This window comes from Musca autumnalis, unplaced genomic scaffold (genome assembly GCF_047663935.1).
Source record: "Musca autumnalis isolate F117 unplaced genomic scaffold, ASM4766393v1 scaffold_2, whole genome shotgun sequence".
In the NCBI taxonomy this organism is placed as follows: Eukaryota; Metazoa; Arthropoda; class Insecta; order Diptera; family Muscidae; genus Musca; species Musca autumnalis.
In genome coordinates this window covers 219,303,974-219,448,152 of record NW_027411755.1, presented here as the reverse complement: position 1 = coordinate 219,448,152, position 144,179 = coordinate 219,303,974, and the positions used below count along the sequence as shown (strand labels likewise).

General features: G+C 36.2%; 1 long non-coding RNA gene across 1 annotated transcript; it reads right to left on the bottom strand.

Annotated features, from left to right (window-relative positions):
* Positions 1-31,724: 31,724 nt before the first annotated feature.
* LOC141393329 (uncharacterized) lies at positions 31,725-141,748 on the bottom strand. The gene is made up of 3 exons (XR_012410071.1): positions 141,187-141,748; positions 97,470-98,860; positions 31,725-32,064 (listed from the first exon to the last, which is right to left on the bottom strand). It is a non-coding gene; the product is annotated as an uncharacterized lncRNA (long non-coding RNA).
* Between the last annotated feature and the right edge of the window lie 2,431 nt (positions 141,749-144,179).

Sequence of the window (144,179 nt, the reverse complement as noted above, 5' to 3'; positions counted from 1 at the left end):
AATAAACAATCAATTCTTAAAATCGTTATTAGAATAATAACCAGCTATCATATTTTTTAAGTGAAAAGTTTCTTGAGGCACCTCTAGTGACTCACAAATAAATTTGTTTTAGTCTTTTTTTAGGATCAATGTGAAACATTAACCATTCTGTTCATTTACATTTTTCTTATGATTAGCCACCTCTAGTGACATTTTCTTCCGTTGAGGATCTACATTTAAAAGGTTGTTGTCTGCCAACCATAGTGGCTAATTGTTTTTTACTTGTTCTTTTGCATCCACCTATAGTGGTTTCATAATTCACTTAATTGAACTAATTTTTTATTTAGATGTCACCTCAAGTGTCTTTTACTTCTTTCATATATTCTTCTCACTCGGGTGATTTGCCAAAACCTAACCACCAGTTTATGTGTCAACGACACTAGATCCGTTTGGAATCATTGTTGTCACAAGGGACAAGATAAACTATCATTTATATTCTTCATTAAATTATTCATACCTATATAACTTCAACTCTTTCTTTATTCTTCTTCATCATTTGTACACATACTGGTTCAATCGCCAATGAACATACAATATTTGGCTTTTATGCAATTCATCATTTCCAACATCACTTTTATCTCTTTGTTAAAAAAATCATTTATCCAATTCTGACGATTGAAATTTTACTATTTGTTTCTTTTTAATTTTCCATGCCCCATTATCATTTTCAGATCATTTTGGCAAAATACTATAAATCATCTTGTTATGACATTCCAAATACAAGTATCAATACAGTCTAATGAACTTGTACTTTTAATATAAATCAATTCATTAACATAGTTCCACATCTCGAATTAGTAGAACATTTCTGCTGTTCAAGTCGAACAATACCCTTTTATTGTTTTTCGTCTCTATTTGTTTTATTTGTCATACTTTCCATATTTTTGTTTTTATTTATGGGTCCATAGACATACCATCCAAAGATGGAATTTTGAGCTATCATGCTCCCAAGTACATTCCTTTTAGTTCCATTTAATATAATGGATGGTATCAAATCACTGCCGATTAATATATCAACTTGATCCGACTTTAGAAATCCTGGATCAGCAAGTTGTAAGTTGTCAACTTCTCTCATATTTAACATATTATGTGACTTAGTTGGAATTGAACTAGTCACATTTTGCATTACTATGACATTTGCTTTTATATTGTAGTTACCCATATTTCCACACAAAGTAATGTTACACATTTCATTACTATGTGCAACCATAGACCCAGTAAGTCCACTTATATTAACATTAGATTCTACTGTTCTAATACCGATTTGTTTCACTATTTTGTCTGTTATAAAAGATCGTTTAGATCCTGTATCAATTAAAGCTCTTACAGTGAAAGTTTTTCCGGCGTGTTTGATTTTTACAAGTGCCGTTGGTAACAAAACATCATCATCACTAATTGATAAATGCGTTTCTACATTAGAGCTTTGGGCGGCATTATTGGAAGTACAAGGCATGTCATCTGTCGTGACATGTGATACTATTTGCCTACTTGCCTCCGATCGAGGACTTTGAGAACCACGCGTTGGTGAGTTCGTACTCGTTGGAAATTGTGGCACATTCCCAATATGCAACTTTGTATGATGCTTCTTCTTGCAATATAAGCATCTATGCATACTAAAACATTCTTGTGTTACATGTCCACTTTTAAGACAATTATTACACAAACAATTCTCACGTGAAAATTCAATTCTTTCATTCACTGACATATTATTAAATCTCACACAGTTCTTTAGTATGTGGTTTTTACCACACATGACACATCCATTAGATAGTGTCGTATGCGCATTTTGATGCGCTGTAAATTCGTATTCATTGGTCGGAGGTACTTGTCTTCTCAGACTATCGATTCGCTCAAGAACTCGATGCCTGTTTCTTAGGAAATCTTCCATTTGAGACCATTTGGGTAGCTCTGAATGTGATTCGAGCGATTGTTCCCAAAGGGTCAAAGTCTCAATCGGAAGTTTGGTTGAACACAAATAAATTAATATCGGATCCCACTGATCCACTTTTACATTGTGTGCCTTCAAAATAGCTAGACAGTCGCTAACTGTGGATTGAATTCGCTTTATATCTTCACTAGATTCAACCTTTGCTGGCGAAAGATTGAATAAAATTTTCAATTGGTTATCCACTAATACTCTTAGATTTTCGTATCGCAATAATAATGCTTCCCACGCTAACGAAAAATTTTGATCACATAAAGGGTACCGATCTACAATTCTTCCAGCTTCGCCCTTGGTTTTATTTTTTAAATAATATAGTTTTTGGGCAGAAGTGAGTCTGGGATGATTACCATATATGGCCGTAAACATATCTCTAAATGTTGGCCATTCTTCATAACTTCCGTAGAAGTCTTGAGTGTCACAAGGTGGCACTTTAATACAAATTTCCGACATATCAAAAGCAGCTGAGCTGTGAAATAGTGACGGATTTGTAACTTCGCCTCTAGCGGTATTATTTTGATTTTTGTCTTTTCTATTTTTCAATATTTCTAATAAATTGGCCTTTGTCGTTTGATACATGTCTCTGACGGACTCAAACATCTTTTTGGCTTTCAATTTATATTTTTTATCTTTCCCATCTTCTGTTTCTACAAAAAAGACACATTCAAATGCACTGCGTACATTGTGCCAATCTTCATCAACTGATTCTAACTTCGTTTCTATCAAAGAATCTGAAAGATCTTTCTCTGGAGTTTTTCCCAGTTTTTTGCACGTTTGAATAAGGCTATCAGTTTCATATTCAAATTTAGCACAGGCTATTGAATCCATTTTGATACTAATATTGATTTATTTCCTGTTTTAATTTATATTATTATTGTATTTATTGAATTGTATTATTTAATGTTTTATAATTTAATTGTTATTATTTATTAATATTATTCTTTTGTTTTGTACAATCAAACTTTAACTTTCAATTTATTTATTAAAAATAAATAAATGAAGTTATTTCTGTAGGATTTTTTTGTTTGACGCAAAAACTTGGGCTTTTTCAATGAAAATTTAAAATTTTTTAAATTTTGTTGAAAAATATATTTTTATTTATTTGAAAATTTTTATGTTATTTGTTACTGTTTTATATGTAAGTATATATATTTTTATTGAATTTATTTTATTTTTATATAAAATTATGTGGTTTTTATTATATTTTACGGATTCACTAACCGTGCTATATTTGATACGTTACGTCAGGCAACTTTACGTTACGTCGTTTACTACTTTACTTTTCTCAGCACACCAAACGATCGATGTGGCAACAAGTGATAAGTGACAGATTTATCTATACAACATAAACGTATGGCAATACTTGTTTATATGTTGTAAATGAGGAAATGAAAACAAAATAAAACAAAATGATGTGAAAAAGTGATGAGTGAAAATGATTATTTTTTAATAAACAAATTATGTTTTTGTATGTTTTAAATCTGATTAATACACTGACAAATCTGCGATTCTTTCCTTTTATTTCAATTTGCAGTGTTTATTTGTTGACTACTGTGTTTGTGTGTACAACAAAAAATGCAAAAGGCGCCACATTCAGACACAGAATATGGGCAGAATTTCTTAATTTTTTTTCAAACAAATTTAAAAATATTTTGTGTTTTTGGCAAATCAGCCGATTCGTTTTAAAGGCTTCGAAGGACCATGTACAAGTTCCGATACAGGCGTATGGACTTGTAGGGGTTCTAAATCTACAGAGTAGTTTTAGAACCGAAATTAATTGTTGTCCAAAGACGAACAACAACAACACTTCAATGAATATAGACAACACAACAAGTATTCAGGCGATACTTACGTGTTGCTATTAGGAAACTGGTGGTGTAGGTTGGTTTAAATAAAACACTAGGTTAATTTATAGACGCAGGCGGTCTGAAACTTTCGTTTTATTTATAGTTATATTATTCTGCGGCAAAGATGCTGCTTCTGCTTCAGATTGATAGATGACATTTAGTGAGGAAAGTTTCTATATGACATTTGATTTGCCGCCAATAAATGGTTATTGTCGAGGTTGTCAATATGGTTACTCTAATTCTAATTGATGATAACCCCTGAACCTCGACACCTTATTTATGTAATTTTCTTGGTTATGCCAACGAAACAACATGCAAATCATGCTTGTGTTTGTGGTTACACATAAAATGCATAAATACATTAAATATTGCACATTTTATGGTCTTAAGCTTCATTAAATATATTTTCTAGGTATTATGCGATTTTTTAAAAAAAGATATTGGTTTCACGAGTAATTTTCTTTGTACATTATTGGTCAATTTAGTGAGCAGAGTATTTTCTCTTTTAATAACACGTTTTTTGCTGTAGAAAAAAAAACAGATAACAACACTTTTGATTTTATACCAACCATGTGACATGACGTAAAAAATACTGCCGTGTGTTTATAAAGTCACCTCCCAGTCCAGCTTATAAAGATTTTGGTTTCACAGTTTTAGATGGACGCAAAATCTCACAATTTTACGACATATGTTGTCTAAACATTAAATATTTTAAAATTTTACCAGGGACACGGTGCATTTATGGCGGTAGATGTAGGCCACTAAAAATGATCACTTTCCACACACACCCTCGTGCACTTGCACATTTGTTATGTCTATTTACATATCATTACATTTTTACTATTGTTTGAGGAAAACCTTAATCAAAAGAAACTCAAGTGAAAAGTGTAAACTTTTACCTTGCAAGGAACTTGAGGTCCTGTATCTTTACTCCACGTTCATTTTAACTACATAGCAACAAAAGAAACTACTCAAAGTGGAAATGTAAATAAACTGAAACTTTTGAACAACTAACGACTAGCGAGGAAAGTTATTCTACCCAGCATGTAGGAAAAAAAAACTCTGGCTCAATTAGAATAAAAATGCAAATATATTTATGTTTAAGGTCAGAAAATAATTTTTCTTTTCGTCACTTTTAAAAATAATGGCTGTCTGCCTTTTACAGTAATATATAAAGAAAAAGTATTAGTAAATCACAACAAAGAGGAAAGATGACAGAAAGTTATGAAAATCTTTAGTTACAGCAAAAAAAGAGAGAATACAAACAATTTATATTAGATGGAGAAGAACAAGGAGAAACTCTTAAAAAACACTTTGAGACGTTAATATGCAAATTCATAAATTGAAAATTTTATCTTTATCCATTTTAACAGCAGACTTAACAGCAGCAATTTAACAGTCGACAGTGACAGATGTATGCTGGCATTTTTATTCACAGTGTTGTTTTATTTTTGCTTTTATTGTTTCAACATTTTTGTTCATTTACAAAGTCTTTTAATCATTTTTGCAAGATTTTCTTTGATAGTTAAGGAAAGACTCAGAAAAAGAAAATATTGCAAGTAAAGCAGCATAAAATTCGGCCGGACCCAACATTTTATATTTTTGATATATTTATATTATGATAGATTCTCCATTTTTATGGAATAATTAATTTTCAGAAACTTATGTGGAGATTGTTTTGAGCACTTTGATCTCCAAATGCTTAATTTTAGCGAATTCGGTTATATAAAATCGGGTGGTACCGTTATATACGGGCAAATGTCCACAATTGCTGATAGAGAAGTTTTTAACCACTTGGACCGATATATGTTAAAGGACTCCAATCTTGCCAGAAAATGTAGACAAAATTTTAAAGTAAACCTGAAATCGGTTCTACCTTTTTATAAGGTATACTAAAAAGTTGACCTATGTTGACAGTTTTTGTTGGGAAACTCAAATGTCAAATTGCAGGTAGTTCGGTCAACAAATTTACCAAAAATCCTCAATATATCAGGGTTATACCAGAACATTGGTGGAAACATTAAGTGACTGGTACTGGTATTTCCGTAAAAATGTAGTTAAAATTCTTAAAATACCGAAGAACTGCAGTGACACCTAAGAATATTACACGTCAAAAATTACGGGTAGTTAAGTAAAAAAAAAATAGCAAAACCCTTCGAAATGCCTAAAATCCGGAGTTCACCTTATGTAGGTGCTACACCTAAAAACCAAGCCATTTTAACAATTTTTGTTAGAGAAGTATTGTGACCACTAAGAACTTAAAGTGCTAAATTACAGCTAGTTCGGTTAAAAACTGTCCTCAATATACCGAAAATCGGGACGTACCGTTACAGGGGGCTATACCAAAACATAGACCTATGTTGAACATTTTATTGAAGAAGTTTTGTGATCACTAATCATCACAACTGCCAAATTACAAGTTTCGCTAACAGAATTTATATAAAACTCCTCAAAATACTGAAAAGCTGAAGGTACCATTATATGGGGGCTACACAAAAACATGGACCTATGTTGAAGATTTTTGGTGAAGAAGTTTCGTGACTGCAGGGAACCTCAAATGTCATATTAGGGGCAGTTCAGTCAAAAAATGTAGCTAAAATGCTAAAAATACCGAAAATCGGGAGGTACCGTTATATGTGGCCGGACCTAAACATGAGCCTATGTTGAAAATTTTTGGCGAAGAAAATGGCTCAGAACCTCATGTATCAAATTACAGCTAGTTCGTTTAAAAATTGTAACTATAATACTCAAAACTACGAAAATCGGGACGTGCCGTTATGTGGGGGCTATACCAAAAGATGAACCGATATAGCCCATCTTCGAACTTGACGTGCCTATGGAAAAAAGATATATATATATATAGCGCTCCAGCTCAATTTTTGTGGGCGCTTGAGGCGGACATGACTAGATCGACTCAGAGTTTTGTCCTGATCTGGAATATATGTGCTTTATATGGTCGCAAATGATTATTTCAATGCGCTACAACGGCAAAACAAACTTAATATACCCTCCATACAATGGTGGGGGCATAAAAATACAATAGTAAACATATGTAAACAAAGTTAGTTGAAAATTGGATCACGCTAACTGAAGGGTGTTGGCGCAGTCGGATGTTTAATATTACTTTAGAAATAAGTAAACGGCAGAGATGTACCTTCAGCTTATGTGATTTGAAACTTTCAACTACGGTCAGATCGAATGAATTTAGGGTCTTTTCAGTATTTTGTGGCCTTTTTTGGGCATTTGAGCTAGCCGACGAAAAAATGGATTAGGATTAAAGTTTAAAAGTATTGTATAAAAAAACCTAAGTTTAACTAAATTTGGACAAAATATTAGAAGATCCAAAGTTTGGACCAAATTGGTTGCCCCGTTCAAGAGGTATGGTGTGTACCATTTTAGTGACATTTATTTAAGTATTGGGTGGATGTACCGGAAGTTGTGGACCGGTATTGCCCATCTTCGAACTGAAACTAAGTTTGGACAAAATATGAGGAAGTCCAAATTTTGGACCAAATCGCTTGATCAGTTCGAGAGGTTTCGTGCTCTCCAGCCACCACTTATGGTGCCACAGGGGTTTTTTATACCTTTAGGGCTGTTTTCTCAAAAAGTATGGACTTGGCCCTGAAAAAAACTCTTACAGTCGTAATTGAGGCAGAGAATGCAAGTTTCCTCAAAAAAATAATAAAAGTGATTCGAGAGCAGGTTTTAGAGTAAATTTATCCGTAATTTTGTGTGATAGGTACCCGAAGAAGTGACAAATATAGTCCATATCGAACATGATCTATATCTGGTAGGTATATTAGGATGTGTAAAGCATGGACCAAATCGGTCACTTCATTCAAGAGTTATCGTGCGATCAATTTTTCCGAACATTTTAGAATTTTTGGGAGATACCTGAAGGAGTGTACGGATATGGCTTATTTTCAAATATAAACTATGTTTGGACAAAATATTACGAGCGCTGTGCCATTCACAATTGTCTACTTGTGTCACAGCTACCTAATATATAGGCTGGGCATTCAATTATCCACCAAATGATCAAAATCTGATAACCATTTATTACGGTGGCTGTCTGTAAATTTAAAAGATTAAGAAAGGGGCATTGTTGATTGTGATAGTTTTAACTCAGCTTCCAGAGCTCAGTCGATCACGGATGCTGATTAACATCATCGGTAGATCGCATATGCCAAACGAGCGACGGTTGTTGAGTTTGCTCTCATTACTTTACATTGGAATATGCATATGTAGTAGCAATTAAAGAAGATCCTCTGCGATCATGACGATCCTTTGTCATCACTAAAATCCTCTGCGTCCAGTACACTTGTCGACCAACATTTGTACTTACTTACTTACTTAGCTGGCCCATTACAGAACATTTGTTCTATAGGCCGAACTAAGAAGAGATCTCCATTCCTCTCTATTTGTTGCTTTGCACTCTGGAATACCGCGCCTTGTCATCTCATCATCCACTTGTTTGCGCCATCTATTCCTTGGCCTGCCAATTCTGCGTGCACCGCCATGTGGCATGTATTCATACGCCTTTTTAGCGGGTTCATCATCGCTCATTCTTATGATATGGCCTAGCCAACGCAATCGCTGCATCTCGATACGTTTAACAATATTGATGTCGTTGTATAGCAGATACAGCTCGTGGTTCATGCGACGTCGATATTCACCGTCAACGCAGATTGGTCCGTAGATCTTTCGAAGAATTTTTCTCTCAAACACACCAAGCACTGCCATGTCTGCTTGCGCAAGTACCCAGGCTTCGGAGCCATACATCAGCACGGGTAGTATCAGTGTTTTGTAGAGCGTTATTTTTGTTTGACGAGATGTGGCTTTGTTTTTAAACTGCTTACTTAATCCAAAGTAGCATCTGTTGGCCAATACAATTCTTCTTTTTATTTCACAACTGATGTCGTTTGTTGTGTTGACGGAGGTGCCGAGGTAGACGAAGTCTTTTACTACCTCAATATTATAGGAACCAACTTCCACAGTCGGTCCGAGCTCAATGGACGCATTGCGCGTCGACACCATCAACTTGGTCTTCTCACCGTTTACCGCCAGACCCACTTTAGCAGATTCTCCTTCGACCTTTATAAAGGTATCAGTTACTTCTTTTACTGATCGACCCATGATGTCTATATCATCAGCATAAGCAAGTAACATGTGACTATTGGTGTAGATTGTGCCACTTCTTTTGACGTTTGCCTCTCGTATAACCTTTTCTAGCAGGATGTTGAAGAGGTCACACGAAAGGCTGTCTCCTTGTCTGAAACCTCTTTTGGTACCAAACTCTTCGGAGAGGTTCTTTCCTATTTTAACTGAGGACCTCGTGTCAGTTAAAGTCATTTTACAAAGCCGGATGAGCTTTGCGGGAATACCAAATTCAGACATGGCTTGGAATACCTTTGAGCGCAGCGGACTGTCGAAGGCTGCTTTATAATCGACAAAAAGGTGGTAGGTGTCGATCTGCATCTCTTGGGTCTTCTCCAGGATTTGCCGCAGGGTAAATATCTGGTCAATGGTGGACTTGCCAGGTCTAAAGCCGCATTGGTATGGTCCAATAATCTCGTTGACCATTGGCTTTAGTCGTTCGCACAATATCCCCGACACGATCTTGTAGGCAATAGGGAGTAGACTTATGCCCCTATAGTTAGAGCATACAGTCTTATCTCCCTTCTTGTGGACGGGGCACAGGATACTCAGGTTCCAATCGTCGGGTACTCGTTCTTCCTGCCAGATGGTGCTAACTAGCTGATGAATACACCTTATCAGCGTGTCGCCTCCGGTTTTGAACAGCTCGGCTGGTAAGCCATCGGCCCCTGCTGCCTTATTATTCTTCAGCCGATTTATTGCTGTCTTTACCTCATCTTGGCTGGGCGGTATACATTCAATACCATCTTCTGGGATTGGGACTGTGGTATCTTCGTCGTCTTCGCTGCTATTGGATACCAACAGATTTGAAAAATGTTCTTTCCATATCCTGAGTACACTATCTGTATCAGTTACCAAATTACCTTGCTGGTCGCTACAGGAGGATGTGCCTGTACCAAAGCCATCAGTTTGATGCTTGACTCTTTGGTAGAATTTTCGGACTTCATTCTGGCTCCTGTACATCTCGATTTTTTCACACTCCCGCTTTTCCATCTCTCTCTTTTTCCTGCGGAAAAGACGTTTCTCCTCTCTCCTTTTCTCCCTGTATCTCTCTCGTGCGCTACGCGTTGCTACGGATTGTAAAGTAGCCTTATATGCCGCATTTTTCTCTTCGGTGGCAGCACGACACTCCTCATCATACCATGGATTCCTTGGTGGAGGTCTCTGGTATCCAAGTATGGATTTTGCGGCTGTTTGCATGGAGTGGGCAATGCTTTGCCATTGCGCTGATATGTTATCGGGATGAGGAGGGCTTTGATTAAGCAATTGGGCTAGTTGAGTGGAATATGCTGTGGCTATCTGTTGTGATTGCAGCTTACCGATGTCTAACTTTCGTGTTGTGTCTGTTCGTACTTTGTTTGCTACGTTTAAGCGGGTGCGTACCTTTGCTGCAACAAGGTAGTGGTCGGAATCAATGTTTGCGCCTCGGAACGATCGTACATCCAACACGCTCGATGAATGTCTTCCATTTATCACAACATGATCAATTTGGTTTCTTGTTTTCTGATCTGGAGACAGCCAGGTGCCCTTATGAATATCGAGATGATTAAATCTGGTACTGCTAACTACCATGTTTTTTGCAGCTGCAAAGTCTATCAGTCTCATACCATTGTCAGATGTTTCACTGTGGAGACTGAATTTCCCGACTGTTGGGCCAAAGATATTCTCCTTTCCAATTTTGGCATTAAAATCGCCTAGAATGATTTTAATGTCATGGGCAGGGCAACGGTCATATGTTTCTTCTAAGCGTTCGTAAAATATATCTTTGGTCTGTTCATCCTTTTCTTCAGTGGGAGCATGAGCGCAAATAAAGCTGATGTTGAAGAATTTAGCTTTTATTCGAATTGCAGCAAGTCTTTCATTCACTGGAGTGAAGCTGGATACAAGATGTGTTAGTCTCCGACTAACTACGAATCCACAACCAAACTCATGCTTTACGTCATGGCAGCTATAATACAGTGCGTCACCTTTAGGTGTTGTTGTGACGCCTTTCCCAATCCATCGTATTTCCTGTATGGCAGTAATATCGGTCTTGTACTTTTCAAGTACGTCTGCCAATGCGAAGACTGCACCTTCTCTATAAAGAGTGCGAACATTCCAGGTGCAGATTCGCAGATCATGGTCCTTAAAACGTTTGCGGGGTTCGTCAACTTTAGAGGGGTTTGTTTTTCTTTTCTTTCGTTTTTTCATAGTAGGCTGTTTTTTCTAGGGGAGGGTTACTAACCCGACGCCCAAACCCAAGTTTTTAACGTTCTTATGGGTGAACGCGCGGCACATGTTAGCTCACTACCTTTAACGGGTGTTAAAGGCAGTTCCCCATGTGACACCACGGGGAGGTCAGTGTCCACTTGGGATGAAAGAGGGACCAAGATAAATCCTGGGCTTTGCCATGTTAAAACCGGTCAGGACCGTTCCTTGGTATCTTCCATCCCCTAAACCAACCAACATTTGTACTGCATTGTTATTCCCTACAGCACAATGTGGAAAGGTATTATAAGTTTGTTTTTCGAAAAATGCATGTAACACCGCGAAACATTCGTCGTAGGCCCCCCATGTGGTATACCAAAATTAATATCTCGATAGCGATTTTGAGATGTATTTCCGTCCATTAAAAATGTTGTATGGAGGTCGGTTCACACCAGAATTGACCCCTATAGTTTTTGCCGATTACCGTGAAATATTCAGAGGCTGAAATCGACCAAAACCAAAATTTTTATCCAATTTTGTAACGGCTCTGTAGGGCGCAATGGACGTGATGATCTGATGAACTTTTGTGTGAAAATTGATAAAATTGTTAGTGAAATTACTATATCTTTACTCCTGGAAACTATGTTAAACCAATGAAAGTTATATTTAGAAGAGGAACTCTTGACCTTTCCAATGATGCTAATTATGTACGTGGTAAGATAACGGAGTTACAGCCTAGTATATCCAGGGTACTGTAACCTTAATCACGCTAGAGATCGCAGTTATAATTTAATACTGACAAATGTTTGCACGAGGTAATAGTTTTAGTCAAATATAGTGCCAACAATTGTTGATAGTGATCGGATAGTATTTAGCTTGTAAAATTGACCATAACTTTTGCGGGAAAAATATCAAAATTTAAATTTTAGTTGTCACGGTTTGTATGGTTTGTTATGGCTGTGACAAGCTCCCAACAAAATTTTGTTATGATGCCTTCGATGAAATTCAACGTGAAACGTACAATAATTAATTATTTGATATCCTCTATGCCTAAACGATGTGCTTGCGTTATTCCTTTTAAGTGAATTAGTGAAACTGGTAACAATATTATTGTCAACTACTGTATGATATATTAATGTAAACACATTCCATCATTACTTATCTTAATTATAAAACCTAAAATTTTCTGATGGACACTCAACATTCCCTCTGAGACCGTGTTGATAGGTACGTTCTAATGTCCCCTTCAGTTCTGCGCAAAACAAATAATAACTTTATCCCAGGAATTCTCATCTCTACCCCTGTGTAGGTTAAATGCGACGATATTCATATATATTTCTCCACAAAATTGTATTATTTTTACTGCTTGTCACATGGCAAATCCCAGTATATCTATTTTAATCATGAAAAGTGTTTCACAATTAACTTAGTTACATACATATGTATGTGTGAAACACTTTTCATTATAATCAACCTTGAGAATTGTCGTTTCACAATTCGTATTTTTTGTGAATAAGTTATATTGAAAAGATTAAACAATACAATAATAGCATTTAATGGAACGTTTAAGGCAGTTTGTGTTTGTGAATAAATAAAATTATTTACGAAAAAGTTTGTGAATTTTAGTAGGGTCCTTGCCATTCTCTTCGCCTAGTGTCTTCTTCTACAATTGGCCCAAACGGAAAAAATTAGAAACAACTAAATGTAAAACTAAACACAACTTTTCAAAAACTAATGAAAATATATATTCAAACTTTCAAGGAGGTCATAATTTTATTCTGGTTATTTAATTCTAGCATTCATTATTTCCTTAAGCAAGAAAATGATAAATACAACAAGTAAACAAGTAAAAAAGTATCAGTCGGCTTTGCCGACAGAGATATACCCTGAAACTTTCACCTACGGACAGATCGAATGTATTTAGGGTCTTTTCAGAATTTTGAACATTTGAACTTACAGACAAAAATGTGGATTAGGATTAAAGTTCAAAAGTGTTGCGGAGGAGGTACTTGAAGGAATGGACCGACATAGTCCATTATGAAAGTGGATCTTATTTTGGGAGTTATATCTTTTCCATAGATATAGCACCCAATAGTCATTTCAGTTGGTCATCGGATAAGATTTGGACCAGTATGCCAGGAAGCATGAACTTGTCCACGGAAAACATAATATCGCTGTAAAAAGGACCACAACGAATAGCATCGGTATACATTTCCAAAGGATCTACGAACAGACCCTAAACAAAAATGTTGAACTTTTGCAGGGAACGCACCTTAAGTAGAGGACCAATATAGGCCATTTTTGGAAGTTAAAAATATTAGAAGATCCAAAGTTTGGACCACATTGGTTACCCTGTTCAAGAAAGTGTATCGTGCATACCATTTTAGTGACATTTTTTTTTAATTTTTTGGGGGAAGTACTGGAAGTTGTGGACCGGTATTGCCCATCTTCGAATTGAAACTAAGTTTGGACAAAATATGTCGAAGACCAAATTTCCGACCAAATCGGTTGACCAGTTCGAGTGCTATAGTGCGCTCCAGCCATAGGGGTTTTTACACCTTTCGGTCTATATTCTCAAGAAGTATGGACTTGCCTCTGAAAAAAACTTTTACCGTCGTAATGGAGGCAGTGATTGCAAGTTTCATCAACAAAAACCAAAGTGATTCGAGAGCAGGTCGGGAAGTACTGTTATGTGGGGGCTATAACGATACTTGGACATTTGTTAAACATTTTTGGTAAAGCAGTTTTGTGAGAACTGGGAGCCTCAGAAGTCAAATTGCAGGTACTTCTGTCAAAAAAATGCAGTCAAAATCCTCAAAATACCGAAAACCGGGAGGTACCGTTATATGGGGGCTATCAGGGACGTACGCAGGATTTCATTTCGGGGGGCCCAACTTGACCAAAAATTATGAAATTAAAAAATGTTGTGTAGCATTACGTAAAGCTATTTTAAAGGGGTTTTTGTTGATTTTATATGAAATATTGATACAAAGTATGTATATAATTTCAATTGCGAGAGTTTACAATATTTTAGATATAACTTTGAAATTTGGAACAGAGTATAATAAATTAGTCTTTGGATTTTTAGTATTGAAATTAACCATATCAGAACATGTTCAGTATAGTCCCCATACACAAATTCCGCCTGGTATTTTTAAGATTTTAACCAAATTCTCCAACGCAATTGACGCAATAACTAAAAAATCTTTTAAATGAACATTACCCATATAGGTTTACGTTTTAAAGTATCCCAGAATTTTTAACCACAGTAGCTCTTATTTGGCATTTTCGATTCTATTTCAAAGGGATATTCATATAACCCACATTAACTTCAGTCCCATTAAAAATGTTTTGTCTTATTTTTGCCTTATTAAGTTATCAATTGGACACATTTTTACCACGAGGACTGATTCTGGCAAGAAGATCTATATAAAAACCTACTATTGTTATTTGTTTACCATTAATTAATTGAAATCAATAACTCCAAAAAAGAATAAATCGAATCCGCGAGTGCAGATTGGGCTTGTACCGAACTATTGTTAGAAAATAATATTCCTTTATGTCATAAAAACACCAAAACTTTACTATTTTACCAGAAGTGATAGAGTTCATGCAAGCCAACTAAAAAATTCAGAAAACTACATTTATGTTCTGTTCCAGTACTGCAAGAATCTACTCATTTTTATGTGTAGATTCCTGAAGGTTCTGGAACAGGCATTTAGAAAAAAGAGAAAAAATTTTTATCAGGATTCGGGCGATACCAACTACGACTCATAGACTCCGAATTCTACTCGCAGTACTGTTTGAGACTACGAAATCCACATTTTGTCTCGGCAAAATTTTAGTTAAGTCCTGACAAAATAGGTTATGTCGAAAAACTCCATCAGTAGTGCGATTGTCTAACACATTTTTTGAGTTACCGACAAAAATCGGTAAAATTTAAACCCAAAATTATATATGAAAAGTTCAAAAAATATTGAAAACAGTTTTACTATCGGTATAACTTTACACTGCTTTTTATTCGTCGCTAACTTAAAGAAAAAATGGTAATTACCGAAATTATAAGTATTTTCATTATACCGACAATTGTCGGTAACTCAAAAATTGAGTTAGAGAATCGCTCTACTGATATCCCAATGGTTGTTGTTCCGCCTTATTTCTATCTTAATTGTACGATTAGATGTTTATGAACTCGATGACATTTAAAACCTTCCAAGGACTATGACTTCTGTCGGCACAGCGGAGGTAAACTTATGAAAATTCATAACTTTTGTTTTCTCGAAAACAAGTAAAAACAAGTAAGAAAAGTCTATAGTCGGACGGAGCCGACCATGGGATACCCTATACCACTATCCCTGTATGATCGCTCTCCACGGAACTTCTTTTCAATGATTGTGAAAATTTAATTATCAAATATCAGAGATGTAATGTATAATACTTATGACCAAAACCAAAAAGTTATCTAGCATGACAAAGACATTTTTGTAGCAGGAAAGGAAAATTTAGTTCACACAAACTAAAATGTAATGAAACCCACTTATGTAGTACTACTACTTCCGTTGTTTAACCGCTACGTTATTGAAATTTGTACCAATTTCACACAAAAGTTTCAGTCCGTTTAACCCGCAAAGTATTATCTGATCTTCACGTTGGTTTGTACGCGTCTTCTACATCGTAAACTCAAACTTTGTTTAAAATTTTGCGGGTTATTATTTTGGTCCATTTCATTCCCTGAACATTTCACGATCATTAGCAAAAACTAATCATTTCTATTCTGGCCCGAACCCAACCTGCCTAAAAAATTCCTTAAGCTTGTTTACAATTTTTAATGGACGGACACACATCGCTTAATCGCTTTATCTCGTCGATATATGAATTTCGGCATACCAATTAAGGGGTCAAGGACGAATATTTCGTGGTGTTACATAAACTTTTGGAGAGACAATATGTAATATGGGATAAAAATGTGGTTCTCTACACAGAACCCATTATATAATAGGCAGTAGGCCCGTTATCTAGCAAACACTTTATTGCAATTTACATCAGAGGAAAGGTCAGTAGTTTTTTTTTCCATATGTAGGCTACTTTGCGAAATGTATATGTCCTCAAGGAATTAAAATATCTACCAAAAAGAAAATTTTTATATTTTTCATACAAAAGTAATGGTCCATTTCACCCGCTACAGAATATCAGATCATCATTCAAAATTGTAGGCATCTTTTTCGACCTATACTCTAACCCGGTGCAAAATTTCGTGATTATTGATGTATAATTGCGACTTCCAGCGAGTTTATTATTACACTACAAACAAATAACGGAATATATTAGGCTGTAACTCTGTTATCTGATCATGCACACCAGCATAATTGGCATCAATTGAAAGGTCAAGCGTTCCACTTTCAAGTATATCTCACTTGACCAGAATGTCACTTCCAGGAATTAAGATATAAGCTGTATATTAAAAATTTGCACAATTTTCACACAAAAGTTTTGGTCCATTTAACCCTCTAAATATTATCCGATCGCCACCTCAAATTGCAAGCTTCCCCTTTGGGATATACTCTTACCTTATTTAAAATTACGCGTTGATCGGACTATAATTGAGACCTACAGAGCCGCTAGAAAATTGGATAAATATTATGTTTTTGGTCCATTTCACCCACTAAATATTTCACGATCATCACCAATAAGAATAGGGATCTATTCTGATCTGAACCCGACCTCCATACAAAATTTCGTGACGATCGGTCCATAATTGCGGCCTGGAGCGTGTTTACAATTTATAATGGACAGACGGACGGACGGACGGACTGACGGACGGACTGACGGACGGACACACATCTCAAAATCGCTTTATCTCGTCGAGATATGAAGATTGGTATACCACATTGGGGGTCTCCGACGAATAGTTCGCGGTGTTACATGAATTTTTACCAAAACAAACTTATAATACCCTTTTCCACATTGTGGTATAGGGTATAAAAAGTTTATGCTTTTCCGTCGAGGCATGGATATCTCGGAAACTAGAGCAGATAGGAGAAAGCCGACTAGAAATTCAGAAAGAGCATACCGGAAAACCCTAGGAACCACCTGTATCTCAAAAAGTCAAAAATGGCGTATGGAACACTTAAGCATGACACCGACGAATGCAGATGATGATATTACTTGTCTATCCACTCAAGGAAGTCACTCACGAGCAATGTTCTCTCATGCTTTATCTGAAAATACACGGAGTATGAAATATATCTAGTAACCCAGCAAACGTTTATAATTGGGTAAATGATCAAATAAAAGAAACAAGCGTAAAAAGTAAAACGAGGGTTTTGTCTAAGGCTGAGGTGAGTTCAGTCGCAGCCAGGGTCATCTCAAGGACCCACGAAACCTTAAGTGAAAACACGAGTGATGACAATTCAATTCTTTATTGGTGCTTAATTTATGATTATATATATTTGTTGGCTATTCGTCTCAGCTGGGTGGAATCTTACTGTGGTCTCGCAGTCAATCGTCTTCGGGCGACACGAGAAAGAGTGATGTTGGTAAAGTGGTGGTAGTTGGCTCGGCGGTGCGCTGGTGGCAGGTGTCGGCTCGATCGTACACAGTGGTAGTGGTTGTTGTGTTGATGCTCGTCTGCAGTACTCGTACCAAACGACCACTATGTGGCAAGGTTATTATAAGTTTGTTTGGGTGGAAATACATGTAACAACGCGAAATATTGGTCCTAGACCCCCAATGTGGTATATGAACAATCTTCATATCTAGACGAGATAAAGCAATTTTGAGATGTGTGTCCGTCCGTCTGTCCATTATAAATTTTAATCAAACTGCAGGCCGCAGTGGATCGTTCATCACCAAATTTCGCATGGAGGTCGGGCTTAGACCAGAATAGACACCTATAGTTATTGGTGACGATCGTAAAATATTTAGCAGGTGAAATGGACCGAAAACATAATTTTTATCCGATTTTGTGGCTGCTCTGTAGGTCGCAATAACAGTCCGATCGCCTCGAAATTTTTAATAAGGTAAGAGTATGTGATGAAGAGAAGCTTGCAATTTGAGATGGTGATCAGGTAATATTTAGAGGGTTAAATGTACCACAACTTTTGTGTGAAAATTGTGTGTTTAATGCACAGCTTATATCTTTATTCCTAGAAAACATATTCCAGGTAAGTAAGCTTTACCTGGAAAAGGAACTCTTGACCTCTCTATTGATGCAAATTGTGTTGTGGTGTACATGATCAGTTAACAGAGCTACAGCCTATTAAATATATCGAGTTATTTATTTGTGGTGTAATCATAAACACGCTAGAGGTCGCAATTATAGCTCAATAGTCACTAAATTTTGCACGAGGTAAGAGTTTAGGTAGAAGAAAATGCCCACAATTTTGGATGATAATCTGATGTTATTTAGCAGGTGAAATGGACCATTTCTTTTTTATGAAAAATTTAAACATTTTATTTTTGGTCCATATTTTAATTCCTAGAGGGCATATACCGGCAAAGTAGCCTATATATGGAAAAAGAACTACTGACCTTTCCCCTGATACACATTGCAATAATGTGTCTGCTAGATAACGAGACTACTGCATAATATATATGATGGGTTGTGTTGAGAGAACTACATCTTCCTATCATTCTACAAATTGTCTCTATCATGGAGTCCTAGCGTATTAATTATCCTATTGTATATTCTAAACATATATTGCAGCATGGGGTAGCTTCGCCAGCTTTTTTAATGTACTCGGTGTCTTATGCGGGTCTTATATATTTATTTATATTAGGTGCATTCCAAAAAGAAACTTGATATTCAAAGAAAATTTAAGTACGTATCAATCAATGTCAATTTTCCAATTTAGGAATACTTATTAGAAATGTATAAAATATAATTGTTCCACAAACCAGAGATGATCTGTATGTCGATTTTTTAGGTTTTCGACGGTCTGAAAGTTGTAAACTTCGAAAACGTCATATACCCGTAGAAAAGGTATAAAAAGTAGTAAACGTCATAAACCTAAAAAAATGTATGTTACCATCATATTTGTCATTTAATATTAATTCTGCAAGCCTGTTTAAATCAAGAACAGCTCGCAATTTTTTAAGATAGAGCTTTGAAATTTGGTGTAGAAGCTTATATTACGCCTAAGACATTTTTTACTGAAAATTGGCTATATCGGTCCGCGTTCTGATATAGCCCCCATAGAACGGTACCTCCCGAATTTCGGAATTTTGAAGGACTAATTATATAGACTAATTATCACAAAGAAATTGCTGAAGTTTGGTATTTATTGTTCATTGGGGGTATAAAATGTTCCACCTGAAATTTATCGGCATAGGTATAATTTGAAATTTATATATACCTGCAATTTATCGGCGGAATAACTGAAATTTGGTATTTAGTCTTCGCTAAAGGTACAAATCATTTATACAGGTACAAAACTTCCCTTGCAAAAAATCAGACAGTATAAGTGCATGTTTTGGTATAGCCCCACATAAGCATAGCTACCATTTAAAATTTCTTGAAGATTTCTCTTACGTTTTTACTTGCTTTTTTAATGTATGAGAAACTTCCACCCAATAAATTCCGTTAAGGATTAATTTGTTTATTGAGATCATACCAGGTTCAGTAATCCCCCTCTTACCACAAGTCAACACAAAAATGTTGCCAAGTTTGATGAACACTTTATGTTCACGTTCTGTTCAGGGTAGAGATGGACAGTGGGTAAATACCCAATGGGTAAATACCCGGTAAATTGGGTAAATTGGGTAAATACCGGGTAAATACCCATTTGTGGGTATTTATTTGGGTATTTACTATATTGAATCGCCAATACAACATCTTACACCCTATTTCTGGGTTTAGGTTGTGAAATCGTTTCAAAATGGATAGTTTTATAATACTTTAAACAAGTGGGTAAATACTTGGGTAAATACCCGAGTATTTACCCAAATGTTGGGTAAAAACTCTTTAACTGCCGAACCACTTGACGTAGCCTGACGAAATTTGGCTCAAATCTTATTTATATCAAGAGAACATCTGGTATCGAACCACTTGACGTAAGCTGACAAAATTTGGCCCAAATCCATGTTTGATATAGCCCCCGTGTAGCCGTACCTCCCGATTTAAGGTATTCTTTACCTACTAGCCACAAGGATATTTTCTACATATTGGGAACTCATTGTACCAAATTACAGTCAGTATGATTGTAAAATGTGGCTATTAGTTGAAAAATACCTTAAATCGTGAGGTACGGCTATATGGGGGCTATACAAAAACATGGACCCAGGGACTCCATTTTCAACCCCTTTAATACCATTGATATAAGAAAGTTTACAGCCAAATTTCGTCAGCCTACGTCAAGTGGTTCGACAGTTAAAGAGATTTTACCCACTTTTGGGTAAATACTCGAAATCGGGGCACCCTTATATGGGGGCTACAAGAAAACGTAGACTTACGTTGACAAATTTTTGCGAAGATATATTTTACTCATTAAGGACTCACTGCGCCAAATTACAGCCAATTTGGTTGTATAGTGCGGCTAATAGGTGAAAAATACCTTAAATCGGGAAAAACGGCTATATGGGGGCTATATCAAGACATAGACCCAGGGACTCCATTTTCAATATTTTTAATAACTATTGATATATGAAAGTTTTGAGCCAAATTTCGTCAGCCTACGTCAAGTGGTTTGGCAGATAAAGAGTTTTTACCCTATATTTGGGTAAATACTCAAAATCGGGGTACCCTTATATGGGGGCTATAAGATATCGTGGACCTACGTTGACAAATGTTTGCAAGGATATTTTATACTCATTGAGGACTCACTGTGCCAAATTACAGCCAATTTGGTTGTATAATGCGGCTAATAGGTGAAAAATACCTTAAATCGGGAAGTACGGCTATATGGGGGCTATATCAAGACATGGACCCAGGGACTCCATTTTCAATATTTTTAATAACTATTGATATATGAAAGTTTTGAGCCAAATTTCGTCAGCCTACGTCAAGTGGTTTGGCAGATAAAGAGTTTTTACCCTATAATCGGGTAAATACTCGGGTATTTACCCAAGTATTTACCCATTTGTTTAAAGTATTGTTAAACTATCCATTTTGAAACGATTTCACATCCTAAACCCAGAAATAGGGTGTAAGATGTTGTATTGGCGATTCAATATAGTAAATACCCAAATAAATACCCACAAATGGGTATTTACCCACCGTGTGGGTATTTACCGGGCAAATACCCGGTAAATACCATCTCTAGTTCAGGGAAAATACGCCCACAAAAATAAAACTAAAAATTGTTTAAATTTTAATTATTTTTGGCAATATTTATTGATTTAATTTTTTTCTCTGTATATCACTTTCTATAGATATAGAAAGTTTTAGAATACATGATAAGTCCCGGTCCACACTAGCGTCAATTTCATTAAAAAATTCATGAAATTAGGTGTTCTTAAATCGAATTCCCCACTACAGCAATTTTATGATTTTACTCTACTATGGACGTCGATCTAGAGAGATTAAATTTCTTATAATTTGGTCTGTTGAAAGCGTTTTACTTGTTTTGTTTATACAATAAGTACTTGTGTCTTTTTTCCTGCTGATGTTATTGTATATCCACCTCAGTATCATCTACTACGGATGACGGGGATAATATTTATCGAGTTGCACTAAAAACTGACAACTGTATATCGTCCCACCGGCTGTTTCTTCCTTTTGCAAAGAATCAGGATTTTCGTCTGTAAAGAAAGAAAGAAGTAATTCAATAGAATTAAACAATTACTGGGTAGTTATAGTGAAATGAAAATTAATATTTATAAACAAAAATCAAATGTCGTTTGTTGGTAATTGCATCAGTTGAGAACGGCTGGACCGATTTGGATATATTTTATTTAAATTTTCGTTAGGTTTTTTGGAAAGAAAATTTAGCCACGCCCACATTTGAATTGGCAGACAAAAATGTGGATTAGGATTAAAGTTCAAAAGTATTGCGGAGGAGGTACTTAAAGGAATGGAGCGACATAGTCAATTAGGGAAGTGGATGTTATTTTGGGAGTCATATCTTTTCGATAGATATCGTGCCCACTGGTCGTTTCAGTGGGTCATCATATAACTTTTGGAATAGTATGCCAGACAGCATTGACTTGTCCACGGAAAATATAATATCGCTGTAAACAGAACCACAACGTACAGCATCGGTATACATTTCCAAAGAATCTACGAACATACTCAAACTGCACTTAGACATCAATATTGAACTTTTATGGCTGAGGTACTCTAAGGAGAGGACCGATATTGGCCAAAATGTTAGGAGATCCAAAGTTTGCACCAAATTTTTTGCCAACGGTGCTTCCTTTGGCACAACGCCCGTTTTCGGATGACATTACGGTGCTAAAGAATGATGTATCATCGCCATACAAAGATTCAATTTCATCGATGCACTCTTCACGTTATTCCATTTTTCATTTTTGGCAAATTGATTTTTTCAAGTCACTGTCAACCTGTCAAACCTACTGAATTCGTTTATGCTAGAAAATGTCAAACTGTCCAATTGAAATGAAGCTGGCAACACGAGGTGTTTCCTAGGACAGAAACTTATGTGATTGCGCTGTTCGAAGATTGTTTTGAAATTTGAATCGAAGGTAGTCCTGTAATTTTGATTACAACGAAATAATTATTTTCGTAGACAGGCCGATGCTTCCTGACATAATGATCAAAACCTCTAAACAATCCTACGTGACCAGCTAAATTGGTTGTTTGCCTTTTAAGTTTATGTCAGCAATGGACATCGATATACATTTCCTATGCTCATGAATATAGGGTAGACGAACAAAACACCCGTATATTATTGGCAAATTCATGCGCTTTCTTTCGGTTGAGGTTTTCGTTGTTGTTTAACACAATACAAGAACAATGGAAAGTCTTTACTATGATGCAATCAATCGTGTTGAAGTATTAATAGCGGGTAGTCATTGTGAGCATGACTACAACAGTACTCGTATATTTTTGTTGCTAGGGGAAGCCAATAAGTACATAATTAAAGTTTACTGTGCCGATTGTGCCTTTCAGTAAAAAAATTATATTATCTAATATTTTGACCTAAATTTCACGAAAGACGTTTAGGAAAACAATGAGATTTGTTAATGTACTTAGCATTTTCTAGCCAGATAAGCTATGTTTAGGTACATAGCTGTAATACGGGATTTTAATGATTTTCGCCTCACCTTCAAATTGCATATATCAGCGTTTATGATTGGTTAATGGATGACAATCTCCCTTGAAAAGTTTTCGAGACAGAATAGGAATTTTCTCTCGTTGTGAAAAAATTATGAGTGTAAATTTCTACTGCTCTTTAAGCGGACTCTCAGTTTTGAATGACAGTTTTTATCGATTTCTGACTGTCCAACAACCAAAATATACGTGTATGGACAATAGGGTTATGACTTTTTGACATTTTTCCTCAAAAATAATTTCCTGTAGCAGGGATGAATGAACTTTTGCCTATTAATCACTATGCTATCGTTTATTCCATTGAAATATAAAAAAAGTTCACGCACAAATCGATTTTAAAAAAAATAATTTTTTGAAAAAATATATGAAATGAAAAGAATTTTTTTTTCAAAAAATTATATTTTGTTGCACGAATGAATAAATAAGCCTACTAATAATTATAATAACGTTAATTTCATTCAAATATTAAAAAAGTCGCGAAAAAAGTCACTTTGAAAAAATTTTAAATTTTTTGTTTTTTGTTAAAAAAATTTATTTTTGAATAAAAGCGTTTACGACTTTTTTACGATTCTCAGAATTGAATTCAAAAAATTGTCCATAATTTTGATAAATTCAAATTTTAAAATCATTTTGTGCGTGAGGTTTTTTCACCGAATCACCTTATAATTAAGATTTTATGTAATCTTATGGCAAAACTCATCACGCTATGATACAGGGATATGGGGTTGTAAAAAAGTCATAACCCTAATGGACAAACGTATACGATCACACCCAGCAAAAAAGTCATTACCAAGTATCTACATTATTCAGTAAATTTTGGCAGTAGTAACTACTTACAAATTCACCATTAAAGTCATTATTTTGAATATCATAGGTAGGAAGTACTTCCTTAAATATGTTTTAAGTACATAGATATTTAACCACACACCGAAACTCGAAAAAGCTAAAAAACATACTTTCTGTTTTTAAAACAATTGAGGTGAATTTATGTTCACATTCAACACTCCACATTTGTCTTGTATTTCTTTTTAAACCCTACACCACTATGTTTTGGAAAAAATTCATATAACACCTCGAAATATTCGTCGGAGACCCCCAATGTGGTATACAAATCTTCATATCTCGGCGAGATAAAGCTATTTTGAGATATGTGTACATCCGTCCGTCTGTCCATTATAAATTGTAATCAAACTCCAGCCCGCAATTATGGACCGATCGTCACGAAATTTTGTATGGAGGTCGGGTTCGAACCAGAATAGTACCCTATTTTTATTGGAGATGATTGTGAAATATTTAGCGGGTGAAATGGACCAAAAACATATTATTTATCCAATTTTGTAGCGGTTCTGTAGGTCGCAATAATATATATATATAATAATTTTAAATAAGGTAAGAGTATATGACGAAGAAGAAGCTTGCAATTTGAGATGGCGATCAGATAATATTTAGAGGTTTAAATGGACCACAACTTTTGTGTGAAAATTTGTGAAAAATTTTAATATACATTTTATATCTTTGTTCCTGAAAGAAACATTCTTCCCTCGTGAGTTATATTTGAATAACTATCTATTGACCTTTCCATTGATGTCAATTATGTTGGTATATGTGATCAGATATCAAATCAGATCAAAGTTACAGCCTTATCCAGTTTTTTGTTTGTAGTGTAATCATAAACACGCTAGAGGTTACAATTGTAGCTCAATAATCACGAAATTTTGCACGAGGTAAGAGTTTAGGTCGAAGAAGATGACTAAAATTTTTATGATGATCTGATATTATTTAGCGTGTGACATAGACCATTACTTTTGTATGAAAATAATCAAAATTTTATTTTTGGTCCTTATTTTAATTCCTGAAGGGTAATATACCGGCAAAGTAACATACATTTGGAAAAATAAATACTGACCATTCTCCTGATGCAAATTGTAACAATGTGTTTGCTAGATAACGGACCTACTGCCTAATATATAATGGGTTTTGTGTAGAGAACCACAATTTCCTCCCTTACTACAAATTGTCTCTATCATGACAGAGAAATTGTCAGTTCAGTTGTCCCATTGGATTTTTTACACAAATATTGCAGCATGGGGTCGCCTCGTCACATATTCGATTCTATGACTTAGGGTAAAGGAGATACATACAAAATACGACCAAAGATATGTCTCATCGAAATAATGGTTTAGACCCCAAGTATATTTGGAAGAAATTCGTTGGAGTCGATTTAGCCCTGTCCGTTCATCTGTCTCTCTTACCGTCTAGCTGGCTGGTACCCACGATAACTTTCGAAAAGATCTACCGATTCAAACCAAATTTTATACTTCGTAACGTTTTGCCCAAACTTAGTTTAAGTTCGAATGTACGCTATGTTGGTCCACTCCTCCCCCACAAAAGTTCAAATTTTCTTTCGAAAAATTTTTTGAACGATAACTGACTAAGTGAGCAATCGATTTGGTCCAAACTTTAAATATATTATTATTACTTCCAGATATAGATCGGGTAAGACCATATCGGTCCACACTTTCGGGTACTTCCCACACAAAATTCGGATAAGTGAAATTTAAGAGCTCTCTCGAATAGTTTTGAATTTTTTTTCAGCAGATCGTTCTTGCGGCCCCTATACGATGGTACAATTGCAATGGCAAGTCCATACTCCTGAGATTATGGCCGATAAACTCCAAGAAACCCTGAAAACCAAACAGGAAGGCTAAATGAAATGGCAAATCAGCAAGATAACTCTCAAGGGGATTTTCTGATTGGTCCAAACTTTGCACATTGTATTAGTTCATCCAATCACACAAGGGAAAAGTGCAGTCTGAGGACTTGTATTAGAGCTATTTGATTTTTTTGAACTTTGATTATACCCTCAGCCTTTAGGCTATGAAGGGTATATACACTTTCATACGGCCAAAATGTGCCTCATCGAAATAATGGTTTTAGAGCCCAAGTATGTTTGGACGAAATGTGTTTCAGACAATTTGGAGTCGATTGAGCAATGCCCGTCCGTCTGTCTGTCTGGCTGGCTGGAGCGCACGATAACTCTCGAAGGGATGAACCGATTCGGTTCAAATTTTGGCTTTCGTAATATTTTGTCCAAGCTTAGTTTAAGTTCGAAGATGAGCTATATCGGTCCACTCCTTCCGGTACCTCCCCCACAAAAGTTCGAAAATGTTCGGAACATTTGTACGCACGATAACTCTTGAAGGGTGTAACCGATTTGGTCCATACTTTGCCCATCGTGGAGCGTGTACCAGACTTAGATCAGGTTTTAATATGTACTCAATCGGTCCACTCCGTCGGGTACCTCCCACACAAAATTTTGGAAAAGTTCAGTTTAGGAACATCTCTCGAATCGCTTTGATTTTTGCTTTAGCAACTTGTATTCACTGCCCTCCATACGACGGTATAAGTTTCATCAGGGGCAAGTCCATACTTCTGAGAAAATAGCCTGAAAGTTGCAAAAAAACCCCTATGACACCGTGTGAGGAGGTTGGAGGGCAAAATAACTCTCGAACAGGTCTGCCGATTCGGTCCAAAGTTTGGCCTTAGTAATATTTTGTCCAAACATAGTTTAAGTTCGAAGATAAACCATATCGGTCCACTCATTCAGGTACCTCCCCCACAAAAGTTCAAAAATGTTCGGAAAAATTGTGCGTACGATAACTCTTGAAGAGAGTGGCCGAATTGGTCCATACTTTACACATCCTAATATATCTACCAGAAATAGATCAGGTTCAAATATGGACTATATTTGTCAACTCCATCCGGTACCTCCCACTCAAAATTTCGGATATATGTTCACTTTAAGACCTGCTTTCGAATCACTTTGATTTTTGTTGAAGCAACTTGCATTGCTGCCTCAATTGCGATGGTAAAAGTTGTTTCTGGGGCAAGTTCATACTTCTTGAGCAAACATCCCTGAAGTTCTAAAAAACCCCTATGGTACCATATGTAGTGGCTGGAGATCCATTCCTTTTAGTATCTCCTCCGCAAAACTTTTGATATTAAGTCCTAATCAACATTTTTGTCAGTTCAAACGCCCAAAATTTTTAAAACTCCCTAAATACATGCGTTTTTTTGGAAAAAAAATTGTTTCAATATACACAGGCTGAGGGTATATCTCTGTCGGCAAAGCCGACTGATACTTTTTTACTTGTTTTTTTTTTTAAAAATCAGAAGTAAGCTTACTAAAATTGGTTCCACGTATTTTGAAGCAAACTCGTGATACAAAATCAATATATGTTTATACCGCATAATAATTGTGTTTGTTTCTTTTTTCGGTCAGAGGCTGAGGGTATATCACCGTTAGCGCAGCTGACTTATACTATCTTCTTTGGGGTGTAATTGAATATGAATAATTTTGGGATTTATTAAATTTGTATAAAATATATATTTGTTATCACAATATTTATTCACAATCTTGTGCAAACAATTCGAACTGAGGATTTTTTGAAAGTGCAGACCCAAACCACAAGATACCCTAGTTGGGTTTTGTTGTGTCAGATCCATCTCGGATTTTATGGCCCCATCTAAACATGGTTAAATATTGAGTTTTTAAAGAAATTCGGGGCTATATCTCTGAAACCAATGCAAATCTTCTTCTGACTTCTGAAGCAAATTTGTAGATAAGGACAAGAATGAAATATTTGGAGAAATAATGAACTCGAAAAACTACATTTATTGCATAAAATTTTAAAATATATGCTAAAATTCAGCAATTTTTACACATTTCGCACCGTATCTCCAAAACCGTTAATTTTTTCTAAATATTTTCTTTTGGAAAAATATTCCCTGGAATGTAATAACAACTCTTCAGAACATGTCGTTGTTGCAAAATGCCTCTATGACGTTGTTTTCAGTACATTTTCAACGACGATTTAATAAAAATTTCAATAATATAGTGAAATCCGAAATGCGAGAATAAACTGTTGGTGTGAACTGTGTTTGAAATACGTGCTGTAAAAGATATGATGCAAAATACCGCTGAAACACCATGAAGTAAGGATTTTAGAGTTTTAGAATATTCTAAAGAATTGTTGAGAACTTTATTTGGAAGATTTTTGCAAAAGGTTACTTGGTTCAACTCTCAATAGTTTAGCCGATACTGACCAGATTTTCAGCAATTATGTAAAATTTTCTATATTTTACAGATTTTGATGCCCTAGATGGAGTTTTTCTTATGTGGTTTTTTGAAAAGATAAATTCTACTAGTTTAGGGCTACAATATTGCTATAGACAGCACGGCTAAAATCCTATTTGTTTCTGAGATAAAGCCTTATAAATGCAAAAAAGTGTAGATTTAGCCCGGTTTAGATGAGGCCATAAAATCCGAACTGGATCTGACAGGACAAAACCCAACTAGGGTTTTTGTAGTCTAAGCATGTACTTTCAAAAAATCCATACTAGAAGTTGTTTGCATTTTCAGTGTTGCATAGTTTTATTAAGCATATGTGAGGTACAAGTGCACAATTTTTGGACTATAGATTTCAATAAACTCACAATTTTCCCAAATATCGTTTTCAGAGACATAGCAAATTGCATTGTATATATATTTATTTATTTATTTTAGGTGTATTTAAAAAAGGAACCTGACATTCAAAGACAATTTGAAGATGTAGCAGGAGGGCTAATCAATGTGAATGTTCCAATTTTCGAATATTTTTTAGAAATGTATAATTTATATAATTGTTCCACAAACATCCCAGTAGGGACAAGAGAGGCTTCTCTTATACCAATAGACTTTTATTAAGTTATTGATATGTGACCTCGTTTTTATCGCCGAGTCCGAACGGCGTGTCCTAAGTTGCCACTACTAGAGACGTTTTTCATGGCTGAAATACTAAAGTAGTATCGCCAAATAAACCCGGACATTCAGCGTGCAAAGCGGTTGAACATAGCTAATTCCTAGAGGTTGTGGTGTAGGGTATGACATGGTCGGCCCCGTCCGACTATAGCCTTTGATTACTTCTTTTATTTTGCTCTCTGCTGGTTTTGAACACACGAACTTCTGATTTGTAACCAAACACACACACAGTCAAGGTTTTTCAAACACGTATATGTACATCAACATTTTCTCGTAATTTTGTTAACAAAAAAACTCCCATGTCGAGAGTGAGCTTTGAACACACAACCCTAGGATTTGTAGCCGGACACACAAACTCTGTGCCACCATACTCATTACATAGTAAATACTTAGTAATGAGTAAAGTATGTAGTTATGTGTAAGCCATTATATATGTACTATCTGAAAATGCGGAGAGTAATGAGCTCTAATTACTCGGTAATTACTCTCTAGCAAGCGATATTTCAACAAAACTGTCGTTCAAAACTAGCAATGTGTGCCTAGCTTTATCTTGCTGCATTACTGCAAACTCGATAACCATAGTGAAAATTCTCATCTTGTGAAATTTGTGTTTTTAGCTGTATTTAAGTGATATTGGGTTAGAATTATTGCTGTAGGTTGTACATCTTATGCTGTCAGTCTCATTGACAAAATTATCAGCAAAAAATTGCATTAAACGGTAACCAAACCTAGCTTTTGGAACATGTTGATGATTAACCAAATTTAATTGACGATTTTTTACGATTTCCGAAAAAAAACTGTCGGCAACGAACGGTACGTCATGATTTTCGTTATATTAAAGGTTGTGTCCTCAATATCCCATCGAAACCTCTTGAAATTTGTTAGTTAGTTTTCGTTTGCGGGTGCAAAACTTGTCACCTGAAATTTGTCGGTATAGGTCCACGTCTTTATATAGCCACTATAGAAAGGTACCTCCCGATTTTCGGTATTTTGAAGTTTGTGTCCTTAATATCCCATCGAGATGACTGAAATATGGTAGTTAGTCTTTTTTGTGTTAGTTACCCAGTGGGAAAATTGGGAACATATTACATTGAAAATATATTTATTAACGCATTATAAGCAATACGCAAGAATATAATTGGACAAAAAGTTAAATTATTAAATATATTATAGAAGATAGGTTATGTAATATACCGTAAAGAATCGAACGAGTAATTCCACTTGACAAAAAATTCATATTAATTACCTCTTACATTCCCACTGGATACGACAAGGGAATGCAATGTTTCTTTTTGTATTTTTTTTTGTAATCCCGTTATCTGCCGACGCATCCCAGTGGGAAAATGTAATTGATGGGAATCGAACGGGTAATACAGAGCCACTATGTTTTATTGATTACCGAATACATTATTCGTAACACGGTGCATGTCCTAGGAAAATAATATATTCCTTTATAGTATCCATAGAAAGCATCGTGTAATCAATGGGTATATTCTTTTATAGTTCTTTAGTAATATATAATGGAATTCATATATTGGAATGTATCGTATTATGTATGTATTCTCTTTTTATAAATAATTTATTCCCCCGTATGCCGTAAGTAATATATTGGATTAAAATAGAAAACCATTAATTTTAATTCATTTTTTATTTATATTTAGAAATATAAGGATTTTATGTAGTTAAAAAGTATTCATAGAATACAAAAAAAAAAAGAATATTCATTCATTAAAACCAGAAATTAAAATAGTTAATTACATTTTACAAAATTACGTCTTTATTGTTACACGGCACAAACAAAACTGGCAAATTTATGCTGCACTTAAATCAGCCATGCACGCGTCTTTACGAAAAAGTTAACTACAACTCTCTTTCCCATACAAAAAACAAAATAGCATTCTCTTCTTGTGCATCATTGACTTAAATATATATATTTGTGTGGAGTTATAAAACAGAGTAAGGCAATGAGACTCACGTGAGCGTAAATTTACTCTCGATCACCACGAGATAGAGTCTACACAAGTTGTGAGCGAGAGTAAATTTACGCTCACGTGAGACACATTTCCTGACTCTGTTATAAAATCTTTCCACAGAAAATGTTCAGTATAAAGTGATTCTCATTAGTTAACATATTATTCTCCTCCAAGGAATTAGACTTAATCTAGATGAAGAGCTTATTTGTTACTAATTGTTCATATTTACTTCTATATAGTTCAGTGTGGAGGGTATACAAATTCGGCCCAGCCTAACTTAACGCCGTTCTTATTTGTTGTTGTTTTTTAATGATATGTCCTCAATACATGTTATATAGGCATTTGTTAAGACTGTGCCTACATACTGAGTATGAATGAAAATGTTGCGAATAAACATAACTTCAAGTGACGGTGAAATTGACAACATCGTTCAATATTAGTACTTAGCTCACTAAATTTAAACATTCCTCTCTTTCCTTTCTCCTTTTTTGTTTGATTCTTTATTCCATATCCATACTTACTTCAATTTTATTGTATCGTACAACTCCTGATATATGGCAACGCGTTGTCGGATATCCAATGTTATTGCATTGTGTGCGTTCTGTGATATGTGTTCGTCATCGTCATCATCATCGACGTTATTGTCGTACATATCAACATAGCAGCTGTGAAATCTTCGAATGATGCGTATTTACTTGTCAAAGCAGCAGGTGTGACAAAATAATTCCTTTGTGGCGCTGTTCCATCAGTAACCGCAAACGGAATTAGTGAATGCTAACCACGATACCAGCAAGTGGGACCAATATCCCTAATCGATGGATGACCTACAAGGCAGGTGAGTGTAAAGACACTTGGGCCAGTTATGATGGTTTGGGCATATAATGAAATTTCTGAAAATAAAAAAAAAAATAAAAAAACGGGAGTAGTGTTAGGAAATTAAAGAGATTTTTTTTTTTGGAAATTTAAAACCAATATTACAAGTATTCATAATTTTCACTTTTGTTTTATCTTAAGGAGCATTTATGAAAATAAAAAAAAAATTTAAAATGATATGAAAGAAGAAGACTTTTCACTGATAAAGGCGTGTAATGTCGTTAGAATTTTGTATTTCTGTATCCACATTATTAAAAAGAAATTAATTTGTATTCCATAAAATTTTATGTTTGTCTTATTTGTGTGATTGGCATACTTTCAATAACATCTGCCGTTATTTATTTTACTGCTGGCAACGCGTAATTTCGATCTGGGTACCGATGTGAATTTGTGGAATGTGGAGTACTCAAAAGGGAATAAAAATATACATGTTTTTATAATGCCCTTAGTTTGATGAATTCTATATGTAAATTGGATAAAAACAAAATGATTGAGAGTATCACTTTTTATACCCTCCACCATAATGTGGAGGGTATAATAAAATTTGTCATTCCGTTTGTAACACATCGAAATATTCTTCGGAGACCCTATAAAGTATATATATTCTTGATCAGGGTAAAATTCTAAGTCGATATAACAATGTCCGTCTGTCCATCCGTCTGTTTAAATCAAGATACATCTTGCAATTTTTAAGATAGAGCTTTGTAATTTGGTGTAGAAGTTTCTATTACTCCTAAGATGTTCGGTATTGCAATTAGGATATATCTGTCTACGTTTTCACATAGCCTCCACAGAACGGTACCACCCGATTTTCGGTATCGTGAGCGGTTCAGCCTCATTATCGCACCGATGAAATTTGGTACTTAGTCTTCGTTTGAGGTATAAAACTTTCCCCAGAAATTTGTCGGTATAGGTCTACGCGCTCATAGTGCCCCCATAAAACGGTACCTCCCGATTTTCCGTACTTTGAAGATTGTGGCCACAATAATCCACTGAAATGGCTGAAATTGGGTGTTTGGTCTTCATTTAGGGTATTAAACGTTCCATATGAAATTTGTCGGTATAGGTCCACGCCTTCATATAGCCCCCATGAAACGTGCCTCCCGATTTTCGGTATTTAAAGGTTATTGTCCCAATATTCCTCAGAAATGGCTGAAATTTGATATTTAGTCTTCGTTGGTGGTATAAAACTTTCCGTTAGAAACTTGTCGCTACATGTCCACACCTTAGTATAGCCCTCATAGAACGTTACCTCCCTATTTCCAGCATTTTTAAGGTTGTGGCCTCATTTGGGGGTATTAAACGTTCATATAAAATTTGTCGGTATAGGTCCACGCCTTTATATATCCCCCATAGAAAGTACTTCCCGATTTTCTGTGTTTTAAAGGTATAGGTCGTAGGTATAGGTCGATGTTTTGATATTGCCCCCATGAAATGGTACCTGCCGAATTTCGATATTTTGAAGGTTAGTCATATTGTTTTACCGAACTTGATGAAATTTAGTATTTAGTCTTCTTCATAAACGAAAGGAAAGTAATTGTTCAATTTTATTTCAACACATTTCGTGGTGGAGGGTGTAACCGGTTCGGCCTGGCCGAACTTAAAGCCGTTCTTTCTTATTCCACATTTTCGGGTCGATATTCTCTTAGGCGTGGCATAAATGTGATAGTGGTACTTGTGGAGATTACACATGTAATGCCCAATCCCAGGAATCCGTGGATTTTGTCACTTACATTAAAGATAAAAATCAACGTTAGTTACAACTATCATGGGACACACATACGAAATGATTGTGACTTAAAATAAAAAATGTAGCAAAGGAATATACGATGCTATGTAAATGTGTGTGTAAATTTATATTTTAGCAATCGTAAAAATAATCATAAAAGTTTATATCTTTAAAAACAGTAGAAGAAGAAAGACAACAATCAGTACCAGAGACAAAGTAGGCGGTTTTGGAATATGGAATATGATTTTTATTTGTGCAATAAAAAACATGCACAGCATATACTCAGTGAACACACAGACAGACTGGCAGTTATTGAACCTTATATCTGTAATTATTGTCATCATCAGTGGCAATATCAAAGACGCTACTTTCCGTTGTTTTAATAATAACTTCATTGTGGCGTGGTAAAAATTAAAACTTTTAAAACTTATTTAAATCTTAACAGAGTGTAGGTAAGTCTTGCACTATTAATGACTTACAAATTTCTAAGGATATTTATATAAATCGCTTTAATTTGTTTAAGCTTCTATGGGTTGCAATAAAATTAGGACGTTCTGAGAGATTAAATCAGTAATCTCGATTCAGTATATTTCATTGACGGATATCTTTCGCATATCTTTAGAATTTACAGTTTATTGTATCGAAAAGAATTTAATGGATGTTTTAAGTACTTCCTAGATATTATACTGAACTACCTGTAATGTGGCATTTGAGATTACGGGTGGGCACAAAACATCTTCACTAAAAAATTGCCAAAATAGATTCACATTTTAAGGCCCCATATAATGGCACTTCCCGATTTTTTGTAATTTTAGGATTATAGCAACATTTTCTAAACGAACTACCTGTAATTTGATATTTGTTGTTCCCTGCGGTAACAAAACTTCTTCACTAAAAATTGCCAACATATGACCATGTTTTGGTATCGCCCCACTAAACGGTACCTCCCGACTTTTGGTATTTTGAGAATTTTAGCTAGATTTTTACTGCACTGCCTGTAATTTGGCATTTGAGATTACCAGTGGTCATAAAACTTCTTCAATAAGAATTGCCAACATAGGTCCATGTTTTCGTATAGCCTCCATTTAACGGTACTTCTCGATTTTCGGTATTTTGAGACTTTTAACAAGATTTTTTATACGAACTACCTGGGATTTGACATTCTCAACAATTGACAATACAGGTCCATAGGATCCATATACATACATATGTATACAGATGTTAGGCTCCAAAGCCTTTTATTGAGGGCTCAAGGGAGTTCGAGTCTTTTCCAAAAATTAAAGCCTGAATTAATTTTTTTTCCAATTTTTTTTTGGAGTTTGGATCTCCTAAACCGATTTACCTTAAAATATGGAAATTTCTTCCAAAAAATGTTATAGTCTATTTCACCAGCTAAACACTATCCGATGCACATTCCCGGAACTGTAGCGTGGATCAGAGATCCGCAAAATGCATATAAAAGGCACACTCTATTGCCTTTTCCCAAAAGCGAATAGTGCAGTGCCTTGCATATAAAAAATATGAATGTGCAAAAAGCAGATTTACCCCAAAAAATGATTCACTGCTTTAGTGCATGCTTGATTGCTTTTACATTTGTATTCACACGATTCGCAAATGCAGTATGCACAATACTGGATACCACCACACAGTATCGTACCATCTTCTGTTTGAATAAATGAATACATTTGCCAAATTTCGCTTTTTCTTTGAGTTTCATTAATAATAGGATAAACTAAACTAGTAATTGTTTTTATTGTCTCAACATTAATTTTTTTATGTTTATTAACATGTAAATTTGACCAGAAATATCTACTGCTTTTTGTAATGCAACGTGCTTTTTCGAAGGCGGCGTGCAAAAAAAATGCAACGAGCTCTTGTAGTGTGTTGTGTGTGTGCAATTGGCACATACTCATGAAAGTAAAGGCAAAGCAAGCAATAGCATTAAACAGAGATGGCAGTAGCAAGCAATGAAAAAAGCACGAAATCGCGAATATGCAATGAAAGCGAGTGGCATTTTGCGGACCTCTGGCGTGGATATGGTTACACTGCACACAAATAAAACTGTGGGATCTCTGTATCTCTGTTAACTGACCACGTTCCACAACAAATAAATAATAAATATAAATATATAAATAATTTTTCTCTTAGCCTCAATAAGTTTGTTCATCTTCATCATGGGATCTCTTAAATAAAACGCTTGCCGTTTATTGCTATTTATTTGTGAGATCCCATCGTGAAGAAGAATATACCTATTGAGGCTAAGAGAAAAAATTGTTTAGTGCATTTATAAATAAAATACTGTAACTTTTTATACCCTCCACCAAATGGAGGGTATAATTAAATTTGTCATTCCGTTTGTAACACATCGAAATATTCGTCGGAGACCCTATAAAGTATATATATTATTGATCAGCATAAAATTCTATGTCGATTTGACCATGTCCGTCTGTCCGTCCGTCCGTCCGTCCGTCCGTCTGTCTGTTGAAATCAAGATACAGCTTGCATTTTTAAAGATAGAAAGTCCAAATTCGGTACAGAAGTTTTTATTACTTGCAGGATGGTTGGTATTGAAAATGGGATATATCGGTCCACGTTTTGATATAGCCCCCATAGAACGGTACCTCCCGATTTTCGGTATTTTTAAGGTTTTAGCTTCATTATCCCACCAAAATGGCTGAAATTTGGTACGTAGTCTTCTTTAGGGGTATAAAACTTTCCCCCAGAATTTTGTCGGTATCGGTCCACACCTTCATATAGCCCCCATAGAACGGTACCTCCCGATTTTCGGTATTTTTAAGGTTTTAGCTTCATTATCCTACCAAAATGGCTGCAATTCGGTACGTAGTCTTCTTTAGGGGTATAAAACTTTTCCCTCGAATTTCGTCGTTATCGGTCTACACCTTTATATAGCCCCCATAGAACGGTACCTCCCGATTTTTGGTATTTTGAAGGTTTTAGCTTCATTATCCTACCAAAATGGCTGAAATTTGGTACGTAGTCTTCTTTGGGGGTATAAAACTTTCCCCTAGAATTTTGTCGGTATCGGTCCACACCTTCATATAGCCCCCATAGAACGGTCCACGTTTCGATATAGCCCCCATAGAACGGTACCTCCCGATTTTCGTAATACTGAAGATTGTGACGTCAATATCCAACCGAAATGGCTGAAATTCGTTATTTCGTCTTCCAAGAGTTATAAAATATTCCAGCAGAGTATTATCAGTATAGGTCCACGTCTTCCTATATCCGCATAGAAGCTAACTTCTTGATTTTCGGTATTTTTTAAGTTTTAGCCACATTCTCTTACCGTAATATAGGAAATTCTTTGAGCCTAAAAACTTTCCGTCAGAAATTTGTCGGTATTGATCGACGTTTTGAAATAGCCCCCATAGAATGGTGCCTCACATTGTTTTACCGAAATTGCTGAAATTTAGTATTAAGTCTTCTTCATACACGAAAGAAAACTAATTATTCCATTTTATTTCAATACAACTTGTGGTGGAGGGTATAACAAGTTCGGCCCCGCCGAACTTAACGCCGTTCTTACTTGTTTAATTATTTGTTTTTTTTTTTTATTTTTTTCTTTTGCAAATAGATTTTACTATTACGAACAACCTCCTTCGAACCTCCTACACCGAACCTCAGAATAACTTCTCCGAATTTCCAATCAAATTCCTCTGAGCTTCCGAACTTCCCCCTCTCAGATTAGATTTGAACTAAACAAACACCAAATCAAATTAAATAACACAATGTAAAAATGGAGAAAATAAACTTAAGTTAAAGTTAAAATTTAATTAGAATGTATATCCAATCTGACAAATAGTGTAAGAATCTTACAGCTTGGAAAATGTAAACTAAGGACAGGCACACCTCCATGCAACTTACGAAGATACCCTATACTGAACTTCACCGAAGCAACTGCACGGATGGAATAGGACTTCATATATTCCATATGTATGCATTTAAATCCAAAATAACAGATTACTTTAAATATTAAAAGTTTATTTGGAGCGCACCGGTTTAGCTAGTATTTTATATTATTTATATTTTAAATATTTCATACTTTATATTTATATTTTATACAGTGGAATCATCATAATTTATTCCTTGATTATTCGAATACCATCATCGTTATATCAACTCTCCAAAAAAGACAGTCTTTTTCTCCCTCTTCAAACCGCTGCATATTTATTTTATCCCCATACAAAGAAGAACGTTGACTATCCGTAAAAATGGCCAAAACCTTACCAGTAAGATTATCGAAATTTCTCTATAGTCCCAACAGTCCCCTTCCGACCGTATGCATTGTCAAAGACAAAAGCGAAAATTGAAGTGTTAACGGAAAAGGAAAAAACAGGAAAAAAATGTGTCTTAATTAACATTCATTGAAGTGCAAATTTGCATTCAGTTAAAGGCAAATGTGTTAAACATTTATCAATTCTATATTCAGTGGTGGTAATGCTGATGAAAGAAGTTCGCATGTACGTATGTAGGCAAAACAAAATAGAAAAATATGCTGTGCTTTGTAACGTCCGATACATGAGAGAAGGACAACAATGTTTAGTTATCATGAAGCCAAAGTTTGCACCATTATATTACGCGAACTATTGTAGTTTACGTAGTTGCTGGATCAAATTAAGTGTTTTAAAAAAAATCAAAATTTTGGCAAAAAAAAATAAATTTTCTTTGAAGTTATGACCGAGTAAATGAATAAAACAAGTGAGCAAAAGCTATAGTCGAGACGGAGCCGACCATGTGATACCCTACAGCACTACCCCTGTGCGTAAGCTTTTCACTGGTAAACATTTCTTTTAGGGAATACAATCCGACTACCACCAAAAATAATATGCCTCTTTCTCTCTGGGACCCCCATAAGCAACCCAAATTTCGTGACCATCCGAACACGACCGAATTACGACCTGTAGCTTGATTGCAAAAAATGGAAGAATTGGATGCATTACCGACTATTGCGATATCTCTGTTGTTTGAGCAGCTACGACAACCTACTTTACATCGTTGTAAAGGTGATATTTTCTTTTTTCCTTGCCAGGTTTTGCTTTTGATATACCTCTTAAAGAAACAGAGATATTGGCTTTGAAATAAAACGTAGACATTTTCTCCAAATAAGTTTTTGCCCATTCCGACCCCTGAATATTATCCGACCATCACCAAAATCAATAGGCTTCTTCATTTGTGAGACCCCCCATTAACCCTCAAATTTTCGTGACGATTCCATCAAAATTGCGACCTGTAGCGTGATTTCCAAAAAAATAGAAAAATGGGATGTATTACCGACTATTGCGTTATCTCCGTTATTTGGTTACCTACGCCGACCTAGTTTGCATCATTGTAAAGACGGGATCTTCTACTTTCATAGTCAGGTTTGCTTTCAGTAGGCCTTTTCCTCTGTAGGACCCCCATTAACCCCTAAAATTTCGTGATGATCCGATCAAAATTGCGACCTGTAGCGTGATTACAAAAAATCGGAAAATGGGATGCATTATCGACTATTGCCATATCTCTGCTATTTGACCACCTACGACAACCTACTTTACATCGTTGTAAGGGTGATATTTTCTACTTTCCTTTCCAGGTTTTGCTTTTGATATACCTCTTAAAGAAACAGAGATATTGGCTTTGAAATAAAACGTTAACCTTTCTCCAAATAAGTGTTTGCCCATTCCGACCCCTAAATATTATCCAACCATCACCAAAATCAATAGGCTTCTTCATTTGTGAGACCCCCCATTAACCCTCAAATTTTCGTGACGATTCCATCAAAATTGCGACCTGTAGCGTGATTTCCAAAAAAATAGAAAAATGGGATGTATTACCGACTATTGCGTTATCTCCGTTATTTGGTTACCTACGCCGACCTAGTTTGCATCATTGTAAAGACGGGATCTTCTACTTTCATAGTCAGGTTTGCTTTTGGAAAATTTTCAACCAAAGCTGTGGTATTTGTCAATATAATTAAAATGGCAAAAATGAAAATTGGGGTTTTATTTGCTACTATTGTGATATCTTCGTTGTTTGATCACCTACGACCACCTACTTTACATCGTTAGAAAGGTGATATTTTCTACTTTCATTGTCAGGTTTTGCTTTTGGTATACCCCATATAGAAGCTGAGATATTCGCTTTGAAAAAAAACGTTGTAATTTTATCCACCTAAGTTTTTTGCCCTTTCCGACCCCTAAATATTATCCGACCATCACCAAAATCAATAGGCTTCTTCCCCTCCGGGACCCCATCAACATGCAAAGTTTGATGACGATCCGATCAAAATTGCGACCTGTAGCGTGATTACAAGGTTTACATTGTAACGACGGGTTTTCCCCCTATGGCTAGAGTAGCTAGTCGGGGTCCAAGGATCCTTACAGAAAATTTATTTATTTGAGACAGAAAGGAAAAGACAGTTGTTACCGTTCAATGCACTTTTATTGTGCTCGTAAATAGAGCGTTTCTCTTTAGAGTTAACTTAATCTACTGCTCGTAAATAGAGCGTTTCTCTTTAAAGTTATCTTAATCTACTTAATATAAATAAAGTGATAATTCGGTCCTCAGTCCGCACAGGAATTCTAAGCCACCAAGTTCGTCACTTCGAGACCTGTATAAGTACTCGATAAGCCAGGAGAGTCGGGGATTAACAGGCCAGAGACCTTGATAAGTACTCTGGATCTCCGGGATATGGGATGGATCGTCTAAGGCTACAAGATCAGCTGATATGCGAGAGACCTGGATAAGTACTCACGCAGGACCTACAAGGATTTTCAAAGCTACGGCTGCAAGAGACCTTAATAAGTACTCAAGCACTACAAGGATAATCAAGGCTACGGTTGCAAGAGACCTTAATAAGTACTCAAGCACTACAAGGATAATCAAAGGCTACGGTTGCAAGAGACCTTAATAAGTACTCAAGCACTACAAGGATAATCAAAGGCTACGGTTGCAAGAGACCTTAATAAGTACTCAAGCACTACAAGGATAATCAAAGGCTACGGTTGCAAGAGACCTTAATAAGTACTCAAGCACTACAAGGATATTCAAGGCTACGATTGCAAGAGACCTTAATAAGTACTCAAGCACTACAAGGATAATCAAGGCTACGGTTGCAAGAGACCTTAATAAGTACTCAAGCACTACAAGGATAATCAAAGGCTACGGTTGCAAGAGACCTTAATAAGTACTCAAGCACTACAAGGATAATCAAAGGCTACGGTTGCGAGAGACCTTAATAAGTACTCAAGCACTAGAAGGATAATCAAAGGCTACGGTTGCAAGAGACCTTAATAAGTACTCAAGCACTACAAGGATATTCAAGTCTACGGTTGCAAGAGACCTTAATAAGTACTCAAGCACTACAAGGATAATCAAGGCTACGGTTGCAAGAGACCTTAATAAGTACTCAAGCACTACAAGGATAATCAAAGGCTACGGTTGCAAGAGACCTTAATAAGTACTCAAGCACTACAAGGATAATCAAAGGCTACGGTTGCAAGAGACCTTAATAAGTACTCAAGCACTACAAGGATATTCAAGTCTACGGTTGCAAGAGACCTTAATAAGTACTCAAGCACTACAAGGATATTCAAGGCTACGATTGTAAGAGACCTTAATAAGTACTCAAGCACTACAAGGATAATCAAAGGCTACGGTTGCAAGAGACCTTAATAAGTACTCAAGCACTACCAGGGTATTCAAGGATCAAAGGATATGTAAGGATCAAAGGATATGCTAGGATCAAAGGATATGTAAGGATCAAAGGATATGCTAGGATCAAAGGATATGTAAGGATCAAAGGATATTCAAGGATCAAAAGATAGGCAAGGATGCAAGGATTCCTGGCTTAGAGACCTGGATAAGTACTCTAAGGATGTCCAAGGCTAATCTTCTGAATGGGTTACTTACCGTCGAATGATGTGCTCGCTTTGCTGGTCTGTTACTGACTGTCCCAATTCTAGTTTTGGTCGCCCCTTTTATACTAGCTCCCACCACGTGTTTTCTTATTGGGGTAACGGGAACTTGTTTACTTCAATTTGTCATCACAACAACATAGCCAGTGATCATCTCCACCAATGGCAGTGATGAGCTGATGCTGTTGTGATGATGCTGTGGGATCTGGCGATGGAGTAACGGTAACTTGTTTACCAAAATTTGTTACTACAATAACAACGCTACAGGTAGTGATGCCCACCAGAAGAGAAGCAAATAGTTTTATTGTTAAGGCAAATAGTGGCTATCATTTATGAAGGGGTATGATGATACTGGGTTATGTAGACAGTTTTAGGTGTGACCAAAAATGACCACCGGGATTTTTGGTCGTTACACTTCTCCCCTTCGTGGGGTGGGGGTTTTTAAGGTCTTATGGTTAAAACGGTGAAAGAGATAAAAGAAACGTGAATTAGCTTGTGGTGAATGGTTTTAGCTCGCTAAGATGAGCTACTTTGGTCGAGCGATCGTCTTGTCCTTTCAACCTGACGATCACGGGGGAAATGAATTCAATGACAGAGAATGGCCCATCATACTTAGGGGCGAGTTTGGCTGCGAATTGGTCGATTGCCTTTGACTGTGGGTGTTGTTTCACCAAAACACGTTCTCCGACAATAGGTTTCCAAGGACGGCGGCGAAGATTATAGTGCCTACGTTGTTCCTCTGCGGCTCGGCTAAGCTGGTTCCGTACTATTGTAAATACCTCCTGTAGGTCAGATTCCCGTTCCTCCGGTGTCTTCTTTGTGTTTCCCGTACCAAGGACTGCTTCGTCATACAGAGAGGTAGGGAGTCTCGGTTCGCGACATTGAGTAAGATACGCTGGGCTATATCCTGTGGACTCTGAGGTGGCAGTGTTGATAGCCAGGGAGATTTCTGGAAGGTAGTCGTCCCACCTGTTGTGCTTATTTTGGCTTATTTGAGCGATCATTGTTTTGATAGTCCTATTGGCTCTCTCAGTAGGGTTTTCTTGTGGACAGTACGGTGCCGTCAATTGGTGATGAACCCCTATCTCTCGCAAGTATTTCTTAAGTACCTTACTGGTGAACTGGCTTCCGTTGTCCGAAATGAGTACCTTCGGTGTACCAAACCGAGCGAGAATTCTCTCCCGAAAAGCCTTAACAACACCCTCTGCGGTGGCTCTCCTCTGTGGTACCAGCTCAACCCATTTGGAGAAACGATCAAAGAATACCAAGAGCATCGTGTTTCCGTGTTTCGTCCTCGGCAGGGGCCCCACGTAGTCTGTACAAACTGTTGCCCATGGTTCTTCGGGTACAGATACCAGCATCTCTCCCGCTGGAGCGACCTGATAGGGTTTGAATTTTTGGCAGGATTCACAACTTCTCACAAATTTGGTTATGTCTCTCGACATGCCCGGCCAGTAATATCTGCTACCAATTCGGTTTATCGTTTTACGTATTCCCATGTGTCCTGCTGCTACCTGGCTATGGTTTTCCCGCAACACCCTCTCTCGTTGGGATGTGGGAACGCAGAGCTTCCAGGGTGCACAATCCTCGTCATGTTTGTTCCCTGCGATATGTCGGAACAACTGGTGATCCACCACCGCATAGTCGGAAAATTTTCCCGGATTCTCTTTCATGGCCGCCATCTTCTTCGCGATCCAGGGGCAGTCGTTCGACTCCACGGTAGCCTTTCTGAGATATTCCAGGGGTTGACGGGATAGTGCGTCAGCTATGATATTATTCCGTCCTTTGCGATACTGGATCGAGAATTTAAATTGCTGGAGTTCAAGGGCCCATCGAGCCAGTCTTCCGGTAGGGTTCTCAATGGAGTTGAGCCACTTCAAGGAAAGGTGATCGGTGATCACATTAAAGTGGTAACCCTCCAGGTAAGGACGCATCTTTCGTATTCCCCAAATAATTGCTAGGCACTCTTTCTCCGTAGCGGAGTAGTTTTTCTCGGCTCCATTTAAGACTCGGCTAGCGTACGCAATGACTCTTTCGCTCCCGTCGAGGACTTGTGTCAAAACGGCGCCTAATCCGTTGTCACTAGCATCGGTTTGCAGGGTGAATGGTACAGAAAAATCAGGACACGCTAAAACAGGTGCTTCAGTCAGTCGTAGTTTCAGGATTTCGAAGACCGTTTGCTGATCTTCCGTCCACCGCCAGTGTTTCCCTTTCTTTAACATGGAAGTTAGAGGATGGGCTATTGTCGCGAATTCCGGGACGAATCGTCTGTACCATGAGACAATCCCGAGGAATCGACGCAGTTCCTTAAGGCTCGTTGGTGCTGGTAGCTCTCTTATCGCTGCTATCTTGTCAGGATCTGTGTGGATACCCTGAGCGCTCACCACATGACCAAGATATTTTGTCTCCTTCTTGAAAAACTCACACTTGTCTGGGTTGATTCTAAGGTTGACGCTTCTCAGTCTACGGAACACCTCTTTTAAGTTTTCCAGATGTTCCTCCAAGGTCCGACCTATGACGATGATGTCGTCCAAGTAAGCAAAAGCGTGTGGTTCCATATCGGCCCCGATTACTGTGTCAAGTGCGCGTTGGAACGTTGCTGGAGCCGAGTGCAGGCCGAATGGCATTACACACCACTGGTACAATCCTCTACCAGGTACTGTAAATGCCGTGTACTTTCGGCTGGACATTTCCAACGGTATTTGCCAATACCCGTCCTTTAGATCTAGGCTACTCACATAGTTGGCTTCTCTTAGGCGGTCAAGAATGGATGAAATCCTGGGCAAGGGGTAGGCATCGGGACTCGATTTACTGTTCAGGTGACGAAAATCCATACAGAGTCTCCACGTGCCGTTCTTCTTCCGTGCTAAGGTGATAGGAGAGTTATAAGGACTTCTCGATGGTTCAATAAAGCCTTTTGCCAGTAGTTCGTTGACCTTCTCGTGAATAATAGCTTGCATTGCCGGATTTCTCGCTGCGTATCGTAGCTTAAAAGGTCGATCGTCATTCATCACGATCCTATGAGTAGCGACTGTGGAAACACCGTGCAATTCACTGAATTTTTGGAGCTCTTCATTTAGGAAAGTATTTACTCTCTCTTGATCGATTATGTTCGAAACAGTCACTGTGGGTGGTGGACTCTGCTGCTGTGTCTCGGCCGCTTCCGTGTTAGGGCTGTTCTTATCTTCATCTGACTCGGACTGATCGGATGTAATGGTGAGGTGTCGACATCTTAAGATTCCTGGTGTTGTTTCTTCGGGGATCGGGAGGACACAGCTCAGTCCGGCGCATACTATTTTGGTTTGGCTCTGCAGAAGAAAATCCAGCCCCAGTATTATGTCCTCGCTTGCATCTGGTAATACTAAGAATTCAATGTTGAGACGGCACCTTCCGAATATTACCTCCACGAGCAGGCTTTGGTGGATTTGTCGTCTGGAACCGTCGGCTAAGCTAATGGTAGTGCTTCGGGTTGTCTTAACACCATCGGGATCTATTGCGTGTGCACAGGATTCGCTGACAAAGCACTTCGTGGCTCCCGTATCGACCGTTGCTGACCAAAGGCGTTCTCTAATGGAGATATTCGCTACTAAACGTGAGTCTTGGAATTCGAGAGTGGTCCCTCTGTGGTAGGATATCTTGTCTTGGAGCCCGCATTTCCTACCTCTCTGGGGGCTCGTTGCCCGTTTCCCGCTCGCTGCCGACAGCACTGGATCGTTCTGACACCTCTCCGACCGCATTCCCAACAAAAGAGTATTTGGGGATTACGACAGCCAGTGGCGAAGTGTCCCTCCTGTCCGCACCTTCGACAGGCCGTGGTAGGGTTAATTGTTTGCGCGGGGTTTCTCTTAGGGTTCTCTTGCTCAATTCTTCGGTGGTGGTCTCTGGGAACGCTTGGCATGGCTGGTATACTCTCCAGGTCTTCGGCCATTTCTAGTAGGCCTGCCAGGTCAGTGAAGTCCTTTCGCCGTATGTACCACATGTATTCTGGTGATGCGTTTTGGAAAATTCGTTCCACCTTCTGTTGTTCAGTGTGGCTACTGTGACGCATGAGGTCCTGCATGGCCAACATGTAGTCCTTGAATAATTCCCGGGGCTTCTGCTTTCGTTGCCGGATTTCATCCTCCAAATTCTCAAGGAATCTCGGTGGGAGAAAGAATTTCAGGAAGTCCCTTTTGAACGAATCCCAGGTCTGCCATGGCTTACGGTTATTTCTGAACCACATCAGCGCCCGTCCGTGGAGTACCTCCGGCATCATCTTGATCAAGTCTCTTTTAGGTATCATATACATTTCGGCCCGTTCTTCTAATCTCTCCACGAATTCGAAGGGCTTACTCTCACCGGTGAAACTAACGCCCCACTTCCGAACTTGCTCAGCTGTGCTCTGGAGGTCAAGTGTCTTTTTTGCTTTTGTGGTAGGCAGCTCTAAACGCGGGGCTTCAGCACCATCTGTCTCACTTAGCGTACGTGGGGATGCCACTTTCGACTCTTTCTCGTGGACGGCTTGGAGTTCTAGCAACCTTTTTGTGACTTCTGCGTCGTGTAATTGGCCAAGGAACGCGGCGAATCTCTTCCGTTGCTCTTCCACCGTTCCCTCTACTTCGCACTTGAATTCCGCCAGGTATTTATTGAGTTCTTCCTTGCGGAGGCTGTATGCCCAGGACACGCGGATCTCTAACGCCATATTATCTCTGTTTCACTTTGTTTACTCACTTTGTCACTTCACTTAACCACTTATCTCTACACACACTGTCTAAACCTTTCTGTCCCTGCTCGGGCGCCACTGTAACGACGGGTTTTCCCCCTATGGCTAGAGTAGCTAGTCGGGGTCCAAGGATCCTTACAGAAAATTTATTTATTTGAGACAGAAAGGAAAAGACAGTTGTTACCGTTCAATGCACTTTTATTGTGCTCGTAAATAGAGCGTTTCTCTTTAGAGTTAACTTAATCTACTGCTCGTAAATAGAGCGTTTCTCTTTAAAGTTATCTTAATCTACTTAATATAAATAAAGTGATAATTCGGTCCTCAGTCCGCACAGGAATTCTAAGCCACCAAGTTCGTCACTTCGAGACCTGTATAAGTACTCGATAAGCCAGGAGAGTCGGGGATTAACAGGCCAGAGACCTTGATAAGTACTCTGGATCTCCGGGATATGGGATGGATCGTCTAAGGCTACAAGATCAGCTGATATGCGAGAGACCTGGATAAGTACTCACGCAGGACCTACAAGGATTTTCAAAGCTACGGCTGCAAGAGACCTTAATAAGTACTCAAGCACTACAAGGATAATCAAGGCTACGGTTGCAAGAGACCTTAATAAGTACTCAAGCACTACAAGGATAATCAAAGGCTACGGTTGCAAGAGACCTTAATAAGTACTCAAGCACTACAAGGATAATCAAAGGCTACGGTTGCAAGAGACCTTAATAAGTACTCAAGCACTACAAGGATAATCAAAGGCTACGGTTGCAAGAGACCTTAATAAGTACTCAAGCACTACAAGGATATTCAAGGCTACGATTGCAAGAGACCTTAATAAGTACTCAAGCACTACAAGGATAATCAAGGCTACGGTTGCAAGAGACCTTAATAAGTACTCAAGCACTACAAGGATAATCAAAGGCTACGGTTGCAAGAGACCTTAATAAGTACTCAAGCACTACAAGGATAATCAAAGGCTACGGTTGCGAGAGACCTTAATAAGTACTCAAGCACTAGAAGGATAATCAAAGGCTACGGTTGCAAGAGACCTTAATAAGTACTCAAGCACTACAAGGATATTCAAGTCTACGGTTGCAAGAGACCTTAATAAGTACTCAAGCACTACAAGGATAATCAAGGCTACGGTTGCAAGAGACCTTAATAAGTACTCAAGCACTACAAGGATAATCAAAGGCTACGGTTGCAAGAGACCTTAATAAGTACTCAAGCACTACAAGGATAATCAAAGGCTACGGTTGCAAGAGACCTTAATAAGTACTCAAGCACTACAAGGATATTCAAGTCTACGGTTGCAAGAGACCTTAATAAGTACTCAAGCACTACAAGGATATTCAAGGCTACGATTGTAAGAGACCTTAATAAGTACTCAAGCACTACAAGGATAATCAAAGGCTACGGTTGCAAGAGACCTTAATAAGTACTCAAGCACTACCAGGGTATTCAAGGATCAAAGGATATGTAAGGATCAAAGGATATGCTAGGATCAAAGGATATGTAAGGATCAAAGGATATGCTAGGATCAAAGGATATGTAAGGATCAAAGGATATTCAAGGATCAAAAGATAGGCAAGGATGCAAGGATTCCTGGCTTAGAGACCTGGATAAGTACTCTAAGGATGTCCAAGGCTAATCTTCTGAATGGGTTACTTACCGTCGAATGATGTGCTCGCTTTGCTGGTCTGTTACTGACTGTCCCAATTCTAGTTTTGGTCGCCCCTTTTATACTAGCTCCCACCACGTGTTTTCTTATTGGGGTAACGGGAACTTGTTTACTTCAATTTGTCATCACAACAACATAGCCAGTGATCATCTCCACCAATGGCAGTGATGAGCTGATGCTGTTGTGATGATGCTGTGGGATCTGGCGATGGAGTAACGGTAACTTGTTTACCAAAATTTGTTACTACAATAACAACGCTACAGGTAGTGATGCCCACCAGAAGAGAAGCAAATAGTTTTATTGTTAAGGCAAATAGTGGCTATCATTTATGAAGGGGTATGATGATACTGGGTTATGTAGACAGTTTTAGGTGTGACCAAAAATGACCACCGGGATTTTTGGTCGTTACAACATGGACAGACGGACGGACGGACGGACTGACGGACGGACACACATAGCCAGATCGACTCAGCTCGTCGAGACAATCATTTTGGTATATATAAGTATGGGTCTACGACCATTATTTCGATGCGTTACAAACTTTTTGGCCAAAACCAACTTATAATACCCTCCCCACATAGTGGTGTAGGGTATAAAAATAAAATTTGTATATTTTTCATACAAAAGTAATGGTCTATGTCAACCGCTAAATAATATCAGATAATCATGCAAAATTGGGTGACGTAGGGGATGGAAGATACCAAGGAACGGTCCTGACCGGTTTTAACATGGCAAAGCCCAGGATTTATCTTGGTCCCTCTTTCATCCCAAGTGGACACTGACCTCCCCGTGGTGTCACCTGGGGAACTGCCTTTAACACCCGTTAAAGGTAGTGAGCTAACATGTGCCGCGCGTTCACCCATAAGAACGTTAAAAACTTGGGTTTGGGCGTCGGGTTAGTAACCCTCCCCTAGAAAAAACAGCCTACTATGAAAAAACGAAAGAAAAGAAAAACAAACCCCTCTAAAGTTGACGAACCCCGCAAACGTTTTAAGGACCATGATCTGCGAATCTGCACCTGGAATGTTCGCACTCTTTATAGAGAAGGTGCAGTCTTCGCATTGGCAGACGTACTTGAAAAGTACAAGATCGATATTACTGCCATACAGGAAATACGATGGATTGGGAAAGGCGTCACAACAACACCTAAAGGTGACGCACTGTATTATAGCTGCCATGACGTAAAGCATGAGTTTGGTTGTGGATTCGTAGTTAGTCGGAGACTAAAACATCTTGTATCCAGCTTCACTCCAGTGAATGAAAGACTTGCTGCAATTCGAATAAAAGCTAAATTCTTCAACATCAGCTTCATTTGCGCTCATGCTCCCACTGAAGAAAAGGACGAACAGACCAAAGATATATTTTACGAGTGCTTAGAAGAAACATATGACCGTTGCCCTGCCCATGACATTAAAATCATTCTAGGCGATTTTAATGCCAAAATTGGAAAGGAGAATATCTTTGGCCCAACAGTCGGGAAATTCAGTCTCCACAGTGAAACATCTGACAATGGTATGAGACTGATAGACTTTGCAGCTGCAAAAAACATGGTAGTTAGCAGTACCAGATTTAATCATCTCGATATTCATAAGGGCACCTGGCTGTCTCCAGATCAGAAAACAAGAAACCAAATTGATCATGTTGTGATAGATGGAAGACATTCATCGAGCGTGTTGGATGTACGATCGTTCCGAGGCGCAAACATTGATTCGGACCACTACCTTGTTGCAGCAAAGGTACGCACCCGCTTAAACGTAGCAAACAAAGTACGAACAGACACAACACGAAAGTTAGACATCGGTAAGCTGTAATCACAACAGATAGCCACAGCATATTCCACTCAACTAGCCCAATTGCTTAATCAAAGCCCTCCTCATCCCGATAACATATCAGCGCAATGGCAAAGCATTGCCCACTCCATGCAAACAGCCGCAAAATCCATACTTGGATACCAGAGACCTCCACCAAGGAATCCATGGTATGATGAGGAGTGTCGTGCTGCCACCGAAGAGAAAAATGCGGCATATAAGGCTACTTTACAATCCGTAGCAACGCGTAGCGCACGAGAGAGATACAGGGAGAAAAGGAGAGAGGAGAAACGTCTTTTCCGCAGGAAAAGGAGAGAGATGGAAAAGCGGGAGTGTGAAAAAATCGAGATGTACAGGAGCCAGAATGAAGTCCGAAAATTCTACCAAAGAGTCAAGCATCAAACTGATGGCTTTGGTATAGGCACATCCTCCTGTAGAGACCAGCAAGGTAATTTGGTAACTGATACAGATAGTATACTCAGGATATGGAAAGAACATTTTTCAAATCTGTTGGTATCCAATAGCAGCGAAGAAGACGAAGATACCACAGTCCCAATCCCAGAAGATGGTATTGAATGTATACTGCCCAGCCAAGATGAGGTAAAGACAGCAATAAATCGGCTGAAGAATAATAAGGCAGCAGGGGCCGATGGCTTACCAGCCGAGCTGTTCAAAACCGGAGGCGACACGCTGATAAGGTGTATTCATCAGCTAGTTAGCACCATCTGGCAGGAAGAACGAGTACCCGACGATTGGAACCTGAGTATCCTGTGCCCCGTCCACAAGAAGGGAGATAAGACTGTATGCTCTAACTATAGGGGCATAAGTCTACTCCCTATTGCCTACAAGATCGTGTCAGGGATATTGTGCGAACGACTAAAGCCAATGGTCAACGAGATTATTGGACCATACCAATGCGGCTTTAGACCTGGCAAGTCCACCATTGACCAGATATTTACCCTGCGGCAAATCCTGGAGAAGACCCAAGAGATGCAGATCGACACCTACCACCTCTTTGTCGATTATAAAGCAGCCTTCGACAGTCCGCTGCGCTCAAAGGTATTCCAAGCCATGTCTGAATTTGGTATTCCCGCGAAGCTCATCCGGCTTTGTAAAATGACTTTAACTGACACGAGGTCCTCAGTTAAAATAGGAAAGAACCTCTCCGAAGAGTTTGGTACCAAAAGAGGTTTCAGACAAGGAGACAGCCTTTCGTGTGACCTCTTCAACATCCTGCTAGAAAAGGTTATACGAGAGGCAAACGTCAAAAGAAGTGGCACAATCTACACCAATAGTCACATGTTACTTGCATATGCTGATGATATAGACATCATGGGTCGATCAGTAAAAGAAGTAACAGATACCTTTATAAAGGTCGAAGGAGAATCTGCTAAAGTGGGTCTGGCGGTAAACGGTGAGAAGACCAAGTTGATGGTGTCGACGCGCAATGCGTCCATTGAGCTCGGACCGACTGTGGAAGTTGGTTCCTATAATATTGAGGTAGTAAAAGACTTCGTCTACCTCGGCACCTCCGTCAACACAACAAACGACATCAGTTGTGAAATAAAAAGAAGAATCGTATTGGCCAACAGATGCTACTTTGGATTAAGTAAGCAGTTTAAAAACAAAGCCACATCTCGTCAAACAAAAATAACGCTCTACAAAACACTGATACTACCCGTGCTGATGTATGGCTCCGAAGCCTGGGTACTTGCGCAAGCAGACATGGCAGTGCTTGGTGTGTTTGAGAGAAAAATTCTTCGAAAGATCTACGGACCAATCTGCGTTGACGGTGAATATCGACGTTGCATGAACCACGAGCTGTATCTGCTATACAACGACATCAATATTGTTAAACGTATCGAGATGCAGCGATTGCGTTGGCTAGGCCATATCATAAGAATGAGCGATGATGAACCCGCTAAAAAGGCGTATGAATACATGCCACATGGCGGTGCACGCAGAATTGGCAGGCCAAGGAATAGATGGCGCAAACAAGTGGATATTGAGATGAAAAGGCGCGGTATTCCAGAGTGCAAAGCAACAAATAGAGAGGAATGGAGATCTCTTCTTAGTTCGGCCTATAGAACAAATGTTCTGTAATGGGCCAGCTAAGTAAGTAAGTAATCATGCAAAATTATAGGCATCTTCTTCAACCTAAACTCTTACCTCGTGCAAAATTTCGTGACTATTGAGCTATATTTGCGACCTCTAGCGGGTTTATGATTACACTACAAACAAAAAACTGGATATATTAGGCTGTAACTCTGTTATCTGATCACGTACATCAACATAATTGACATCAATTGAAAGGTCAAGAGATCGTCTTCCAAATATAACTCACGAGTGGGGAAGGTGTCTTACAGGAACAAAGATATAAGCTGTTTATTAAAATTTTTCACAATTTTCACACAAAAGTTGTGGTCCATTTAACCCTCTAAACATTATCTAATCGTCAACTTGCAAATTGCAAGCTTCTTCTTTGTCATATACTCTAACCTTATTTAAAATTTCGAGGCGATCGGACTATTATTGCGACCAACAGAGCAGCTACAAAATCGGATAAAAATTATGTTTTTGGTCCATTTCACCCGCTAAATATTTCACGATCATCACCAATTAAAATAGCGATCTATTTTGATGTGAAACAGACCTTCATACCAAATTTCGTGACGATCGGTCCATAATTGCGGCCTGGAGTTTGATTACAATTTATAATGGACAGACGGACACACGGACGGACGGACGGACACACATCTCAAAATCGCTTTATCTCGCCGAGATATGAAGATTGGTGTACCACATTGGGGGTCTCCGACGAATATTTCGCGGTGTTACATGAATTTTTCCCAAAACAAACTTATAATACCCTTTCCACATAGTGGTGTAGGGTATAAATAGGTATAAACACGCTGAAGCTAAAGAGGTTTCTTACGTTGCTATTCGAATACTGGATAAGCCATTTAAGTGACGGACATGTGTCCAAAGTGAATGCAGAAGAGTACAAAATGCGGATTACACTGCTTATGTATCACTTTTCAAACTTTTCCACTGCATCCACCTTTTATGGATTCTGACATTTTGAGCACTAATTTTAGGTGTTTTTTTTGTATTTTTAATTTAACTGGAACGTGCATTCGGGTATTTCAAAAAACCAATGGCAAAGTTAAAGTACTTGAGATTATGTATAATTTGATATGTACATATATTGACTACGTAGCCCAAACAGCATCACAGTAATCTACTGCCAAAGGACAAAATTGAGTGCGATATTTTTTCTAAAAAATCTATTATTTGCGTACAGTATTTACAATATCCTTATGAGTGTGCTGGTACTCCGCTATATTTTAGTTTTTTAACGGTCCGGAGAATATAATGCATAGATCGTGAAAATCCTTCCACTAGAACTGTGGAAACGGCTACTGCAAAAATTGAAAAATTTGCGAATAATGTTTTTGAAAATATCGCGGATTAATTAGTTTCGTTCTAAATTTAGAAACCGACACACCACTCGCGTTTTTGCGTTGACATATGTAGGTTCAAACAGTTTAGCGGCATGGAAGCTGTATTCGATTTATCCCAAAACTTGATTGTGAATGTGCATCCACTGCTCTTGATGGATTTTTTTGAAATAGGTTTAGATCGATGTATTTGTTCACGGTTGATAGTGAAATCGGATGCGCATAAAAAGTGTATGTACTTTGTGCAAATTATAAGCGTTATGCAGTTTTTTGGACACTAAACTGTAGATGATGCTACATCTCAGCCGCCCAAATAAATCTTGGTAAATGTATAAGTTATCGTGAGAAACCCAAAATATTTCATATTCCCACAGTTTGGTTTCAAATATGCAACGAAACACTACACGAGCTGCTATGCAAGCTTAATTTCAGCGAAAAACATAACATCCAACTCTACCTGTTAACACACGAGCTGCCGATTCAGCAGGAAAGGCAGACAGAACGACAGAACGAAAGCAGCGTAGCAGAAGAGCAACGACGACGCAGCAAGGAAATATGTGCTTAGTTATTAAGAGTTTTAAAAATAGTTTTCAGTTATCAACTCACCTTTAAATAATCAACTTGATTTAAAACAAAGCAAAAAATAAAGTTTATTATAAAAACTTTTTAAACTTGTAATTTATACAAACGAAAAGAAAACAACCCGTTGTATCGGGAAAACGCATCAAGTGATTTCGCGATTTACACGCATTTCAAAATGTATATTACCCGATACAGTTTTCCTTCAAAATTATTCTCCATTTGAAATTCTTCCATACCTTCCCCAAGGTGTTAGCGTGTATTCGGGAAGTGATTATAAATGTGAATAAATGTGCGTTTTCGCGTGAAATTTACCTAAAGTAGATGAATAAATCCGACCTATTTTTCCAACATTGTCTTCAACTAACTCACAAAATAAATTTGAAAAAATATTTTTTTCTTACAAAATTTTTTTAAATTTGTTCAACATATTTATTGTAGATTTGTAAAGTTTTGATTTCATGTGAATCGTCGCGATGTTTAGATTACGTTTATTTTTATATTATTTTTATATTATTTCTAAGATGTATAAACAGCTGGAATTTTATTAAAACATGTTGCAAACTATCAATTTTTTTAACTCTTTCTTGTTCTTATATATAGTATACGTACGAAGCCATTAACAGTGATTCTCAATATAATGAGTAACGTTTTTATACCCTATACCACAATGTGGAAAAGGGTATTATAAGTTTGTTTTGGTAAAAATTCATGTAACACCGCGAAATATTCGTCGGAGACCCCCAATGTGGTATACCAGTCTTCATATCTCGACGAGATAAAGCGATTTTGAGATGTGTGTCCGTCCGTCCGTCCGTGTGTCCGTCTGTCCATTATAAATTGTAATCAAACTCCAGGCCGCAATTATGGACCAATCGTCACGAAGTTTGGTATGGAGGTCGGTTTCACATCAGAATAGATCGCTATTTTAATTGGTGATGATCGTGAAATATTTAGCGGGTGAAATGGACCAAAAACATAATTTTTATCCGATTTTGTAGCTGCTCTGTAGGTCGCAATAGTAGTCCAATCGCCTTGAAATTTTAAAAAGGTAAGAGTATATGACAAGGCAGAAGCATGCAATTTGAGATGGCGATCGGATAATATTTAGAGGGTTAAATGGACCAAAACTTTTGTGTGAAAATTGTGAAAATTTTTAATATACAGCTTATATCTTAATTCCTGGAAGTGACATTCCGGACAAGTGAGATATACTTGAAAGTGGAACGCTTGACCTTTCAATTGATGCCAATTATGTTGGTGTGCATGATCAGATAATAGAGTTACAGCCTAATATATTCCGTTATTTGTTTGTAGTGTAATAATAAACTCGCTAGAAGTCGCAATTATACATCAATAGTCACGAAATTTTGCACCGGGTAAGAGTATAGGTCGAAAAATATGCCTACAATTTTGAATGATGATCTGATATTCTTTAGCGGGTGAAATGGACCATTATTTTTGTATGAAAAATATAAAAATTTTATTTTTGGTCGATATTTTAATTCCTTGAGGACATATATATTTTGCAAAGTAGCCTACATATGGAAAAAAAACCACTGACCTTTCCTCTGATGTAAATTGCAATAAAGTGTTTGCTAGATATCGGGCCTACTGCCTAATATATATTGGGTTCTGTGTAGAGAACCACATTTTTATCCCATGCTACATATTGTCTCTCCAAAAGATTATGTAACACCACGAAATATTCATCCTAGACCTACCTACCAAATAAGGTATGCCAAAATTCATATCTCGACGAGATAAAGCGATTTAGCGATGTGTGTCCGTCCATTAAAAATTGTAAACAAGCTTAAGGCCGCAATTATGGACCGATTGTAACGAATTTTTTAAGGAGGTTGGGTTCGGGCCAGATTAGAAATGATAAGTTTTTGGTGATGATCGTGAAATGTTCAGTGGATGAAATGGATCAAAAACAAAATTTTAACCAATTTTGTAGCGGCTCTGTAGGTCAAAATAATAACCCGCAAAATTTTAAACAAAGTTTGAGTTTATGATGAAGAAGAAGCGTACAAACCAACGTGAAGATCAGATAATACTTAGCGGGTTAAATGGACTGAAACTTTTGTGTGAAATTGGTAAAATTTTAAATAATGTAGCAGTTAAACAACGGAAGTAGTAGTACTACATAAGTGCGTTTCATTACATTTTAGTTTCTGTGAACTAAATTTTCCTTTCCTTCCACAAAAATGTCTTTGTCATGCTAGATAACTTTTTGGTTTTGGTCATAAGTATTATACATTACATCTCTGATATTTAATAATTAAATTTTCACAATCATTGAAAAGAAGTTCCGTGGAGAGCGATTGTCCAGGGATAGTGGTATAGGGTATCCCATGGTCGGCTCCGTCCGACTGTAGTCTTTTCTTACTTGTTTTTATAATTAAAATCACACCCTCTTCTATTAATTAAAAATAAATCTTGTTTGCCCTAAGTTTGTTTTGAGAAAAATTCATGTAACACCGCGAAATATCGGTCCTAGACCCCCAATGTGGTATACCAATCTGGATATCTCGACGAGATAAAGCAATTTTGAGGTGTGTGTCCTTCCGTTCGTCTGTCCATTACAAATTGTAATCAAACTCCAGGCCGCAATTATGGTCCGATCGTCACGAAATTTTGCATGAAGGTCGGGTTCAGACCAAAATAGACACCTATTGTTATTGGTGATGGTTCGTGAAATATTTAGCGGGTGAAATGGACCAAAAACATAATTTTTATCCGATTTTGTAGCTGCCGTTTTAGGTCGCAATAATAGTCCGATCGGCGAATCGATCGAAATTTTAACAAAGGTAAGAGTATATGACAAAGAAGAAGCCTGCAATTTGAGATAGTGATCAGATAATATTTAGAGGATTAAATGGACCACAATTTTTGTGTGAAATTTGTGAAAAATTATTAATATTAAAATTATACATTCCGCTCACATAAATAACATTTGGAAGGCCGTTTCTTGACATTTCCATTGATGCCAATTATGTTGATTTACGTGCTCAGATAACAGAGTTACATGCAGAAGCACGCTAGAGGTCGCAATTATAGATCAATAGTCACGAGGTTTTGCACGATGTAAGAGTTTAGGTGGAAGAACATGCCTACAATTTTGGATGATGATCTCATGTATGAAAAATATAAAAATTTAAAATTTGGTCTATATTTTACTTCCTGGAGGGCATATACCAGCAACGTAGCCTACATATGGAAAAAGAACTACTGACCTTTCCCCTGATGCAAATTGCAATAATGTGTTTCCTGGGTAACTAATATACACTCCACGTCAGTAGAATAGAACACCTAAATTTTTGTTAATGTTAGCTTATTTATCCCAAAACGAATGAATCTTCGTTTTTAATTTTGTGGGGATTTAAAGTCCATGATGTTCCGTATCAAACACAGAAAAAATTATGTTTCTAGCTTTTCGCGAAATGATTTTCTGATCAAATTTCAGATAGTACAATGAAAATAGACATTTATTTTTGGTCATCAGGATAGAACAGTCACTTTATTTTCGCGAATTTTTGAGATATTAACGCCGAAATTTCTTTCTGTCGATAAAACAAGGCTTTCTAATTATTCCGCGGACATCGAAATAACAGCGTTAAAGGTTTTAAATTGACAGATATTTGAAACATCTCGGAATATCAATAGGAGTCGCGTAGTTATGTCATATTTCTTCACAATAAGATAGAATATGAAACAGACAAGCTCGACTGATACCATCGAGTGCTTCGGATGCTGATAAGATGGAACATTTTCAAAATAATTATGAAAAGCGTCAAAATTTCTCATAAAAACCATGACGTTTTGTTCAATAAAACGGTTTTTCCGCGAACAAGTCTGCTCATTATTAGTTGTTTTTTACCGGTTAAAATATATTTTTGATATCACAATACATTTCCACAATGAACTATTTTCGAAATACCCTAAAAAGCACAAAATCGCGCGCATTTTCAAGCAAACAAGTGTACTTTTTTGACGATAGATCTTCAATAAACTCACAATGTTTTTCTTTGAAAATTTGCAAATAGCATTTGTAGTGTTCAATAAAATTTGAGCAGTGTCCGTCTGTCGAAAGTTTCACGGCCAGATATGGCAAATTGCATTATAATTAGGTATATTTCCAGCGGCTTATATATTTATTTTTATTAGGTGTATTCAAAAAAGGAAACCTGATAAAGAAAATTTACAGATGTAAGAGAAGGGGCGACCAATGTCAATTTTCCTATTTTGGAACTTTTATTAGAAATGTATAATGATATACATAATTGTTCAACAAACATCCCAGTAGAGAGCATGGAGGCTTCTCTCATATGAATGAGTGCACCCGAGTTTATCATCGAGTCCGAACGACGTGTCCTAAGACATCGCATGTAGAGAAGTTTTTTTATGGCTGAAATACTCAGAAAATGTTACCATCATTACTGAGGGGTATTTTGCCACCGTTGAAAATTTCTTGTGGCCTGGCCTTGGAACCGAACCCGGGCATTTAGTGTGAAAGGCGGGTGTGCATACCATTGCACCACGGTGCCCCCCTATGAGATATGTCAAAACATGGATTTTTTTTTTGATTTTTGAAGTATAGACTTCGGAGACATTTATATGCTCAAAGCAAACAAATACGTATCTTCGTTGCAATCGGTTGAAAAATAGATGAGTTATACATTTAGCATTTTTTGTGTTTTAACTTTTTGGTTTTTCCTTTATAAAAGTTGGTACCTTAGTGCGTATGATTGTAATTTGAATTTGTCTACTTAATAATTACGCAAAAGGTACCAATCATTTATAAAGGAAAAACCAAGAAGTTAAAACACTAAATATGGCATAACTCACGCATTTTTCAACCGTTTTCGTTGGTTTTCCCCATTTTATAAGCTAACTAAATTTCCTTTTCGATAAAAGCAAATAAATACGTAGTTTGGTGTCTTCTATGTAGCTTAGAGCACGAGGAAAAGCATTTTCCTGCTTTTTAATGCGTTTTTGTCACACTTAAATCACTATAATTTAACCATTTGTTACCCGATTTTTAAAAATTATGGCTTGCTCGAAAGACATGATTTTCGCCTTTTAAATAAAATAAATAAGCAGTAAAAGTCCGTTGTGGAAAACAGAAGTTATGTCCGTTTAAAAACCCCGTTTTTCACTAGATTTACCGTTATAAAATCATAAAACGAAGTGACCCAAAGAAACCGAAGGATTTTTCGACTTCCATAGACTCCCACAATACCGAATTTATGCATCAGAACCCCTGCAAATTTTCACTGTAGCACAGTGTTATTTACAACAGGCTTGATGTTGTCAGAGACTCGAAATCACAACCAACGTTGTTAAAACTCGCGTCGTAATGACAATGTCATTGCAAAGGGTTGGTGAAAATGACGTGCCAACGCATTGGTGTAAATGACATGCCAAAGAATTGGTGAAAATGACATGTCAAAGCATTGGTGTAAATGACATGCTTTGGATCCAAAAATGAATAGCATCTTTTGGGGTCCACGCTCATATAAAATTCATCGAACATTTTGCTGGGTCTCTTATAGCCTGTTCATGTATTTCGAAACGAAAATGTGTGCGCATGAAATATATCCAAACTTTAGATTTGGAAATATAATTTCCTTTGCTTTTCATTCAAAACAAAAAATTTAAAATCATACTGTGATATATACCACCAGATCTGTCCTTAAAGTAACGTAGACGTTTGTACCACAAACAGGACAGGAATCACTGCAAATGAAAAGGAAATTAAATTCCAAGAAGAAAACTGAATGAGCAGCTTAATTTACATTCATTAAAGTGTAAATGTGACGACAAGAAACAAAATGGCAAATAAAACCAAAATGTAAGAGATTTTCCTCAATAAAAATGCATGTGAGAAATTGTTTTCTGAGCACAAAAACCCAGAAGAAAGGAATTTAATCAGCAGAACATGTCTTTCGAAAAAAAACCTTAAGAACTTTATGTTGAAATAAAAGAAAGAAAGAAATCGATAAAAAAGTAAATAAGTTCACACATACACAGTTGTCATTTCATGAAATATTATATACAACTTTTTGCTGTTTCGTTACTTCTTCTGTTTTTTTCTTCACAACAAATTTTTAAATGGCTTGTCATGATTGTCGTTTGCTTTTCCTCTCCTATTGTTGTTACTGATTCTCCATTTCAAAATGGGACAAGAATTGATTGTTTTGCCATTGTGAAAAGAAAAATTGTTGAAAACAAATTGTATTCGCCCCTTGTGATTGAGTTTAATCATCTGTTGGTTAGAGAGAGTAATATTTAGACATCGGATTTTTGCATGTTTTTTATTTCTCATCCGATTGGACTCAAATTTTGGATCTAGGCGTTTTAAGGGTCAATTTTTCGATGTTTGGGGTCATATCAAGAATATGCAAAAAATACGCAAAAAATATGCAAAATATTCAAAAAAAAATATGCAAAATATGCAAAAAAAAATATGCAAAATATGCAAAAAATATGCAAAATATGCAAAAAATATGCAGAATATGCAAAAAATATGCAAAATATGCAAACAGTTTTTGGGGCGAAAATCGTCATAAAAGTCGTCAAATTTACAATTAAAGTTGGAAAAATCATCAATAAAACTTTAAAGTGTCCTAAATTAAGACTGTTGGTCATTTAAAGTCGATTTTTTAGCAGATTATTATGTTATTGATACCTCTTACGACGGTGTGGTGTAACGTATATGGTATTGTAATACTATTTTTTATTGTTAAACTATGCAAAAATATAAAATTTTCAATCATTTAATGTAAATTCAATATTTTCTTTGGCTTAATTTGTAGCTTAAGACTGGTTTTAACTCAAAGGGAAGAAATCGATGTCGGATTTTTTAGGCGGGGTGCCGCCTAAACTTTTTACTTAGATTAGATTTTAGATAGATTTAAGATTAAGATTGCCAATTGAGCACCATTGGAATAAGTTAACACGTGCTACTGGAGCCTCGAAGTTATGAAAATCTCGTCTCTCTCGGCGATGCCCGTATTATACATTAAATTAAAGTCCATTCTGTTTATTTTATATTCAAAAACAAAATGCGTAAGTATGACTGAATTCGAGATAGAAAGCCAGTGTCCCGATTAACGTGACTACGTACGCCTTAGGGCGAAAATGGAGCCTATCTGGGTATAGCCGACTACTTGGAGAACGATTTGTATTAGTTGTTCGTCCTTTGTAATTAATTGGTTGTAATCTGTGGTGAGCTCGACTCGGAGTTAATGCGACTTTTTATGAATTTCGAACAGTTGTTCTTTTGTAAGTTTGGGTGGAATATTTCCGGAGAAGTTTCATCCTCGCTTTGTTAAGATTTTTGTCGCCATTTGACTCTTTACGGTGTTTTGCACTGTCGGATCAAACAATGCCAAGCCAACAAGTTCAGGACTAAGATACCACAGGTGATTTATCATATTGTTATTTCCTTTTTCTGTCTATGTTTTCGTATTTCAATAGATTTTCAATGAGGTCTAGGTCTTCTTTTGATGCTAAACGTTTCGTAGAATCTGAAGAACCATCTGTCCCGAAAATAATCAAGCGCAGCTTCAACAAAAACTCCTAACCATGAAATTGTCATTGCTGCTGGATCACTTTAAAGTGTCCTATAGAAACGTTAACCGCTTCATTTTATCTACAGTAGAAGCTCTCGGAGAGGACCCCAACAAATACATGATCTTTAGAAGCTTTATCCGTTTATTCCGGAGAATAAACAGTGAAAAATACTCGCAACAACTTCACGGAAGATACCCCAAAACAAGGCTTTTTGCGTGCACTGGCATGAAAACTATTACCAGGTATTCCCAAAACAGTGCAGAAAGAACGGTTTGGTGTTCTGGTATCATCTGGTTAGGGGGTAAAGAACAACTCCTGGGCGTTCCTGAAACTGACAGTAGCTCAGGGGAGAAACAAGACTTGGCAGTGTACGAGAGTAAGTCGAGAGCTTCTGTACCTGCGTACAGACTTATAAGAAGTACTATTGAAATTGATTTTTGACTGCAAGTTTGGCAGCACATCCGGACATCAACCAAACATATTCACGCGATTTCTTTAAGAATAGTCTGCGATTGACAAATCCAATTTTCTTCCCAAGAACAAGAGGTCGTAGAAGCACTTTGTGTTTTCATCTTTCGAGCCTGGTTTAACGCGCCCAGAACGTTTTTTATTTTGTTTATTTATTTTGTATCAAACGACAACAACTGAGTGTTATAAATGAGAGTGTGGGTTATTGATTTTACAAAACATATAATGAACAAGATAATGGTTATGTAGATATAATATTGGGGGTGACGTAGGGGATGGAAGATACCAAGGAACGGTCCTGACCGGTTTTAACATGGCAAAGCCCAGGATTTATCTTGGTCCCTCTTTCATCCCAAGTGGACACTGACCTCCCCGTGGTGTCACCTGGGGAACTGCCTTTAACACCCGTTAAAGGTAGTGAGCTAACATGTGCCGCGCGTTCACCCATAAGAACGTTAAAAACTTGGGTTTGGGCGTCGGGTTAGTAACCCTCCCCTAGAAAAAACAGCCTACTATGAAAAAACGAAAGAAAAGAAAAACAAACCCCTCTAAAGTTGACGAACCCCGCAAACGTTTTAAGGACCATGATCTGCGAATCTGCACCTGGAATGTACGCACTCTTTATAGAGAAGGTGCAGTCTTCGCATTGGCGGACGTACTTGAAAAGTACAAGACCGATATTACTGCCATACAGGAAATACAATGGATTGGAAAAAGCGTCACAACAACACCTAAAGGTGACGCACTGTATTATAGCTGCCATGACGTAAAGCATGAGTTTGGTTGTGGATTCGTAGTTAGTCGGAGACTAAAACATCTTGTATCCAGCTTCACCCCAGTGAATGAAAGACTTGCTGCAATTCGAATAAAAGCTAAATTCTTCAACATCAGCTTTATTTGCGCTCATGCTCCCACTGAAGAAAAGGACGAACAGACCAAAGATATATTTTACGAGCGCTTAGAAGAAACATATGACCGTTGCCCTGCCCATGACATTAAAATCATTCTAGGCGATTTTAATGCCAAAATTGGAAAGGAGAATATCTTTGGCCCAACAGTCGGGAAATTCAGTCTCCACAGTGAAACATCTGACAATGGTATGAGACTGATAGACTTTGCAGCTGCAAAAAACATGGTAGTTAGCAGTACCAGATTTAATCATCTCGATATTCATAAGGGCACCTGGCTGTCTCCAGATCAGAAAACAAGAAACCAAATTGATCATGTTGTGATAGATGGAAGACATTCATCGAGCGTGTTGGATGTACGATCGTTCCGAGGCGCAAACATTGATTCGGACCACTACCTTGTTGCAGCAAAGGTACGCACCCGCTTAAACGTAGCAAACAAAGTACGAACAGACACAACACGAAAGTTAGACATCGGTAAGCTGTAATCACAACAGATAGCCACAGCATATTCCACTCAACTAGCCCAATTGCTTAATCAAAGCCCTCCTCATCCCGATAACATATCAGCGCAATGGCAAAGCATTGCCCACTCCATGCAAACAGCCGCAAAATCCATACTTGGATACCAGAGACCTCCACCAAGGAATCCATGGTATGATGAGGAGTGTCGTGCTGCCACCGAAGAGAAAAATGCGGCATATAAGGCTACTTTACAATCCGTAGCAACGCGTAGCGAACGAGAGAGATACAGGGAGAAAAGGAGAGAGGAGAAACGTCTTTTCCGCAGGAAAAAGAGAGAGATGGAAAAGCGGGAGTGCGAAAAACTCGAGATGTACAGGAGCCAGAATGAAGTCCGAAAATTCTACCAAAGAGTCAAGCATCAAACTGATGGCTTTGGTACAGGCACATCCTCCTGTAGAGACCAGCAAGGTAATTTGGTAACTGATACAGATAGTGTACTCAGGATATGGAAAGAACATTTTTCAAATCTGTTGGTATCCAATAGCAGCGAAGACGACGAAGATACCACAGTCCCAATCCCAGAAGATGGTATTGAATGCATACCGCCCAGCCAAGATGAGGTAAAGACAGCAATAAATCGGCTGAAGAATAATAAGGCAGCAGGGGCCGATGGCTTACCAGCCGAGCTGTTCAAAACCGGAGGCGACACGCTGATAAGGTGTATTCATCAGCTAGTTAGCACCATCTGGCAGGAAGAACGAGTACCCGACGATTGGAACCTGAGTATCCTGTGCCCCGTCCACAAGAAGGGAGATAAGACTGTATGCTCTAACTATAGGGGCATAAGTCTACTCCCTATTGCCTACAAGATCGTGTCAGGGATATTGTGCGAACGACTAAAGCCAATGGTCAACGAGATTATTGGACCATACCAAGTCCACCATTGACCAGATATTTACCCTGCGGCGAATCCTGGAGAAGACCCAAGAGATGCAGATCGACACCTACCACCTTTTTGTTGATTATAAAGCAGCCTTCGACAGCCCGCTGCGCTCAAAGGTATTCCAAGCCATGTCTGAATTCCCGCAAAGCTCATCCGGCTTTGTAAAATGACTTTAACTGACACGAGGTCCTCAGTTAAAATAGGAAAGAACCTCTCCGAAGAATTTGGTACCAAAAGAGGTTTCAGACAAGGAGACAGCCTTTCGTGTGACCTCTTCAACATCCTGCTAGAAAAGGTTATACGAGAGGCAAACGTCAAAAGAAGTGGCACAATCTACACCAATAGTCACATGTTACTTGCTTATGCTGATGATATAGACATCATGGGTCGATCAGTAAAAGAAGTAACTGATACCTTTATAAAGGTCGAAGGAGAATCTGCTAAAGTGGGTCTGGCGGTAAACGGTGAGAAGACCAAGTTGATGGTGTCGACGCGCAATGCGTCCATTGAGCTCGGACCGACTGTGGAAGTTGGTTCCTATAATATTGAGGTAGTAAAAGACTTCGTCTACCTCGGCACCTCCGTCAACACAACAAACGACATCAGTTGTGAAATAAAAAGAAGAATTGTATTGGCCAACAGATGCTACTTTGGATTAAGTAAGCAGTTTAAAAGCAAAGCCACATCTCGTTAAACAAAAATAACGCTCTACAAAACACTGATACTACCCGTGCTGATGTATGGCTCCGAAGCCTGGGTACTTGCGCAAGCAGACATGGCAGTGCTTGGTGTGTTTGAGAGAAAAATTCTTCGAAAGATCTACGGACCAATCTGCGTTGACGGTGAATATCGACGTCGCATGAACGAGCTGTATCTGCTATACAACGACATCAATATTGTTAAACGTATCGAGATGCAGCGATTGCGTTGGCTAGGCCATATCATAAGAATGAGCGATGATGAACCCGCTAAAAAGGCGTATGAATACATGCCACATGGCGGTGCACGCAGAATTGGCAGGCCAAGGAATAGATGGCGCAAACAAGTGGATGATGAGATGAAAAGGCGCGGTATTCCAGAGTGCAAAGCAACAAATAGAGAGGAATGGAGATCTCTTCTTAGTTCGGCCTATAGAACAAATGTTCTGTAATGGGCCAGCTAAGTAAGTAAGTAAGATATAATATTGGATGGATTGGGTAAACATAATCAATAGGTTGAAAAGGATTAGAGACAATAGATTGAGTTTAATACAGCAAATAGTGAAAACGAAATTCAGAAATATTTTTTAGGTCCAAAAAAAGACCTTAACCGCATTGAAGATTTATTGAAATACGAAACAAATATCAGATAAAGAAAATAACAAAATGATAAATCATCTGTGGTATCTTAGTCCTGAACTTGTTGGCCTGATCTGATAGTTCAAACCACCGTAAAGAGCCAAACGCGACAAAAAAGAAGAAGAAGAAGATGGAAAAAACCAAACTAATAGTACGGTTACACTAGAGTTTTTGTGCCGGGTTAACCCACTTCGAGAGGATTTATTTGACGTATGCGCTATGGAATTGACATTTGAAATTCAAACCCACTGGGTTAATCCGGCTAAGTGTAACCGGGGTATAACAAAAGAACAACTGCCGACATTTCAAAAAAAAAGTCTACCAGACGTAATTACAGGGTATACTTACTTGTTGTTCACGAGATTAAGCATTAACTCCGAATTTCTTGAAAAAGACCCTGCAACTTGACCGCAGAACATCAATTACCAGGAAGGGTAAAGGATGTTAAACAACTTGAAAGTTGTGAACGACATAGCAGAACAAGGAGTCGAGTTCATCACCAAGTAGTCATCTTTACCCAGATGTCTCCAAAATCACATTATGTCAGTCCCTCAAATAAATTTAAATATGAACAAAATGTAAAATACATTTGTTTTCATTTGCAAAAATTGATAATATGAAGAAATAAAAAATAATTTAAAAAATTAATTACAATGTTTTATTTATAAAAGCACTTAAAACTAGAACATAATTTTTAATGATGGATTCTTTCAAATAAAACGTTTGCCGTTTAATATTGCCACAATTTTGAATTCAAATGCAAGCGTTTTATTTGAGAGATTTAATCATTAAAAATTATTTTCTAGTTTTAAGTACATTTGTAAATAAAACACTAATTTATCTTTTTAACTATTTTTTATTTTTAACTTTTCAGCATTTAATTTTTTTGACCACTGGGAACCTCATAACAAAATTATAGCCAATTTAGGCCGAAAATGTAGATAAAAACTTTAAAATACCTGAAATCGTGTTGTACCTTTATATAGGGGCTATACCAAAACCTTGACCTGAGTCCAACATTTTTAGTGAGGATGTTTCTGTACCATCAGGAATCCCAAATGCCAAGTTATAGCCTATTCGGCTTAAAAATTTAAACAGAATCCTTAAAATACCGCTATATGGGGGCTCTAAGAAAAAAATGGACCCCTTATTGGTTTTGGTTTCATATTCATGTATTGTCATCCAAATCTGAAAAGTGTGCAAAGTTTTAGCTCGATTGGTCAACTACAACCGTGTGGAAAATAAGTTACTTGATTTGATCTAAACAGTCACGAAAGCAAGTTAAATTAAACACAGTAAAAAGGGTTTTTTCACAATAGACTCCATTTTATTATCTTGAATTCAGTACTACTTACGTATTTTGTTGTTCGGCAAGAAATATTAAGAATAGTATGAATAGCATTTAGTTTAATGCATAACACGGGTAAATAGTTTTAACCGTTTCATAGATATGGGTAGCTGAAGTCGTCAAATAGCCAAAAAATCGAGATTTTCATAACTACGAGGCCCCAGTGGCATGTGTTAACATATTCCAATTGTGCTCAAACTTTAACAATCTTAAAATCTAACCAAACTAAACACTTCAGGTGAGCGCCGCATAAAAATATCCGACATCGATGTTTTCCCTTTGAGTTAAAACCAGACTAATGCAACAAATTAAGACAAAGAAAATATTGAATTTTAAATAAAATATTTGACCATTTAACAAATTTTATATTTATACCCTATACCACAATGTGGAAAAGGGTATTATAAGTTTGTTTTGGTAAAAATTCATGTAACACCGCGAAATATTCGTCGGAGACCCCCAATGTGGTATACCAGTCTTCATATCTCGACGAGATAAAGCGATTTTGAGATGTGTGTCTGTCCGTCCGTCTGTCCATTATAAATTGTAAACACGCTCCAGGCCGCAATTATGGACCGATCGTCACGAAATTTTGTATGGAGGTCGGGTTCAGATTAGAATAGATCCCTATTCTTATTGGTGATGATCGAGAAATATTAAGCGGGTGAAATGGACCAAAAACAAAATTTTTATCCGATTTCGTAGCGGCTCTGTATGTTGCAATTATAGTCCGATCGCCTCGAAGTTTTAAATAATGTAAGATTATATGACAAAGAAGAAGCTTGCAATTTGAGATGGTGATCGGATGATGTTTAGAGGGTTAAATGGACCACAACTTTTGTGTGAAAATTGTGAAAATTTTTAATATACCAGTAATATCTTTATTCCTGGACCACGCATTCCACCCACATAAATAATATTTGGAAGGACAACTCTTGCCCTTTCAATTAATGCCAATTATGTTGATGTATGTGGTCAGATAACAGAGTTACAGCCTAATATATCGAGTGTTTTTCTTGTAATGTAATCAAAAGCATACTAGAGGTCACAATTATAGATCAATAGTCACGAAATTTTGCACGAAGTAGGGGTTTACGTCGAAGAAGATGCCTATAATTGTTGATGATGATCTGATATTATATAGCGGGTGCAATGGACCATTAGTTTTGTATGCTAAATAAAAACATTTTATTTTTGGTCAGTATTTGAATCCCTGGAGGCCATATACCGGCAAAGTCGCCTATATATGAAAAATTAACTGCCGATCTTTCCCCTAATGAAAATTGCAACAATATGTGTGCTTGGTAACGGACCTACTACCTAAGATATAATGAGTTTTGTAAAGAGAACCACATCTTCCTCCCATGCTACAAATTATCTCTATCATGACAGATAAATTCCCAGTTCTCACAAATTGCGTACAACCCTATCATATTACCTGTCCAATTGTTCAAAATTCAAAGATGTAGCAGAAACTGCTAAACAACGCCAATTTTCAAATTTAAGAATATTTCTTAAAATGTACTGTATATAATTGTTCCACAAACATCCCAGTAGGGACAAGGGAGCCTTCTCTCATATCAATGAGAGCACCCCGACTAATATCAGCTCAATGATATGTAGACAGCGGAATTTTATGCAATTGTAAAATTTGCATATTTTTGGCTTCTAATTAAATTCTAATCGAAATATATCACATATACAAAAATATGCGAAATGTATAAATTATGCATATGCAAATATTATTTTTGTATATGTAAAATTTCTGCATTTCACATATTTTCGTATGCTACATATATTTCAATAATATCTTCTAAAATGTTTATGTGTACATTTTTCTGTTTGAAATTCACTTCAGACAAGTCAATAAAATAGAGAAATATGTAACCAGAGCCACAATCTTCAAAATGTCGAAAATAGAGAGCTTTCGTTGTATGGGAGCTATATAAACGCCTAGACCTATACCGACAAATTTCAGATGGAAAATCGGTAGGTTCTGGTTATGGGAGCTATATGAAGACGTGGACATATAACGACAAATTTCAGGTGGAAAGTTTTTTTACCTCCAACGAAGACTGAATACAAAATGTCAGCCACTTCAGTTTGATAATGAGGCCACAACCTTCAAAATACCGGGTATCGGGAGGTACGGTTCTATGGGAGCTATATGAAGACCTGGACCTATACCGATAAATTTCAGGTCGAAAATTGTGATGAACGAATACTTCATACAAACTTTCAGCCAATTCGATGGAATATTTAGGGAACAAAGTCTTGCATATGGTTTAGCAAATATGTCAAAATATGCAAAAAATTAGGTCCAGACTAAATGTCCGTTCTAAAAATACTTATTGGTGCCACCATAGTACAATTGTTTGCACACCCGCCTTGCACGCTGAAGGTCGGGCGTTCGATTCCCGGCCACCAAACATCAAATTTTCAACGATTGCAAAATACCGCTCAGTAAAGTTGGCGACATTTTCTGAGTATTTCAACCATGTACTCAACTACAGGTGGTGTTTTAAGACATGCCTTTCGGACTCGGCGATAAACAGTAGGCCCCATACTATTGCTGTAATATGAATCGTGGTACACGCCCTGTCCCTTCTGTGATGTTTGTGCAACAATTATTATATTGTTATTTAAACTTAATGTGATAAGGTTGCAGACTCCAAAAACTTATTATTTACAATGAGCTTATTTGTCCAAAAGAAACTTTGATTTGCTGAAAACTAACTCGCAGGGTAGTGGTGTAGGGTATCGTATGGTCGGCCCTGTCCGACTATAGCCTTTGCTTACTTGTTTTTTAATAAATAAGACAAAATAGATCACTCTTTATTGATATTTTCCCGCAACATGTGAGGGTCTTCCGATGCAAATATATTTAAATACCTTCGCCACTAAACCGCACCATTTTTAAAATCCAATTTTACAACTTCAGAGGTCTTGGCAAGGGATGATTGTTTCCCTATATTTTCCAATTATTTTCTAATGTTTTATTTGCTACATAACCATCAATATCTCTGGATTTTTCAACCTTGTGGGCACTTTATGCAAGACAATAATTCCGAGATTAATATTGAAGACACGATTAATTTTTGGAAGCGGTCAGGATGGATCTTCGCGATTTTTTACATACTTTTTTGCCTCTGTTCTTAATTTTCATAGTTCCAAACTGTAATTTCTGTCACTATTTGCGATTCATCTTAGCTCTTTACTTATTTTTAACGCTTTTGTTAGGATCTGAATGTAGCGGCGAATCATTTTTCACCGATTTTCTTAGAGATTAATGTCAGTAATGACCAAAATTAATAAAACATATTGTCAAAGAAATTAATGTAGGAAAATTGGAGAAAATAACCGCGAAAATATGTCGCAAGGTGGTGGAACTGGTGCCGAAACAGTTGTATAATGTGATAATCTCCAACGGTTACTATTAAAATCTTTAGCGTGTAACAAAAATGTATTTTTCTCAAAAAATATGTAAAAGGCAAAAAACTTTTTTGAGGTAAAATATTTTGTGTTGTTATAGATTTTTGTCAATATCTAGAAGACCATTAAGCCTTTCGCAGCGTTTCTTGCAGATATTGGATACTAAACTATCCACAAACATACTACACGTAAATATTTGACTTTTTGACCACAAATTTGATGGTTTCAAACGAATTTATTGACATTTTTTCAATTTTCTAAAGAGGCAAAATACTTAATTGACTCACTGTACATATGTATGTATACTACGTATTTTCTACATATTCACTACTTCGTGGCTACATTGGAGGTACCAATGAAAGGAAAAAAGGTTGTGTAAATAAAATAAATTCAATTCTATCTTAACTAGCAACATGTTTTTGTAGCTTTATATGCAATTAAAATTTTTTCATCTTTTCTTATTTTACTATAACTTTTAACGTTATCGTTATTGATTACGTTGCTGTCATAACCAATAACCTTACCACTATTGATGTAAGCTTCCGCAGTAGTGTTTTTGCTGATGCATTTTTTTATTCGATGTCGTTTTTTTGAAATGCAGTTAAATAAATTACATCACCAGAGACGATATATTGAGTTTGTGTCGGAAAACGTGTCTAAGCGACGTGTATTGATATGTCGCATATAACCAAACATAAATATATACACAAAATAGGATTTCTAAAAACAGCGCATGAGATATTTGGTGACATATCACAATATTTTGCAATATTTAACAGCACATACATATATACACACTTGTGGATACACAATAGATGGGCTGGCGTTTGTACATCATTCATGTTTGTCAAATTGAAGTGCAATAAAGTGTGGATGTGTGTGGGTGTATAAATGTGAAATATTTTCTAGGTCGACAAAAATGAAAATATTCTTCTTTTTAGATTAAAATTAAATTCCAGGCAAATGTTTTAGAACCAAAAAAAGTGAATAAAATAAAATTGTCAGAATAACATTTGAGCGGTTTAGTTTAAATAGACTTAATTGATTTTCTCAATACTTTAAAACCACTTTTATATAATTTTAAAATCTGTTAGCGCTTGTGGAAAGTAAAAAATTTCTTAAAAAAACTGGCCAAAATCTAAATCCAATATACTTTGCTAATATTTTTGTTTAACGATTTTTCCTCTAGGCACAAATTTAACGATAGCAATGATATTTTGTCCATACCCCCACTCTTTAATCGACCATAAAACATTGTATGTGCCAAAAAGACTAAGAACGTGACAAAGAAAAAATAATACAAAATGACGAAAACAATTTTGTAATCCTTATTTAACAAAAATTGAAAAAAAAAATGAAAGTCATATGATAACAATAGAAACAAATACACATCTATAGTGTAATGGACAACAGAGCGAAAGTATAAAAACCAAGTAGAATATTTATTTAGATATATTTCAAATAATAAATCACCTTATCTTTTTGTAGTGATACCAACGATTTGGATTGGGTGAGAGTTCTTTCTTTTGGTCCTCTTTATATAAATATGCTAAAATGCCAGCATATAAAATACAATGCGTTAATGAATGTTTTTTAATGCCAAAATAAAATGTATACCGAATAATGACAAATGTGTACATTTATTTAAAATTGCAATTTTTATTTTGTATTATTATATTTTCTAGTCTGGTCAGTGCCACCGTGGTGCAATGGTATACACACCCGCCTTGCACACATAGGGTCGTGGGTTCGATTCCCCGGCCAGGCAACATCAAAACACTTTTCAACGGTGGCAAAATACCCCTCAGTAATATTGGCGACATTTCCTGAGTATTTCAACCATGTAAAACTTCTCTACAGAAGTGGTGTCTTAGACACGCCGTTCGGACTCGGCGATAAACTGTAGGTCCCATATCATTGAGCTCATATGAATCTGGGTGCACTCATTGATATGAGAGAAGTCTCCCTTGTCCCTTATGGGATGTTTGTGGAACAATTATTAGTCTGGTCAGTCTGTAAAGATTTTAAAATAGTGTAAGAGGGGAATTTTACTAAACAATTGTACTGAGATTTTTTTTGCTATTCTGAGAGAATAATCTATAATATAACCTTTTGTTTGGTCTATTAGATAAAGTTTTTACTTGTTTGTCTTCTCACGCAAAACGCAGACTCTAAGTCCATACGAAGAAATTCGTTTAGAAGACCGAAATCTTCTAAAAGAATTTCCTCTAATATAAGTAATTGCAGTTTTCTAAAAAAAAAAAAATTCTGGGCTTCTATAAGAAGATTTTTTGGACTCAACTTTTTATATTCTTTATAAAATCCTTCATCTGAAGAAATCCTACCGGTCTTCAGAAAGAAGAATTCATAGTCTTCTACAAGAGGACAACATGGTCTTTTATAAGAAAAGGATAATCTAGTCTTCTATAAAAGAAACCTAGCGGTCTTCCATAAGAATATATTTTGGTCTTCTAAAAGAAGGCCGTACTTGTGTTCTATAAGACAGATGGGCTATATCGGCCCATGTTTTGGTATAGTCCCCTTATAACGGTACTACCCGATCTTCGGTATCTTGAGGGTTTTAGCTACAATTCTTAACCAACCTAGCGGTAATTTGACATTTAAGGTTCTTGGGGGTCACAACACTCTACCACCAAAAACTGTCAACATAGGTTCAGGTTTAGGTACAGCCTACATATAACGGTACCTCCCGTTTTTTCGGTATTTTGGGGATTTCAGCTATATATTTTGACCGAACTACCAGTTTTTCCGCGTTTGGGGATCCCTGTGGTAATAAAACTACTTCACTAAAAAGTTTAATGATAGGTCCAGGTTTTGGAATAGCCCCCATGTAACAGTTCCTCCCGGTTTTCGGTATTTTGAGTATTTTAGCTAAATTTTTGTCTAAACTACCACCAAAAACCATCAACATAGGTCCGTGTTTGGTATAGACCCCATATAACGGTACCTCCCGCTTTTCGATATTTTGAGGATTTTAGATACAATTTTTAGCCGAGCTTCCTGTAATTTGACAGTTGAGGTTCCCAGTGGTCACAAAACATCTATTCCAAAAATTGTCAACAAAGGTCCATGTTTTGGTATAGCCCCCATATGACGGTACCTCCCGATTTTCGTTATTTTGCGCATTTTAGGTACATTGTTGCACGGAACTACCCGTAATTTGACTTTTGGGGTTGCCTCCTGTTATAAAACTTTTCCACAAAAAATTGTAAAGATATTTAGACACTTTGATATAGCCCCATAGGCGGTACCTTTCACCTGGCTGAACACATTTTTTAGATAAGATTAGATAATTTAGGTATTTGGGGTATCCACGGTCGAATAATGTTTCCACCTAAAATTGTGAAAGGAAATTCATTTTTAATAAGAGTATTTTAAGGTGGAGGGTAACGTCCTAAAAGTTCCCGTCGATCCCCTGTGTGCAAACGAAGTTATTCAGGGTTAAAGGTAATTTTTTGGGACCTTATTCAGTTGTAGGCTTAACAATTTTCTACAAGAATGATCTTTACCGCTTTTTAATGGCAGTCACCATTCTTGAGATACCGTGATATAAGTGTCAAGTTACACATATAAGAAGTAAGTAGCGTAATAACATCATGAGTAGACATCGGATTTTAGCATGTTTTTTATTTCTTATCCGATTGGGCTCAAATTTTGGATTTAGACGTTTCAATTTTTCGATATTTGGGGTCATATCAAAAACATGCGAAAAATAGCAAGCATTTTTTTTGACGATAATGGTCAATTATATTTTGAAAATCATTAAAAAGGGCTTTTATTTAAGTTTTGTGTCGATTAACGTCGATTTTATGTCGATTATTATGTTACTTTGACTCTCCAGACATTCCGCCACAGAAATAATCTGGGCTAATAAGACTTAAATATAGACATAAACAAAATCAGTATTCACAAGGTGAGACCTGTAGCGTGATTGCAAAAAAATGGAAGAATTGGATGCATGCGACTATTGTGGTTTCTCCCTTGTTTGACCACCATCGCCAACCTACTTTACGCCATTGTAAAGGTAATATTTTCTTCTTCCATTGACAGGCTTTCCCGTTGGAATAGCTCTACTAGAAGCCGATATATTCACAAAGAATAAAACTTTAAATTTGTCTCCACATGAGTTTTTCCCCATTCCGACCCCAAAATATTATCCGACTATCATCAAAATCAACAGGCTTCTTCCATGTGTGGCCCCCATCTACCCCTAAAATTTCGTAACTATCCGATCAAAATTTCAACCGGCAGCGTGATTACAAAAAATGGAAAAATTGGATATATTACTGACTTTTGCTATACCTTGGTTGTTTGTCCACTTAAGCCAACATACTTTGCATCAATAAAAAGGAGATCTTTTTCTCTTTCGTTGGAGATCTTTTCTTCTTTCCTTTTGGAATACTCCTACCAGAAGTGGAGATATTCGCATAAGAAAAAACGTTGACTTTTCTCCACATAAATTTTTTGCTTATTCCAACTCCTGAATATTATCCGACTATCACCAAACTTAATAGGCTTCTTCCTGTGAGAGACCCGCATCAACTCCAAAAAAATTCGTGACTATCCGATCAAAAGTGCGACCTGTAGCGTGATTAAGAAACAATCGGAAATGGTATGCATTGCCGACTATTGCGATATCTTCGTTGTTTGACCACATACGACAACTTACTTTACATCGTTGTAAACGTGATATTTTCTACTTTAATTAGCATGTTTTGCTTTTGATATGCCCCTTATAGATGTGGAGATATTAGCTTTGAAATAAAATGTTGACTTTTTTTCCAAATAAGTTTTTTGCCCATTCCGACCCCTGAATATTATCCACCATCAACAAAATCAATAGGCTTCTTCCCCTCCTGGGCCCTCATCAACACACAAAATTTTGTAATGATTCTATCAAAATTGCGGCCTGTAGCGTGTTTGCAAGGTTTAGACGGACGGACACACATAGCCAGATCGACTCAGCTCGTCGAGACATTCATTTTGGTATATATAAGTATGGGTCTGCGACCATTATTTCGATGCGTTACAAACTTTTTGGCCAAAACCAACTTACCACCACATAGTGGGGTAGGGTATAAAAAGTGTGGACGCATACACCTAAATGTGAAATATTTTTATATGTGAAATATGTTTTATGACCACTGAGAACTTCAAATGTCAAATTACAGCTATTTCGGTTAAAAACTGTAGCTAAAATTCTCAAAACACCGAAAATTGGGAGGTACCGTTATATGGGGGCTATACCAAAAATGGACCTATGTTGACGATGTTTGGTGGTGATGTTTTATGACCACTGAGAACCTCAAATGGCTAATTACAGCTAGTTCGGTTAAAAATTGTAACTAAAATGCTCAAAATACCGAAAATCGGGAGGTACCGTTATATGGGGGCTATACCAAAACATGGACCTATGTTGACGATATTTGGTGGAGATGTTTCATGACCACTGAGAACCTCAATTGTCAAATTGCAGATAGTTCGGTTACAAATTGTGGCTAAAATTCTCAAAATACCGAAAATCGGGAGGTACCGTTATATGGGGGCTATACCAAAACATGGACCTATGTTGACTAAGCTCGGTGGAGATATTTCATGACCACTGAGAACCTCAAATGGCAAATTACAAATTTGTAGCTAAAATTTGTAAATTTACAAAATTTGTAGCTAAAATTCTCTAAATACCGAAAATCGGGAGATACCGTTATATGGGGGCTATACCGAAACATGGACCTATGTTGGCGATGTTTCGTTGGAGATGTTTTATGACCACTGAGAACTTCAAATGTCAAATTACAGCTATTTCGGTTAAAAACTGTAGCTAAAATTCTCAAAACACCGAAAATTGGGAGGTACCTTTATATGGGGGCTATACCAAAAAATGGACCTATGTTGACGATGTTTGGTGGGGATGTTTTATGACCACTGTGAAACTCAAATAGCAAATTACAGCTAGTTCGGTTAAAAATTGTAACTAAAATGCTCAATATACCGAAAATCGGGAGGTACCGTTATATGGGGCTATACCAAAACATGGACCTATGTTGACGATGTTTGGTGGAGATGTTTCATGACCACTGAGAACCTCAATTGTCAAATTGCAGATAGTTCGGTTACAAATTGTGGCTAAAATTCTCAAAATACCGAAAATCGGGAGGTACCGTTATATGGGGGCTATACCAAAACATGGACCTATGTTGACTAAGCTTGGTGGAGATATTTCTTGACCACTGAGAACCTCAAATGACAAATTACAGCAAGTTTGGTTAAAATTTGTAGCTAAAATTTTCAAAATACCGAAAATCGGGAGGTACCGATATATGGGGGCTATACCAAAACATGGACCTATGTTGACGATGTTTCGGGGAGATATTTTATGACCACTGAGAACCTCAAATGTCAAATTGCAGATAGTTCGGTTAAAAATTGTGGCTAAAATTCTCAAAATACCGAAAATCGGGAGGTACCGTTATATGGGGACTATACCAAAACATAGACCTATGCCCATATCCTTTGGGATATAAGTTTGTTGATCACTAGGAACCCTAAGTGCCAAATTATAGCTAATTCGGTCTGCAAATGTGGCGAAGATCGTCAAAATACCTCAAATCCGGAGGTACCGTTATATGGGGGCTATACCAAAGAGTCGACCGATATAGCCCATCTTCGAACTTGACCTGCCTATGGAAAAAAGACCCTCGGGTGCAAAATTTCAGCACTCTATCTCAATTATTGCGGACGCTAGAGTGATTACAAAAGACGGACAGACGGACATGGCTAGATCGTCTTAGAATTTTATCCTAATCAAGAATATATATACTTTATAGGGTCGCAAATGATTAGTTCGATGTGTTACAAACGGAATGACAAACTTAATATACCCTCCATACTATGGTGGAGGGTATAATAAAATAAAATTGTGACAATAACATTTGAGCGGTTTAGTTTAAGTAGACTTTATTGATTTTCTCAATACTTTAAAAACCACCTCTATATAATTAAAAATATGTTAGCGCTTGTGGGAGGTAGAAAAAAATATTATCTCTTTAAAAACATTTCAATGATTTTCTTAAAAAAACTGGCAAAAATTCAATATACTTTGCTAATATTTATATTTAACGATTTTTCCTCTACGCACAAACTTAAGGATAGCAATGACGTTTTGTCCATACCCCAACCCTTTAATCGACCATAAAACATTGTATGTGCCAAAAAGACTAAGAACGTGACAAAGAAAAAATAATACAAAATTACGAAAAACTTTAATAAAAAGTGAAAAAAATGAAAGTCATATGATAACAATAGAAACAAATACACATTTATAGAAAAGTGTAATAGACAACAAAGCGAAAGTATAAAAACCAAGTAGAATATTTATTTAGATATATTTCAAATAATAAATCACCTTATCTTTTCGAAGTGATACCAATGATTTGGACGGTGCGAGAACTCTCTTTTTTGCCTTGTTTATAAAAATATGTTAAAGTGTCAGCATACCATAAAATACAATGAATGTTTTCTAATGACAAAATAAAACGTATACCGAATGTGTACATTTATTTCAAATAGCAATTTTTATTATACCCTCCACCATAGTATGGAGGGTATATTAAGTTTGTCATTCCGTTTGTAACACATCGAACTAATCATTTGCGACCCTATAAAGTATATATATTCTTGATCAGGATAAAATTCTAAGACGATCTAGCCATGTCCGTCTGTCCGTCTTTTGTAATCACTCTAGCGTCCGCAATAATTGAGATAGAGTGCTGAAATTTTGCACGCGAGGGTCTTTTTTTCATAGGCAGGTCCAGTTCGAAGATGGGCTATATCGGTCCACTCTTTGGTATAGCCCACATATAACGGTACCTCCGGATCTAAGGTATTTGGACGTTCTTCGCCACATTTGCAGACCGAATTAGCTATAATTTGGCACCTAGTGATCAACAAACTTATATCCCAAAGGATATGGGCATAGGTCCATGTTTTGGTATAGTCCTCATATAACGGTACCTCCCGATTTTCGGTATTTTGAGAATTTTAGCCACAATTTTTAACCGAACTATCTGAAATTTGACATTTGAGGTTCTCAGTGGTCATGAAATATCTCCACGAAACATCGTCAACATAGGTCCATGTTTTGGTATAGCCCCCATATATCGGTACCTCCCGATTTTCGGTATATTGAGAATTTTAGCTACAATTTTTAACCGAACTAGCTGTAATTTGCCATTTGAGGTTCTCGGTGGTCGTAAAATATCTCCACTAAACATCGTCAACATAGGTCCATGTTTTGGTATAGCCCCCATATAACGGTACCTCCCGATTTTCGGTATTTTGAGAATTTTAGCCACAATTAGTAACCGAACTATCTGAAATTTGACATTTAAGGTTCTCAGTGGTCATAAAACATCTCCACGAAACATCGTCAACATAGGTCCATGTTTTGGTATAGCCCCCATATATCGGTACCTCCCGATTTTCGGTATTTTGAGCATTTTATTTACAATTTTTAACCGAACTATCTGTAATTTGTCATTTCAAGTTCTCAGTGGTCATGAAACATCTCCACCAAATATCGTCAACATAGGTCCATGTTTTGGTATAGCCCCCATATAACGGTACCTCCCGATTTTCGGTATTTTGAGAATTTTAGCTACAGTGTTTAACCGAAATAGCTGTAATTTGACATTTGAAGTTCTCAGTGGTCATAAAACATGCCCAACGTAACATCGTTAACATAAGTCCATGTTTTGGTATAGCCCCCATATAACGGTATCTCCCGATTTTCGGTATTTTGAGAATTTTAGCTGCAATTTTTAACCGTACTAGCTGTAATGATTGGTATTTTGAGAATTTTAGCTACAATTTTGTCTATTCAAAAATAATCGTCAATATAGGTCCATGTTTTGGTATATCCCCCCATATAATTGTACCTCCCGATTTTCGGGAATTTTCAGTGGTCACGAAATTTCTTCACTAAAATTCGTCAAGATGGGTCCATTTTTGAGGGTCTACATTGTTTTGATGAAACTACCCTCAATTTGACTCTTGAAGTTCCATGCAGCTATAAAACTTTTCCGTAAAAAAATTTAAAGATAAGTTGACTCTTTGATATAGCCCCGTAGGTGGTACCTTTCACCTAGCTGAACACATTTTTTTAGATTAGATTAGATAACACTGTGCAACAAAGTGGAGGTGGAAGTCTGGGGCACGGAAAATTCCCCTTGGGGAAGAAAGGCCTTTGTGAGTATATTATGAACCCCGAAGGATAGATCAGGCGTGAGTCGAACTTCCGCCTTATGGCGTGATGAAATTTTTGTTAGAGACCCTGTGGGTCATCAGGAATTAGCGTTATATCTTTGTTCACTGTTGCTTAAGTGTTCTACAAAAACAACAAACAAAGATATAATGCTAATTCATGATGGCTTACAGGGTCTCTTGCAAAAACTTCATCAAGCCATAACGCGGAAGTTCGACTCACGGCGCATCTGTCCTTCGGGGTTTTTAATATACATACACCAAGGGTTTTTATCTCCAAAAGGAATTATCTCTGCCCCAACATTTGTGTTCACAGTGTAATTTAAGCAATAGTGGGAGACAGTAGGAGTCTAACCATTGTCGAAAAGTTGTTCCACCTAAAATTGTGAAAGGACCCTAATTATTCCATTTTAATTAAGACTATTTTATGGTGGAGGGTATAAAAACTTCGGCCCGGCCGAACTTAACGACTTTTTACTTGTTTTTTGTTATTATATTTTTTCGTTTTATCTTCATTATTATTGCGAGTAGTCTGGATGGTAAAGATTTTAAAAGAGTGTAAGGGGAGAATTACACAAAACAATTGTGCTGAGAATATATTTGCTATTCTGAGAGAATAATCGGCTTCTATAATTATATTATAATATAACCCCTTGTTTGGTCTATTAGATAAAGTTTTTACTTGTTGGTCTTCTCACGCAAAACGTAAGCTGCGACAGCAATTCTTGGGAATTTTTGCTATTTCAATATTTTTACTGGACTATAGTGGTCTTCTATTAAAAGCACCCGTTGTCTTCGAACGAAAGCATATTTAGAAGTGATATTTTCTATTCTTTTTGTGTAAATACTGGTCTTCTATAGAAAGATATTTTGGTCTGCTTTTAAAAAGATCTACTGGTCTCCTGTAAAAAGATGTATTGGTCATCTAAACTTAGATTTATTTGTCATCTTTAACACCTTAAGGTCCTACCTACTTTCAATTAGTCCCCCATTAGAATACATACTTGTCTCCTGATCTTCCATTAATGTTAAACTTTGCTCGAACTCTGAAATGAAAAAGGTCACTCTTCTTATTAGAACTATTACCCGTATAGAATTCCCTAAATAAGGTCTCATATTTTCTAACGTCCTAATTATTTATTCGTATTATTTTTCTAAATCTCTTAACAATGGGAAAACACATTAAGTGGTCGACTCTATCTACTTGCAGTTTAACATATACCTTGCTTTCTGTTTCAGATTCAAAAAAATGTGAATATTCATGCACACAAAGGAGACTACTTTTTGCATCCTTCAAAATAATGTTTCATTATATCGCTCGACCCTCTCTACTTGCAGTTTTATATATTCCCTGCTTCCTGTTTCAGACCCAACAAAATGTGAATATTCATGCACACAAAGGAGACTATTTTTTGCACCCTTCAAAATAATGTTTCATTATATCGTTTTGGATATATCGCTCTAAGCTTTCTATTCATATTTTCATATTTTTCGACACAGTTGTAACATGGATTACACTTTAATTACCAGTTAAGCCCCATTTCAAATGCAAAAGAAGGCCGTTGGGGTTAAATGAATTTTTGTAAATTATTATTAACATTTGTATTACAACAACTCTGGTGGTATCTACTGGTCGGCTTTGTTGGCTGCTGAAACGATAAGTGTGTGTTTGATTGCATTCATGGTTGATATTAAATATCCACTCTGAAGTCCTAAATTGCTTCTAATCCTGATAAATTCAACAACATATCATTTTAAAATTAAATTACACCTTACTTGAGGATTAATAGCGATTAGTATTTAGATATATGAGTGGAATATTCGTGTGTTTCGTATATTACAATTTTGCGTGCTTATGATTAATACCCAATTTGCATATAATTTTGGATGCAAAATTTTTGTTGGGAACATACATTGAGGATTAAATTATAGTCACGAATTCATTTGAATTAACAAATAGTTTTTTATAAAAATTATTATCTAAATTGTGTTTTCCATAACCGTGCTGTAGCTAATTTGAAAATTAATGGTGGTTGCATATAAGAATATAGGTACTTCTTTGGGGTCAGACAGTCGGTACTTTGTGGGACAGTCGGAAATTGATAAAAATAATTTATTCACGAAATAGATACATTTCCCATTTTACCTCGACAACTTTTCCCCAATAATAAGGTTAGGCAAAGTATCAAAATACTAGTGTTCGGAAAGTAGAAAATGTTCAAGTTTGCCGTGGTAATATATATTTTTATGAATTCCGGAAGAGGTGGGGTACCTTTTGTGTGAGACAATTTCGGGAGACAATTTTTTTGTGTTCCGACCCTAGGTACTTAGTTGGAAACGAAAAACCCGACCACTGGCACTTTTTAAATATTTTATATCTTGAAATATGATGACCACGCCCACTCTTTTTAATACATTTTACTTTTAAAACTATTTAAACTAATTTTAATAAATTTTCAGAAAATGTTCACTAATGTCCTGCGGTAGAAAAATGCTATATATTTGTTGATGGGCCAATCGGAGGGCCTATTATCGCTATATTCGCTTCACTTATGAACATATCGGCGTGCAAATTAATTTGCGAGACAAAGGTGGTTGAGCCCCCAATAACAAGTTCTTAGTTGTGGCCACTTTTTAAATATGTTACATACCTACACGTGGGCATGAATTTCGGGTGTGGCATGGTAATTTCCCTATTACGAAAACCTAAATGGTGAGGTTAAAGGGCATAAAAAGTGTAACAAATATATACGCCTCAATAACACTGTGAACCCAAATTTTAGGGCAGAGATAATTCCTTTTGGATGAAGTTTTTGGTAGAAACCCTGTAAGCCATCAGGAATTAGCGTTATATCTTTGTTCACTGTTGATTTGCCTTATTTTTGAGATGACATGTCTTAAATCGAATGAGGATTATTTTCATAGAGCACTTCGACCTTCTAACTCGCTTCCTTCAATGTCCTGTTCGTCCTTTATTTTAAGAGCCGCTATAAAAGTACCACAAGATGATGTTTTTCAGCCTCGAAATATTCTGCAAAAATGTCGCTCAGAAAATTTTAGGTACGGCTCTCATTGACAATTTTGTCGCGTTTTCGTGGTCGTTTTGGGCATAAAAGTAGATTACAAGAAAGGTTATCAATACTAAAAAGGAACCATATTATGGTAAAAATCTGACGGACTTTTAGAGAAAGAAACGATTACATATAAAACCTGTTGATAAAATTTAAAATACCCAAGATTAACTCAGATTGACAATGGCTCCGAAGAAATGTGGTAGAAAATACCTACTTTCGAATTGCAAAATATAAAAGCCAAAAAAGTTTCCATTAAAAAACAAGTAAGCAAAGGATATAGACGGGACCGACCATGTGATAACCTTTACCACTGCCCTGGGAATCATCTTTCAGCAAATTAAAATTCTTTAATGGAACAAATAAGCTTATTATCGCCGAGTCCGAACGGCGTGTCGTAAGACACATCTTTTAGAGAAATTTTATATGGCTGAAATACTCAGAAAATGTCGCCAACATTACTGAGGTGTATTTTGCCACCGTTGAATGTTTGATATTAACTCGCAGAGGAATCGAACCCACGACATTCTGCGTACAAAGTGGATATGAAGTTGAAATATAGCTTCACTCTATGGAATAATATTAGAAACAAAGGTACATAGTGATTTTTTGCTTTGAGCATATTAAATGTCTTCGAAGTGTATTCTTCAAAAATCAAAAAAAAATTAAAATTTCCATGTTTCGACATGCCCCTCAGTAATGTTGGCGACATTTCCTGAGTATTTCAGCATTGAAAAACTTATCCACAAGTGGTGTCTTAAGACACGCCGTTTGGACTCGGCGATAAACAGTAGGTCCCATATCATTGAGCTAAATGTGAATCGGGGTGCACTCATTGATATGATATAAGTCTCCCTTGGGATGTTGTGGAACAATGTTTTTTTATGTTTCGACATATCATATAGGGGGCCACCGTGTTGCAATGGTATGCACACCCGCCGTCGTTCAGACTAGGCGATAAACTGTAGATGCCTTATCATTGAGCTAATAAACATTCCAGAAGATCGGCTTAACCACCCGTGAAACGTAGCGTAATGGTTGAATGCGTGTATACAATAGGTCTAATAAGCTCAGCACGAAAGAGAATTAATTAAATATCACTATAAATGACCTTCGCCTTAATAAGGCAAAAATAAAAAATAATTTCAGCATGAGCCAGGCTGGAATTCGAACCTGGGTCTCCGACAACTGAGTGTAAAGGTTGCCGGCGTCTTAGCGTTCTGAGCCACCATCAACTTGTCAAAACTTTAGTAGACAATAATTGATGATCAAAAATCTTCTGACTATAGGAAAAGTTTGGAGTTTCAATTAACTGGCATAATTTCGCATATGCATTTATCTAATGAACTGCGATATATATACTAGTTCCCAAGCTTTGCCTTCGTCTGCCACAAAAACAACATTCTCCTAATATTTCAATGTATATAATAGGTCTAATAAGCTCAACTCGAAAGAGAATTAATTGAAAAATTGACATTGATACATCTATAAATTTTCTTTGAATATTAGTTTTCTTTTTGGAATACACCTCGGAAATGCTCAGAAATGCACGATTTTGTGCTTTTTAGGGTATTTCGAAAATAGTACAAAGGTAATGGTCCATTTAACCCACTAAATAATATGAAATCATCATCCACAATTGTAGGTACGGTCTTCGACCTAAACTCTTACATCGTGCAAAGTCTCGTGACTATTGATCTATAATTGCGACCTCTAGGGTGCTTTTGATTACACTACAAACAAAAATTTCACAATTTTCACACAATAGTTTTTGTCCATTTAAACCTCTAAATATTATCTGATCACTATCCCAAATTGCAAGCTTCTTCCTTGTCATATATTCTTACCTTAGTTAAAATTCGAGGCGATCGGACTATTTTTGCGATCTACAGAGCAGCTATAAAATCGGATAAAAATTCTGTTTTTGGTCCATTTCACCCTCTAAATATTTCACGATCATCGCCAATAACAATAGGTGTTTATTCTGGTTTTAATCCGACCTCCATGCAAAATTTCGTGACGATCGGTCCATAATTGCGGCCTGGAGTTTGATTACAATTTATAATGGACAGACACATCTCAAAATCGCTTTATCCCGTAGAGATATAAGGATTGGTGGTCTAGGACCGATATTTCGTGGTATTACATGAATTTTTCCCAAAACAAACTTTTAATACCCTTTCCACATAGTGGTGTAGTGTATAACAAAACGACGGGCCAGCAACGCGGATCCGGGTCTGCTAGTTATGAACAAGTCTTGGTATATCCCAAAGTCTTGGTATACCCCCCATATAATGTATCAGTTTCTGTACCACAGTTTCCAACTGAATTGATTTTAAGTAATTAATTTTGTTTTATATTTTAATCATATTTTTCAAATCCATTGACTGGATAGGGTGGAAAGAACGTCCCTCCAAAAACGTCTATAAAGGTCCTCGTTTAAATATAGTCTCCATATAATAGTTATTACCGTTGTCAGATACATACTTGAAAGCTGTTTAATCTTTACCGTATTAAAGGTCCACGTTATGGTTTGTGATGATTTTAGATATTCTGGTGATTTTAGGCACATTTATCACATTTGGATTAGGCGGCCCATACTGCTATCGACTGGTTCTTTGAGGAGATTAATAGCCTGTTTCTGTAAGACGATTCGAATTCAAATTACTACACTGTCCAGCAGTCAAAATTACACACCAACCGGAATATATACATACGGTTTTTCATTCTGTTGTCCATTTAAAGGACATTCAAATTTCAAATGTTGAAAATGTTGCCTTTCGAAATTCAAATTGTTGTCCTTTGAAATTTGAAAGTCCTTTGAATGGTCAACAAGATGGGAAAACGAAACAAATGCCAATTCACTCCATTTTTATACCCTATACCACACTGTGGTAAGGGGTATTATGTCTTTGTGCATTTGTATGTAACATACAAAAGGAAACGAAATAGACCCATAGTTCCTTTTGGGGATATACATATAATCACTTTCTGAGTCGATTTATTCATGTCCGTCCGTCTGTCCATGTATTTTTGTTCGCAACGTACAGGTAGCATTTTCTGTCCGATTCAGCTGAAAATTGGGGACTACATTTTTTTAGTCATAGGAGGAACGCTATTGCTTTTGGTGAAAATCGGTTCAGATTTGGATATAGCTCTCATATATATTTTCGGCCGATTTGACGTATTTGCTGCACCAAACACGTTATATACTTCCGATTTCGATGAAATTTTGAATGTGTGACTGAATTCTGTCTAGAAATAAGTGTGCCAAATTATATCGGTTCATCTTTGGATATAGCTCTCATATATATTTTCGGCCGATTTCACGTATATTCTGTGCCAAACACTCTATATATTTCAGATTTCCATGAAATTTAGAATGTGTGACTGAATTTGGTCTTGAAATAAATGTGCCAAATTATATCGAAATCTGTTCAGATTTGGATATAGCTCCCATATATATTTACGCGCGATTTCAGGTATTTGCTGCACCAAACACGCTATATACGTCAGATTTTGATGAAATTTGAAATGTTTGACTGAATTCGGTCTAGAAATAAGTGTGCCAAATTATATCGAAATCGGCTTAGATTTGGATATAGCTCCCATATATATTTTCGGCCGATTTCACGTATTTTCTGTACCAAACACGCTATATATGTCCAATTTCAATGATATTTGGAATGTGTGACTGAATTCGGTCTGGAAATAAATGTGATAAATTATATCGATTTAAGATTCGGATATAGCTCCCATATAAGATTTGGATGTAGCTCCCATATATATTCACAGTGGTGTAGGGTATCATATAGTCGGCCCCGCCCGACTTTGATCCTTTCCTTACTGGTTCCTATAGTTTCAGACGTAAGAATGTATATAGTCCGGTTCATGTGTAAAACAAATTTTTGGCAAATTGTCGGAAGGTTCTATCAAACTCTTTATATCCTACACCACTTTGTTTTACCGAAATTTCATGTAACACATCGAAATATTCGTCGCAGACCGCCATGTGGTATCTTGACGACATAAAGCGATTAAGCTTTAGAATAATGTCTTCCTAACAAGCTATAACTGTTTAAAATCGGTTAACAAATGGCTATGTTATAGTGGTTTAAGTGTGATAAAAACGCATTAAAAACAGGAAAATGTTTTTCCTCTTACTCTAGGCTGCGTAGAAGATACCAAGTAGTGAGATTATTTACTTTAACTTTTAAATTACGCGTTTACTCTTTAAATTACACGTTTCTTGCTGTAAAAAAAAACAGATAACGTGCCTGTTGATTTTATACCAACCATGTGATATGACGTAAAAAATACCGCCGTTTTTTATAAAGTCACTTCCCAGTCAAGCTTATAAAGAATTTGATTTCACAGTTTTAAATGGACGCAAAATAATTTTACAAAATCTTACAATTTTACGACATGTGTTGTCTAAACAATAAATATTTTAAAATTTTGCCAGGAAAACGAGTGTAATTATGGCGGGAGATGTAGGCCACTAAAAATTATCACGTTCCACAGACACACCTTCATTCACTTGCACATTTGTTATGTCTATTTACATATCATTACATTTTTACTATTGTTTGAGGAAAACCTTAAACAAAAGAAACTCAAGGGAAAAGTGTAAACTTTTACCTTGCAAGGAACTTGAGGTGCTGTATCTTTACTCCTCGTTCATTTTAACTACATAGCAACAAAAGAAACTACTCAAAGTGGAAATGGAAATAAACTGAAACTTTTGGACAACTAACAACAAGCAAGAAAAGTTATTCTAGCCAGCATGCACGAAAAAACCTCTGGCTCAAGAAGAATAAGAATGCAAATATATTTATGTTTAAGGCCAGAAAACAATTTTTCTTTTCGTCAGTTTTAAAAATAATGGCTGTCTGCCTTTTACAGTAATAAATAAAGAAAAAGTATTAGTAAATCACAACAAAGAGGAAAGATGACAGAAAGTTATGAAAATCTTTAGTAACAACAAAAAAAGGAGAGTAAAAACAATTTATATTGGTTGGAGAAGAACAAGTAGAAACTCTTAAAAACACTTTGAGACGTTAATATGCAAATCCATAAATAGAAAATTGTATCTTTATCCATTTTAACAGCAGACTTAACAGCTGCAATTTAACAGAAACTGACGACAGATGTTGCTAGCAGTTTTATTCACAGTGTTGTTATTTTATTTTTGCTTTTATTGTTTCAACATTTTTGTTCATTTACAAAATCTTTTAATCATATTTGCAAGCTGTTCTTTGATAGTTAAGAAGTATTAAGTTCGGCCGTTCCCAATATTTTATACCTTCCACCATGATATATTTTGCATGTTTATGGAAAAACATTAATTTTCACAATTTTATGAGGAGATTTTTTTTGAGCACTTGGGACTTCAAATACCTAATTTTAGATAATTCGGTTTTGTTGGGAAACTCAAATGTCAAATTACAGGTAGTTCGGTCAACAAATGTACCAAAAATCCTCGAAATACATAAAATAAATAGGTAGCGTTATATCAGGAATATACCAAAACATTGGTGGAACAAATTCGGACGTATATAGCGTGTTTGGTGCAGCAAATATATCAAATCGGCCGAAAGTGTATATGGGAGCTATATCCAAATCTGAACCGATTTTCACCAAAAGCAATAGCGTTCTTCCTATGGCTAAAAAATTATATTTCCCAATTTTCAGCTGAATCGGAGAAAAAATGCGACCTGTACGTTGCGAACAAAAATACATGGACAGACGGACGGAGGGACGGACATGCATAAATCGACTCGGAAGTGATTATAAGTATAGCTCCAAAAGGAACTATGGGTCTATTTCGTTTCCTTTTGTTTGTTACATACAAATGCACAAAGACATAATATCCCTTACCAAATAGCTAAACCCTTCAAAATGGCTAAAATCTGGAGATAACCTTATATAGGTGCTACACCTAAAAACCAACCCATGTTAACAATTTTTGGTGGAGTAATGTAATATGTAGCTCGAAATATTGATATTTTTCATTGATCGAATCGGATAGAGTGACCAAAAGCTATTTCTAAATACGTTTGGTATTGTTTTCTTTATTAATACAAATTTTTAATTTCTTGGAGAAATATGTGCGTATATGTAGCCAAAGTGGTCCATTACGAAATAATGAAAATAATATATAACGTGTCGCAATCATACATACATACATATATTCCCACAACATCCCCGAAGGAACAAGGGAGATTTCGCAACCATGTAAATAAATTCCGTGGAAAACTAGTGCCCAGGGGAAGTGGTGTAGGATATCACATGGTCGGCTCCGTCGTACAATAGCCCTCTTATACTAGTTGTTATTTATTGTTCTTTTCTCCCTCCTCTCCTCAACGATCGGTAAGTCCCGGTCCACACTAGAGTGATTTCATTAAAAAAATTGCATGAAATTATGCGTCTCTAGATCGACCTTCATGGTAGAGTAAAATCATAAAATTGCTGTAGTGGAGAATTCGATTTAAGAACACCTAATTTCATGAAATTTTTTAATGAAATTCACGCTAGTGTGGACCGGGACTAACTGTGCTATTGAAGAAACCTATGGATTTTTGAGTTTGTTTGTAAAGATTTAAAATCGTAGCCTAGTTTTTGATTACAAGAAGTGTCTCATTTATTTCTTATTTACATTAACATAAATGAATCTACTTACAGGCAAATCTACTTAACGGACAAACTGATCACCCAGTGGCATATAAGAGAAACTATCCTACGCAAAACAACCTTCGGTAACCCTTGCGGTCAATAGTCAAACTAAACAACTCAGCTGTGTGAATAAAAGTAAACAACGTTAGCATACAATCAGTTTGTTTAACTGTGTTGGTGTGATGGTTAGCCATCATCACCTTTACACCTGTTGGTGTTGGAGGTTGCGAACAGGTTGCAAACCGTCCACATGGGTTCGTACATATTTGTGGAGTGTGTGTGCATTCGGAGTTGAGTGGGGGATTGTCGTGTCCTTGGCTTCAGACATTCACAACTGTGGTGCCACATCAACGTTCTTCGGCCTCTGTTGTGCCAAAGCCGGCGCCAATTATTCTGCAACCATCAGGCTGGTACCGTACCAAAGCCCTGACAACTATTTTGCGGTCAGCATTAATCAGGCCGCTGCGGTTCCAAAAGCGCCGCTAATTGCCCTGTCGTCAACATCCACCGGACACGTCAACGTTTTTCGGTCTTTGCTCTGCCAAAGCCGCCGCCAATAATTCTGTGGTCAGCAACCATCGGGCCGCTACCGTATCAAAGCCGCTGCCATTTTTTGCCGTCAGCTGTGCCAACGCCGTAATTTTTACTAGTATATAAAGGATTGTTTATAACGTTTTAAAGAAAAGAAAAATCAAATCTCTAATGCACTATAACAAATAAATATTACTCCAGCTTCAAAGTGAAAATACGACGACACATGTTGTAGTTTAAGTTTTATCTTTCCTTTCTATCCATTTGGGCTATACAATTTTACAGCCAATCGAGACCTTTGCAAGATATCACCTCCATATGTTTCATTAAATTATTCCTTTTGAATGAATTAGTGAAACTTGAAACAATATTATTGTTAACTACTGTAGGACATATAAATGTGAACACCTTCCATCATTACTTATCTTAATTATAAAACCTACAATTTTCTGATGGACCCTAAACATTTCCTCTGAGACAATGTTGGTATGTACGTTCCAATGTCCACTTCAGTTCTGAGGAAAACAAATAACAACTTTTTCCCAGGAATTTTCATCTCTACCCTTGTGCAGGTTTAATGCGACGATATTCACATATATTTCTCCACAAAATTGGATTATTTTTTACTGCATGTCACATGGCAAATCCCAGTATATCTATTTTAATCATGAAAAGTGTTTCACAATTAACTTAGTTACATACATATGTATGTGTGAAACACTTTTCATTATAATCAACCTTGAGAATTTTCATTTCATAATTCGTATTTTTTGTGAATAACTTATATTGAAAAGATTAAACAATACTAAAATTGCATTTAATATGGAAATGGAACAGAACATTTTAGCCGTTTATGAAATTTAGTATATACCTTGCCATTCTCTCGCCTACTGCCTTCTTCTGCAATTGGCCTAAACGGTATAAAAAGTAAGGACAACTGAAAACAACTTTTCAACAACTAATGAAAATATATGTTCAAACTTTCAAGGAGGTCATAAAAGTGTTTTTTTTTTATTATTTAAACAAGGAAATGTTAAATACAACAAGTAAACAAGCCCGGCCGAACTTTTTATACCATCCACCATGAAATACATATTAGGTAATGTTTCCTTTTTATCCACAATATTAAATAAAGATATTTTGTAAATGTATCAAAACATGTCTTCAAACGGGCGCCTCCTTGGGGTTATATCAAAGAGTGAACCTATGTTGACAATTTTTTGTGGACAAGTTTTGTGACCACTGAGAACCTGAAATGGCAAATTACAGCTAGTTTTATTAATAAGTTTAGCTAAAATCCCCAAAAACAATGAAAATCTGGAGGCACCGTTATATGGGAGCAATTTCAAAACATGGACTATGTAAATATTTTTGGTGGAGATGTTTTATGAGCCCAGGGAACCTTTAATGTTAAATTGCAGGTAGTTCTGTGAAAAAATGTAGCTTAAACCCTCAAAAATACAGAAAATCGGGAGTTACCGTTATTAATGGACCTATGTTGAAAAATTTTAGTAGAAATGTTTTTTGACCTCTGGGAACCATAAACGTCAAATTGCAGGTATTTCGGTCAAAATTTTTGCTAAAACCCTCAAAATACGAAAATCAGGAGGTACCATAAACGTCAAATTGCAAAAAATGGGGGCTATACCAAGACATGGACCTATGTTGAAAATTTTTGGTGGATATGTTTTGTGATCTCTGGGAACCTCAAATGTCAAATAACAGGCACTTCTATATCGGGAATTGTTGAAAATTTTGGGTGAAGAATTGTTTTGACACCTAAAAACCTCAAATGTCAAATTAAAGCAACATAGTAAAACCCCTCAAAATATCGAAAATTCCGAAATACCGCCATATTTGGGGACAATACCTAAAAATGGGGCCATGACAAATGATAGAGAAGATAGATAGAGAAGTTTTAAACCACTGGGAACCTCAAACGACAAATTGTGGATACTTCTGTCAAAAACGGTTGCTAAAATCCTTAAAATACCGATACTTGGACGTTTGTTAAAATTTTTTGGTAAAGCAGTTTTGTGACAACTGGGAGCCTCAAAAGCCAAATTGCAGGTACTTCTGTCAAAAAATTCAGTCAAAATCCACAAAATACGCGGAAAAGCGGGAGGTACCGTTATATGGGGGCTATACCGGTATTTTTAAAGTTTTATTTACATTGTTTTGACCGAACTACCTGTAATATGACAATTGAGTTTCCCTGTGATCACAAAACTTCTTCAACAAAAATTGTCAACAAAGGTCAAAGTAGTACCAATTTCAGTTTTTTTTAATGTCCATCTAAATTTTCGGCAAGATTGGATATCCTTTGGCATTTATGGTTCCCAGTGGTTAAAACACCTCTATCAAAAATTCTGGACATTGACCTACATTGCGGTACCCCCCGTTTTTATCTGACCGGATTAGCCAAAATTATTTGGCTTCCCCAATGCTACGCAAAATTGTGAAAATTAAATATTCCATTAAATTCAGTGTTTTTACAGTGTTTTATTTAACGTGCTTTGGTGTCCGTTTAGTTCAAATCTGGTAACTCATTTTTAACACGGTTGCAGTTGACCAATCGAACTGAAACTTTGCACACTTTTCAGATTTGGATGACAATACATGAATATGAAACCAAATCCAATAAGGGGTCCATTTTTCCTATAGCCCCCATATAGCGGTACCACCCTATTATGTTCAAATCTAGTGACTCAGTTTTAACGCAGTTGACCAATCGAACTGAAACTTTGGACACTTTTCAGATTTGGATGACATTACATGAATATGGACACATTTTTCCTACAGCCCCCATATAGCGGTACCACCCCATTTCAGTAGTGCGATTCTCTAACACATTTTTTGACTTACCGACAAAAATCGGTAAAAATAAAACGCAAAATTATGAATGAAAAGTTCAAATAAAAGTTGACAACACTCTTGCTATCGGTAGAACTTAACGACTGTTTTTTATTCGTCGCTAACTTACCGTAAAACATCGGTAATTACCGAAATTATAAGCATTTTAATTTTACCGACAATTGTCGGTAACTCAAAAAATGAGTTAGAGGATCGCACTACAGGTATTTTGAGCATTTTATCTTCATTTTTGCCGAATTAGCTGTCATTTGGCATTTGGGATTTCCAATGATACAGACATTTCCCCACCAAACATTGTGAACAGGTTTTGGTATAGCCCTTTTATAGCGGTACCACCCGATTTCAAGTATTATAAGGATTTCATCTTAATTTTTAGCCCGAATTGGCTGTAACTTGGCAATGGGACCCCTTTGGTACAGAAACTTCCTCACTAAAAATGATGGACATAGGTACAGGTTTTGGTATAGCCCCCATATAGCGGTACAACCTGATTTCAAGTGTTTCAAGAATTTTATCTTAATTTTTAACCCGAATAGGCTGTAATTTGCCATTTGGGGTTCCCAATGGTACTGAAACTTCCTCACCTGGACATAGGTCCAGGTTTTGGTATAGCACCCATATAGCGGTACGGCCCGATTTCTAGTGTTTTAAGGATTTTATCTTAATTTTTAGGCCGAATTGGCTGTAACTTGGCACTTGGAGTCCCCAATGGTACAGAAACTTCTTCACCAAAAATTGTTGACATAGGTCCAGGATTTGGTATAGCCCTAATATAGTGGTAACACCCGATTTCAAGTGTTTTAAGGATTTTATCTTCATTTTTAGCCAGAAATTTCCCCACCAAAAATTATGGACATAAGTCCAGGTTTTGGTATAGCCTTTATATAAAGGTACTACACGATTTCAGGCTCTTAAAGTTTTTATCTAAATTTTCGGCCTAAATTGACTATAATTTTGTTCTCAGTGGTCAAAAAAAAGTATTTACTAAAAAGTTAAAAATAAAAAATAATTTTAAAAAAATTAAGTTTCAGTTTTTTATTTAGAAATGCACTTAAAACTAGAAAATAATTTGTCGCTTAGCCTCAATAAATATAATCTTTCTCATGATGGAATCTCTCAAATAAAACGCTTTCGTTTAAATTATAAATGGTGGCAAAACTAAACGGTACCTCCCGATTTTCGGTATTTTGAGAATTTTAGCCACAATTTTTAACCGAACTATCTGCCATTTGACATTTGAGGTTCTCAGTGGTCATGAAACATCTCCACGAAACATCGTCAACATAGGTCCATGTTTTGGTATAGCCTCCATATATCGGTACCTCCCGATTTTCGGTATTTTGAGAATTTTAGCTACAATTTTTAACCGAACTAGCTGTAATTTTCCATTTGAGGTTCCCAGTGTTCATGAAATATCTCCACCAAACATCGTTTGGTATAGCCCCCATATAACGGTACCTCCCGATTTTCGGTATTTTAAGAATTTTAGCCACAATTTGTAACCGAACTATCTGCAATTTGACATTTGAGGTTCTCAGTGGCCATAAAACATCTCCAGCAAACATCGTCAACATAGGTCCATGTTTTGGTATGGCCCCCTTATAATCGTGCCTCCTGATTTTCGGTATTTTGAGCATTTTAGTTACAATTTCTAACCGAACTAGCTGTAATTTGACATTTGAGGTTCCCAGTGGTGATGAAACATCTCCACGAAACATCGTCAACATAGGTCCATGTTTTGGTATAGTCCCCATATAACGGTACCTCCCGATTTTCGGTATTTTGAGAATTTTAGCTACAATTTTTAACCGAACTAGCTGTAACTTGCCATTTGAGGTTCTCACTGGTCATGAAACATCTCCACCAAACATCGTCAACATAGGTCCATGTTTTGGTATAGCCCCCATATAACGGTACCTCCCGATTTTCGGTATTTTGAGAATTTAAGCTACAGCTTTTTAACCGAAATAGCTGTAATTTGACATTTGAAGTTCTCAGTGGTCATAAAACATCTTCAACGAAACATCGTCATCGTTTTGGTATAGCCCCCATATAACGGTATCTCCCGATTTTCGGTATTTTATTATTCAAAAATAATCGTCAATATAGGTCCATGTGTTGGTATATCCCCCATATAACTGTACCTCCCGATTTTCGGGAATTTTCAGTGGTCACGAAATTTCTTCACTAAAATTCGTCAACATGGGTCCATTTTTGAGGGTCTACATTGTTTTGATGAAACTACCCTCAATTTGACTCTTGAAGTTTCCTGCAGATATAAAACTTTTCCGCCAAAAAAGTTAAAGATATGTTGACTATTTGATATAGCCCCGTACGTGGTACCTTTCACGTACCTGAACACATTTTTATACCCTACACCACACAGTGGTAAGGGGTATTATGTCTTTGTGCATTTGTATGTAACATACAAACGGAAACGAAATAGACCCATAGTTCCTTCTGGGAATATACATATAATCACTTTCTGAGTCGATTTATGAATTCCGTCCGTCTGTCCATGTATTTTTGTTCGCAACGTACAGGTCGCATTTTTTGTCCGATTCAGCTGAAAATTGCGGACTACAACTTTTTTAGCCATAGGAAGAACGATATTGCTTTTGGTGCAAATCGGTTCAAATTTGGATATAGCTCCCATATATATTTTCGCCCGATTTCACGTATTTGCTGCACCAAACACGCTATATACGTCCAATTTTGATGAAATTTTGAATGTGTGACTGAATTAGGTCTACAAATAAGTGCGCCAAATTATATCGAAATCGGTTCGGATTTGGATATAGCTCCCATATATATTTTCGGCCGATTTCATGTATTTTCTGTACCACACACGCTATATATGTCCGATTTCAATGAAATTTAGAACGTATGACTGAATTCGGTCTAGAAATAAATGTGCCAAATTATATCGAAATCGGTTCAGATTTGGATATAGCTCCCATATATGTTCGCCCGATTTCACGAATTTGCTGCACCAAACACGCTATATACGTCTGATGTTGATGAAATTTGGAGTGTTTGACTGAATTCGGTCTAGAAATATGTGTGCCAAATTAGATAGAAATCGGTTCAGATTTGGATATAGCTCCCATATATATTTTCGGCCGATTTCACGTATTTTCTGTGCCAAACACGCTATATATTTCCGATTTCGATGAAATTTGGAATGTGTGACTGAATTCAGTCTAGAAATAAATGTGCCAAATTATATCGAAATCGATTCAGATTTGTATATAGCACCCATATATATTTTCGGCCGATTTCGCGTATTTGCTGCTCCAAACACGCTATATAAGTCCGATTTCAATGATATTTGGAATGTGTGACTGAATTCGGTCTGGATAATAAATGTGCCAAATTATATCAAAATCGGTTAAGATCTGGTTAAAGCTCCGATTTATATATTACATATTTACAGTGGTGTAGGGTGTCATATAGTCGGCCCCGCCCGACTTTGATCCTTTCCTTACTGGTTTAGATTAGGTTAGATAACACTGTGCAACAAAATGGATTTGAAAGTCTGGGGCACGGAAAATTCCTCTTGGGGAAGAAAGGCCTTGGTGAGTATATTATGAACCCCGAAGGACAGATACGCCGTGAGTCGAACTTCCGCGTTATGGCGTGATGAAATTTTTGTTAGAGACCCTGTGGGCCATCAGGAATTAGCGTTATATCTTTGTTCACTGTTGCTTAAGTGCTCTACAAAAACAACAAACAAAGATATACTGCTAATTCATAATGGCTTACAGGGTCTCTTGCAAAAACTTCATCACGCCATAACTCGGAAGTTCGACTTACGGCGCATCTGTCCTTCGAAGTTTTTAATATACACACACCAAGGGCTTTCATCTCCAAAAGGAATTATCTCTGCCCCAACATTTGTGTTCACAGTGTAATTTAAGCAATATTTTATGGTGGAGGGTATAAAAAGTTCGGCCCGGCCGAACTTAACGACTTTTTACTTGTTTTAAATTATTTTTTATTTTTATCTTTTTAGTATATACTTTTTTTTGACCACTGAGAACTGAATCTTAATTTTTTTAAATTATTTTTTATTAAAGTTTTACCTACGTTTTTTTTCGGCAAGATTGGATATCCTTTGGCATTTATGGTACCCAGTGGTTAAAACACCTCTATCAAAAATTGTGGACATTGACCTACATTGCGGTACCCCCCGTTTTTATCTGACCGGATTAGCCAACATTATTTGGCTTTCCCAATGCTAAAAAACTCTACGCAAAATTGTCAAAATTAATTATTCCATTTAAATTCGGTGTTATTATTTTTTTTTTTTTTTTTTTTGAAAATTTTAAGTTCATATCCAATTTGTTTTCCAAAATAATATCAATGCTTGAACAATCTAATGTTTCCGATACCCTGTTTCTCGATCAGAATTATTACCCTATGTCCTCCTTCTCTTACAATTTAATGAGTAACATTTATCCCCTTTACTTTTTTATAGTATAAAACAAATTCGTTTCAATTACCAACTTTGTCCATTTTTTTAAGTGAGTAAGGGGACTCTTTCCTGCCAAGAATTTATGTAAACAATTTAGTTTACTTTTATATTATATTTATGAAAATGTAAACAATTTAAAACAACAACAAAAACTTACCTTTGTTGTGGCATACGCTGATAGCCAACAATTCCATAAGTATTCCACGAAACATTTCACTCCCTAGGGATGGGCCTGCAATAAAGAATATTGCTGTGGCTGTTGACGTTGTAGAAGCGTGTGGCAGGAAAAAAAAATTGAAAAGGTCCATAGTTGCACTGAAAGGCTATGCTTTGCACCATCATCGCCATTATTCTTGTCCGTGTTGTGTGAACTAGAAGCGGGTGGAGATTCTACGATGACTACATTTGAATATGTGAAGGTGGTTGGTGGCAGGTTTTTGCTTTCATTATTCCGCGTATTGCATTTTCTTGTTCTGCCCCTCGCCGTTCATGGGAGGGTAATATATCTTTAGAATCCCAAGGTGTTGCTTCACTGCTGTACCAGTTAGTAGCTGCTGCAGGTTGCTGTCATTGTTTGTGTTGTTTTGAATGTAATTGAACTGTTTCGCAGTTTCCTTTTCCTCCTATATAAGTTGGCGCTTTTCCTGTGGCTAAACCAAACTCTGGCATTTGTAGTTTTTGCTTTTGGGGCTGGTGCTGTTAGGGCGGAGACGACAATGACGGTGGAACCGGTGATGATAATAACAATGAAACTTTGCTGTCATTGTATAGTTTCCATGGCTTTGGCAGTATTCCCCATGATTGTTTATGGAAGATTTGTTATTAATATTTGTCGTGCTATTATAGTTTCTACTCTTGGTGTTAGTGCAGAATATGGGATTTTTCTTATAGCCCTTTAAATTATTTACAACAAATTGCTGTACATTTTGCTTCTTTTTCTTCTTATTTACATTAATTTTAAAAGACCGTGTTGTTGAAAATAAAACAGGGGCAGCAACGGCCGCAGTATGAGCAGCATCAATCATTATCCTCATTACTGTGTGAGTTATTTGTTAAGCCAATGTTGTTTTCACAACGTCTACGTTTCTTCTTACGTATTGAGTTTCTCCTTCTCTTACATATTATGTAATGGCAAAACTTTATTGAATTCAATCAATGATTTTCTTGTTCTGCTTTGGAATTTTTTCAGCATTCGTAAACATAAGTGCATATTTTTGTAAATGCTTGAGATTATTTTTTCAAGGGAATTTCGGGGGTGAAATTCTGCTCTCTTTTTACGATCCCTCAAGGGGCATGTTTTAAGATTTCATTTGAAATATCGTATGTAGGTATGTTGTGTGGAATTCAATTTCTTATGCACATGGAAATTTAGTTTGTTTTTTTAATTCAAACATCAATATCTTGTATGTGTGTGCTGTTTTAAGAAAAATTTTCATTTCCTTTTATTTATTTGATAAAAAATTAATTTTAGTTAACTTCAAGTTCCCTTTATATGTATTTGTTAATTTCATTGTATTCTCTCATAGATAAGATGATGATAAATGTTTCCTGCAATTGACATAAGAAACAAAAGGATTTGGACTATTATGTTTGTTTAATATATTCTTATCTAAATTAAAGTATAGCAAAATAAATATAAAATATGTAAAGCACAAGTAAACAAGTAAAAAAGTATCAGTCGGCTTTGCCGACAGAGATATACCCTCAGCCTGTTTATATTGAAACAATTTTTTTTCCAAAATACGTATGTATTTAGTGGGTTTTAAAGATTTTGGGCGTTTGAACCGACAAAAATTTTGATAATGATTAAAGATCTAAAGTTTTGCGGAGAAGATACTAAAAGGAATGGATCGACATTGACCGTTATGGAAGTGCATCTCCAGCCAAAACACATGGTGCCATAAGGGGGTTTTCACATTTTTCGGGCTGGTTGCTCAAAAAGTATGGACTTGCCCCTAAAAAACTTTTACCATCGTAATTGAGGCAGCGAATGCAAGTTGCTTCAACAAAAATCAAAGTGATTCAATATCAGGTCTTAACGTGAACTTATCCGAAATTTTGTGTGGGAGGTACCGGATGGAGTGGACAAATATAGTCCATATTTGAACCTGATCTATATCTGGTAGATATATTAGGATGTGTAAAGTATAGACCAACTCGGCCACTCCCTTCAAGAGTTACCGTACGAAGAATTTTTCCGAACATTTTTGAACTTTTGTCGGGGAGGTACCTGAAGGAGTGGACCGATATAGCTTATCTTCGAACTTAAACTATGTTTGGACAAAATATTACTAAGGCCATATTTTCGACCAAATCGGCAGATCCGTTCGAGAGTTATCTCCAACCACCTCACACGGTGCAACTTTCAGGCTATTTTCTTAGCATGGACTTGAAACTTGTACCGTCGTGTGGAGGGCAGTGAATATTAGTTGCTAAAACAAAAATCAAATCGATTCGAGAGATTGCCCTAAAACTGAACTTTTCCGAAATTTTGTGTGGTGCGCACAAATTTTCCGAACATTTTCGAACTTTTGTGGGGGAGGTACCGGAAGGAGTGGACCAATATAGCCCATCTTCGAACTTAAACTAAGTTTGGGTAAAATATTACGAAAGCCAAAATTTGAACCGAATCGGTTCATCCGTTCGAGAGTTATCGTGCGCTCCAGCCAGCCAGACAGACAGACGGACGGACATTGCTCAATCGACTCCAATTTGTCTGAAACACATTTCGTCCAAACATACTTGGGGTCTAAAACCATTATTTCGATGAGGCACATTTTGCCCGTATAAAAGTGTATATACCCTCGTTAGCATAAATGCTGAGGGTATAAAAAGTATCAGTCGGCTTTGCCGACAGAGATATACCCTCAACCTATGTGAATTGAAACTTTCATCTTCAGAATTTGGAGGCCCTTTGTGAATATTTGAACGTACAGACAAATATGTGGATTGGAATTAAAGTTCAAAAGTGTTGCAGAGGAGGTACTTGAAGGAATGGACTGACATAGTCCATTATGAAAGTGGAGGGTGCGATATCTATCGAAAAGATATAACTCCCAAAATCTTTTCGATAGATATCGCACCAACTAGTCATTTCATTGGGTCATCGTATAACATTTGGACCAGTATGCCAGGAAGCATGGACTTGTCCACAGAAAACATAATTTGGCTGTAAACAGGACCACAACGACAAGCTTCGGTATACATTTTCAAAAGATCTACGAACAGACCCTAACCTGCACTGAAACAAAAAATTTTGAACTTTTGCAGGGAAGGTATGTTAAGGAGAGGACCAATATGGGCCAGTTTTGGAAGTCAAACTAAATTTGGACAAAATATTAGAAGATTCAAAGTTTGTAACAAATTGGTTACCCCGTTCAAGAAAGTGTATCGTGCATACCAAATTAGTGACTTTTTTTTAAATTTTGGGGGAAGTACGGGAATTTGTGGACCGGTATTGCCCATCTTCTAACTGAAACTAAGTCTGGACAAAACATGTCGAAGGCCAAATTTTCGGTCAAATCAGTTGACCAGTGCGAATGATATAGTGCGCTGCAGCCACTACACTTGGTGCCATAGGAATTTTTAACAAATTTTGTGCAATTTTCTCAGGAGGTATTTACTTGCCCCTGAAAAAACTTGTTCCATTGCAAAGGGGGTCAGTGAATTCAAGTTGCTTCAATAAAAATCAAAGTGATTCGAGAGCAGGTCTTAAAGTGAATTTATCCCGAAGCAGTGGACAAATATAGTCCATATTCGAACCTGATCTATATCTGGTAGATATATTAGGATGTGTAAAGTGTGGACCAAATCGGTCACTACCTTCAAGAGTTATCGTGTGCACAATTTTTCCGAACATTTTTAACTTTTGTGGGGGAGGTACCTGAAGGAGTGGACCGATGTGGCTTATCTTCGAACTTAAACTGAGTTTGGACAAAATATTTCGAAGCCCAAATGTTGGACCGAATCGACAGATCCATTCGAGAGTTATCATGCGCTCCAACAACTATACACGGTGTCGTAGGGGTTTTTTACAACTTTCAGGCTATTTTGTCAGAAAGTATGGACTTTGCTACAACAAAAATCAAAGCGATTCGAGAGCTGGTTCAAAAACAGATTTTTTTCCGAAATTTAGTGTGGGAGGTGCCCGAAGGTGTGGAAATCGACTCTGTCTGAAACGGATTTCGTCCAAACATACTTGGGGTCTAAAACCATTATTTCGATGAGGCACATTTTGCCCTTATGAAAGTGTATATACCCACGGTTGCATAAATGCTGAGGGTATAAAAAGGGGGTGACATGGGAGACAGGTTTCAAAAAAAGGTCCGAACGTTTAATACTACCAATATTCCTACCGTCCGATGAAAAGTGGGCAAACAGTTAATTTTTCAGCGCTCCCCAAAGTGGAAAGGGTATTACAAGTTTGTTTTCCGAAAACTCATGTAACACCGCGAAATATTCGTCGCAGACCCCCATTGTGGTATACGAAAATTCATATCTCGACGAGATAAAACGATTTTGATATGTGCGTCCTTACGTCCATTAAAAACTGTATTCAATCTCTAGGCCGCAATTATGGACCAATCGTCAAGAAATTCTGTATGGAGGTAAGCTTCAGACCAGAATAGACACCTTTTGTTATTGGTGATGATCGTGATATATTTTGGGGGTGAAATGGACCAAAAACAAAAATTGTAGCCGATTTTGTATCTGCCATGTAGGCCACAAAATAGTTCGACCTACGCCAAATTTTATGTAAGGGCCCACGCCACAGGATCTCATCAGGTTTGGTTTGTTTCGCAAACACTTTCGTCGGAGTTGTGTTAGGTTGCCAAAGAAAAACTTCTCATTGAAGTTTTTTCTTTGTTCACCTTTATACTTCGAGCTGACGATTTATGTTTGGGTATAAAAAGTTTCTTTATTAATTTTCTCGTTTAGGGTTAAGCTTTATTATCGGAAATTATTTGCAAGTGAATTGCATTACATGGTCGATACGTCTTGAAATCTACTTTACCACCAGTGAAACCAGGTAACGTAATTTGGTGACTATGTGGGTTCGATTCCTTGGCTTTCCTTTTCCAATTGCAAATAATTTCCGATCTTCAAGCTTAACTCTAAACGAGAAAATTAATAAAAAAAAATCATTAAAAATCTTCGCCTTAACAGGCAACATGTCAAAAAATAAAAAGTTTCTTGTTGAATAAGTTATTGAAAAATAACTTCGGTGGAGGATATCCACAAACAAGAAACAAGGGAACTGGCGTGGATCTTGGCGAACAATGCCAACTTTTTCCACTATTAAATTAGTTGTTTTAAAATAATAAAACAACAACAATGGGGTTAAGCCAGACTATTTTGAAAAAACGAAAAATTTTAAAGATACCTTGGACTGACCATGTAAAAAACCAGGAAGTTTTAAGAAAAATGGGTCTAGATAGACAATTGTTACAACATGCCAAAGCTAGAAAAATTGCAAACTGTGGACACCTAATGAAGGGTAAAGTGGAAGAGGCAGAATGGAACTGGCTGATAAACATCCAAGATTGAACAGGCTGCCAAGATGAAATAAGTGTGATTCTGGCTACAAGAAATAGAGAGCTGTATATGCCTGTATACTGCTTATAATATAAAATGAAATACCAAAATACATTTATTATTTATTTTATGATCGTTTATATCCTGATAACGGATTTGCAAATAAAGAAGAACATTGCTGAATATGTATCAATACATATAAGTAGTAGCCGAATTGTTAATACATGTACACAACCACAATTCGTTTGCAGTAACAAAATAAAAAAAAAACATAAAATGTTGGGGAAATGCTGACTTGACAAACGGAAAACATATACATATATGTATGCATGTAAATGTACGAGCTCTGACCAAAAAACCGTTATTTTAAATTCAGTTTTGGAAATAGGAAAAAGTCCTGTGAATACTTTGACGTTATCATACTGCAAAATCCATTATAGGCTTATCCGCAATTCTGGGAGTTTCTGGCGAATTTTTTGGCGCAAACAAAGCATAACTTCAAGAATTCATGATGCACCACGCCATTGCAGTCGAAGAAGTGAAATATATAAAATATAAAAAATCTAAAAAAAAAAATTCAGAAACAATCTACAAACCAAAATGTCTGATAATAGGAACATACATTTGTAACAGAAACCTATACCAAATTAAAGAAACATGTAAATATGTAAATTAGCCTCTACAATGTTTATATGACGCCGAGGCATCAATGTAATTAGATTAATATCTACTAGATACACATAAGATATTTTTATACTAAATCTATAACTTAAGTACCTAATACACCAACAAAAATTAATTAAAATGGAAAAAGAGTTAAGTTCGGCCGAACTTTTTATACGCTCCACCATGAATTAAATGGAGATAGTTTGTGAACACTACAATTTCTGGTGGAGAAATTTATTGAATTTTTTAAAAATATAGGCATTTTCCTTGACCAAACATCTAACTTCGGTCAAAATTTGTCAGTATTAAAATATAACTGCGAACTCTAGCGTGATTGTGGTTAAAACTGAATGAATATACTAGGCTGTAATGCTAAGTTTACATTTACGAAATCCACTCGATTTCAACTGTCAATTCCATAGCTCAAACGTCAAATGAAATCTCATCTGGATTTCATTTGACGTTTAACCTATGGATTTGACAGTTGAAATCGAGTGGATTTCGTAAATGTAAACCAAGCATAACTATGTTATCTGTATACGTACAACATCATAACTGACATCAGTGGAAAGGTCAAGAATTCCCCTTCTAAATATAACTTACTTGGGTGGAACATATTTTAAAGGAATAACAATTTATTATAATAACTAAAACTTTTACCAATTTTCACACAAAAGTTTTGGTCAATTTAAACCACTCAATATAAGCTGATCATCACGTGGCCTACAGAGCCGCTACAAAATCGCATAAAACTTATGTTTTTGGTCCATTTCAGTTCTATATATTTCAAGATCATCACCGACAACAATAGGTATCTATTGGGAAGAAGTACCTGATGTTGTTGCCCCATGAAACTAAGTTTGGATATGATATAGGGGACCGATTGAGTCTATATTGGAACCACATCTAAGTCTGGTAGAAATTTCACGATGTGCAAAGTATGGATCAAATCGGCTACTTCCTTCAAGAGTTATCGTGCGCACAAATTTTCCGAACCGGAAGGAGTGGACCGATATAGCCTATTATCGAACTTAATCTATGTTTGGGCAAAATATTACGAAAGCCAAATTTTGGACCGAATCCGTTGGTCGATTCGAGAGTTATGGTGCTCTCCAGCAGCCATCGGAAAAACAAACTTATAAACCCTTTCCACATTGTGGTGTAGGATATAAAAAGGCTTATAATAAATATACAAAATGAAAAATAAAATATAGTATTTCTCTACACTGCATTGCTAAAACCACAATATTTCATAGGTATTTTCAATAATTCAGCACTAATACAATGTAACAATATACAGTTTCAAATTGGTATTGCTTTTTGTCAAATAGAAACATACAGTTTCATATTAAATCCAATATATTTAATTAATTAATAGAACATTGTAATCAATACAATCTCTGTGATTTTTTAGTTTTGTTCGGAGTACATTTGTTTATAAAATTTTCTGCCACTAGCGATATTTGTTTTTGATTAGAGTAGCCTAATTGAATAAATTATCTGTTTTTTTGTTTTATTACCAAACCAAACAAATATGTACATTTATTTATAAGTATCACTGATGTAGAAAATAGTATTATAATATTATTTGATTGCTGATCCCGAATAAATAAATTAAATACGTTGTATCATTTGAATGTTTGGTATTTCATTTAATGTCATTGCCTGGTATAATTGGAAGAACTGTGGTCTCTCATGTCAGCAATTGCAAATACAATAATTAAATAAAATTTTTAGTGTTTCGGCGTTTGTGGGGCAGATATCATAAGCTGTGGGCCCACTCATTACAATTAGAACACGTAAGATTGGCGCTAAGTTCGAACGGTCCGAACTTTTAATACACTCCACCACGAACTTTATTGAAGTGAATAAAAGCAAGCATTTCCTCTTATTGCAGGAGTAGAACATCCCAACTGATAATACCTCTTCAAAAGAGCTCATATATGGCGTCATCGTAGTTATTTCCAAAACATGGATCAATATTTAGAATTTTCCGAATTGAGCATTTGAACTTCTTGCAACACACAATATTAAATTTCAGAAATCTTGTTTCGAAAATTTGACAAAAAATCTTGAAGTACATAAAATTGGGTAATACCAGCTAGACTTAAACCTGGATATATATGGACAGTTTGTTTGCGAGTAAGTTTTTTATCTTCTCGGAACACACAATTCCAATTAACGACCAATTCGGTAAAAAAAATGTGACTAAAATCTTCAAAAAACCTTAAATGGTGGCTACGATTATATGGCGGCTACCGAAAGGTTAATTATACTGTCTGATTTTTTGCAGTGGATGTTACTGTATAAGTGACTTGTGCCTTTAGCTAAGACATAATACCAAATTTCAGTTATTACCGTTGAATAATGTGCCTAAAACATTAAAAACACCGAAAATCGGAGGGTACCGTTCTTGGTGCCTATATGAACACGTTTCGGTAGGATATTTAGGCCACAATCTTCAAAAAAAAAAAAAATCGTAAAACCGGAGGTACCGTTTTATGGAGGCTTTATCAAGATGAGGACATATATAGAAAAGTTTCAAGTGAGATACCCCCAATGAAGACTAAGTATAAAACATTCAAAAAGCCTGAAATGGTGGCTACGCTTATATGGGGGCTACAAAAAGGGGAATTATATTGTATGATTTTTTGCAGTGGATATTCTGTTCCAGTATAAATGACTTGTGCCCTTAGCAAAGACAACAAGTAAGAAAAGCGTTAAGTTCGGTCGGGCCGAACTTTTTATACCCTCCACCACAAATTTCAGCCATTTCGGTGGATTAATGTGGCCACAACCTTCAAAATACCGAAATTCGGAAGGTACCGTTCTATGGGGGCTATATGATGGCGTGGACCTATACCTACAAATTTCTGGGGGAAAGTTTTATACACCTAAAGAAGACTAAATACCAAATTTCAGCCATATCGGTGTGATAATGAGGCTAAAACGTTCAAAATATCGAAAATCGGGAGATATTGTATTATGGGGGCTATATCAACACGTGGACCTATATAAACATTTTATGGTAGAAATGTTTCTTAGCCTCTGGAAACACAAAATACAAAGTTACAATCGATTCTTTGGTCAAATGGGTCTAATACATTCAAAATCTATTAAAATGACGCGTACTTTATAAGGGGTCTTATATGGGGGCTATAACAAAACGTGGACCTATATAACTCAACTTTGGTAGGAATGTTTTCTGGCCTCTTGAGACACAAAATACCAAATTACAACCAATTCTGTTGTCAAATGAGTCTAATACATTCAAAATAGATTAAAATGACGCGTACTTTATATGGGGCCTTATATGGGGGCTATACCAAAACGTGGACCTATATAACCCAACTTTGGTAGGAATATTTTTTGGCCTCTGGAGACACAAAGTACCAAATTACAACCAATTCGGTGGTAAAATGGGCCAAATATCTTAAAAATTCCTTAAAACGACGACGCGTCACGCGTCATTTTGTATGGGGGCTATACGAAAGCGTGGACCTACATAGCCCGCTTTCAATACCAAAAGTCCTACGTAAATATAACATATTTTCCCAAAATTTCATCAACCTACGTCAATCCGTTCGGACGCTAGAGTGATTTCCACAGACGGACAGACGGACAGACGGACAGACGGACAGACGGACGGACATGGCTATATCGATGTAGAATTGCACGCTGATCAAGAATATATATACTTTGTGGGGTCTACAATGATTATTTCGAGTAGTTACAAACGTAGTGACAAACTTAATATACCCCCATCCTATGGTGGAGGGTATAAAAACCAAATTTCAGTTGTTCCGATTTAATAATGTGGCTAAAACTTTCAAAACACCTAAAATCGGAGGGTACAGTTCTTCGGTGCCTATACGAACACATTTTGGTAGGATATTTAGGCCACAATCTTCAAAATACATACCGAAAATCGGGAGGTACCGTTCTATGGAGGCTATATCAAGATGAGGACCTATATAGACAAATTTCACGGGGGAAGATACCCCAACGAAGACTAAATATAAAACATTCAAATGGACAAATTTCAAGTGGAAAGTTTTATAACCTCAACAAAGACTAAGTACCTAATTTCAGCCATTTCGGTAGGATATTGAGGACATAAATAAAGCGATTTTGAGATGTGTGTCCGTCCGTCTGTCCATTATAAATTGTAAACACGCTCCAGGCCGCAATTATGGACCGATCGTCACGAAATTTTGTATGGAGATCGGCTTCAGATCAGAATAGATCCCTATTCTTATTGTTGATGATCGTGAAATATTTAGCGGGTAAAATGGACCAAAAACATAATATTAAGCAATTTTCTAGCGGCTCTGTAGGTCTCAATAATAGCCCGATCAACGCGTAATTTTAAATAAGGTAAGAGTATATCACAAAGGAGAAGCTTGAAATTTGAGATGGCGATCGGATAATATTTAGAGGGTTAAATGGACCAAAACTTTTGTGTGAAAATTGTGAAAATTTTTAATATACAGTTTATATCTTAATTCCTGGAAGTGACATTCCGGACAAGTGAGATATAATTGAAAGTGGAACGCTTGACCTTTCTATTGATGCCAATTATATTGGTGTGCATGATCAGATAACAGAGTTACAGCCTAATATATTCCGTTATTTGTTTGTAGTGTAATAATAAACTCGCTAGAAGTCGCAATTATACATCAATAGTCACGAAATTTTGCACCGGGTAAGAGAATAGGTCCAAAAAGATGCCTACAATTTTGAATGATGATCTTATATTCTTTAGCGGGTGAAATGGACCACTACTTTTGTATGAAAAATATAAAAAATTTTATTTTTGGTCGATATTTTAATTCCTTGAGGACATATATATTTTGCAAAGTAGCCTACATATGGGAAAAAACTACTGACCTTTCCTCTGATGTAAAGAGACAGTATGGAGAGACAATATGTAGCATGGGATAAAAATTTGGTTCTCTACACAGAACCCATTATATATTAGGCAGTAGGCCCTTTATCTAGCAAACATTTTTTAAGGAGGTTGGGTTCGGGCCAGAATAGAAATAATTAGTTTTTGCTGATGATCGTAAAAATGTTCAGGGAATGAAATGGACCAAAAACAAAATTTTAACCAATTTTGTAGCGGCTCTGTAGGTCAAAATAATAACCTGCAAAATTTTAAACAAAGTTTGAGTTTATGATGAAGAAGAAGCGTACAAACCAACGTGAAGATCAGATAATACTTAGCGGGTTAAATGGACTGAAACTTTTGTGTGAAATTGGTAAAAATTTTAATAACGTAGCGGTTAAACAACGGAAGTAGTAGTACTACATACGAGTAAGTGGTTTTCATTATTTTTTAGTTTGTGTGAACTAAATTTTCCTTTCCTGCTACAAAAATGTTTTTGTCATGCTAGATAACTTTTTGGTTTTGGTCATGAGTATTATACATTACATCTCTGATATTTTATAATTAAATTTTCACACTCATTGAAAAGAAGTTCCGTGGAGAGCGATTGTCCAGGGATAGTGGTATAGGGTATCCCATGGTCGGCTCCGTCCGACTATAGACTTTTCTTACTTGTTTTGTACTAAAATGTTATATTTATAGCCCCATCATCAAATCCCCATCCAAAACTTTTACTATTATCAACAAATTTTTCAGAAAATGTTTTTTTAAGTGTCGTCTAATTTTCATATGATTATCGCCTTTGATTACCTGGGAAATATTTTTCATATTTAAGGAGCTAAAAATTCATTATGGATGCACATATCCACAAAATTAATTCAGATTCCTTGTATCGGAAGTGTTAACTGTAAGAAAAACATATAAACATATGTAAAAGTTAACATCACATTTTTTGATTTTTGTCCACGCGGCAACACTGTGCGGCGTGTAGAGAAGTTTTACATGGCTGAAATACTCAGAAAATGTCGCCGACATTACTGAGGGGTATTTTGCCACCGTTGAAAATCTGATGCTGCCTAGCCGGGGAATCGAAACCACGACCTTCTGCGTGCAAGGCGGGTGTGCATACCATTGCACCACGGTGGCACCAATTTCGGTGGGATATTGGAGACAAAACCTTCAAAATACCTAAAATCGGGAAGAAAGATTTGCACCCCCAACGCAGACTAACTACAAAATTCAGTCATTTCGGAGGGATATTGAGCTCGCTAAAAAGGCGTATAAATTCGCCAAAGAATAGATGGCGCAAACAAGTGGACGAATAGATGACAAGGCGTGGTATTCCAAAAAGCGAAGCACTAAACAGAGAGAATTGGAGATCTTTTCTTAGTTCGGTCTATGGAACAAATGTTCTGTAATGGGGCAGCTAAGTAAGTAGTAAGTAGGAGGAATATTGACGACACACCCTTCAAAATACCGAAAATCAGCAAGTACCGTTCTATGGGTGCTATATGAAGACGTGGACCTATACAGACAAATTTCAGGTGGAAAGTTTTGCACCACCAACGAAGACTAACTACCAAATGTCAGTGGTTTCGGCGGGATACTGAGCACACAACCTTCAAAATACCGTTCTATGGGGGCTATATGAAGATGTGGACCTATACCGACAACAAAGACTAAATACCAAATTTCAGCCATTTCGGTATTATAATGAGGCTAAAACCTTCAAAATTCCGAAAATCTGGAGGTACCGCTATAAAAAATGACCCAATATGGCCCAATTTCAATACCAAACATCCTAGGAGTAATATAAACTTCCATTCCAAAGTACAAAGCTCTACCTTAACAATTGCGAGCTGTATCTTGATTTCAACAGACAGAAGGACGCATGGACGACGGATATGGCTATTTCGACTTAGAATTTTATGCTTTTCATGAATATATATATATATATATATATATATATATATATATATATATATATATATATATATATATATATATATATATATATATATATATATATATATATATATATATATATATATAGTCTCCGACGAATATTTCGATGTGTTACAAACGGAATGACAAAGTTAATTATACCTTCCATATTATGGTGGATGGTATAAAAACATATTTCGTTTTAGATTGCAAGAGTACCAACAAAGTTCACAGAAAGACTACTAAAAACTTAAGTTCAGGAGTGGCCGTAATATTGGAACATTTTAAGGCTATTAGCTCAGGAAGTATTGGCCACTACTAAAACTTCAACACGGTCAACGGAGTGGTCTTAAACTAGATAAAAGCGTAAAAAAGTTTAGCTAGTGCAGGACAGGAATGGAGCTACATAGTTCAAATATTGTACATGGCATGTCAGGACGCATGGGCTTGCCAGTTGCTCACCGTAAGTTTTTACACCCTCCTCCATAGCATGGAGGGTATATTAAGTTTGTTTTTCTGTTTGTAACACATCGAACTAATCATTTGCGACCATATAAAGAATATATTCTTGATCGGGATAAAATTTTAAGACGATCTAGCCATGTCCGTTTGTTGTAATCACTCTAGCGTTCGCAATAATTGAGCTAGAGCACTACATTTTTACACCCGAGTATCTTTTTTCTATAGGCTGGTCATGTTCGAAGATGGGCTATATCGGACCACTATTTGGTATAGCCCCCATATAACGGTACCTCCCGATTTTCGGTATTTCGGTGATTTTAGCTACATTTTTTGACGGAACTGCTTGTAATTTGACAGTTGAGGTTCCTAGTGGTCACAAAATATCTACACCAAAAATTGACGACATAGGTCAATGTTTTAGTATAGCCCCCATATAGCGGTACCTCCCGATTTTCTGTATTTTTAAGATTTTAGCTACATTTTTTGATCGAACTGCCTGTAATTTGGCAGTTAAGGTTCCTAGTGGTCACAAAATATCTAAATTAACAATTGTCAAAATAGGTCCATGTTTTGGTATAGCCCCCATATAGCGGTACCTCCCGATTTTCGGTATTTTGAGGATTTTAGCAAAAATTTTAAAGCGAACTGCATGTAATTTGACAGTTGATGTTCCTTTTGGTCACAAAATATCTCCACCAAAAATTGTCAACATTGGTCCATGTTTTGGGATCGCCCCCGTATAGCGGTACCTCACTCTTTTCGGTATTTTGAGGAGTTTAGCAAAAATTTTACACCGAGCTGCCTGTAATTTAACAGTTAAAGTTCCTAGTGGTCATAAAACATCTCCACCAAAAACTGCCAACATAGGTGCATGTTTTGGTATTGTCATCATATAGCGGTACCTTCCGATTTTCGGTATTTTCAGGATTTTAGCAAAAATTTTACACCGGAATGCCTGTAATTTGACAGTTGAGGTTTCTAATGGTCACAACACATCTCCACCAAAAACTGTCAACATCGATCCATATTGTAGTATAGCCCCAATATAGCGGTACCTTCCGATTTTCGGTATTTTGGGGATCGTAGCTAATTTTTTGACCGAACTACCTGCAATTTAACATTTGAGGTTCCCAGTAAGCAAAAAACATCCCCACCAAAAACTGTCAATATAGGTTCATGTTTTTGTATAGCCCCCTATATAAACTGTAAACAGAGGTCCATGTTTTGTATAGCCCCTTATATAAATTGTAAACATAGGTCCATTTTCGGTATTTTTGACCGAACTATCTGTAATTCGAAAAACTGTAAACATTGGTCCAAAGGTACCTCCCTATTTTCGGTTTTTTGGATTTTACCTTCAGTATGTATCTGCAATTCGACATTTGAGGTTAACAGTGGTCACAGAACTTCTCCACCAAAAACATAGGCACACACTTTGATATAGCTCTCTCGACCGATTGAATATATTTTTTATATTTTTTTACCTTATTTAGGTATCAGTGCACATAGGTTTCAATCAGGAGATTTTTGGCCAAAACCCTATTTTTGAAGTTTCGAAATTTTAACTTTTTTTTGCACAGAATAATAAAAAACACCTCAAGTCATCTGAAAATAATTAGTTTTTGTAAATAACGTTAGTATTCGTTGATTGGCGCAGTACCAAAGTTGACACTTTTTTATGTAAAAACAAGTAAAAAAGCATTAAGTTCGGCCGGGCCGAACTTTTCATACCCTCCACCATAAAATATTCTGAACTAAAATGGAATAATTACTTTTCATTCCTGTCCCCAACTTTAAGTGGGTACGTTAAAATGTCAGATAATGTTTATGTACATTTATGCTTCATTCGGGAGGCCCTTTGTTATGGTGCCTATATCTAACTATGTATGTTGACAATTTTTGGTGGGCTAGAAATTGGGAGGTACTGTTATATAGGGGTTATAATAAAACATGGGCCTATGTTGACAGTTTTTGATGGGAGCCTTTAATGTCAAATAACTCCTAATTCGGTTAAAAAATTTAGCTAGAATCTTCAAAATATCGAAAATCGGTACATAACGTGGGAACTTCAAATGTCATTAACAGCTAGTTCGGAGGTATCTGGGCTATACGAAAATATGAACTTAAATGAACCGTTATATGGGGGCTATACCAAAACTTGGACCTATGTCCACAAGTTTTGTCATATAAGTTTATTGATACATAAGAACCCTAAATGTCAAGTTATAGCTAAATCGGTCTGAAAATGTAGCTAAAAACGTCAAAATACCGGAAATCGGGGGGTACCGTTATATGGGGGCTATACCAAAACGTGGACCTATGTCCACAAGTTTTGTTATATATGTTTATTGACACTTAAGAACCCTAAATGTTAAATTATAGCTAAATCGCTCTGAAAATGTAGCTAAGACTGTCAAAATACCGTAAATCGGGGGGTACCGTTATATGGGGGCTATACCGAAACGTGGACCTATGTCCACAACTTTTGTTATATAAGTTTATTGACATTTAAAAACCCTAAATGTCAAATTATAGCTACATCGGTCTGAAAATGTAGCTAAAAACGTCAAAATACCGCAAATCGGAGGGTACCGTTATATGGGGGCTATACCAAAACGTGGACCTATGTCCACAACTTTTGTTATATAAGTTTATTCACATTTAAGAACCCTAAATGTCAAATTATAGCTATATCGGTCTGAAAATGTCCACCTCCAAATTGATTTTGGAAGATAGCTGGGGGTCTGAACTAATAAATTGAGAAAAAAATTCTTGCTCAAATTTGCCACAGTTAAAATAAAGTGGATTTTTCTATTTTAAGATGGGAGAATTTTTTGTAAATACCTGTTGTGACTGTACGTAGTATCAAATTGAAATGGAACGGTAATACCTACATCTATCAAGCGATTTTTCTTAAAATTCATATTTAAGGGTTTCAGAGTGTAGAAAACAAGTACGTGAAAGTTTTTTGAAAATAGGTCCATTTTTTGTCATAGCCCCCACATAAAAGTACCGTCCGAGTTTAGGTATTTTGTGAATTTTAGCGACACTTTATGACCGATTCGGCTGAAATTTGGTATTTCGACCTCTTGGAAGATATGAGTCCTTCGTACCAAAAATTTTTAACATAGGCCAATGTTTTGGTTTAGACCCTACACAACGGGACCACCCTGTTCAACAAATTTTGGCAATTTTTGGTCATTTTTGTCGATAAAACGTAAGAATTGCTGTTTGTACACATTTATTAAAAATAATAATTAATTTCAATACAAAATGGACGTTGAAATAGTTTTGGCCAGAAAATCTGGATTTGGGACCATTGTGCAGTGGTCAAAAACTATCTCCGCCTAAAATTGTGGACTGGAAAGAAAATAATTATTCCGCTTTAGTTCAGAATAGGGTATAAAAATTATCGGATATGGCTTAAAATTGACCATTGTGAAAAAAAATATCCAAATTAAATTTTTGGTCCAAATTTTAAATTCTGGGATCATATTTCGACAAGTAACGAATACGAAAATATAAAACCAACTTTTGACCTCTCCTTTTATGCAAATTATATCAATAATAAATGATGCAAAAATATTAATTCATAATTATATCAATAACATAACGTAAATTCCGTTGAAAACAGTACCTAAAGGATCTAGTGTAGGGTATCACATGGTCTTGTTTTGGTATACATAAGTAGTGGGCTACAGCCATTATTTTGATGTGTTACAAACTTTTGGTCCAAAACCAACTTATAATACCCTCCCCACATAGCGGTATATGATATTAAAAGGCTTATAATAAATATATAAAATGAAAAATAAAATATAATATTACTCTACACCGCATTGCTAAAACCACAATATTCCATAAGTATTTTCAATAATTCAACACTAATACAATGTAACAATATACAGTTTCAAATTGATATTGCTTTTTGACACACAGAAACATACAGTTTCATATTAAATTCGATATATTTAATTAAATCAATACAATAGAAAATTGTAATCAATACAGTCAATGACTTTATTCAATAATTTAGTTATTAATATTTTTAGTTTTTGTTTGGAATACATTTGTGTATGAAATTTTCTGTCCCTAGCCGTATTTATTTTTGATTAGTGTAGCCTAATTTAATTGATTCTGTTTTTTTTATTACCAAACCTAACAAATATGTAAATTTATTTATAAGTATCAATGATGTAGAAGATAGCGTTATAATATAATATTATTTGTTTGCTGATCCCGAATAAACAAAATAAATGCGTTGTATCATTGGAATATTTCGTATTTCATTTAATGTCATTGCCTGGTATAATTGGTATGATGTGGAGAACTGTGGTGTCTCTTGTAAGCAATTGCAAATATAATTTTGTGAAATGACACTAATCTCTGTGCGGTTGTAATTAAATAAAATAAATTAATTATAATTGTGAATGTTCAAGCGTTTTTGGTGCAGATATCGTAAATTGTGGACCCAATCATCACAGTTAAGAAAAATATAATTCGTTTTATGTTGGGAGATTATCATCTGGGCGCAGTTTTAGGAGTCGTTCGTGCCATTATCGAGAAGACTTTTTGGAGCTTCGGTCAGGGCGCATGGACTTGCAAAAGAAAATGGTTTTATATAAATATCGTTTCAAAACAATCCTCGAATAGCCCTTAAACTCTACTTCTATGAAATGTTTTAATTTTTGTTAGGTAAGTGTCGGAAAGAGTTGTATAACATAGTATATTTTCGAACTTAATCGATTACGATTTGGAAAAGTTGGATTACTATCTGCAAAGTTTCTACAGTTATGGTGACCACCACTCCTTTCAGTTGTTAACCATGAAAACCGATGTAGCCAACCGGCATGTACCAAAACCACAAATCAATAACTTTCTTTTCAAACACAAATATGTCAACAGATAAAATATGTACATTTGTTTATTAACAATGAAAACTGTTTGGAAGTAGTTAACACATTTATTGTCCATGACCTTAATATTTACAAATAAAAACTTACATCCGAAAATGTTTTAATTTTAATTTATCTCTTTTGTCTAATAAAACATTGGCGTTTCTTTTTTGAATTCCCATTGTTGTCAATTATTTACAGAAAATGTGCAAATAGCGTTTCCGCTGTCAAAGGCATCGCTTTCTTTCGCCCATTTACATTTGACTATGAACAATAACGGTCTGAATTACAAAACACCAACAGCTAGAAAAAAAATGCTGAAAGTGAAGGCTTAGTGAGATATTTGAAATCCTATGAACATTATTTACGCATTTCATGCGGAAATACAAAGAAAAAAAAACAATATTTTTTAATAAAACAAATAACTTTAGAAAAATTCTTTATATAAGTACAGGGTGTAAAAAAAGAGAAGAGTAAAAAGAATAGTATACACTGTGCCCAGCAAATTAAAAATATCAACACAGAATTTCACAAAGGGGCAGGCGGTTTATAAATTTTATGTTTTACTAGGAAAGGTTATTAAACAAAAACAAATAAATATCAGTTTCCCCCAAAACCAATTATAGTGCTTGACATATAAATACATTAGTACGAAGTTAAATAATATTTCAAATTCCTGTTAAACTTTTTACAAAATAACAAATTGTAGCAAATTCTCTACCATTTAGTACTTTTCATAGTATGCGTTTCCAAAGCCATCTCTATATCTTAAACCCACATACCAACTGTGTCTCTAATAACTAATGTCAGAATTTCAGTTATTTTCCTACACCCGATACAAATTTCGTAAATGTATATATACTAACGGTACACACCAGTACTCACCCTAACTCCAAAAAATACAGTTCCCACCTCAGTCTCTACACCCAATAAAAATTTTAGTAGCATTTAGTAATGTGTGTATACTTACGGTACGTATATCGACAACCACATATCTCAAACCTAAACCTTACTAATTTCAGGATTCGAGCTGAATCCGTTCGTCCAATACCAACTTTTACAAAACTAAGTACCATCTAGTACTTTTCGGATCCATAAGTACGAATTTCCAAAACTAACTCAGTCCTACACTCCAACAGTAATCTTAATTTCAAATTTTATTCAAGGGCTATCCGTTCACCCAAATGCAAATTTGATCAAATTTAGTACTTTTCGAAAACATAAGTACGAATGTCGAAAATTACCTCAACTCTATACTCCCACAATAATCTCAATTTCAAATTTCAGGATTCCAGCTCTATCGCTCAAATCCACAGTACCAAGTTTAGGACCATTTAGTACTTTCCGAATCCATAAGTACGACTTTCCAAAACTTCCCCAATCCTTCACTCCAATAGAAATCTTAATTCCAAATGTCAGGATTCCAGCTCTATCCGTTCTCCCAAATTGTACCAAATGTATTACTATTAAGTACTTTTCGTACCTATAAGTACGAATTTCCAAAACTTTCTCAATCCTACACTCCAACAGAAATCTTAATTCCAAATTGCATGATTTCAGGTATATCCGTTTGCCAAAATCTAAATTGTACCAAATTTAGTACCGTTTGGTACTTTTCGTACCCATAAGTACGAATTTCCAAAACTACCTCTATCTTACACTCCAACGGTAATCTCAATTCCAAATTTCAGGATTCCAGCTCTAACAGTTCCCCCAAATCCCCATTGTACCACATTTAGTACAATTTTTCGTACCCATAAGTAATAATTTCCAAAACTGCCATAATCCTACACTCCAACAATAATATCAATTCTAAATTTCCGGATTTTAGATCTATCCATTAACCAAAATCCCCATTTTACTAAATTTACTTTTCGTACCCATAAGTAAGAATTTCCAAAACTACCTCAATCTTAAATTTTCAGCATTCCAGCTCTGTACATTCACTGAAATCGCATTGTTCGAAATTTAGTACCAATTAGTAGTTACCGTACACATTAGTACGAATTTGTAAAACTACTTCAATCCTACCCTCCAAGAGTAATCTAAATTGCAAATTTGAGATTCCAGTTCTATCCGTTAACCAAAATCCAAATTGTACCAAATTTAGTACTATTTAATACCTTTCGTAAACATAAGTATGAATTTCTAAAACTATCCCATATCCCAATCCTACACTCCAATAGAAATCTTAATTCCAAATGTCAGGATTCCAGATCTATCCGATCACCCAAATGCACCAAATTTAGTACCATTTAGTACTTTTCGTACCCATAAGTACGAATTTCCAAAACTGCCTCAATACTGTACTCCAGCAGCAATCTTTGTTCCAAATGTCAGGATTCCAGCTCTATCCGTTCACCCAAATCCAAATTGTACCAAATTTAGTACCATTTAGTAATTTTCGTACATATATCTACGAATTTCCAAAACAACCCACATATCTCAAACCTACACTTCAACAGTAATATTAATTACAAATTTAAAGTGTCCACCTCTATCCGTCCTCCCAAATCCAAAATGTTCCAAATTTAGTACCATTTAGTACTTTTCGTACCCATAAGTACGAATTTCCAAAACTGCATCAATACTGTACTCCAGCAGCAATCTTTGTTCCAAATGTCAGGATTCCAGCTCTATCCGTTCACCCAAATCCAAATTGTACCAAATTTAGTACCATTTAGTAATTTTCGTACATATATCTACGAATTTCCAAAACAACCCACATATCTCAAACCTACACTTCAACAGTAATATTAATTACAAATTTAAAGTGTCCACCTCTATCCGTCCTCCCAAATCCAAAATGTTCCAAATTTAGTACCATTTAGTACTTTTCGTACCCATAAGTACGAATTTCCAAAACTGCATCAATACTGTACTCCAGCAGCAATCTTTGTTCCAAATGCCAGGATTCCAGCTCTATCCGTTCACCAAAATTTTACCAAATTTAGTACTTTTTGTACATATACCATTTAGTACTTTTCGTATCTATAAGCACGAATTTCCAAAACTGCCTCAATACTGTACTTCAGCAGCAATCTTAATTCCAAATTTCAGTATTCCAGCTCTGTCCGTTCACCCAACTCCAAATTGTACCAAATTTAGTACCATTTAGTACTTTTCGTACATATATGTACGAATTTTCAAAACACATATCTCAAACCTACACTTCAACAGTAATATTAATTCCAAATTTCAGGTTTCCAGCTCTATCCGTCCTCCCGAATCCAAAAATTACCAAATTTAGTACTTTTCGTACCCATAAGAACGAATTTCCAAACCTACCTCCATACTGTACTCCAGCAGCAATCTTATTTCCAAATTTCAGGATTCTAGCTCTATCCGTTCACCCGAATCCAAATTGTACTAAATTCAGTACCATTTAGTACTTCCCGGAAACATACGTAAGAATTTCTAAAACTACACCATATCTTAATCCTACACTTCAACAGCAATCTTAATTACAAAATTTCAAGTTTCCAGCTCTATCCGTTCACCCAAATCCAAATTGTACCAAATTAAGTACCATTTAGTACTTTTCGTACACATTAGTACGAACTTCCAAATCATTTCCTTATATCAACATCACTTCTCAACCTTGATTCCCATACCAAATATCAAAAGTCTAGCTATATTTCTTCAAAATATACAACTGGTACCAAATTTAGTAACTTTTAGTACTGTTCGAATTTCCAAAAACCCTTTTGTATATCTTTCTAACTCTTCATCAGTGACCCTCATTCCAAATTTCTTAATTCTAGCTCTCCTATTTGCCGAATACAAAGGATATAATATTTAGTACCTTTTAGAACTTTTCGTACCCTTCCAGTTCGAATTTCCAAAAACCCAGCCTTCAAGGAATTCAATAAAATATGCAGCCTGTTTTCGGTGGCAATCCCTGTACATTCCCTGAACATTTCAGGAAAAGCGGTTCAGTAGTTTTTGAAGAAAAAATTTAAATTGAAAAAAGTGGGCGTGGTATAATTTTCTTTCCATAAAAACCTTAGTTAGGTTATGACGCCATTTGATTTTTATTCATAAAGATATGGCGTTTGTATTTAAATATGGGGAAGGGAAGTACCCCGCCCCCTTCGAAATTCAAGAAAATATGAATCCTATTTCCGCCGGAGGCCATCCCTGAAAATTTCAGGAAAATCGGTTCAGTAGTTTTGTAGATGTAACATATTTTAAAAAGTGGGCGTGGTCAAGTCTTTGGGTCCTAAAAAGTAGGTAAGGTCGGATACACAACCACATATCATTTTAAAAAAATAGAGTATAGGGGAAGTACCCTGTCCCCTCCGAAACAACATTTGAGGCCTATATTCACCGGGGGCCATCTCTGTACATTTCATGACAATTTCAGGAAATTCAGTTCAGTATTTTTATACCCTACACCACTATGTGGGGAGGGTATTATAAGTTGGTTTTGGCCAAAAAGTTTGTAACGCATCGAAATACTTATATACACTCCACGTCAGTAGAATAGAACACCTACATTTTTGTTAATGTTAGCTTATTTATCCCAAAACGAATGAATCTGCGTTTTTAATCTTGTGGGGATTTAAAGTCTATGATGTTACGTATCAAACACAGAAAAAATTATGTTTCTAGCTCTTCGCGAAATGATTTTCTGATCAATTTTCCGATAGTACTATGAAAAATAGGCATTTATTTTTGGTCATCAGGATAGAACAGTCACTTTATTTTCGCGAATTTTTGAGATATTAACGCCGCATTTTCTTTCAGTCGATAAATCAAGGCTTTCTAATAATTTTTCACCAAAGAAAACCTATAAATTTTTCCGCGGACACCGAAACAACAGCGTTAAAGGGTTTAAATTGACAGATATTTGAAACATCTCGGAATATCAATAGGAGTCGCGCAGTTATGTCATATTTCTTCACAATAAGATAGAATATGACACAGACAACCTCGACGGATACAATCGAGTGCTTCGGATGCTGATAAGATGGAACATTTTCAAAATAATTATGAGAAACGTCGAAATTTCTTATAAAACCCTTGATGTTTTGTTAAATAAAATGGTTTTTCCGCAAACAAGTCCGCCGTTTAAAGGTTTGGAAATATGCTCCAGATTTGGAGGAAGATAATCTGATACGAAAACAACCGTTATTTTAATGCACTGAGGGAAATTTTTTCATAAATATTTTGAAAATGTTCCATCTTATCTGCATCGTAAGCATTCGATTGCATCCGTCGCGGTTGTCTGTGTCATATTCTATCTTATTGCGAAGAAATATCACATAACTGCGCGACTCCTATTGATATTCCGAGATGTTTCAAATATCTGTCAATTTAACGCTGTTATTTCGGTGTCCGCGGAATAATTATTAGGTCTTCTTTGGTGAAAAATGATTAGAAAAGCTTGCTTTATAGACTGAAAGAAAACTCGGCGTTAATATCTCAAAAATTCTCAAAAAGAAAGTGACTGTTCTATCCTGATGACCAAAAATAAATGCCTATTTTTCATAGTACTATCGGAAAATTGATCAGAAAATCATTTGGCGAAGAGCTAGAAACTTTAAATCCGCACAAGATTAAAAACGCAGATTCATTCGTTTTGGGATAAATAAGCTAAAATTAACAAAAATTTAGGTGTTCTATTCTACTGACGTGGAGTGTATATTTTTTCAAATTAATTCTTCAAGTCCTGTAAGAAACGCAATACGTGGTACGTCAAACCGTACTGAGTACGCCTATGCTAGAAAATGTTAAGATTTCCAATGTAAGTGGTAAATGGCACCTGGTATTGTTGTCCAGAAGCTTATGTAGTAGCCCTCGTATGTGTACTCTATTTTCATCCAAAAATATTGGTCACCGTACTGATGGAGTGTTGAAAGAGGAAGGTTTGGAAGTACGTACTTTGGATACGAAAAGTACTAAATGGTATCAAATTTGGTACAATTTGGATTACTGTGATCGGATGCAGCTGTAATCCTAAAATTTGGAATTAAGATTACTGTTGGCGTGTAGGATTGAGGTAGTTGTAGAAATTCGTACTCATGGGTACGAAAGTACTAAATGGTACCAAATTTGGTACAGTTTGCATTTTGGTGAACGGATATAGCTGGAAACCCGAGATTTGGAATAAGGAGTACTGTTTGAGTGTAGGATTGATAAAGTTTTGGAAATTTGTAGTTATGGGTAGGAAAAGTACTAAATAGTACTAAATTTGGTACAATTTGGATTTCAGTGATAGGATACATTTGGAATCGTGAAATTCGGAATTAAAATTGATGTTGAAGTGTTGATAGAGGTAGGTTTAGAAATTCGTACTATGGATACGAACGAATAGACCTAAATGGAACCAAATTTGGATTTGAGTTATCGTTTGAACATAGCACTGAGGTAGTTTTGAAAATTTGTACTTATGGGTACGAAAAGTACTAAATTTGGTACAATTTGGATTTTGGTGATCTGATGTAGCTGCCATCCCCAATTTTGAATTTAAAATACCTGTTGAATTGTAGGATTGATAAAATTTTGGACATTTTTAGTTATGGGTAGGAAAAGTACTAAATAGTACTAAATTTGGTACAATTTGGATTTGAGCGAACGGATAGAGTTGGAATCAAGAAATTTGGAATTAAGATTATTGTTGGAGTGTAGGATTGAGATATAGAAGTGGTTTTTGAAATTCGTACTTATGAGTGCGAAAAGTACTAAATTTGGTACAATTTGGATTTGAGCAAACGGCTAGAGCTGGAATCTTGAAGTTTGGAATTAAGATTACTGTTGGGTTGTAGGATTGATGAAGTTTTGGAAATTCGTACTTATATGTACGAAAAGTACTAAACGGTACTAAATTTGGTACAACTTGGATTTGAGCGAACGGGTAGAGCTGGAATCAAGAAATTTGGAATTAATATTACTGTTGGAGTGTAGGATTGAGATATGCTACAACTTGGATTTGAGCGAACGGTTAGAGCTGGAATCTTGAATTTTGGAGTTAATATTACTGTTGGGGTTAGTTTTGGAAATGCGTACTTAGTTTTAGAAATGCGTACTTATGCTTACAAAAAGTACTACATTTTGTACAATTAGGATTTAGGTGAAATTATAGCGCTCGAATCCTAAAATGTGGAATTAGGTACACTTAGGGGTACGAAATGGTTCCATGTATGGTACAATTTTGTATTGGATGAACGGATAGATCTGGATTCGTGAGATTTGGAATTAAGATTATTGTTATCATTTGCTTATAACGTCCGATTTAAGAAATGTGTGCCATAAAATGTGCCGTAAAAAGTTGTAAATGGCACAGGATTTGGTACAATTTGTTATTGTGTAATGGGAATTTTGAAATAATAGGAGGAGGTTCGTATGTATATATTTACATGTAAAGTACTAAATAGTTCTATAATTGGGGGAACAGATATAGCTAGAAATGAGGATGGCGGTTGTTGGGTTAGGCCGTATTTGCGCTGAGAACCTCAATTAAAATATCTCAAAAAATGTGGATTGCTCTTGATGTGTAGGCGTGACAAAAATCGAACTAAAGTGGTACGTATTAGTACACAAAATGTTTCCACCATTCTATATTATATATTGTTCATTTGTTTTATATATTTAACGCATACGAAGTAGCGGGCACTTTGCTAGTACTACTAATATAGCGATCAAGTTCCAACATGGACTAAAACGGCGTTTGCACCAGAGCTTTTTGCCGGGCTAACCTTTTTTATGAGGATTTATTTGACCCAATCCAACTGGGTTAATGCGGTTAAGTGCAAACGTATATATGTAAGTACCATTACCGATTAAAACCAGTTCAAAACCACTTCTCGTATAGTTTTCGAATTTTAATAGTGGGTAGTTCCCTACTTTCGTTTTTTGCGAGCTTTGTATGCCAGTTACAGGAGTAGAACTCGACGAGCAGCGACTAACATGAAAACAATATCTTCTTATCTTTTCCTGGATGCTGTTAAAAATAGTTGTGGTTGAACAAAATGAGATAATTGCCTGCCATGTCGATAAAGAAATGTTAGTGAGGAATTTTATTTCTATAAAAAAAAAAAAACAAGTAAAAACATTAAGTTCCGCTGGGCCGAATCCTCCACCATAAAATACTCTGAATATAATATGGCCCTAGGTGGACAATTTTTAGTAGAGAAGTTCGGTCCAAAAATTGTAGTTAACATCTTCAAAATACCAAAAATGGGGGGGTGGTACTGTTATATGAGGGCTATACCAAAGCATGGATCTATGTTGGCGATTTTTGGTGGAAAAATTCCGACCGCTGAAAACTTCAAGTTTCAAATTACAACTAGTTCGGTTAAAAATTGTAGCTGAAACTCCCAATAAACCGAAAATCGGGACCGTTATATGAGGCTATACCAAAACGTAGACCAATCTTGGAATTTTTAGTAGAGAACTTTTGTGGTCATTGGGGAACTTAAATGTCAAATTTCAGGTAATTCTGCTAGAAAATGTAGCTAAAAGTCCCAAAATACTTTAAATCGGGACGTACCGTTACCGATTAGGGGAGAAATTTCCTGGCCATTGGGAACCTCAAATGTAAAATTTCAGCTAGTTCGACAAAAATGTAGGCAAAATCATCAAAATACATTATATAGTGGCTATGCCAAAACGTGGACCCTGACCCTGCCTATAGAAAAAAAGACACTCAGGTGCAACATTTTAACGTTCTGTCTCAATTATTGCGGACGCTAGAGTGATTACAACAGACGAATATTATCCTGATCAAGAATACATATACTTTATATGGTCGCAAATAGTTAGTTCGATGTGTTAAAAACAGAAAAAAAACTTAATATACACTCCATACTATGGTGGAGGTTATGCAAACAAAAAACTCTAAAATATATTCATATGACAGATATTCTCCAAATGTCTTGAAAATATTTTGCGAAATGTTCTCTTATCCCCATGAACAGAAATGTATGTTTTAATACACAATATCTTATCCACAATTAAAAAACAAGTAAGAAAAGACTACAGTCGGACGGGGCCGACCTACTCCACCACTTCTGCACTCTCTTTTTGGCAGATAAGAAATAATTTTGTAAACAAAAGTGGAAGTTTACTGGGAAAACTGTAGATCCACACCAGGGACGTAGCGAGGATTTCATTTCGGGGGGGGGCCCACCTGACCAAAATTTTGAAAGTTCATGTTAGCGAAAATTTCTTACTTAGCAATGATGTAAACCTTATTTTAGTCTTATATCACTGATGAAATAATTTTCATTACTATGTTTTAATTAAAATCACGTAAGACTTCTTGCCCAATTTCCCTTTGTTTTCACAACTTTTTGACAATATATCAGAGTTAATATATGTTCAAAATAATGGATATATTAATAATCACATATATTTTGGTGTATCATTTATGAAATAACTCACAACTACAGTGAATGTTATGTAATTCAGTGATGTCACTTCGGAAAATTATACAATCGGGAAAGCTTAGAAGTATCTTAACATTTAATTTTTTGTTTACATGAAATGTTGAGGATCTTTTCTTTGTTTCCTACTTCTTAAATTTCAAAATCACGGCTTCAAGTTTCCACTCCAATTTTATTGAGTAATTTATAGAAGGAAAGTAAGATTAGTAGAAAATATATTTAAGCAGAGGGAACGTTTGGATATCATGGCGTTATCTACTTTTTTGTATTTACAGGTAAAAATTAGGAGTTATTTAAATAAAGGAAAAATGCCGTGACTTCTTTTTTTGTCTTTTATCACGCTGCCGTGACAAAATATGGTAAATTTCGGAAATTCAATCGTTTTTATTGTCATAAAGAAACCAATTGTAGTTATTTCCCTAAATATATTTTGGTGTCCAATCGTAGATCTTATCACAAAGAATATCTGAAGGCCGATAGTGGTTTTCTTCATAGAGAACTAGTGCTAAGCAATAGTGAGGATGTCCATCATGAAATTCTAGCACCCGATCGCGGGTATGTAAATGACAAATTCTGTCGCCCAATCGTGTTAATAGACTAATTTTGGAGTCCAATCGTATGACTTCTCTTATAGAAATTGGGGTTTCTGAAATGTTTGATTAATTCAAGGTCGAAAAGGTCGAAAATATCAAATTCTTTAAACGAAATTCTGGTGTCCTATCGTGGTTCTTCTCATAAATGAATCAGGATCAAAGAAAACTCTGGCAACCAGTCTCGAATTCTTTTTAAATGAAATTCTGGCGCCCAATCCAAAGTCTATACACGTATACATTCTTTTATGCTCTCAGTCTTTAGTCATCTCATGTCTCATCGAAATAATGGTTTTAGGGCTAAAGTGTATTTGGAAGTAATCTGTTTCAGAAAACTTCGACTTAACAGAAAACAGGAGTCGACTTAGCTATATTCGTCCGCCTGGGTGGTTGCCTGGAGAACACGATAATTCAACCGATTCGGTCTAAAATTTGGCATTCGTGATATTTTGTCCACATTTTGATCAACTTCGAAGATGGACCATATCGATCCCCACTTTCGGTAACCTTACACAGAGTATTTCAAAATGTTTCAAAGAAGTGCAGTTTAAGACCTCTATGGATAATTAGTAAATATACCTGGGTAAGCTAAAGACTTCAGTAGTCATGGCTTCACTTCCTTTATGCTAATAATTTAGTTATAAGTAAAAATATGAAATAAATAAATTAATAAATAAAAAGACCTCTATGGAAACGCTTTGCCTTTTTGCAACAAGTGTTCTCGGGGCCCCTATTACTACAGTACAAGTTTTTTCAGGGGCAAACATTCAAACTTTGTTTATCGCACTATTTCTGCGAGCCTTATATAAAGTTCGAAGATGGTGATTTGCGGTGATTGTTTTATATATTAGACTAAACCTTGTAATCACGCTACAGGTCGCAATTTTGATCGGATCGTCACGAAATTTTGAGGGTTAATGGGGGTCACACAGATGAAGAAGCCTATTGATTTTAGTGATGGTCGGATAATATTTAGGTGTGGTAATAGGCAAAAAACTTATTTGGAGAAAAAGACAACGTTTTTTTTTCCTAAGCGAATATCTCAGCTTCAATATGGGGTATACCAAAAGCAGAACCTGGCCATGAAAGAAGAAAATATCGCCTTTCTACTGATGTAAAGTAGGTTCTCGTAGGTGATCAAACAACGAATATATCGCAATAGCCGCTAATAGAACCCAACTTTTTGTTTTTGCGATTTTAATAATAATGACGAATATCACAGCTTCGGTTGGGGATCTTCCAAAAACATAGTCCGACTATGAAAGTAGAAAATCCCATCTTTACAGTGATGCAAAGTAGATTGGCGTAGGTGGCCACATACCGGAGATATCACAATAGTCGGCAATACATCCCATTTTTTCATTTTTTGTAATCACGCTACAGGTCGCAATTTTGATCGGATCGTCACAAAATTTTGGGGGTTAATGGGGATCCTACAGAGAAAGAATCCTATTGATTTTGGCGATGGTCGGATAATATTCAGGGGTCGGAATGGGAAAAAACTTATTTGGAGAAAAAGTCAACGTTTTATTTCAAAGCGAATATCTCCGCTTCTAAAAGGGGTATATCAAAAGCAAAACCTGCTAATAAAAGTAAAAATATCACCTTTGCAACGTAGGTTGTCGTAGGTGGTCAAACAACGAAGATATCGCAATAGCCGCTAATAGAACACAACTTTTCATTTTTGCGATTTTAATAATAATGACGAATATCACAGCTTTGGTTCGGGACCTTCCAAAAGCAAAGTCTGACAATGAAAGTAAAAATCCCATCGTTACAATGATGTAAAGCAGGTTGGCGTAGGTATCCAAATAACGGAGATATCGCAATAGTCGGCAATACATCCATTTTTCCACTTTTTTTGGAAATCACGCTACAGGTCGCAATTTTAATTGGATCGTCACGATAATGGGAGGATATTATTCACCAACGTTTTATTTCAAAGTTAATATCTCCCTTCTGTAGGAGGTATATCGAAAGCAAAAGGAAAGTAGAAAATATCACCTTTACAACGATGTGAAGTAGGTTGTCATAGGTGGTCAAACAACAGAGATATCGCAATAGTCGGTAATGCATCCCTTTTTTCATTTTTGTGCAATCACCACTTTTCCATTTTTTATTTGGGTTGTACTGTCGATGCACTTAAATGCGTTTCAAAAAAATTTACCAGTGTTAATGAAGTCATTCAGAGCAAAGGAGCTAAGCTATCCCAATTTTAATATTTTGAATTTTATTAGTCAAAAGCTTATGAACGGGGGTAGTGGTGTAGGGTATTACATAGACGGCCCCGACCCGACTATAGCCTTGGTTCACTTGTTTGTATATAAGATTAAAATTGACAATTGAAAAAAGTGGGCGTAAAAGTGGGAGTGTTCAAATTTTCTTTGCATAACACTTAAGTTGGGTTATGACGAACATTTAAAAAAAAAGAACTATCCAAATCGGTACAGCTGATGCCATTACCAACGAACGACATTTGATTTTTGTTTAAAAAAAATAGAGCATTTTGTAAAGAAATAGGGTATAGGGAAGTAACCCGCCCCCTTCGAAATTCAACAAAATTTGTAGCCCCTTTTAACCGGGGCCATCCTTGTACATTCCCTGACAATTTCAGAAAAATCGGTTCAGTGGGCCGGCCTTCCCACGTGTTTTTCCTTCCACACAGATCGACCCATATATGTATACCTATGAATGAAATACATGAAAATTTTAATGTTTTTGAATGAGAAACTCCTAGTGGGCTTAGCATTCAATGCTTATTTTATGTCAATATGACATAAACAATTCTCATTCAGGGTTTAGAATATAAAAGCTGTATGAGGAAGTCAGCCCATTCTTCAAAAATATGTAATGATTTTCACATTTAATATTTTGAACAGACGAATATGCTGTCTACGTTATTGCAAATCTTAAAAGCATGCAATATCTATATTTCAACACTTGGCACACTGTTCTGTCCCTATCTCTTGCCATGATAAAATAACATGCATAAGAATTGAAAAAATAAAGTAAGACAACAAAGCCGCACTTTGACAACTCAAACAAATGCTAGTAATGCCTCAAGGTTATTTTTACCGATTATGTCGATCACAAATAAATCAAAATCTTCTCTTACAAGAAAAGACTTCTGTGCCACGTTTGCAATGTATGTTCAAGTTCTTATGGTTGTTCATTTCGTTATTCTCTTAACGAATTGAATAAATAAAAGCTTTGTTGTTTATTTGTCTCTCCCGGTATAATGGTATAAGGACATACTTCTGGTTCACAAGAAAAGTGTAAATATATTTTGTCATAATACTTCCTTCTTCTGTCTATCTCTGTGCACATAAACAAATAACTATATATAAGACTAGTGATGGATTTTCGAAATCCTAAGAAAAATAGAACAATGAAATCGAATGCGAAAAAGGATGTAGATATGTATATAGAAATCATTTATTTGTCTTTTTGACAAACATAAATTCTATGCGCCACTTGGGAATAATCCGTAGAAGTTTAACCGCTAAATGGAAATATTTATTATTTGAAATCATTCAAAGGAAAATACATATATTTGTTTATGAAGATGGAATCGTATAAATTGTGATGACATATGATTAGAGAAAAAATTTATGTCATTTGACTTTTGGAAAGTAACAATTGTTACTTAATATATTACTTGAGATTTTTATACATACATAAGTATGTATGTATGTATGTAGGTATGTATGTATGTAGGTATGTATGTATGCATGTGTTTTGTAAATTCAAAAAGAAGATTTAATTATAAATCTTTTCATTGAAAATATATTTATTGTATGAGTTTTTTTCTAAAGATAAGGGACAAAACTGCGGCGTATTGTTGTTATCGAACAATTAACAATTAAAGCCTGTGGCCAGAAAATATCCCAAACATACCAGCCTATGACAGTAACATGTAAAAAAGGCATTAAGTTCGGCCTGGTCGTTATCATATTGAAACCAGATGTCTGCAATTTCGTTAGGCTGAATCTTAAAACTATGGAAAATCAGGCGGTACCTCTGAGTGGGAGATACATATACTAAAACACTGATCAGTACCGACACATCTCTTTATAATAGAGAAATCTCCCTTGTCTCGTCTGGATGTTGGTGGATCAATAAACTGGTCAACACGACTTTTGTTTCAACCGATTCTTTTTTTCGTTTCTAACTGAAATTGGCGAGTTATTTTCAAATTCGATCTCGGGTGTTCTCCATCAGCTCTTGTTCTTGAGATATAGCTTAAAATATTTTTTTACGAGTTTTAACCAGAATTTCGTTATTTTCAGATACAAGCAAATTATTTTTTGTGGGGTTTTCGACACAAAAAGATACAAAATAATTATGGTGAATATATGTATATCAAAAAATGCTAAGGGTGTCTACTACATAGTCCAGTATTCAAATACATAAAATAAATTTCATAGCGCCCATGATTAGAAACGAAGAAAATCGGTTGAGACAATAGTCGTGTTGACCAGTGTAATTGATCCACCAACATCCAGACAAGACAAGGGAGACCTCTCTTATATCAATGAGTTCACCCCGATTTATATTAGCTCAATGACATGAGACCTACAGTTTATCGCCGAGTCCGAACGGTGTGTCTTAAAGGGTGACCACCACTTGTAAATTTCAGAAAATCAAACAATTTGTCATAATCCCAATATTTAAGTTATTTATAAAACTATTATAATATCCAAAATAAACAACGAGTTTTAAATATTAATTTTGTTATAGTTGTACTAAAAGGTATGGGAAACGAATTTAAAATATTCAGTGTCGCCAATAAGGTGTGCGTTATTTAGTAATTGATGACAAGCAAAACAGTAATTCTTAATTTTGTGCAAGGTCAATTTTCACAATAAATTATAAAACAGTTGTGAATAAGATCGAGTTGGACCTAATCATTTTATAACAAGTAAGAACAGCGTCGAGTTCGGTCTGGCCGAACTTTTTATACCCTCCGCCACGAACTGTATTGAAGTACATATGAACAATTTGTTTCCTTTCTTTTATGAAAGTATATGAAGAAAAGACAAAATTTTTTAGTTGTCCATAAAAAAAAATTAAACATTTTTTTTAAGCTACATGAAAGATTTTTGGTACATAGATTGGGAAAAAAATCCCATTCTTAAATCTGTTCGAGATACTAATTTTGGTTGTTGCGCGCAAAAGTTATGGCGGTTTCAATTCTGATAAAAAGAAAAAATCTTTAAAAGACTCTAATCATTATATTGAGAAACTCTCTTAATTAGGGGCTCCCTACGTAATATATGATTACTGAGGCCCCATAACATTAGTGAAAAAGTTTTAAGTTTTCGCGGAAATTGAGAAAGACTTTAAAAAATTGGAACTTTGCAACCTGTTTTAATAAAATTGAACCTGTTTATGCATCTGAAAAATATGTAAAAAATATGTACGTAATCTATTCATCGCGAAGATTCAAATGAAACCAAAACTATAAAAATCCGTTTAGTGGTTTTCATATTATAGCAAAAACAAAAAAATATATTGAGGAAATTTATAAAATTTGTGTAAGAGAAAATATTTATTAAAATTTATTTTGTGAGTTAGTTGAAAAAATGTAGGAAAAATAGGTCGGAGTTATTCTTCTATTTTAGTTTAATTTCACGCTAAAAATCAAATTTTTTATTCTAACCACTTCTCGAAAACACGCTAATCTTTCAAATAAATGTTGGGTTCCTTTAAATGGGGTATAATCTTGAAATAAAATTGTATCATTTTGAAATGCGTGTAAATCGCGAAATCCTTAAAATCACTTGATGCGCATGCGGTTTACCAATACAGCGAATTGTTCTCTTTTCATTTGTGCACATTCGCCAGGATTTACTTTGGCCGCTAAGATGTAGCATCGTCTGCAGTTTAGTGTGCAACAAACTGTATAACGCTTATATTTTGCACAAAGTGCATACACTTTTTATGCGCATCCGATTTCACTATCAACCGTGAAAAAAATACATCGATCTAAACATATTTCAATGAAATCCATCAAGAACCGTGGATGTAGCATCACACAGTATTTTTTGGATAAATCGGATACAGCTCCCATGCCACTAAATTTTTCCAAACCGCTGTTTTCGCACAAACGCGAGTGTTGTCGGGGTTATGTTTTTTTATCTTTATACTTAACCTTTTTTCCTGGTTTAATTAGAACATTTAAGGTATTTCTGTTTTTGCTAGGTTTTATTTAATTCTTTTCAACTTTAGGTTAGGTTAGGATTTTTAATTTATTTTAAATTTTAGACAAATTTCAATCTAGCATAATTTTTAGATTTAGATAGTTAATTTTATTAGATTTATGTACAAGGTAGATTTTGAGTTTAGCACAATAGTTTAGATTTTAGATAACTTTTAGGATATTTCAATTTTAGACACTCTTTTAGGTTTGTTCTGTTTAGCATAAAATTCTAGGTTTAGGTATTATACATATGTACAGGATTTAGCATAATTGTTTTATTTTTAAGTAGTTTTATTTTAGGCAAATTCACTTAGTACAATTCTTCATAGGTTTAAGTAGTTCAATTTTAATTTATTTTACATAGGTAAATTAAGGTAAGTTTTATATAGACTAATTTATATAAAAACATTCAAATTCACAGCTTTTAGGTTATATGTAGCAGGTAAGTAACTTTAGCACTTAGGGTTTTTAACTTTAGCGGGTAAGTATATACAAGGTAAGTGATTCTAGGTTTTAGGTAAGTATTTTAACAATTTAGTTTTTAAGGATTTTAACACTTTAGATTTTAGGGTTCTATATTTTAGCACATAAGTTTTAGTTTAATTTTAAGTTTTAATGTGTTCACTAATTTGTTCTTTTATCTTGTTATGTGTTTTGTATGTACAATGTTCGTTTTGTGTTTTAACTATATTTTTTAACTGTGTAAACGTTCTAGGTTAACTGGGGGGAGAAAATGTTCCGGCGCTTTTAGATGGATAAGAACGAATGATAATTTTCATAACTTCAATTCAACAGCAAACCTGTTTGCCGGTCGGCTGTTGGAAATATTTACATATTTACTTTGTAAATAAATGCAAAACCGTTGCTTGGTGGGAGTGTGTGCGTGAGAAAAAATAAATGACAAAATTAGCACCACACCGCCACCACCCACAATTTCAACGGCGTTCACTCATGACGTCTTAACGCACGTTCACACTAGGGCACTAAACCCTATATGTGTTCACATTATTGTGAACAGCGAGTGATGATTCACTTTCTTCATTGAAATGGAAACGATCCACATAAAACGCGAATTAGTCAGCGATATTTTGAAAAACATTTTTCTCAAATTTTTCAATTTTTGCAGTAGCCATTTCCGCCGTTCTAGTAGATGGATTTTTACGATCTGTGATTCATATGATCCGGATCGTCGAAAAACTAAAATATCGCGGGGTACCAGCACACTCAAAACGATATTGTAAATACTGTACCCAAAAAATAGGTTTCTTAGAAAAAATATCGCACTAAATTTTTGCCTTTGGCAGTAGATTACTCTGCTGCTGTGTGGGCTACATACTTAATATACATATCAAATTATGCGAAATCGCGGGTTCTTTAGTCCTATAATTGGTTTTTCGAAATATCCGAATGCGCGTCCCAGTTACATAAAAATTACAAAAAACACCTGAAATCCGGCTTCAAAATGTCAGCATCCATAAAAGGTGGATGCAGTGAAAATTTTGGAAAGTGATACATTAGAAGTGTAATCTTCATTTTGTATTCTCCAGCTTTTACTTTGGACAGATGTCCGTCATTTGAATGGTTTAATCAGAAATTGAATAGCAATGTAAAAAACCTGTTTAGATTCAACGTGTTTTTCCTATGGTTTTTCCTTTACGCGGTCGTAACTACCACGTAAATTAAATTTGTTTGCTAAATTTTTGAGCTTTGTACAAAAACATCTAAATTAATCCAGCAATAGTCATAGTTACTGGTAAACTACAATAGTTCGCGTATTATAATAGTGCAAACCTTGGCTTCATGGAAACTAAAAAATTTTGACTTTTCCTCATATACTAAGCTCTTCCTCCTATACCTTGCAGGAGAAGATTATTTTAACTGATAATACGCCCTTTTAAAGGGTTCATATGGGGCGTTATGCTTGTTTCTTACAAAACATGGAAAAATATTTTAAATTTCCGAATATAGCTTTTCACGGTGCGCCTTAACTAAATCTAAATGAAATGTGTGTACACCAGGTTTTTGCGGTTTCCGAAACTACAATGTTCATAGATGAGAAAAATCAAAAAAAAAAAATTTGGCGGATGGATTTTCAAATAAATCGCGGTCAAAGTTAGCATTTTTAGGTTTTCACGATTTTGCTCGGAAACCGCAAGACCTATCGAAATTGGATAAGAGAAAACATTGTAGCAGTGAAAATTCTCTACAAGATTGATCTCAATTGCATTTTCGTAGGTCTTACCGATTTTGAGATATAGAAGTTAAAATGGGGACAATGTACTGACTATACGCCCCCTATAAAACAATGTCATGCAGCGTGCACCTTACCTAACATTGAATGAAAACCGCTTACACCTGGGAAGTTTTCGGGGATTCTGAAACAGCAATGTTCATAGATGAGAAAAATCCAAAAACAAGACAAACTGACTGATACTTCTTTTAATAATATGTAGCGAAAACCCCGATTGGTCATTATAAAATACGGAAAATAATGCCTTACGTTTCCACTAATGACGGCGTATATATGTTAGAGTTGGGCAATCTCGTTCAATTGAACGATCCGGATCACTATCTCGTTCAATGGACACCGGTAATTTCTTTGACAAAACTGCGTATACTTAATTTCACAGGTTGGTTTTTTACGATGTTACTCATTCGTCTTTGAACGAGGACAGTGATCCGGATCGTTCAATTGAACGAAATTGCCCAACTCTAATATATGTATGTATGTACGTTCTATATCTCTGGTATTTTACCATTTATGTCAAGTCAAAAGTTCCTTGGAAAAAAATGTCCAGGTTTAGTGGAGTAGGGTATTACATGGTGGGCCCTGTCTTACTTGTTTTTTTTTTAATTTGCAAAACACCAACTCTGTCGATGACAAACGGCAACCCAAAATATTAAAATTACTTGAAATAATATTTAAAAAAGTTTTAAAATGCGTGTGTAATAACTGGAAAATGATATCCAAAGGAAAATATTTAATATGTACGCTGATTGTAGGCTTATCCGTGTAAAAGTAGAATATGTTTAATTAATTTCTCGTTGGAGTAGAGCTTAATGATCGATGATTTTTTGCAAGTGAAAAAGAAAAGCCGAAGAGCCGAAAGGTTTCACCGTTGGTAGCGGCTCATCAGAAATATCGGCTGTCTTCTTCAAATGCAATTTGTTTTTGTAGTGTTGGATATTTTTTGCAAGATATGAAGGGAAGAAAGAAAGCTGTAGGATAATCTGGACCTATACCGACAAATTTCAAATGGAAAGTTGAATACCCCCCAACTACATCTAAATAACAATTTTTAGTGATTTTGGTGGTATATTGAGGCCACTACCTTCGAAATACCTACAATTGGGAGGTACCGTTCTGTGGGGACTACACGAGGGTATGGAATTACACTGACAAAATTCATGTGGAATGTTTTGTACTCCCAACGAAGACAAAAACCCCAATTCAGTTCTTTTGGTAGGATATGGAGGCCACAACCTTCAAAATACTTAAAACCTGGAGGCATAGTTCTATTTCGAGTGGAAAGTTGTATACCCCCTATGAAAACCAAACACCAAATTTCAGTCATTTAAAAATACCGAGAATCGGGAGGTTCCGTTCTAAGATTAAATACCAAAATTTAGGAGTATTAAAAACCTATGTGCCACAGTATAAAGCTTTATATTTAAACATGTGAGCAGTATCTTGATTTCAACAGACGGACGGAGAGTTGTACATAGAATTTTATGCTGATCAAGAACGTATATATTTTGTATTGTTGTTGTAGCAACGCATATATGTTCGTTCGTGTGTTATTTCAGTTATCAGGTTCTGGTTCCTCTGTATCCAGATTCAAGAGTTCTGCAACCTGGACTGGTTGCGACTATAAAGAATCAGGAGACAGGTGAGTGGGGTTAGCTGTGAAGCTTAACAAATGCAATGTGTCGTGTGGTCCCAATCCACATGCCGGCCATGTGTTGGGTATCATGGCATCATGTCGGGCCCAATACGAATTGAGGCGGCTGCATCGCCCGATCTTAACTGGGCAGCTGGCGTTCTTCTGCTGCGATGGATGGAGGGTGGTCTCCAAGTATGTCATTCACACTGTATCCCTGTACTGCCTGCGCAACAATGTCTGTGTGAATGCTATCCAAGCCTGCCTCATAGGCCCGTTGAACTAGACGTTCTCTTTTATACCATTCGACCTCTCTCTCTCTAGAGCATAAAAATCTCTCCAGACGTGCCTGAGTGGGGGAAGCCTGTCCATTAAATCGTGGCAGGGAGCTTCTCACTGCGATAACGCCCAATCAGGTACTGCATCGACATCTTGTTATGCTGACGCACGTAAAACCTTCGCCTCCTAATGAAGATGGCGTCATGAGGCGGCAGATTAGAATCTTCTTCCACTGCGTAGCGCTAACATTTGCATTTGCATGGAGCGGCATACGTAACCACAGACCGGCCTATTGCGTTGTAAGACGTCAACAAAGTTTCTTTTTCAGCACCCCAAGTGCTGCCGGCCAGCGACTTGAGGACCCTGTTCCTACTTCTGATCTTGTCGCAAATAGTTGTAGCTTGCGCGGACGATTTCAACATGCTATCGAACGTTACACCCAATATTTTGGGATAGCTAGTGGTCGGAGTCAGTACAACATCGACCAATATGTTCAGTGAGAGCCTAATTTCTGCTGTCCAAGAGGTGAACAGTATGGCAGTGGATTAAGGGACGGATATTTTCATATTCCTATCACATATGTCATCGACGATAGAATCCGACGCTGAGATCGTACAATCATCCGCGTACATGACGATCTCTATGCCGTCTGGATGGTGTGGAATTTCATAGAGGCAGAGGTTAAGCAGGTCCGGAGATATCACCCCTCCTTGGGGAACTCCCTGTTCCACTCTATAGTGTTTGGACTTATTGTCTCTGAATTCGACAAACGACTGGTGTCCGCACATATAGTTGATCACCCAACGTTTCAAACACGGCTGGAGAGTAGTCTTCTCTATATCATCGAACAGCTTGGCATGGTTGACAGTATCGAAGGCTTTCGATAGGTCAAGAGCCACCATATCTGTTCGGTCGCACGGCCTGTTCTGGTTCAGTCCTCTACTGATATATGCGGATATGGCGTCTGATGCTGTTGTAGTACTATGCATTTTCCGAAATCCATGTTGATGTTGGGCAACTGGAAAACAGCTTATCATCGTTCGGAGGAGTAGTGCCTCTAGGATCTTTGCTACTGGCGGCAGTAGTGAAATCGGCCTGTACGATTCCCCTCTGCTGGCATCCTTGCCAGGCTTGAGTAGCGGGACCACCTTGCCAACTTTCCAGGCTTCTGGTACAATATGGGTGGCTAACGATAGGCTGAGGACACTTGTTAAATACTCAAGTCCGGTTTCATCCAGTTGCTTAAGCATTACCATCGATATTCGGTGTTGGCCCAACGCTTAAAATTGTGATGGCACATCGTCGGATGGGAAGGCTCTTCTTATACGGCGTAGCACACTCCTCTTCGCCTTATCACTCTCAGGGTGCTCTATGAACTGCCTCTTAAAATAACACTCGCACCTGTTTCGGTCAGTTACTGTCACGTTGTTGAAAGTAACATCCGTTCTGTCATCCTTCTTTCCCGGATTCGAGAGAGAGAGGGAGAGAGTTAACCGTTGCCCACAATTTACTTAATCCTGTACTAATGTTACATTGCTTCAGGTGATCTAGCCACATTATGTGTTTGTGTTCATGTATGTATATACGTTGTATGGTCTCCTACGAATATTTTGATGTGTTACAAACGGAATGACAAATTTAATTATACCCTCCATATTACTGCCGAAAAATCCTGCACGAATTCGCACGTTTTCTTTTTATGAGATATTTAGTCTTGCAAATATTTACAGATTTTTATTAATTCAGAATGTCAGGTAAAACTGAACATTTTGATATATTCTATGACCAACAGTAAAATGATATGGCAAACAAATTTGTAAAAAAAAATTTAATTGATACGATCATTTTTTTAAGAGGATTTTAACGATTTTTAAAAAAAGGACCAGTACTAGTTTTGATTTTTTTTTAACAAAAATATTCCCGGCGTTCTAGCCATTTATTTTGCCAATGACAAAAAAACATTTTTATTGCCATTTCGTTTGGATAATGTGTTGAAACAGTTCAAAATTATCCTATTGTACCTAAAATCCGTTATATGGGGTTACACCAAAACATTGACCTATTTTGGCATTTTATAGTGGAGAAGTTTTGTGAATACCGGGAACTACAAATGTCAAATTACAGCTAGTTAAAATTCTCAAAATACCGAAAATCCGGACGTACCGTTATAAGGGGTCCGATATAGCCAATCTTCGAACTTGACCTGCCTATGGAAAACATACACTCGGGTGCAAAAATATGGCGTTCTATTTCAATTAGTTCTGCCTTTTTATCCATACAACGCCCGTATTGGAAGCTGATCACTGCCATGTTTTTTTGCCGCTGCAAAATCGATTAGCCTCATTCCTCATAAAGGCTCAACGTGTCGATCGTGGGAAAAATATATATTTTTCCCAATATTAGAATATTAGGTTCTCCTAGAACAATCGTTATTCCATGAGCAGGACAGCTGTAATATGCCATCTAGGCGATATTAGAATATATTCTCGGTCTCTTTTAAAATTTTTTCCCAATTCGTAATTCCATAGATAAAAATTCCGACCTTAGCGCGATTAAAAAAATGGAAAAATGGAATTTCCGCGTGGAATTGTCCTACTAGAAACCGAGATATTCGCCTAAGAAAAAAACATTGACTTTTCTCCACATAAGTTTTTTGGACATTCTGATCCCAGAATATTATCCGACCATCACAAAAATTAATAGACTTCTTACCGTCCAGGACTCCCATCGACAACCAAAATTTATGGCGATCCGATAAAAATTGCGACATCTCTCTTGATTAAAAGTTTAGATGGATGGACGGTCACAGGGACAGATCGGCTCAACTCGCCGAGATATTCATTATACCCTATTCCACTATGTAGAAAGGGCATTATAAATTTGTTTTGGTAAAAATTCATGTAACACCGCGAAATATTCGTCGGAGACCCCCAATCTGGTATACCAATCTTCACATCTCGACAAGATAAAGCGATATTAAGATGTGTGTCCGACCGTGATGATCGTGAAATATTTAACCGGTGACATGGACACAAAACATAATATTTATCAAATTTTGTAGCGGCTCTGTTGCTGCAATAATAGTCCGAAATTTTATATAAGGTAAGAGGTAAGATTGAGATTGAGATGGCGATCAGATAATATTGGACCACAACTTTTGTGTGAAAAAATTCAATATACAGTTTATATATTTATTCCTGGAAGAGACATTGCGAGCAAGTAAGCTATACTTGGAAGAGGAACGCTTGACCTTTCTATTGATGTCAATTGTGATGGTGTACATGATAAGATAATGGAGTTACAGTCAATATACCCAGTTATTTGTCTGTAGTGTAATTATAAACACTCTAGAGGTCGTAATTATAGCTCAATATTCACGAAATTTTGCGCGAGGTAAGAGTTTATTATTTAGCAGGTTAAATGGACCATTACTTTTGTATGAAAAAATAGAAAATATTTTTGGTCAATATTTTATTTCCTGGAGAGCATTGAACGGCAAAGTAGCCTACATATGAAAAAAAAAACTATTGACCTTTCCTACTTGATGCAAATTACAATAACGTATCTGCTAGATATCTGACCTACTGCCTAATATAATGCGTTTTGTGTAGAGAACCATATTTTTCCAATCCCAGTTTTTCATTATTGCAAATTACATGGTGCCCTAGCTTATTAATTGTCCAATTGGAATTTGTAAATACATTGCAGCATGGGTCGCTTTGCCGCTTTTTTTTTTTCAAACCATTCTCCAGCCAGGCAACTTAAAATTTTCAACGGCGGCAAAAAATAACCCTCCAGTAATGTTGGCGAAATTTTCTGAGTATTTCAGCCATGTAAAATTTCTCTACAAGTGATGTCTTAGGACACTCCTTTCGACCCGGAGATAAGCTGTGGGTCCCATATCATTGAGCGAATATGAATCTGGGTACACCCACACATTGATATGAGAGAAGTATCCCTTGTCCCTTCTAAAATGTTTGTGAAACAACTATTATATTATATTTAAGCTTTGTGTTATTTCTTACAATAAGTTTATTTGTTCCATAATGAAATTTTGATATGTGGATAGCTAATTCCCAGGGGTAGTGGTGTAGGGTATGACATGATCCGACTATAGCCTTGGCTTACTTGTTTTGGTATATATAAATGTAGGTCTACAACCATTACTTCGACGTGCTGCAAACCCTCTCCGCAGAGGTGTACGTTATAAAATAACTGAAATCGCCGTTGTGGTTGTACGAGGGTCACTAAAAAACACTGCGTGTTGCCTAGGCGTCATTTGAAATTTTTTTTGGAAAGTTTGGCAGTTTTTGGCATAAGCGTACTCAGGACAGTTTTACATACGACCATGTGTTGTGTTGTTTAAAAAAATCACTTTGCATAAAAAATTGAATTTACTCGTGAACATTTTGGTCCGATCAACTTAAATCTTTGTATATCCATAAAGGGTCATCCAGCAGCACTATGAAAAACTGGGTTAATGAATTCAATCGTGGCCTACACTCGCCAAAAAAAAACGAAGTTGGTGGTCGTTGTGTCAGACAAAATTAAGCCGTGCGTGAAGGGATAATGCAAGTTCGCCATGTTATGTTATATACCGTGAGATAGAGGCATCCTTGAGCATTTATTCCATGATATTCCATGAACGCTTGGAGCCAAAAATGGGAGTTTTCTCGTCGGATCCCGTGTTGGTGCAAGAAATTTCGAAAAAGTACGCGGTGCTTCAAAAGAGGTTTTTAAGGTGGATCCAGGTGAGGAATCATGAAACTATGCGTATGAGCCCGAAAAACCACTGCAATCGCTGTAAAAGCGTTCAAAAACCATGTTTTGGAGGTGTCTCAATCAAGCCACTGTAGACAACCCAACACATGGTCGTATGTCAAACTGTCCTGAGTACACTTAGGCTAAAAACTGTTAAACTTTCCAAAAAAAGTCGAATGACCCCTGGCTGCTCTGCGTGTTGCCTAGGCCAGAAGGTGTTTTAGTGACACTCGTAGATGGACTATACACCATCCATAATTTTAAAAGCTGTTTGACCACTGGAAACCCAAAATATTAAGTAATAGCTAATTCAGAAGGAAAGCTTTACATTCCACCTTACATTTCGATTCCCCTACATTAAAGAGACACAATTTGTACTTACACATTGAAACACCATTATAAACTCGATATATCCACATGAATTTGTTGGTGTATTTTCCTTAGGTTGTGTTATTTGCTACTGATATTTTTTGTATTCTTAATAATGTATTCAAGTGTTAGAAGTTGTTAGCAGTAATCCATTAGATTATAGTTTTCTAATAATATTTTATTTTAATTTTTAGTTATAACATTCCAAGTTTCCACTTTGTCATTATAATAATTGTATTCTGTATCATTTCATTTTAAATAATCGTTATCGTAGCAGTCGGTAGCTTAGCTTTATATAGCAAAATCAATTTTTTCTGTTACATTAATAATTCTATTTCACTTTATTATTCCCTATTGTTGCTTTTTTGGCCCAGAAATTTTTTCACTTGTTTTTGCAAAAACATAAAATTCCTACATTGGCAAGCAGATCCGCACACTCATACATATACACGTCATTTGCAAGTAATCCGTGTCCTTTTTTCCTTGGCTTTGGTTCGAAGAACCGACCGACCAGTTTTTGTTAGGACACTTGTTAAGGAAAGGATACCGTTATATTTGAGGTTTTGCACAAAACTGAATTTGTTTTCTGCTATCAACTTTTAAGCTTACTGTAATTTTTTGATGATGCTTTTGTGTTTCGGAGTAAAATGGTTGCAAGGAAAAGCATAAACTGTGTGACAGCTGTTAGTTAACATTTTTCCGTAATTTTCCTCTGGGTTGTTAACATTGACGACGAGTAAATAGAGGAGAGTAATTCGTTGGGTTTTCTCAATGAGAGAAGAACCAACATGTTGTATCAAACTTTCGACAGTTGTAATGTTAAATGGAAAATTGTCCACAGAGCATGCTTTGTATGAGGAAATAATGAAAAATAAACAGTAGTAAGACTACACGCAACAAACTCGTAACAGAAGAAAACGTATTATTGATGGGTTTGCAGAACTTAGAAATGATAACAAACCAGGATTTTTAGCGATTTTTAGGAAGTCATAAAGACACCTGATGATCTTCCTTGAGAATACAGAATTTTTTTTTTAGAATACAGAAAGGCTTCTTATGTAGAATAAAAAATATTTTCTAAAAAATCCACGTTTGGTATGCTGCATAAAAAATATTTTCTAAAAAATCCACGTTTGGTATGCTGCATAAAAAATATTTTCTAAAAAATCCACGTTTGGTTTGCTGCCTAAAAAATATTTTCAAAAAAAAAAAAAAAATGCGCGTTTGGTATGCTGCGTAAAAAATACTTTGTAAACAAATCCACGTTTGGAATGATGGGTAAAAATATTTTCTAAAAAATCCACGTTTGGTATGCTGCGTAAAAAATAATTTCTAAAAAAAATCCCGCTTGGTATTCTGCCTAAAAAATATTTTCTAAAAAATCCAAGTTTGATATGCTGCGTAAAAAATATTTTTTAAAATTTTGACATTGGAGGTTCTCGTTGGTTATACATCTTCTTCACCAAAAATTGTGAACATTGGTCTACGCCTTGATATAGCCCCCCTTATAAATGTACCGCCCGACTTTTGGTATTTTACGGATTTAAGCTACATTTTCCACGCATTTATCAGCAAGAGTTGCGGATAATTTCAGCGAAATTTTAGTTATTCGGAATCTTGGGAGTCCAATATAAATTGTTTGGAAAGAATTGCGCTGACCATTACAGAACATTTGTAGTTACCTCCAGGCCCAAACATTTTTTTAATTTAATTTACATCCTCCCCTATCAATTAAAAATAAACTTTATTTAGATACTAGCAAAGTGCCCGCTACTTCGTATGCGGAAAGGATATAAAAAACAAATAAACAATAATATGATATAATCAATATTTATTGTTATTTTAGTACTGTTCGTACCACTTTAGTTCGATTTTCAAAAAGATCAGCCATAGCTCACCCTTACATGTTAACAGCGAGACCAATATTGCACGCCAATACTCACAATAAATCCAAAAAAATACAGATTCCAGAACTGTCCCTACACACAACAACAAATTGAGGGCCATTAAGTACTCTTCGTACCCATAAGTACGATTTTCCAAAACAAACTCAATCCTTCACTTCACCAGTAAACTTAATTCCAAAAAACAGGATTCCAGCGCTACCAGTGCACTCAAATTGTACCATTTGGTATATTTCGTGCCCATAAGTACGAATTTCAAAAACTACCTCCATGTCTCAATCCTACACTCCAACCGTAGTCTTAACGAATTCCAGGATTCTAGCTCTATCCCTTCCCCCAAATACTCACTGTACCAGATTTAGTACCATTTAGTACTTTTCGTACCCATAAGTACGAATTTCCAAAACTGCCTTAATCATATATCCCAACAGTAATCTCAATTCCAAATTTAAGGATTCCAGGTGTATTCGTTCACTTAAATCCAAACTGTACCAATTTTAATACCATTTAGTACTTTCCGTACCCATAAGTACGAATTTCCAAAACTACCTCAATCCTAGACTTCAACAATAATCTCAATTCCAAATTTCAGGATTCCAGATTCCAAATCCCAATTGTACCAAATTAAATACTTTTCGTTCCCATAAGTACGAATTTCCAAAACTACAACAATCCTACACTCCAACAGAAATCTCAATTCCACATTTCAGGATTCTACGTCTATGCGATGACCCAAATCCAAATTATAACAAATTTAGTGATTTTCGTATCCATAAGTACGAATTTCAAAACTACCTCAATCCTACACTTCAATCTCAATTACGAATTTAAGGTTTCCAGCCCTATTCGTTCACCCAAATCCAAACTATACCAAAATTAGTATTTTTCTTACCCGTGAGTAAGAATTTGCAAAAGTAACTCTACCTTACACCCCAACAGCAAGTTTAATTCTAAATTTCATTTTTCCAGTTCTGTTCGTTCATCCAAATTTGGTACTTTTTGTTCCCATAAGTACGAATTTTCAAAACAACTTCCATTTTACACTCCAAACGTAGCCTACGAAGTACTAATTTCCCAATTATCTCAATTCCATACTCTAACA